General features: G+C 39.0%; 8 protein-coding genes across 8 annotated transcripts; 3 read left to right on the top strand and 5 right to left on the bottom strand.

Moving 5' to 3' along the window:
• Positions 1-42644: 42644 nt before the first annotated feature.
• Positions 42645-43565, bottom strand: LOC115228332. Its single transcript, XM_029798937.1, has one exon. The coding sequence runs from the start codon at positions 43563-43565 to the stop codon at positions 42645-42647; it is 921 nt and encodes a 306-aa protein (XP_029654797.1).
• A 10750-nt stretch (positions 43566-54315) lies between these two features.
• Positions 54316-60007, bottom strand: LOC115228331 (26S proteasome non-ATPase regulatory subunit 6-like). The gene is made up of 2 exons (XM_029798935.1): positions 59859-60007; positions 54316-54988 (listed from the first exon to the last, which is right to left on the bottom strand). Exons 1-2 carry the CDS (start codon positions 60005-60007, stop codon positions 54316-54318), a joined length of 822 nt encoding a protein of 273 aa, XP_029654795.1.
• A 15840-nt stretch (positions 60008-75847) lies between these two features.
• LOC118761195 (sacsin-like) lies at positions 75848-77036 on the bottom strand. The gene has a single exon (XM_036498917.1). It carries the CDS (start codon positions 76998-77000, stop codon positions 76128-76130), a length of 873 nt encoding a protein of 290 aa, XP_036354810.1. The 5' UTR covers positions 77001-77036; the 3' UTR covers positions 75848-76127.
• Positions 77037-95819: 18783 nt separating this feature from the next.
• On the top strand, positions 95820-96247 carry LOC115228328 (THO complex subunit 4B-like). Its single transcript, XM_029798933.1, has 2 exons — positions 95820-96050; positions 96083-96247. The coding sequence occupies exons 1-2, from the start codon at positions 95820-95822 to the stop codon at positions 96245-96247; spliced, it is 396 nt and encodes a 131-aa protein (XP_029654793.1).
• A 16622-nt stretch (positions 96248-112869) lies between these two features.
• Positions 112870-115538, bottom strand: LOC115228327 (GTP-binding protein RHO4-like). The gene is made up of 3 exons (XM_029798932.1): positions 115404-115538; positions 115210-115359; positions 112870-113001 (listed from the first exon to the last, which is right to left on the bottom strand). Exons 1-3 carry the CDS (start codon positions 115536-115538, stop codon positions 112870-112872), a joined length of 417 nt encoding a protein of 138 aa, XP_029654792.1.
• A 3823-nt stretch (positions 115539-119361) lies between these two features.
• On the bottom strand, positions 119362-120488 carry LOC118761193 (SUN domain-containing protein 1-like). Its single transcript, XM_036498916.1, has 2 exons — positions 119983-120488; positions 119362-119948 (listed from the first exon to the last, which is right to left on the bottom strand). Exons 1-2 carry the CDS (start codon positions 120336-120338, stop codon positions 119567-119569), a joined length of 738 nt encoding a protein of 245 aa, XP_036354809.1. The 5' UTR covers positions 120339-120488; the 3' UTR covers positions 119362-119566.
• An 8800-nt stretch (positions 120489-129288) lies between these two features.
• LOC115228340 lies at positions 129289-130124 on the top strand. The gene has a single exon (XM_029798943.1). The coding sequence runs from the start codon at positions 129353-129355 to the stop codon at positions 130094-130096; it is 744 nt and encodes a 247-aa protein (XP_029654803.1). The 5' UTR covers positions 129289-129352; the 3' UTR covers positions 130097-130124.
• Positions 130125-135371: 5247 nt separating this feature from the next.
• On the top strand, positions 135372-136248 carry LOC115228326 (protein arginine N-methyltransferase 1-like). The gene is given in 2 exon segments (XM_029798931.1): positions 135372-135431; positions 135637-136248. Coding segments are annotated over 2 exon segments (672 nt in total).
• The last annotated feature ends 7931 nt before the right edge of the window (positions 136249-144179 follow it).

Here is a 144179-nt window from a genome sequence, read left to right as displayed (position 1 = left end):
ATTTTGGGGGGATGACATGAGGGACTGGTTGATGGCCGAAATGACTGGGAGATGTCAGATATATATACATATGACATACTTGCTAATATTTTTTGTGATGTTTTTTGATATAAAATCTGCATCATAAATACAATTCCAGTCATCCACGTGAATTTTCATTCGATTTTCATTAAGAAAATAATCCAGGAACTACAATTATAAAAATAGTGCATACCCTTCTGATTTTGAGGGGTGTCTGTGTAAGAAGTATGTTTTTTATTTCCTCAATGTCGTATACCCCAATTCCGACAAGGATCAGGTAGGAGAGGACTGAGTGCTGAGGGGGGTCCAACCGATGTAGTAGTGGTACTCAGTCTTCCTTATTGTGTTCCACTGGGAGTACCCCTCCAAATAGTTTCGGAGAATTTTTGTGAATTTTTGACAGCCGAAAAATATTCCTGCGACTTTTTGTCTGATTTGGTTGTCTTTGACCTATCAATATTGTTGTATGTATTTTACTTTGTTGTGGTTTAAATACTCCTCTATGTATGCCCCCTCGCTGATGTGCCCATCGTACTGCTCGAGGCTTTTATAACATAATTCCAGAAAAATGTCTGTCTTGTTCTTCATGTTACTAAGAAACCAAATCTTATTCAAAATTTTAATGTTGATTAAAAAATTATTTAAAATGCCAGCAATCGATTTTTGTGAAAAAATCTCATGAAAACAATAGAAAAAGTAATCTTTTATTATTAACGATTTTCAATATTTTTAGTCACTTTTTAGCCCCCTAATGACACATAATGTCCTAAAAACAGCACTTATTTAAAGCCCGTTAATTATTTAAATAATATTTAATGGAAATTGATATATAAAACAATCAATTATTCACTGTCTTCTTCACTGGTCTGTCGGGAAGAGGATCTCCCCCTCGTTTAAGGGGACTCGTCTCACACTCACTTTGAGACTCCTGGTCCTTAATCTTGTTGGAATAATAAGTTTCAAAACTCCCATCAATATTGGGCTCCACCTCCTCGGCATCTCTAACTACAGTCTCCACCGTATCCATCAAATTTGGTCCCCTAACTTCCTGGGTTGACTCCTCCGTGGTTGCCTCTGCTGGTGGAGCAACTGTACTTCCACTTTCCTGAGCCGCCCCAAATCGATTATTAGCAATGTTTTGTTGAAACATGAAATTTGGAAACATGACGGGCTGGTTTCTGGCACTAAATTTAAATCTTGTCATCATACAATTCAGAGACACCCGACCTGGCCATTTCTTCATTTTGTAAAGCAAGTTGCGGTGGGAAGCCATTCGCAGCCATAAAATATGCAATCATAAACTAAACTATTTCGCACATGAAATACTGAATGTATCATTCTCTGATTCATCATATAAGTATGGTACAACATTTGATACGACTGTTGTATATAGGCTAGACATATAGATATGGACTTACAGGGGTCAATGAAGTACCCAGGGTACCCTGGATTGAACATCTCCTGAGGGTTCCCCATTGGGGTCCACAAAGGGTTTGTCGGAGGCTGTCTTACTTCAGGAGGAGGGTCAATTCGTGTCTTCGATTGCTCATCAGAATTCTGCTGTTCTGGACAGTTATAGGAAATAATACCGAGGAGGTAGTTCTCGACTGACTTGTACATCACATCTTTGACTTTGACGTTGAAGGACAAGTTCCTGGCCTCTCCGTTGGGACCTCCATTCCTCAGGTCACGCTTGGGGTGAGTACTGAGGACGATCTCCAGTCTCTTGAGGCACGAACCACAACAAAATCGTGCATTTTCAATAATCTCAAATTGATTGTAAATTCGATTTTTAAACTCCTGGTCAAAATCTTCTAATAATGGGGGAAAAATATGGATTGAACAGACTCGGTCGTTCATACACGTACGAAATCCACAACTAAGGGTAGGGTAAGGCTGATATTTACCGAGGAGCTGACCCGTCAATGCTCTGAGACACGCGACCTTCTCTCCGACCATCCATTCATGCCAGACGCAATCAATCAATCTTATAAACAAGACAACGCCACGGACAACCCGGATCGATGTATTGATTACATGTCACTTTATATTATTTTAATGACCTATTTGTTTTAATCATAAAATACTTTTTTTTATTTATTAAAACTTTATATTTATATTAACTTAATATACTGATTAACCTCCAATACAATAAAATCTATCAAAGTGACCTTATATAGTGAGATTTCAAAAAAATTCTCAAAAAATAAACATCAATCATCAAAATCACCAATTTTTTTAATATTCGAGATCGCTTTAATGTCCTCAACAGACACAGCATCCAGATCAGGCGGAATCACAGCACAGGCTACAAATCTCCTCTCAGAATTCATAAAGTTGAAAGCACTCACTGCATTCTCCTACGGTCACGTGAACTCAACAAATACAGGTGAAAGGACCTCAAAATTGATTCCCAGCCTTTGTACTTGTCTGGACACTTCCTGTTGACATATCTCAGGCAGTCCTACCAACAGGACATCTCTGATAAGTCATATTGGGCACCTGGGCGCGGGAAAATGCACTGAAAGAGGGAAAGTTTGGTGGTTTTGACGTCTGAGGGGGAGCAGACGTTCCAGTGGAATATGTGCTTAGGGAATATGACGCAGGGACCACAGACGTGGATGCCTGTGGAGAGTCTGAAGCCATATTTTGTAATTGCGTCCACAAAAATATATTTGCTGTCGGTTTGGTTGATTATTGTCACGTGTAGTCCAGAGTTGTGTTCAATGTGTTTGGAATCGTTGTATTGCCTGAACAATTGGAGGTTATTTGTTCGAGTCGTCCTCACAAGAACCCGAATTGCATTATGCATGTAATTGTATTTATTTAAATTTAAAATAAATATTTATACCCTATATTGTTTTTTGAAAATGTAAATTTATTCCATTTTTAATTCACATGTTTATTATTTAAAAATAATCGACACGTGATTTTAAAGTTGCAGCTTTGGAGCTACTGGTGGCCTTTGGTAAACTTTTAGTTTGTCTTTTTTAATATAAATTAATTTTATTTTTAATTAAGAATTGTTTAATTAGATGAATTTTTAATTAAATTTTAATAAATTTTCACACGTGTTATTTTTATTTTGTTCTTGTTGTTTTTATTATACTCTATATTAATTTTTTTATTTAATTGGATTCAAAAGGAATATTTCGTGATGCAGTTTCTTTTACTGATTAAGTTAACTGAAATTCCATCATTTTTGAAATATTTTTTGATTTTATTCCTCTGATCTGTTTTTTTTCACTTTTTTGATTTTATTTTTTTAATCTGCTATTTTTAAATATTTTTTTTTTTTGAAAATTTTGTGTATTTTAATCGTTTTATTTTTTCAATTTCTAACATATTTCTTCTTCCTCTGGCATGCCTCCCCATACAGGGTTCTCTCTAATGGACATATCCGACATTTTATTTTATACCTTATATGATGTTAAATCCTCCCTTTTCATCTTTTCTTTTAACCTTGGATAATGAATCAGGCCAAAGTGAACTTATTATTCGAAAGACATTTGTTTTAAGAACCACTTTATTTGTATTTCGGCTTTCGAACATAAAACGAGATGCAGGTTCGACTTGTTGGGTTTTTCCCAGCTGCATTCTTAGTTCATCCGGAACAAATACTTTCCATTTTGTCCCGTTAATACAATATTGTCGCCTTTTCCTTCTGTGTTGTTCAGATTTCTTTGGACTATACGCCTTCTAAAAATTCGGATTTCTCTTATCCATGATTTTTCTATTTTCTTCTTACCCATTTCTACTATCATCGTCTTGAGATTGTCGATTTCAATTTTTAACTGGTTTTGACCCCACATTGGAACATCTCAATGATTGCTGGATTTGGTGACTTCCTATCTTTCGATATTAACCCAGCCAACGGGTGTAAGCAGTTCGAACGATATAAGTTCTTAGGACTTGTAGCCGTCAATTTTATTTGATCCCTTCAGCTTCCTCTTGTTGACAATCAGAATGTGAGTGAGCGGGCAACCATTGTCAGAATGAGGCATTCTTCCGACATGCAATTTATTTTTTTCTGACTTTGATTTCCCCCACTCGCAGTACTTTCCGATTTTGATCTGTAGGGAAGTGTTGGATTTGGAGACAGCTTAATCACATTCTTGACAACTCTGAGGGTGTGTGGAATAATCTGAACATCCAAATTCTATTCCGACAAATTAACAAATTTAATTCAAAAAAAATCAGAGGCCTAAGCTTTTGCTTGTGCCAGCCAATTTAGTTATTCGAATTAATTCAAAATTGAGAGATGAATGAGTTTCTTTTGTTTTTTAATTTTTTACTGACTTGGCTGTAAAGACGGGGAAGTCTATGACGTCCCATCCGAATTAATAAAAATTTCATTGTGGTTTACTTACTAACATTGTTTAAGTTAATTACGTTTTATTTTTGTGTAATGAAACCAAAATTTAATTAATTAAGATTAAAATATTTAATTAGGACTTTCAATCCTGATTGGTAGTCTCTCTTCTCCTTTTAGGAGAAGAGTCTGCTGCTTGTTTCTCTTCACTCTCTATATCTGCGTCAGTTGCTGTGCGTCTTTTATCTTTGAATGGAATGTCCTGGCGGCATGCCATTTCTACTAGTTGGTCGGTCGCAGAGGTATATTCCTCGCCAGTTATCTTCATTCCATGTTTGTGTTCAATTATCATGCTCTAGCGTCCTTTTGAGCACAACCGATTGGATGTATGTCATTGTAGATTTTTCAATATATAGTTTATCCATATAATTTATAATTACGTTACGTTTTATATGCCTACTAAAAAACTAATAAATCTCATTAAATAAAAACCGCTTCATTCAACCCTCTTTAATTACAGTCAAAAACTACGTGTTGATATTGAGAACTCTAACGTATTGATAACTAATGGAAAAAAATGGTCCAGAGGCCATAACTATATTGCTTAGTCTAGGATCGTAATTTTTTGAAGAGATGTGAAAGCATAATGAAATAATTAGGTGCGTACATTTACATATATGTCGTCAATGTGGAATGAAGAAAATTAAAAGCACATACATTTCAGTCGATCGTGATAAATAGTCGTTGAAATAAGAGTAGATACGACGTTGAAAACTGATAGTCAAATCACAAACAACAAGACAGACATTTTTATGCTTGATAAAACAAAAAATAGGATAACAATAATCCAAGTCGGAATCACATCCTAAGACGACTTAAGGCAAGTAATTAATTCCACAAGTATAATCAATTTTCTGGAAAATTGGCACAGATACAGAAGGCAAAAGTCACGATAGTTTTTGTCGTACTGAAATGAGATGAACCAGTGACTATAAGTCCTAAATGAAAAAGTTGAATATAGATTTCTCGACTAAGACGACATGACAAGAAGATTAACTACCATCAAGTTGCAGAAGAAACGAACATTCTTATTGATAGATGAAAGGATTTGGGAGTGTCAGTTGACCTGCCAGAGGAGTCGGCTTTATTTCTACAATACAAAGAGAAGTATCGAAACGTGACTAATCAACGGAGTAGGTATTCTACAAGGAAAAGAAACAATAATGAATAATAATTCTAATTTTTACTTATGAACTATATCATGCTTAATATTATTCAATGTCGAATACTATTAAAAAGTAGACGAGGGTGTGTCAAAATTATAAAAATAACTTGCCCAATCTTTTACATTAGTTACAAATTTGATATTTATTTGCATTATTTGTCCAAAATATTTTTTGTTTTTCAATTTGTTACTCTCATTTTTGTAGATGCCAGAAATTTGGCTGCTTAATTTAAAGTCATATTTGCAAATGGAATTTTATTTTTTTAACAGAGTTAATTTTTCTTGAAAATCCAACATACTAAAAGTATTATATTATTTTAAATCAAATAAAAATATTTTTACTATAATTTCTTGTCAAAAAACAAGATTAACCCGACAATACAGAATAAAATATTAAATCTGATAAAAATTACACCGAAATATAATTATACAAAACCGATTATTATTAACACGTGTTTGTTGTGGATGGTTGTGCTTGATTCTTCTGGTACTGAACATTTGGACTGCAGAGCCGAAATAACATAAACCTTTAAAAAGAAAAAGAACGGCCAAGGAGGATGTCCAGACTCGTTCTGTTATTGAAAATTCAAGACCCCCCTGTCTGGAAACGAACACGAAAATAAATGCCCTTAAAGCCATTATTTCCTCTATTAATATTGAAGATAGAAAACAGTGGGCAATTTCAATTCACGAAGCTATCCGTTCGAGGATGGGACTGTCCCTAGGGGTGGATGGAGCGTCATATTGGAGGGTTTTAACTCAAAATTTGGAGATGCAATTTCTTTGTCGGAATATAAAAAGCTTGAGTATGTGCATAAAAGGCAAAATTCAACCACTAAGATGCAAAACTGTTCTCTTGTTGTAAATTGACATTTATGCAACAGTTGGAAGAAATATTGTTGATTGATCATTCCCTTCGACCATGTACAAAAAAGATTCCCTATTCAAAACTAAAGTTTCCTTTACTGGAGTGTCTGAATCGTGTAGTAGCTGCATATATCAAAGAGAATCCCCCTAATTCAATGGATCAGATTTCAACAATTGTTTACGCTGACAAGTGTGTTATCAAATATTGAGCACGAAGAATTTTGAAAAGTCTCTGTGGAAAAATAATGTGGAGAGCAAAATTGGCAATGGAAAATAAAACTGGGCTATATTGAAAACTTTTTTGCGAAAACTCTTGCGGCTGAAGAAAAACCACTTGCATGCCATGCATTATCTCTGGTTGGATATAAAAAGAAAAACTCTGGAGAGAGAGCGAGAATAATCTCTTTTATTAATGAAAAATTGCGGTTATCCAAAAAAAGTTAGCTACACATGAAACGAGAAAAGGATTTCGACTAGATAATCAAAAATTTGAATTTAATCGGAAAGCTTTCTACAGAGGTCTTAAAGAAAACAGTACTAAAAACGTCATCTCAGTGGATGATGAAGAATGTGGAATATACTGGGAGAACATGTGGCGAAAAAAACAGTTGATTGGTGAGACAATTGAGAAGAGGATGACTGGAGTGGAAGGCGTATCAGCCGAGGTCCAAAAGTGTTTATTTGAAGAGACAGTTAAATATTTGCCAAATTGGAAAGCCCCAGGCTGTGATGGAGTCTATAATTTCTTCTTGAAGAAGTTTACATAACTTCATGATTCAATCTTTCAGCAAATCCTAATGTCATTAGTGAAAAAACCATTCCTGGAAATTGGTTCTATACAGGGTCACAACACTGATCCCAAAGTGCGAAGATCCCAGGTCTCCAAGAATTGCGGCCTATAACATGTATGCCGTCTCTCTATAAACTGATGACTAAGTGTAATACCCAAACTTTGTGAATATGTGGAAGCTACGACCTCCTCTCAGAAAACCAATTGGGACGAGGAGAATATGCCAAGGTGCAAAGAGCAAGCAATAGTTAACAAGATATCAACAGATACAAACGATACAAGCTACACTCTGCATGGATTGATGTTAAAAAAGCATTTGACTCAGTGGATCATTCTTTTCTATTACAAATTTTTGGAAAAGTCTGAGATACCTGGATGGATTGTAAAATTTGTCGAGTCGCTGATTACTAAATGGAGTGTCAAACTCAGACTAAATAACAAATATATTCGAGATGTGCGAATTGAACGGGGAATCCTCCAAGGAGACAGTTTGTCACCTATGCTGTTTGTCCTTGTGTTGGACCCACTGAGCCGCCTATTATCTTATAAGTTCCCGAAGGTCTCTATGGGGCGAGAAATCAGATCACAGGACACCGTTTTCCGACCAATCATCTTCTTTTCATTGATGATTTGAAACTTGTTTCGAAGAGTGAAAATGTTATTGTCAAAATGATGGAAGAGGTGAATCATTACATCGGACTAGTTGATATTGAGCCATTTGAATTCGAAATGGTAGACGATACAATCCGATCAAAATTAACTGAATACAGAATACACCTCCGACCAGCAAACAAACAGAGATTATATCTCCCTTGTAAGAATTTTGGGAGAGGATACGCTCAATTTCTTTTCTAATGGAAAGTATGCTCCTTGGACTCCTTTTGGACTAAAACGCACAAGTGGTGCTTGCAAAAGAAGCTTCTCGATTCTTCATATGCCGAAATGTTTGAAAAAACTCATCTGGCCACTATTGAAGAATACTTGAAGCACAAATATTCTTTGGAAGATTCACTTTTACTGGAAAAAAAACTGTTGTCAGATGCGATACATGCGCCTACTGGATCAGACCTTTTCAAAAAGTCTTCACTCAATTTTCTATAAAATTCTAAGGAAGATTTCGTGAAGGTTGAAGATTCCAGTCACTGCTAGCCAGAGGCAATAATTCTCCACGGTCAGAAGGCTTGTTCGTCTTCTCTCAGGATAGAAATTTATTCTTCGCAGACCACAATTTAATGTGTCCACACTGTATGAAATGGAAGAAGACTGTCGACCACTGTGCCTACCAGGGGGACTATGTCAGAAGGCATAATGAGTAGTAGGTGTATTCATTTTCATTTATGTGTGAATTCGGACTCAAGAATGAGAAGAAGCTGAAAACTCACTCTGTACAAACTGTGTCTGTTATGAGTTGTCGAAATCAAAGTGGACACCTTCATTAAAACAGACATAATACTAGACATAACAAGCCCATTTGTTTAAATTGTCACTATCAAAAAAACCTTTGAGAGCATGATTGTTTCCATAGGACAGAATGGAGCCATGCCAAAGGACTCTCGAACTGGACAAAAGAATAAAAGTTATTTATCGACAAATAGATATGACCATAACTTCGCCACTGCTGGCAGCACTTTCAAGGACAGAGGCTGGCATCCTTACCTGAGGGAATATCAAATAGAGGAAGTAATGAACAGATTGAGAAAATTATACTTTAATTAATACTTAATTGATTCATTTGGTGCTTGAATAAAAAAATATTATTTAAAAAAATAAAAAAAATACAAAACCGCAACATATTATGTCGCGGAGCGCACGAGCGAACAGAGCGCAGCGAGCGACCACTCAATTTCTAGATCCGATCAATCAAAAAATCTATAAATTGAACAAATACCTAGGCTTGTATTTGGGATTAAATATATTCGATAACAAAAATTAAAATCGATGCCAAAGCAGAATGAGCTTTAAAACCGATTTCATAAATAAAAATAATATTTTAAAATTTATAATTGATATTTTAGAATAATGAAAAAACTCTAAATGCTTCATATTATTAAAATTGTCAAAACAAGATCTTCTGAAGGAGCACGCCGTTCAGCACAGTTCATTTTTGATGAGAAGACTAATTTTAGAGTTAAAACAAAAAATAACAATGAGATCTCAATTAATTACCCCCCTCACCAACCTACACCCAATTAGCGTTCAGTATTCATTGATTTTACTTTTTCTATTATTTATTTTTTATTTATTTATTTACCCCCCCGCCCCTTCAATTGAAGGAAGCCGGTGCTAACAAGAACGTTAGGGCCAATGTCGGACGCTCCCAAAGATCCCCGATCGTGATCCGGTGTTCCGAGGAAGTAGAAGGCGGCCTGGACAGGAGAAAGGGTCGTTGAGGGAAGGAAGGGGTTATTTCACCAAGACCGATTTTTATGCGATAATCGTGTAGGCCATATGGTGGCCACAGCGGAGGCGAGCCAAGTTCACTCGGGCTTCTCTTGAGAGGGAGGATTCGATCTTATTAATTGGCGGCGGAGGCGTCCCAGAAGCTTGTTTTATTCCAAGACATCTGATTGCCCTCGTAGCCACCAGGTCGTGAATCCCCTTCTGGTTAATGTCCGGAGGGGATCGTAAAGCTTGCGGACTTTGTCCGCGAGGGTCGGAACTATTCTCCTGTTGTTAGTGGAGTGCCAGAGGAAGTAGCCAGGGTGATTTAGGGTTCGGCATTTGTCAAGAAATTGCAGCCCGAGCATTTCAAAATGGTCACTGATTGGAAGGATTTTCGATTCCCAATGTAGGTGGTCGGTAGGTGTCGTTTTTAGACAGCCGGTAATAATTCGTAATGCTGAGTTTTGAGTTCTCTGAAGTTTTCAAGGTTTGTATAGATAAGCAGGAACCCCAAGCAGGGATGGCGTAGTTCATAGTTGTTCTAATAAACTGCTTGTATACAGTTGTTAGACTTTCCTTATCCTCCCAAATGAAGTCCCCGCAATAGCTCGGAGCACATTGAGTTTTTTCTGGGATTTTCCACAGATATATGAAACATGTTTCGAGAAGGACAAACAGCAATCAAATTCAGACCCAAGATTTTGGGGGATTTTTCAACTGGGAGTGGAGTGTTGTCTAGGAATAGTTTTAGGCTCTAAGTTGAACTGACGCGGTCAGTTGTGAATAGCGTAACAGATGATTTGGAAGGAGAAGGTTGAAGAAGATTGCATTTCAGCCAGGACGAAAGAGTGTTATGTGTTCCTGCAGAAATCCAGAAGCGGTGATTATGTTTTGGTGGCGGGAGGCAAAAATTAGTCATCAGCGTAGGAGAGAAGTAGAGTATTATTGTTCGTCGGGATATTTGACAGATGTAAGTTAAATAAGGCAGGTGAAAGGACCGAGCCTTGGGGAACTCCGTTAGGCAAGTATTTGTAGCGTGAGTAAGAAGACATGATTGTGGTGCGACCAAGACGCCCAGAGAGAAAAGAGAGTAGCCATGACTTTATTTGGGTGGGGAATTCCGTATCGGTTATTTTCCTACACAGAACGTGTCTTGACGTTCTGTCAAATGCCTTTTCAATGTCGATGGATGCAATAATTGTTCTTTGAGGTGGCTTATGATTGTTGAAACCCATCCGCAATGAATTGTGTCATTTTGAAAGATGGGTGGAAGTGGAATGCAAAGAACGAAAGCCATGTTGAGATTCAGCAAATGGGAGGAAAGGTTTTATGATGCTCAATACAACTCGCTCTGTTATTTTTGAAACCACTGAGATCAAAGAGATAGGTCGAAAAGAGGAGGGGTCAGAGGTATCACGATTTGGCTTTGGGATAGGGATGATGGTAATTTCTTCCAAAGCATAGGAACCAGACCGTGGTTGATCGAGTATTCGATTATATTGGTCAGAGCCAGAAAGCCATTAGGACCCAGATTTTTTAGGTGGTGGATGGCAAGGCCATCAGGACCTCTGGCGTTAGAATCCGCCGCGTTAACAACAAGTTGCCTGGTAAGTGATTCTGGGATGTTAATATAGTCAGTAGAATTGTCATTTGACTTATAATGTGATTTTCTTACGAAACGGAGATCCTTTGGGGTAGGAAGGTGACTGATTTTTGCATATGGCGAATTAAGATGTTGGCTTGATCCTGGAAAGATAGGACAGATTTTTTGGTCGAGATACCGGTGGCATGTGAGAGGGGACATGTTTGCCTCGTGTGAATTTTCTTGAGGGTTCTCCAGAAAGCACGGGATCCAGTATTTGGGGGTTATTGAAGTGATAAAATCATTCCATTCGTCAGTTTTATGTTTCTTGATTAATTCGTCAATTTGTTTGTTGATTTCTGCTAGAGATTCTCCATTTCCATTGATAGAAGTCGTCGATTTGATCCTCCTTCGTTTTTTGAATAGTTCAATGATAGGTGGGGGAAATGGAGGCCGTGATTTCGGATGAACCGCGGGGAATAATTTTTTGTCCGCAGAAAGAAGTGTACTAGTAAAGAAAGCAACGGCAGCGTCAAATGATTGAATGGAGGAGCAAGAAAAATTACTGAATATACGTTCAGTTTCACTCCTGAACGAGTCCCTTTCCCACGTTTGTAGTTAATGTAGGTCTTCGTAATTCTCTTCTTTACAGGGTGATGGTTTATTTTGATTAGAATAGGATTGTGGTCCGTTGGTAGGTCGTACAGAACTGTCCATTTGGCGTCGAGGGCGATGTTTTGGGGAACATAAGGTAATGTCAGAGAAGTGTTTGAATCTCCAGGTCGCATTGCACAGCGGTGTGTAGAAGAGGGTTGTTTAGAGTGATCAATTCTTCCGCATCCGTTGTGATTTGCTGGCCACGTTTGTCAGTTTGTTTGTGGATAACCAGAGAGGATGGTGGGCGTTGAAGTCGCCACATAGAATACAGTTTTCAATGAAAAAAGAGGCAGTAAGTTCGGTGTATATTGGGAGCACAGACGAATTCGGGGGGATATATGTGTTAACAACAGAGTAACATATCTTGTTAATGTTAATTTGAATAGATGAAATTTCGGTAAATCGATCATTAGTTAAGAGAGATTCAATGTTGGCAGTTGAGTCTGCAAAGGGAATGGCCTCGTGAATGAGAGTAATGAGACCACCGCCAGGCTTTCCAGACTGGCGGTCACGACGAATGGTGGAATATCCCTTAAAACGGGGGGTTTGGGATTTTGGAGTAAGTTTGGTCTCTTGAATAAGAGCTATATCAATAGAGTTCGTGTGTAGAAAGTAGCGTAGGTCATTGCATTTCTTGGAAATCCCGTTGATGTTCAATTGAAGGATGGTTAGTGTTCTAATAGGCTCAGGTCCAGGGTTTTGTTCCACATCCCACACCGAATCACAATAGAGTCAGGAACGTAAGCTTGGCGCTCGTCCCGTAGCCACTACCAACCAAACCGTTGACAGGTTGGTTGGCAAGGGGGAAAGTTGTTCTGTTTGTTGCTGATGTGAAATCAGCATCCAATCGTCTCCACGAGAAGGTGAACCACATGACGATCACTTTTTCTATTAAGGTCTACTTATAAATTATTTTATGGGATTCAATGAAACCTTAAGTTTATTTCAATTTTAATTTTTAAATCATGTTAAAATTTTAATAATTTAATAAATATTTTGTTGATGATAGGCTTTAGCTGTCAAAGTCCGTCTAGCGCTCGGTCGCGCCTGCGCTCGCGACATATTATATTAAAAAATAAAATTGCCTACGTGATTGGAAACAATGACATATTTTTTTAATCTAAAAGATGCTACGTGTTTAAAATATAATAACCCGATTATACAAAAATTTTTAAACGATTTCTTAACAATAGTCAATAAAACCAAAAAACCTAAAGCAATTTAAAAACTCATTAAAATAATTATATATACGGTTAAAATGATTGTCAAAGATGCTGCTTTTAATTCTTTTTCTTTGGCTGAAAACTGGTTTATGAGCATTGGAACAATAGTCTAGAATCTACAAATGGAGAAATCTATAACTTTGCTGGACATTCATATTCCTTATCTGTAGATACTAAGTATTTCTATGATTACGAAAAAGCATGCCCGAAAGGTTGGTATCCAGTCGACATAACAGATCAAACAGAAAATGACGTTTTAAAAAGTAATTAATAAACTAAATGTCAAGGTATTTTGAGAGAAAATCACTATATTGGGGTTGATTTTGACTATTGGAAAGAAGCCCCTATAAGCATGCATACTGGAAAGGAATTGGTATTTGTTATGCTAGTAATATCAAAGACATATTCAAACTTCAAGCGTAACTATAATTACTTTGAAGGAATCTCGTTAGAAGCAGACACTGGTAAATGGATTAAAATACGTTCTTGGTCGAAAAAAAGTTACTATATCTGTGAATCTGGTTAAAATAATGACTATTATTGAACAGATACAATTTCTCCTGAAGGAATGAATATAACCTCATCAAAAATGATAAACAGTAAAATTATTAATTAACTTTTTAGTCAAGCCTGACGCTATTCTTACATTTCGCAAACATACATACTATATCTATTACGCATATCGGACTTATTCAACAGCCAGACGAATATGTAACAACGATCACAATGGATATATATTCATTCCCAATGATGGCGAGGAAAATTGTGCTTTCCATGGTATATATACTATCGTTCTGCATCATTTGTTTAGATTATCTTAAAGGAGACGTATTTCTTGGAATTACAAATTTCAATAGTAAAATGACAACTGAAAAAAATTATGCTGCTGTAATAATAATATATAAGTTTATAGAAATATCTGCCTTGGGCTCCCAACAGTCCCACATCAAAAGAATGTGTAACTCGTTCAGTCTCTAACGGAGAATTTATAAGCAGTAATTGTAACAACAGAAAATTTGTAATTTGTGAAACAGGTCACCAGATCTAAAATTAATGTTTAGATGCAATATATGAAAATCCAACATATGCATCATGCAATAGCACCTTTCTAAAATGTATGAATTTTATTAATACTCAGTCTACTTTGCCCAAATATTCAATTACAACGAATCCGTTTATTATATTTATGACATTCCAATGCCTTTCAATGAGGCGGTAAAAGTATGTGAATTTAGAAAGGCACTACTATATGTTCCTAGAAACGAATTTGAGAACTGTCTATTTACTGGTTTTGCGTAATAATTGTTATATAAGAAAATGTTGAATATACGGTTGCATTAAATTTTGGAGAATATTTTGTTCGCGGGATAATGAGTCCATTAAATATATCATATTCAGTAGAAAACTATTAATTAAATAAATAGAATTTTACAAACTGGGCTCCTGGATATCCAGTTTGGATTAAAAATACTGATAACACTTGCGTTTATCAAAACTATAAAACAGGGAAATGGGAAAATGGACTATGCACAGATTCAAGATATGCCTGTGTGAGAAACAACGATCCAGGTGATAATTAAAAAAATAAATATGTAATAGATATTAGGACAAATGCAATATCTAACTGTAAAAGCATGAATGCAAGTTTAAACCTTATTTATAACATTAGTAAATCCTTCACATCAAGTGGCCGTTAAATATGGTGGGACTGAATATATACTATTTGCAATTCCAATGACATTTTATGAAGGCCATATGCTATGCGATAGTATGAATAAACAGGTCATTAATCCAACATCTCAAGATGTCGTAGATTTCATAAATAATCGTTAATTATTTTATCATTCGATTTTAGAAATTGTAAATCAGAGTTTTTACATTAACAATCGAATAACGGGATATGAACATATTAATGTATGATGACGGTCCATTATTGGTATACATAAAAAATTGATTTAGATGACACCGAATTGGATGTACATCAACCTCATGTCATTGATGAAATGCTGGCTTGTATCAGCATTAATCACAATGGAACGTGGAAAACTGATTATTGTGGAGAATATAAAATTCCGGTGTGCTCTGACAAAGACTCGACTTACTCGACTAGCAGTATTCTTTTATCAAAATTGAATTTTAAAAAGGAAGCACTGCTCGAAAAGCAGGAATGGGATTCGGAATATTTATTGGGATAGCTGCGATTGTGGGAATTTCAGTAGGAATATTTATATTTCTCCGGTTGAAATACTTTTTATTTACATTTAGGACAAAAAATCTGACTATGAACAGTCTGAAATCTTTCGGAAGCTTAAAAAAAAGTATATTATTTATTCAACATCCATAGAGCGGAGTTTCTCAGGAAATTTTGAATAAATGTTAACTATTGTTTAATGTTTACTACTTTTAATGCGATTTTTTGATTTAAAGTTTCCAAAAATTGTTTACAAAACAAAAATTATTTTTAACGGTGTTAGATTTTCCAGTCAAGAGTTCATGTTTCATTCTTCGCCTAGCGATTCCCAGAATTGTAAAAATCTCTAAAAATAACCCATCCTTATTTGCACAATTTTTGTAGATGCATATCACATCGATGAGTAGAGTGTGAATCTCTCCATAAAGAGATGAGGGATATACAGAGGATTTAGCTAAGGTAAATGTTGTTGAAAAATGTGGTATTGCATTTGATAGAGACTATCCTTTGTTCTTAAAAATTGTAAAATATAGGCATACTTTTTTTATTTTAACCAAAGAATCACCAACAGTTAATTTGTCACGAGCCTAGGTCGTTACCGAGCCTAGGTCGTTACACTTATGGACTTAGAAAAAAATTCAAAAAAAAATATTTGAATTCAATTTCAAATCGACTTTGTCAAAATAAATATTATAAAATGACAAATACTTAAAAATGGAATGGATGCCAATATTTTCGATGATAGAATTTAAAAATAATGCCAACTAGACCGTGCTTTAAAAACGATTCCCCAACTAAAAATAATATTTTAATTTATGAATTGCTATTTTTTTCAAATAAGAAAAATTCAAAATGCTTTAAATTAGAAAAATACGCAGAAAATTGTATTTTTATTCGAAAATTTTGTCTATTTGAATGTCGGTCATGAATGTTTCTCTGCTAATTAGGTTTTGAATTTTTTTATTAACAAAACAATCAATTATGTTATTTAAATTTTTTTAATTCTTTTCATGAGTGTCTTCTTAGTAGTTCCATCATCCATTTCCACACGGCTGTTTAAGGTATATTCTTCCATTGATTAAAATGAACTTTTCAGCTTTCTTTTTAAGGGAGTAAACTTTTTGCCTCGATTGATTTTCAATATTTTGTCCAGTTAAAACTTTTTCAAGCAATCGATACTCATCCATATCTTTTACAAAAGAACGCGACATAGGTAACACAGAAAAAACACGCGTTTATATGTATATTACAATTACGGATGTATGGTTATCCGGATATTTTTGTTTTAATATTTAATAGATTAATTTTAAATATTAAGAATAATTTTATTAGGCTCAGCGATAAATTAATTTTTAATCTTTATAGAAAAATAAGCGAAATGTCACGACCTAGGCTCGGTAACGACCTAGGCTCGTGACATAATTAGAGTAACTAATTACGTGATTCCAACAATCCTCAAGATCTTTCTCAGCTTTTCCCGATGTTGAACTCTGAACCCAACGTAAGTGCGGAACGGACGGGGAACAGTTTTCGTAAGAAATTAAATCGGGGTGATGTGCTTCTGGTTTCTATTTGACATATGATGGTCTTTTGATTGTTGGTTTTGTTGAATGGCTAAGAAGTCCTTTCCATCTTTCTTAATTAGATGAAGATTGTGAATGTAGTCATACTGACGATTTTATTAAGTCATATTATAACAAGTATTCATGGAACGTATAATCAATTATCTTCACAGGCATTGATCTAACTTTATTGAAGAAACTTATTTTTAGAGTATTTTGCATTTTGTGTGATGTCCAGGTATTTCTAAACCCGGATATGTTTTTAGTCTTATTTCATATGTTCGGTTTCTAGATGAAGGAGTTATTTAAAGTTCTGAATAAGTGATAAAATGAAACATTTTTCAAACAAATTATCCTCATTCTCATCAATTTTGAATAATGATATCAGAATTTAATTGACTAAATTTTATTGCTTTAAAATCTGAGTCCAAAAATATTTGAATTTTCCCCAGTATAGTCTTTTTTATTACTACTCTTGGAGTTACACCAAAGATATCTAAACATGCATTTATAACATTATTTTTCATGGAAAAGTCCAAATCGCTAGGTTTAATGTTTGCTTTAGACAAAAACTTTTCAGGATCAAACTTTTCTCGTAATTCTAAACATTTTTCAAAATAAGTTTTTTCATTTTCAAATTTTCCTCCATTTGATATCCATGTTGCTTCTATTGATGTTTTTTGATTATTTTGTGGATTAAATGTCCAATATTTATATAGTTCGTGTTCAATTGATTTCAGTTCTGTTATATCGAATTCTCGTTTATTTGTTTCATTTTTTTCATCAAAAATAACTCAAAAATAATTGACTAAATTATTTAGTTTTCTATTTGTCAGAATCTTCAAATGTTAATTTCTACTTAAAAAATTGTTGTTATTATTAGGACTACGCGATAGTCATCGGTTATGAAAAAACATGTAAAAGAAAAACTCGGATTTACAATTTTTTGATTTTTATTATAAAAAAAGTAAGAATTAAATAAATTTAAAAAATGTATTTTTAAAATAAAATTCGCAAAGTAGAAAATTACAAGAATCTTGCCATTCGGCATTCCTTCGTGCCTGTAGCCTTTAAGACATCAGGCGCTTCCAGGCCGCTCTCCTCAAGCTTCATAAAAGACCTCGGTATCCTCATTTCTCGGATGAAAATGGATGCTTGCGAGCCCTCTCGATGTAGGCAGAGGATCTCGCTCGCAATCGTGCGCGGGATCGCGCAAGCAATCCGTTCGGCTGGGCTATAACCCCTGAATAAATTTTTTATTTTAGTTTAATTATCAATTTTTATCATTGAAACATATTTGTTTTAAAAAAAATAAACAACTCTACAATTTGAAATGTCTAGTCCAGAATACAGGCATAATTATGTCAAATAAGTATCAGGGTTGAACAAATCAAAAAACTATCTTCATGTCATATCCAAGCAGACTTAAAAGACACAAACCGGATTCAGACCACAGGAACTAGCATTGCTCTACACAACTATTCTAAAGCATAATATTTCATTTAAGCCAACAGGCATATTACTCTGGAGAAATATTTCTCGGGACACCTGGACAGCCAATTTAACGTAATATTTGATACTGGTTCTTCGAATTTGTGGGTTCTTTCTGGAAACAAATTCCCAGGTACATTTTCGTAAATTTATTTAGAACACAACACATACGTGTCCGAAAAGTCATCGACTTACAAGAAGGACGGGAGCGTCCTTAAAATTGAATATGGATCCGGAAAAGTAGCTAGAAATCTCAGCCAAGATGTTTTAACTGTGAAAGATCTACGCGTGGAGGGACAAGTTTTTGGAGAAATCAATGAAACGTTTTTTTCATTTGATGATGCTACTTTTGACGGAATATTTGGATTGGCATATCCCTCTATTGCAGAAGACAATGTAGAACCTCCAATCCAGAAGATGGTCAAACAAGGAGTTATAAAAAAGCCGATTTTTGCATTCTACTTATCAAAGTCACGTGCTTATAATAAATGATAGAGATCCTGATGATAACATTGGAGGAGAATTAACAATTGGCTACATTGACGACAAGCACTACACCGGGGAAATTACTTATATCCCAGTCAGCAAACAGTTGTATTGGCAGTTTCATGTCCAGAGGTTGACTTTATTATCATATTTACAGTATTTCATTATCTAATGTCACGTTTGACCGCGTTGAAGCTATTGCGGATACGGGGACCAGTTTTCTTATCGGTCCTCACGACCAAGTTAACAAAATTCATAAGATTTTGGGAGTACAAATCGTAGAAAATATGGTTTATTTGGATTATTTATTCTTAGCCTATAGTGGAAGGACTGTCGCTTAGAAGATTTCCTTCTATCAAGATAAATATGGGCGGGAGAATGTTTGAGTTGAACCCGGAAGATTACGTTATGCCCGTTGTTTCACTTATTTGTCAATTTGATAGATTCCGTCAATTAAAATGTGTTTGATAAAGATTAATGGAATGGACTCACCGTTATGGATATTTGGGGACGTTTTCATCCGTCGTTATTACACTGTTTTTGATTTCGAACATAATCGAGTGGGATTCGCCGACTCTCGATGATTGGTTAGATTGGTTCTTCATTCTCTCGGATTTTTGATTTTGGGGTGATTTTTTTCATTAAAGTTCTTGATTTTTATTTATTTAATTATAAAGAGTTCGGTAATGACAAAACAACCCATCTTTCATATTTCCAATAAGCTTTTCAAAACATTGCATTTTTTGCATTTCAAAGTGTGTTGTCTACATTTGAAAAGAGATGCATATTGAGATTCACTTTTAAAATTGTGTGACATTTTTAAAATGTATGGCCACTTTGTTCAGCTTCAAAACGACAGTCTTTCTTCCCAATCTTTTATCAAATATAAAAGGGGACGTAGAGGACTTTGCACAAGGAGACGCTTATCTATTAGCCAAGCGTTGAGCCGATCCAAGTTAGCTTAAAGTTTTTCAGAGGTCTTCTAGATGTCCCGAAGTTTGTCAAGTTAAATACAAAATTTCTGCTGATTAAAGTTTATAAAATATTTAGAATCAAGTGTCCAGAAACTATTTAATATTAATTATTAAATTAAAGCTATTATCTTTAAAATTATCTTGGTTAACCTTTCAAATAAATTATTTAATTTTTGGTCGGAAAAATATAACTATAATTAATCTTGTGTGACACCATGGATCCAATACGCCGTAAGACATCCATTCTTAATAAAAACTAGAAAAAAGAAACCCATTTAAGAAAAAAGCACAAGAAGAACAACTCCAAACAAATAATGTTGTTCCATACTTTATATAATCCAATAGAATGAAAACAAGCATTCAAAAAAAAGTAATATTAAGCAATCGGTATTTCAATAGAGAAGAACTGTGACAAATCTCGTGAAAAGTTCCTGCGAGAACGACTTAGTTCCACTCAGAATATCAACCTTTCAAATATAATCGAGGAGCCTTCAATCTCCCTAATAAAACGTGCCAAAACTTGATAACCTCCCAAGCCCTGGGAGTCCAAGAACCATCTTCATAGAAAGCTCGTCCTACGAACTAATAATTCCACTCAACCAGGAGTATACCCTCAAATTGACCTCCCAGTGACCAATCATCTTTCGACAGTTCATCTCAGAGGACAGTCATACCAGAAATGACTACTTTAAGGGGTAAACACGACTAGTCAATATTCAGAAGGACAGTCAGAAGTTGAAGAAACACACCCAGAAGACACACAAATTGACTATATAAAGGAAAACACGTGTCGGACTGTGGGAGGGGACTTGACTGGGTCGGAGGTTGTCGTTGAGGAAAGTCGAGTTGAGGAATCAGGAAGTTCGAGATATTGTCCTACAAAATGTCCTCTGGGTAAGTTTATTTAAGTGAAAGGCAGATCCAATTGAACAACTTTTTTTTAGAATTTGGAGGACTGGGGAGTAGAGATACATTGATGTTGATAAATTGTTGTTTTGACTGAAAATATATTTTGTTTAATACTTTTTTGTTTATATTTAATCCACCCCTTAAAATTTTTATATTCAGCAGACAATACTAAGTAATATTTTTATATCAAACAAAACTCAATAAAAAACTCGATGTTAAGTTAGTATTTTAGAATAAATCTATAATAAATAAAAATTAAATACCAATGGGACCCCTGTGACTGATGTTTATTGACCAAAGATTCAATATCTGGGTCTATTTGTGTTATTTTTAAACGAATAAACACATCCAATCTGTTTTGTTCTTTATTTACAATTCGATGTAGAATGCTAAATCAACATTCAAAACAGTATGATGTCTGAAAATAGAGTAGCAATTGTGCTATTTCGTTCCACAATTTTGGATAAGCCAAAAAATAACTGACGTTTGTGAATCATCATAATATAGTTTTAATTTTGGATTGAATTCTAAAGTAATTAATTGCTCTTGAATATTTTTTTCTTTTTTTCTACAAAAAAAATTAATCATCCAAGATGGAATTTCTATTTCAAGAATATCTTAGAATCTGAGAATCAAATTTTTTTCGATACTGAATAAATGTTGCAAAAAGTTGTTAATATCTTCATCATCAAATGTTTGACAAATTGACTGAAATTCGGGAATGTTATAATAATTTATTTTTTATTTTTTTTATCAATACTATTATATTTTAATTAAAATCCAAATCAAGATATAAATTAATTAGGCTTCGCCATTCGCGAGGCTGGCCGGGTGTCTCGTGAGGCCTTTAATTAGCTTGGCTATCTTTTTACTTTTAGATATCGTTATTAAAAAGTTATGGAATAAAAAAAAATTAATTAAACTTCTTCTAGTCACTCCATCAACTATTTGCAAAGTGATTTAAATAGGCAAGCCCGCCTCTTTCCCTTCGAGGTACTGACAGGCAGGGGCAAAGTTAAAGACATGCTAATTTGGTGATAAATTTCTCTTATTCGTTTGTCCAGTTCGAACGTTCTTTCCCATGGTTCAACCCTGTTTATAAAAGAAACAATCATGCTCTTAAGGGTCTTCTTTATAGTGAGCGATTGAATGTATGCGTGCGTTCTTTCACTGGTGTATTTATTGTTTCCAAGTTAGATTTATATAACTTTATTTTTTCGACAAATATTTGAATAATTATTTTACAATCTATTAACGTCACATTTTTTCCCGAAGTTCTAATGAAATTTCTTTAAATTTTCCAAAAATCCACGTCCAATAAACAATTTATTTCTTTTTCGATACAATTAAATCTGCTAATTTTTTGTCACCCTCAGAAGTTGGAAAATTCACGATTGTGTCAAATAATATTAAAAATCATTCTAATGCATTTCCTTTTGATAACCATCGCACCTATAAAATAAAATTATAACCTCAGTGTGAAGCACAGAAAGGAAATGTTTCTTTAGCCTCATAGAAAAATTTTCTAAAAAAACGATCATACTTGCCGTTTGCTTTGATTTTGTTGATATAACTACCGATTTTGGGACCGGGTAGAAAATTGGTAGATTCGAGAGACAATTTAAATTTTAAATAATCCATTCTAATTGCAAGTTACAATCTTTAAAATCTATACAATCTTTAGAATTCCATTTATATAAATAATATAATAATTTTTTTTCAAAGAAATCATAAATTTTATTTTTTAATTTGATTTTCTAAGCAATTCGCCAATTTTAATAATATTTTCGTGATCATTATCTGAATTTTTGATTTGAGAAATGTAAGTTTTAATGGTCTCTAGTGCTCTGAAAGCTTCCGATAGCTCAACTTTTTTTTCAACATAATCCTTCTCATTACTTGTTTCATAATTTTAGTCACTAAATAAAATCAAATACTGGTTAAGGTTTTTCATCTTCTCGAGATTGCCCTTCCAAAAATTCAATTAGTTCTTCATTTTCAAAATAGCAATATTCTAGAAATCCATCATAAAAAATTGCATAATTGATTTCACATTTCTAATTAATTCTTGAATCTTCCTATCATCAAAGGCATTCTTTTATCCTCACCGGAACAATTTGCACATAAAAATGAAAATCGATCATTCGACAACTTTATTCCAGGTCTTGATTTTGTACATACACTTTTCGAAGGAATTGCCTTTTAAAAAACACCGGTTTTATCAGCATTATAGACGTTATCCAATCCATATTGGTGAATTTTTAAACTGATTATGTCGTTGAAATCAGTAATGGATTTTTCATTATGATTAATTGATCCCATATCGCCGTGATGTTTTCTTAGCTTAAGGCCATTTCAAGTTTTGGACTTTTCTAGCCATCCACGGCTTGCTTTAAATGCTTCATTATTTTCTCCAAATTTAAAAGCCTTTGAAATGATTATTGAATGAGATAAAATTGCTCCCTTTGACTCCACTAAATTAATCCACGCTACCAGTTTCTCATAAATTTCATTAAACTTGAGTTTAGGAATTCTTGTAGCGTTGAATGTTTTTATATCAGTCCTGTTTAATGGGTCAAGTTTTGACTTAAAATCGTTTATTGCTCTCGGAGAAATCGCCTTTTTCAGTCTAACAGAAAAAATTCTTAAAATTTGTGGAGCACACATTGACGGGTTTTCAGAAATATAACGAAGAATAAAAAATTTTTCGTTGATATAAAGTCTAGTACAACGACGCATCTCAAGAAAACAATGTGGCGTGTAATTTAAATAATAATTAATTTAGTTAACAATTAAGTAAAGCGGATTCAAGAAACAGGCGGATTCAAGAAACGGTGGATTTGAGAGGTTTTACTATATTTAACGTTTCATGTAGAATTGGTGAAAGAGCTTTTGAAATCAAATGGTGTCTATGTAGAACAAAATGTATATGAATCACATTAGGACAATTTTTTTCAAATATGCTGCAAATTCTTTATACCTCCCAACCATAGACATTCCACTATTTGTGGCCCAAGAGACCAAATTTTCACATGGAATCTTTTTCTCATCCAAAAATAATTTGACTACAGAAAAATAGAAAATCCAGCAGTATCAGTTTCCAAATATTTGACGAATAATAAATCTTCTGTAAGAAGAACATGATCGTCAAAATATCTTAAAGAATAAGCATTTAATAAGATCAACCTCACATATCCCATTATAACTGATTGGTTGTTTGAATCATTGTCAATTGGCACATATTTAAAAATTTCGTTAGGATTTGAACCCATCAGATCTGATAGAATTGCTGATATAGATGGTTTGATGAGATTTTTACCAGAAACGTGGGAACTCTCATTTTTGACAATAATCATTGCAATTTTATAAGATGCAATTAGTCCTCCCATATACAATTTTAAATAATAACAACTATTGTTTATTTCATTACTATTTGTAAAAACAGTGTCAATCCTTTTTTGATTAAAAAGAAAATTCTTCTAATGGTCTATCTTTTTATTAGAATGTTTTTTCCTAAGATGATCCAACAATTTTGACGGTTTCATTTCATCATTTTATAATGACTTATTACACAAGCAGTATGGTCTATTATCAAAGAAATTTTTTATAAATCCAAATACCAAATATTCATTTTTATATTGACGAATTTTTAATGCAGACGGACGATTCATACAAGAACAAAAACTAGTGTTTTGTAAAATTCATTTTTGATATTTTTATAAACTTCGAATCTCAGCTGGAGAATTTTAAAGAAATTAGTTTATTCAAATTAATGTTTTTTCTTTGAACTATAAATTCGTATATTTGTTTCCGCATATGTTTAATTAAAATCAGTCTTAATAAAAAAATTTCTATTAAAAAGAGTCAAGATTAGTCAATTACTCTCGATTTATTCTAGCTCTCAGAACTTTTAGTATTTCCTTCAAAACATCAGTGTTAAGATTAGTGATCCCAATTGTCGAAAATTGGGAAGGTTCATCTTTCACAGACCGAATAATCGGAGAACTGGAAACATTGCACTTCCTAACCAGCATGACAATAATCACAAAATTACACATCTAAACAACTCACTACATCATAAATACAAATATAAAGCTGATTATTCCACAGGCCACCAACACTATGACCCAATACGTTTGAATGTAATAATAAAATACATCAGTACAAGTCTCGAGTAAACCAATAATAACTAACCCGGTAGAACACCGAACAGGAATTACTAAGTTTGTATACGCAGCATGAAGAGGGCACTCCAGTGGGGTACTCAGTTGAATAATTGACAGCTCCACAACATTTAAACTGAAGTGGAATGAAGTAAAATTGTAAACATATTGCTGGATTGTGTCAACTAGGATCTTGTTGGACGTGTAGTGAGTCATCAAGTTAGTTAAACCATTGTGCATGCCCTTGTTGAACTGACGATGAAAACATCCGAAATATATTATTGTGGCAGTTGAGATGAGAATGGAAAAAACGAGTCCGATTAAAAACTAGTTTAAATTATGAATTTAAAACTAGTATTAGTGACAGTTTGTCCCCTTTAATCGTTGCCCAAAAGCCAAAAACAGGAGATATAATAAAAATGAATGCGAAAACACAAGATATGGAGATGGGGACCACGTACCAAATATATGTATTTTCGACTGATTTGAGGTTACTGAATTTATAGACATAAATCACTGTTCCGAAGATTGTAGCTATTCCTAGAATCTATTAATTGATATTTTATTTTCCAAACTATAAATATTACGGAGGAAAAGAAAATTGTAACGTTGAACCAAAAAATTAAATTCATATAATTAACACAAATCAAATTATTTTATCTCATTTATGGTTTTCCATTAAAAAATACTTAAGTTTAAATTCATTTTGAAATAATAAATATACAACCTTATTTGGACCACTTTCAAACTTTAATTTAAAAATTTTAAAAATCTCATTAAAAATAACTTCTGAATTGGTCTTTCTGGCCCTGTAAGTTTAAAAATGAGTAGTCACTTGAAGTTGATCCTAAATCGAAAGCCGCAAATATCTAATAACAATTTATGTTGATAACCAATACATAAAAGTCGGAAGAACACCTCAAGAATGTCAAAAAACGAGGACTTATCCTATATTTAAAACTGGTCATGATGTGTGGAATACGGCAAAAATATTAGAGACAGTCCCCAAATAATATTATTCTTAATATAACTATTTAATATCTAATAAAATTAGCCAAGTCAATCGATGTTAAGCTAGCGATTAAACTGGATTTTTGTTGTAATAAAATTAGAACAGTTCCAAAAAATAACGAAGTGAAGAACGTCTATAGAAACATACAAACAACCTTCAAATAAGAAAATAAAAAACTAGTCCAAATTCTCTCGTTGGCGTCGCAAATGAATGGAGTTGACTATTCTGTCGAAATAGTAAATATATCCCAGACCTACTACACGTACAACCCCCAGGCACATGAACTAACAAATCAAACAACCCACTCACTTGAAACACAGTCGAAAGCACAGAAGAAGACCGAGACATCCCAACACACAAATTGGACACAAGAAAACCATCAAATCCGACAGTACTGAAATACTTCCCAGCCTTCTCCCTCAAAAACCAACAAAAAACCAACCATGGTGTCCCCAAAAATAGTCTCAGCCACAGTATCGGACGAATACAACCCCGCGGTTTCAGAAATGGCAACACATTCCTCAGACTACACGTGATCACCCTGAAAAGACCTTAAATTCCATTTCAGTACGATATCCCTCAGTATCCGTGTCAGGGGGGAAGGCAATGGTGACCCCAACATTGAAAGGCTTGACCTACTCCTCTGAGACACCCATAGTACTTCCATCGACAGGGCATCGGCGAATCCCCTCAATGCAAACTTACTCGCAGAATAGGCTGTAAAACCGTGGAGACCGACAAGGCCAGCGACGGAAGAAATAAAGACGATTCTACCACAAAGAGCACGTTTCATGTAAGGAAGGACTGCTCTGGTCAGTTTGACTGCCGAATGGAAATTTGAGGACATTTGATCCTTTGATGAGGACAGAAAAACACCTCAAAACACTTTTGGTCCAGCACTTCAAAGTTTCCCGGATGCGAATTTCCCGCGCAATTAAATAAAATATCGATTTTTGTTATTTTCTAGAATTTATTGATGTTATTACCTGTTCTTGTACAAAGTTGTCGATTGCTGAGTCAATTTCTGAATATTCTTGGTTTAAATCGAGAGAAATATCCCAAACAACCTACTTTTTGGAATATAGATAAAACAGATTGACTGTTGTGTTTCCTGGCGTATTTCTCAATCTCATTTGCTGTAGAGAAAAGTCTTTCCTAAGAGATATGGTGGAGGATTACTTTATTTCTCGCAATAATAAGGACGTTGAATCCGGATCGGACAGCCACGTAGGCCAAGGATTTACCAATCCCGCTGGATCCGCCAGAAATCTTTATAAGAAAGGAAAATATATACAATTATATTCTTTCCATTTCCATTGATTTTCTTTTTTTTGGATAATAATAAAATCGTAGTTATTAAAACCAATGCCACACATAAAACAAAAACCAACATAATTTATTTAAATATTTTATACTTAAAATTAACTAGCAATATTAAAATAAAATTAATTTACATATACAAAAAAACCTTAGAACCTTGCTACTGTCTACCTAGAATGATTATTATATATAACAAAAAAGTTATTTAAGAGTCCAATGTCATAGAATGGTCGACTCAGTGCGACTGGCGGGAAGCGAATCCCAGGACTGTCGTGTGCTGGTCCCCCAAAGCATGAACGCGACAGTAGAAAGAGTCCCAATCACCCCAGAAATAGTAAAAACAATCCTCCAATTGAATACATTAAACTACCAACAGTCATAAACAACCAACCTGGTCTGTGGTGATCACTTCGTTCACAAACGGGGCGACGGTCCCCCCAAATGTGCCAAAGGAGGAGGCAATTCCCATTATGGTGGCACAAAACTGGGGACTCAAGTCCACCACGTTGTGCAACACCGTGATTTGGAAGCCCATGAGGAAGCTCCCGAAGGTGAAGATTACCACCGCGAAATTCCCGGCATCCCGTGGGAGGTAGGTGGTGGCAAGGTAGATGAAAGAACACGGAAGTGACCCTTTTGTTCAAAAAACGTAAAAACAAACCCAAAAACATGCAAATCCGACGAACGTTGATTTTTTTGATGTAATTTTTGTGGATTACGTAATCAGAAACAATTCCCACAAACGACATGGAAAGCATGATGGCAATATACGGAATAGTCGACGCATACATTTGCTAGAACTACAAAAAACTCATATTTTCACATTTTCTGTAAGAAATCCGAATTTTGCGTATAAATATTTGGGATAAATAGTCAGATTGGTGAATGTGGTCCACATCGAAGTGAATTCGTTCGCAAACACAGCAATGCAATGTTTGGACAAAAATATTGACTTTAGTGGGACTTGCTGTACAAATAAAAGTCAATTTCAAACCGAAAACTTAATTTTTATTGGTTCTTTGCAGTTCTGAACAATATACCGTTTTTCTCGCTCAGAAATAAATTTGTTGTCCTCCGGGAAATTGTCCATCCACACATGCCAAACAGCCCCCAAAACCAAGCCCAAACAGCCTGAATATTACAATATCAAACCAAGAATATAAAATGAATATGACCACGAATTCGGCAGTCGAGCAATGGCGGAGGTCAGAAGGAATCCAAACACAACCCCCAGTTGAGCTCCTGGTGGTCCACTCAACGTCAAATACCGGAAAATATAAGTCCGATCACCGTGGACTGTCGTCGGTGGGGGACCCAGTGGACGGTCAGTTTCTGGAAGGACGTTATGAGGAATCCCTATCATGAGGACGCAACTGGGGACCTGAGACAACCCCATGGCGAGTCTCAGTGCGATGAGAGAATATGGAGAGTTGAGAAGTGCAGTGGGAGACAGAATGGTTAGAAGAGATGAAACGAAGAGTGTTATTGTTAGCAACATTTTTCCTCCGTATTTTTCTACTAGCATTCCCCCTGTAAACTGCATCAAAAAATATCCCAGAAAAAACGAGGATTGGACCATTCCCCGCTCGAGAGAATTCCATTTCACAATAAACTAGAAATTAGTCATTAAAACAAGCACGTTTCCAGAAATGTTTTTATCGTCAGTTTGTACTACTTGGACAATCACTAGACTTAGATTGACACGATGAGTGTAGGCACAAATAAACGTGAAGCCCCCCAAAATAATGAACATGTAGTACCCTCTTCCAAGAACTGGGAAATAAAAACAAAAATAACCTTCTTGATTCATTTTTAAAATACTACCAAATAAATGGAATGCGCAGATTGCTATTTAATCGTCAACTAATTGCCCTCAGGCCACAAATATTGCAATTTTCCCCGGAATTGACCGCGAATACAACTTTCAACTTCATTTTAGATTTTGGGCAATAATGTGAGCATGTGATTATCATATTTTGTTAAACCACAATAAATCTCTATAAAAATGGTTTTATGTATTATTTTTAAGATTAATGGGCAATTTTGAGGTTTCGAAATTATCATTTTAAGGATGAGGAAGTTTATCTTTTTTGTTGTAAAACATTTACACAAATACAGTCTTCCCTCTATTGCTCGCCATTTTTGGGACCAAGCCAAAATTGGCGACTAAGAGAATTTGGCGAGTAAGAGAAATAATCAATATCCTATTTTCTATCAACAAAAAATTTCTATAATTTTTAACTATCTAAACATTTAAATAAATAGCCGAAACATTTATTTAAAAAACCAAAATTTTAAGTAAAGTAATCATTTATAGTTTTTTTGTATGATCTTTTCTCTATATTTTTTTGCATTTTTAATAAACTTTCTAGCATATTCACATCAAAATTATCGTCATGTGAAAAATATTTTTTGAGGTCCGAAATACATTTTATCGCATCTCGATGTGTAATACAGTTGTTTCTTTCACAATCTTCAGTAATTGAACTGTCTAAAATTGCATTTTCATCGTTATTTTCATAGTTATTGTTTTGAACAAATTCATGAAGTTCGTCATTTTCAGAGTACGTAAAGTCTATAAACTCCTCTTCTTTTATGGGATCTGTGATCATTAATTTTTCTATAATTTGTTCGAAATTTTTTATTTTATGGTCTTCCATAATAGGTTCTTCAATTCTGTTTTCCCATTTGGCGTGCTGAAAACATTTTGATATTGTATCACATCTTTCCAGGCTAGATAAGAAAATAAGACTGCATCTTTCAGGGTTAATTTTTTATAGCATTCAATAGTTGCGTCACCTTAGTTTATTTGTTCAATTATATGTTTAAATTTAAATTTGTTGAAATGAGATTTGAATGATCTAATGATTCCTTGATCCATCGGTTGAAGCACAGTAGTCGTGTTTTTTGGTAAATATAAAACTTCTATCATACTTAATTCGATTGTTATTCTATGCGAAGGACAATGGTCTACAACCAAAAGTATCTTTTTTTGTTTTTGTTTGAGAGTCTTGTTCCAGTTATACAGCCATTCGTTAAATATTTCCATGTTCATCCAAGCCTTTGAAGAATTCCGGTATTGTAAATATTCATCAAATTGGCTAAAAATGTTAAACCTATCTTTAAGTAATTTTTGTCCTGGTCGGCGTTTCCTGCAGACACTTTTTGATGGAATGGTCTTGTAAAATACGCCGGTTTCGTCGGCATTATAAACATTTTCTGAACCATATTCATTTATTTTAGAAGAGATAATTTTTTTAAAGTCTTCGATTTGGTCTTTGAACTCATCCGCAGTATATCCCAATTCACCATGAAAAATTCTTAGTTTTACATTGTGCCTTTTTTTGAACTTTTCAAGCCATCCTTTACTGGCTTTAAATTCGAAGAGACCGTTTAACGCAGCAATTTCAGTTGCTTTCGACAAAATTATCTCATCATTGAGGCAAACTCCAATAGATTCCATGTAATCTATCCAGGCAATGATTTCAGAATCAATTGCTGAATATCTAAGTTTCGAAAAACGAGAACTTCTCCTATAAATTGGATTAATTCCAAGAATCTTCTGTTTGTTCAATTTAAGATCGTTAATTGCACGTCTCGAAATTGATTTTTTGAAACGCGACGAAAAAATTTCTGAAACACGCCTTAGACTTAGAGAAGAATTAACAATAAGATAATTTATAATTTCTTTTTTTTGATCATAATCTTGAGCACTTCCTCATGTTACAAAAAAAACACGCGGTATAAATATTTGAAAAATTATTTTTTTTAATAATAAATTTTAATTTTTTAATACTAAAACGTGGCGAGTAAAAGAATTTGGCGAGCAATGGAATTTCCTTAGTAAAAATGGCATTTTTTCCAAAAAAGTGGCGAGTTATAGAAATGGCGAGCAATAGAGGGTAAACTGTATAAAAATAAAGTAAACAGAAGAATCAAGTCAATTCTGTCTAATTTTAAAAGTCGTTATAAAACTAAATTAAATAAAAAAATAATAAAATATAAAAATTAAAAATCGACGTGATCATTTGGGAGATAAGCAAGACAGGTGACTGATTCAGTGTGGATACTACACGTATCAATAACACGACAAGTAGTACAATCCCACATTTTAATAAAGGAATTACTAGCAGTAACCAATCTACATTCATCGTACACAGGCACACAATCCCTTATATACTTAGCCGACTCATCCTCAAACATATAACAACAAGCATATGTCCTCGAATCCAACACAGCCACCCTCCCCACAGACGAGGAGGCAAACACAAACCGATCCCCCACCCGACAGGACAACACACACCCCCTCCCCATCGAGAACAGACCCACATACTCATCACACTTCCTCACATCAAACGAATATATATAGCCCGCACTATTCCCTACTACCACTTGGTTCCCCACCATAGAAATAGCACACACATTATTAGGCACAGAGTGGAGGATTATCTTGGTGGGGGACCTCCAGTCATACATAATCAGCCGGCCTAAAAAGTCCCCAGTTAGGCACGTGTCCTGGGAGTGGGGAGGTGGGGGCCAACCAGGGTGGGGCTGTAGTCCAGACAGGATAGGATGGCGGTCGAATCGAATGACGTGATGGGTTCTAAACGGCGGGAAATATCGCACAAATTGAGTGCTTTGTGGAATTGGTCTGAGGCAGTGTACATGGTGAGGTTGTCACGACGGAATTTGATGGAAATGACGTTGGAAGAGCCCAGTTTGGTGCCGGAGAGTTCTCGGAGGGAGGGGTAGTGGTAGAGGAAGACCACCTCATGTCCAGACACGGCCAGGATGTCCTGTTTTGGATTGAATTCCACGTCGTTTACGTGTGACCAGAAATTGAGTGATCTGACTGAGTTTGGGAAGTTATTAAATAATCTTATTCTGTTATCCAAACCACCACTGACTATAATTCGGTCTTTAATTTATAATAAAATGGATAATACCACATATATTCTCATTTTCTGATTGTTCAACATCATCCATATCAGTCACACGAAATGACAATAATTTTATTATAAAAATATATTTAATTAAAAAAGAATTTAAATATATTAATAAATGTTAAAAGTATTATTATTAGAACAACTCAGGCAGGCCGATATAACAGAGTAGTAAAAAACTTTTTCCGATAGCGATGAGAGGCACTCATCACAAGGACTCCTTTCTGGCAGATTACACCACCAGGACTACTTTTATGGACAAAACAAACACGTGTTGTAACACAGCATGGCTTGGCTCGGGCAGGAGGTTGGGTTCTACCTTGCCATGGCTAATATAATTTACATTTATGGGCAGATTTTCGTTTAAAACACAAGGCATGAGGTGGATAGGCAGGGATTGGGGTTTTTTCTTCTCGAATGTGTACCGTAAAGGTATCTCCTGAGAGAATCCTTCATCATCCTCATAATATTCAGCTAATTAATTAAATAATTAATTATATATAATAGTTAATAATATTTAAATAATTAAATAAATACAATAATCCACTGCTTTCTGGTGGGTAGTGTCATTCTTTCTGTCCAAAAAGTCTTGTTTAAGTGCTTCATGCACATCAAAGTCCCCCCTGGATATTGAAATCACATTATTAAGAGTATTTAAAGGACTTTGAATAGTTTTCTACACAAATAAACAACCACTCCACCTCGTTCTGATTGACCCTCCAGACCCCATTGACCACATACTTGTACTCGTGTTCTCCGTGGGGCAGATCCACTATGCAAAAAAAGTCATTATAACTGGAGTAATGCTGTGGTATACCATTTCATCATTTCGTGTTTCTTCCAGTTGTCATAACTGCAGGCGAAGTAGACCTCATTCCCGCCTTCCTCCCATTTGAACATTGTGGGGAACAGTTCTGTGTCGTCGCTGATTTCCAGGCCAGTGTCGATGTTTATTGGGTTTTTGGTTATTATTGAGGATTTTTGGCCGCACTAAGAGTGTGGGGAGGGGGGACTTTGTTGGCTTCTGCTGTGGCCAGAGAAAAGTCCTCGGTGTCTATACTGCCCCGTTCTAATGCACCGACTAGTTTTTTTTGTTTGTATTCGTCAAATATGTAATTTCGTCCGGTTAGAGAGTTGCCCATATGCTCACGACGACTTGAATTTAAATTCTTTTATTTATTAATTTTTATTTGAATATTTAAAAATAAGATTATATTTTTTAATGTTTTTTTTATAAATAAAGGAGGAATCTTAATTATCTTTTGATTGAAATATTTATTATTTTATTTTTGGAATGCAAATGTGCAAAAATGTGCTTTTTAGATTTTCGTTTTTATCTTAGTTAACAAACAAAATATTAAATTTTATCATAAATCTGAAATTTGATAGTTTTACATTTGTGAAATTTGAATATTTCATTTGAAATAGAAAAAATTGTCTTTTCTAGAAAATAAAAATAAAATTCATGCCTATTAAATTTTTGTATTTATTATTAAGAGCGTAGAACAAGACTCTGTTGTCTACAACATCTTCCATTTTCCCCAGTGCGGCCATAAAAATGGATATAATTTTATTTTCAGAAAATGCCTTATATTAATAAAAGTAAATACGATTATTGTAAAAATTCCAGTATTCATCAACTTTTCACAATCACTGGAATCATAGAATAGTTTTAATGTTTCAGACACTTGTTTATGATTTAAATGTGAAAGAAAATAAAATTCAAAGTTATCTGTGGTTGTAATCGGAGAAAACTTATCTTCAAATTTGAACATTTTAAGAGATTCAGTAATGTTTATTTCGACTGGATCATACATTTCATAAAAGTATTTTATATATATTTCAATGTAATTATTTGTTAATTTTTTGGGCAAAAAACTTGTATTTTCTTCAAAATAAACAATTGCACAATTCAGTATTTTTGAATCTGATTTTTCAGAAAGTGTTATTTCAAGAAAAGCCATCACCTAATAGAATAAATTAATCATCCATACATAATAGCATTTATAAAATTTCATGATCTCGAAAACTATATTTATTAAAGTTTCATGTATAGCTGAAATTGTGATTCATAAATATATATACTATAATCAGTTCCATCTTTGCGTAAAATCTCAAAAGTAGTTCCAACATTGTAGTAACCTTTGCTTCCTATTAGTGAACTACATGATGCAACCAAAGCTTCATTTGAATACGCCTAAAGTAGAAATCAAGACAAATACGAGTATTGTGAATACTCCATTTGAACAGTATTTTAAATAATTTTCAGTTTCCAAATTTTCTATTTTCCTTAGTGATTCATTTATATCAAGGATTTCGCTGAAATTTGTCGCCAGAACAAACTCAACATTATCAATATTTTTTGAAAAATTATTGATAACTTGATTTATATCCTTAGTTGAAAGTTGAACAACGTCAGATTCTTCTTTTAACATATTTATTCGATTGTCGGTCGACATTTGCCATACGTAGTGTTCTTTAAAATTCATAAGTTTATTTATATGTTGAATCGGATATTTTAAGAAAAATGAGAAATAATTTTTTATATCAAATGCAGACAAATTTTGTACGAACTTCAATTGCTCTTCTATTTCTATTTTTTTAATTTCCTAAAATTTATTTCGAACAAAATTTCGAACATTATACACATTGGATTTCCCAATATGAAGAATATATAGGCAGGTAATAAACTGGTTCCATTTGTTTACAAATATGCGAATAAATCCAAATTTGTTAAGAAAATTAGTCAAAATTTCGTTAGTATTATCTGCCAACATGGTTAACTTTAATATATAAAACAAATATACATAATTTACATTTTGATTTGAAAGCACTTCAGAAATAATATTTATAAATATCTCGGCTAAAATAATAAATATCAATCAAAAACCTATTTTTGTTTCTCTATATTTTTTATTAATTAGAAATAGATTTATTCGACCACACAAATGTTGATTTCTTTCAAATTTTGTGACGACAATCATTCCCACAAGTTTATCTTGATCATAGCCCTAAAATTATTGATTGCCAAAATAATTTATATACCAACACGGAAACCCCTAAGAAATTATTCAACATCAATTCATTTATTATTTTCGAGTTATCTTTTAAATTCTTTTTGCAAAACTTCAAAACATCTTTAGAAAAATGTTTATAGTCAAATTTGTAATAAAAAATCCCTTCTTCGGTTCCGATGTAATTGTGCATTCCAAATGCCTGTATGATACGATTTGAAAATAATTTTTTATTTATATTTTGGATTTGAGTTTCGATTGGTGCAATATTCCCGGGATATGAAGTTTTAGAAAATTGATACCATGATCCGATTCCAATATGGGTTTCATATGCATTTTTATTGTAATGAACCGGTAAAATAAAGTTAGATTTATAAATATCCAATGTATGATGATTCCCAATATTAAAAAGATGTATTTTATTGAAATCTTTGTCGTTGAAATCGTCATAAAAAGTTTTTTTATAATAATAATAGTTTCCGACTTCTTGATCAGAGAATATTGCGGATAAATCGGTCTCAATAGGCTTTTTAGTTTTATTATCTGTAGAAGCATCAAGAGCCCAATCAAACTTGTCCATCTAGGAAGAGTAAATCATAACCACAATAACAATATTTAGATCAAATTCAGTTAGTTGATATGAATAAATGGAATGACGGGCGTCTTTTAATACTATTGGTATAAACAAGGATTTAAACAGAGTATTAAAATTTTCCTTAGAATATATATTTACCTAATTATTATGAAACAATAAACCTGTATACAATTATATCTTGTAGTGAGATAAATTATTTTTTTAAGGAAGCTACTAGCTGAAATACTACACTCAACAAACTAACCATAATTTAAAAGAAGCTTGATATCTGCTGATAAAAAAGTTGTAATAACGACCGTTGCAACATTCCAAAGTAGTCTTTTTGTTATAATAATATCTGCACTACAATTGACATTCGGAACGTATAACTAGAAAATATTTTTATATTAATCCATACTAAAGCTTTGATAAATCGATAATTAACAGTGTCGTTAGCTTCTGAAAAATAACACACTTCAGAATCTGAAGAATTACAAATGCAATCCAATTCAAGTTCGGACTCAGAAAAATCCATAATTTGTTTAGTTATTTCATCAATGTTTGTTTTAATTTTTTTAATTTCATGTGTTTTTATTAAATCGACAATTTCTGGAGTATATTTTATAAACTGATTCTTATTATAGCATTTCGATATAATTTCCTCGTTGATTAATGAATCGTTACATATACTAATCATATAGTTTAGCAAATTTGGAATCACAATTGGATCACAAAAAATTCGAGCCATTTGACGGTCAGATTTGTAAGCGTTGTGATTTAAATAATCTTTTATAAATTCGGCATATTTGAATGTATTTGTAACTTTACATATTGTGTAAGGAATTAGAAAATCCTCATCACTGTTACTGCACTGTTTAATTAAATTCAATTTTTGAAATAATTCACGGTCAAATTCTGACAAAAAATCTGTCATTAAATTTGTCTATTTGAGAATAATTGAAACATTTGTTTATATAATGAAACATTACATCATTTTAATTACAAAATTTGATTAGTTTTTTTCCAATAAAATTTTTTGTTAAGAAAGTTTATTTATACGGATAAATTTACTTTTCCATTATATTCAACTTTAATCGAAAACTAATTCATCGATTAATATACAGAAAGATGAAGAAGGTTTGCTAGAAACATGGAAAAGTATTTTAAGACAAAACCTCGCAAAAGAGTGGCAATCCCGTTATGTGGACTCGATGCAACTTCGATGACCTAGTCTTGTGGTGTATCAAAAATCTGCAGAGTTATTAAAATGAAAGCAACGGAAAGAGTACGCAGTGCACACCAAGTAACCATAGAAGGCTATCTGACCTCAAAAACTTCTTTGTTCGTCGTGTTTGCATAATCATCAAACAATAAACTGGCAAGAAGCTTTTCAATTTTGTATTTTTTATGTTGTCTAAAAAAGTAGATAAACGACTTTTTGATTCCCTTTTGTTGTAGAAAAATATATCAAATTTATCATACTCTTTTTTGTAGTGATTATTTTATTAATTTATATTTTAAAAAACAAAATATCCCGGGAAATGAAATTCGTGAATATTTGTCATGCTATTAAAAAAAAACCTAGGTATTGATTAATTAAAAAGTTAGAGACTACAAAAACTACTCAAAAAACTGTAGGTTACTCAAAAACTAAGTAGTATACAGCAGAAATTGAGGGTTCATCCTTCGAGATTAATTGTATTGTGTTTTTTTGATCTGAAGAGAGTTTCGGTAAACGTCCAGATCCAATTTTTCGCGTAGTGGTGCCTTCTTTGGAAAATTTTCTTGTCACAAATCACACGGTCGATCTGGGAATTTTCAGTATTTTAGATATCTCTTCAATTGTTTTTCCTGAAGAGTAATATCCAATTATTACTCCTTTTGTAAAATCAGATAAATGGATTTTGAATTACGCTTCATTTATACGAGATCAGATCAAAAACAACAAAAATCCAATTTTTTTGTCCAACAAATTTTAAATTCTGCTTTAAAATTAAATTCTAAAAATAATTTTAAAAATCAAAAAAAATAATTCTAATTTTACCAAGAATGATGTAAGAAAATTAATTTTTTTTATTTGATAATAACTACAAGTTAATTAATTAAAAGCTTCATGGGCGGGAAGCCGACGCGATCGAGAAAGAATTAGAGCGTACTATCGCAAGGGATATCCGCTCGAAAAACCATCTCGATTCGCGGGCGTCGCCTGTGATGGCAGACATGCGGGACCCGATCTCCTGAACGAAGCTGATTGTCTTACTGCCCAAGGAACCGGAAGTCTCAACCGCGAATGGAAGGAATTGGAACTTCTCCGTAAGTGAGGAGTACTTCCGCATCTTTTTGCATTCCGCGGTTGTGACAATAGATCCAGGGGCGGAGGCGGACATCAGCAGGTTCTGAGGCGAGAAAGAGTCCACACACGTGGCATCCCAGGTGAGGGGCTTCCCCCTGTTGAAAGGAAACACAGTGATCCCGTCAGGCCTTTTTCCGTCCCCCCGATCGATCCCAGTGGGTTCAAGCAAGGAGGGGATTCCGGCGACTTTTAGGGCTTTCCTGATAAGGTCGTTAAGAGCGGCGAATGCGACTCCACTGCCGAGTATTGGGAACCTTCTGGACAGCGAGTCCGTACGCACTGGAATTTGTTTACGTCTCGGTCTTCGCCTATGCGAGCCACATGTCTGCCGCTGTGGCGCGAAAATCTGTCGCTTTGGACTGCACGCTCTATCGTGTAGACGCAGTGCTGGCCGCATCCCGCGTCACGCCGCTCTTAACGACCTTATCAGAGAGCCCAGAAAATTAAATTATAATTTATTTTAAAAAAGTCGATTTATTACAAATCCAATTTTTTTGTCAGGCACTGTATTTGAATTCCTATCCCAGCTTTGTTTTCCTCTTTTCTTTATATTCCAAGATATTCATACCAAGTTATTAGACTTTGAAGCGTAATAAATACTTGTTCTTGAGTAGCCCATATTTTATTGTTTTCAACTTCATAGACAGTTAAAACTGCATGATGTAACATTTTCATATATCCACTAATTTTTAATATTCCGTAGACCAGGTGTTCTCAACCGGGGGCGAATCGCCCCCCTAGGGGCGAAAATTTTGTACAGGGGGGCGATAATTTTTTACAAGGGGGCGATAATATATTGAAAATTTATTTCAAATCAAAAGAGAAATAGTCATTGGCAGATAGCCAGAGTATTGCCTCTGACTATGGCTATAGATATTCTTTCGATTAAATACCGGTGCTCACACGGGTCGCCGGTAACCCTTTCGATTAATGAGGCAATACGCTGGAGTAGGGTCCGAGTAGAAGGCCCCTGTATTCCTGACGTCTCAACAGCCAGATAATATATTTAATAAAATATTCGAATTTTAATATAATTCAAGTATTTATACATGTTAATTTTAATAATTTTTCAGATTTATTAATATTTTTTCTATAGTGTTTATCCTTAAATTTTATATTTAAAATAGCACGCAGTTTTTACATTCTTGTTTGGTATCTAAGATGTTATCTCGCTCAAATAAGAAAAGTCGTCATTATCAAAACGAATATTTAAAATATGGGTTTGACATTCCCTACCACTTATTTAGTTGAAAGTGGATTTAGTTTTGTCAATCATAATACACAATGTGAAAGAAATAGACTGGAAGTGTGTTATAGAGGCGATATACGCCTAAAGTTGAGCAGAATTAAACCCGACATGGAATATTTAGCTAGTAAACATCAATATCAAGGGTCTCACTAATAATTTGTAATAAAAATTCAATTTTTACATTTGATTTATTATTTTATATTTTGATTTTTGAGTTATATACAAAAAACAACCAATTAAGGGACAATGCCCAAAAATTTTTAAATTGTATGTGGACAAGGGGGCGATAAAATTTCAAAGGGGGGCGATAAAATATCTAAGTGGGCGATGAACAAAAAAAGGTTGAGAATGCCTGCCGTAGACTATGAAAAAGTATTGCCGTTGGGTTAGAAAATAAAGTAAATAAAGTGGGGTCCAATTAAAAATTGACTGGTCGAATTCCTGAAACTTCGCGGAATCAACCGAGGATTGTGAGTGCAAAAACAACAAAATATTTTATGTTTATAAATGATCCGCCACTGCAGCTTCCATTTTGATATGGAAATGTGCAGTCGATAGGATTTTATTCACTAAAAGCGGCCAGTTTTTTAATTTTTAATGTGTGTTGGGTTTCAAAACTGGCAACCTATAAATATACTGAATTCATCAACAGTTACAAAAGAATAACACGATTTACACCTAAATTAATTTTGGACGAGATTTCCTACATTTTTGGACCTTGTTTGAATATTCAGGTAAATCATAATTTAATTTCCCAACAAAATTTCAAACAAATATTTTTGTTCTTATTTTTAATTTTTTCGGGGAATGAGCTCTATCTGCTATGTCAAAAATCTTATGGATTCTATAATAAATTATCATTTTATATTCTGATTTTTTAATATGAGCCGAATCAAAAATTCTCAAATGTTTTCTAAATTAGTATGCATAAGACAAATAAACTAATGTTATGAAGAAATGCAGGTCATTCCGAGAGCTACAAAAGCTGCCTTTTTAAAATTTAAGTATGATGATTTCTTTCTAAGTATAAAAAATATTCATTTTACCACAAGTATATAAGATAAATTTATAAGAAATACAAAGAATACTTAAGACAGTTGAGCGTAGATAAGTCTTTACGGGGTTACAGTGGGGCAAAAAAGTAATGCATATTTTAAATAAATTTTGTTCAAAAAACTATACTAACTTGAGTTATTTATACTGCATGAATTATTTTCCCCACTGTATATACAGTCAAATGTTCTTAAGAGGACTCTAGAGTGAATCTTGTTTGATGCTCACAGATTCAATCCTTTCCTGACATTTAAACAGGGAGAGGTGCCGGACTGCGCCTTCTTGTAGGTCTACAAAACCAGAAAAGAGGAGGAAGGAGGTGCGTGGAGTGACACTCCCTGCTCATTTCGAAGGCTCAGGACTTAGTTAGCAATTAGTTAGGCTCTCTTTATTAATAAAGTCTCAATTGAAAAAAACTCTCTTAATATTAAATGGAGTAAAAAGTTAGGAGTGAAATAAAACAAGTGGAAGACTATCTAGGTTGTACTTATGAGTGAATGATGGAATAATGCATTGGAGATTACTTGTGGACATGAGGCAAATGGCACAATCTACGATATCACTCTTTGAATTGGAGTTTCCATTTCATAAGACTTGTCTGATATTTACGTTGGTATAAGAGAAGAAAACTGATAAGTTTTTCTTTTTTTCTTCATATTGTTCACCCTTATTATTATTATTAGAACCAAGATCACCGTCAAAAACATAAAACTAATTAATCAGGTGATTCCGGCTTCTCTGAGGAGGGTCCTCAACTTTGCCCGGTGCTCCTCCCTTCATATTGTTCACCGTTGCACACATGGTTTACTACAAAGAAATAGCGAGGAAAAATTATTTTAAAATTTTATCAAAAATTTTAATTTTCGTTGTTTAAATATTTGTTAAATATATTCAAATATTCACTAATACAAAGAAAAAAAAATTTTATTTTTGAATTTATCTAAGGAAAAACGTAAAAAAATATTTTGACTTTCGTAAAATGAATATTTTCGTTAAATTTTTTTTCGTTAAATTGATAGTCTACTGTATTTGTGCTGAAAAGAACAGTAGAACTTCTCTTGCTTGTCATTTTAGTCAGCTCTACAAATGGCGATGTAATAACAATAAGGAGAATTAAAATTATAAAGTTAAAAATATTTTAGCATTATAATTTTTGATTTAATTTATTAATTTTTTAAATTAACGTGGCTGTGATGTTTGGATCGTCAAATTTTCAACATGTCTGATATCGTTTAAGGCGATAGAATCTGCTCCTAAAAGAACATCATACTAGTCGACGATGCATTTCGAACTAATTTGGTTCAAAGGGAAAATTCCCTTTGTTAATTTCGGATGCTGCAAATTATATAAAATTCGGTAAAATGTTTTAGCTGGCAAATGCTAAAAAATCTTCCAAATCCTGAATCCTGAAATTGATTTAATGATAGCTACTGTATAAGCTGCAATTAGAAAACTAATATTCAAAGACAGCGTCATTCCACCTTCTGTGAATTTGACAAGATGGGGGTTAAGGCCGCTAGATACTATTCAGAAAATCTGATCGGGGTTCAAAATATTTTCGAATCTCAAAAACAGCTAAAGAAAGTCTCAAAAACAATGTGTTAGTTAGCAGTTTATGTGACGTTATCCAAAGCTATTCCAACATTCCAGGTTTCCAAATAATGCCCCATTGCAGATATTATTAGGAAATTTGAAAGCAATTGAACAAGCATATGATGGTTTAGAATCGTTGGAATTTAGAAATGACAACAAATTTATCAAAATTTCGTGCTCGGTTGAAAGATGTTTCTTTGAGATAGAGTTTTCTAAGATCTAACTGAAATTTTCTACCAAAAAATTTAGAAAATTATTTAATTCATATTTGTAACAAAAAGTTTTATTGTTTTTATTTTTTAGCTAATAAGTTAAATTTTTAGGTTAATTTTTTTAGTTTTTAGGTTAATAAAGTTAATTTTCTATATTTTGGGTTAAAAAATCGTCCCAGTCATCATTGTGCCGGAAAATTCCTAATTAGATTAAATCGATGCTCTGACGAACTTTGATAAACTATTCCGATAAATGGGAACATTTTTCAAAATATATTTGCATCCAAAAATACATTATATTCAGTGATGATTCAGTCAGAAAAAATTTTCACAAATATTAAATTTCAGTTTCCTGACAGTGGCTGATTTACAGCGGGGAAGTAAATATCGTTTCTACATGGTGTGAAATGATTTTGAAATTCTACAGATATTTTAATAAAACAAATTAATTTTAACTAAAAAATCTATGTTAAAGTAATTAATTAATTAGCTTAATCTTCTCTTTTTGGGCCCATAATCCAGTGACCGTATGGGTGTGTTCTCGTCGAAGCACACTCCATATTCTGAGGCTGTCCTTGGTTGACATTCCGTTTCAGCTTTCTCCTCACTAGGTATCGATATACCATGCCTCTCTTCAGCCTGCATGCTCTCCAATGTCTTCCTCAGAACCACTGTCTGGATATATGCTCTCACTCTTTCTTCCAGCTTGAGGACATCAAGATGACCCTTGAAAAATCTTGAGACAATTCCATCCCAGGTCATTACAACAGGGATTACTTTCACTTTTGCGTGATGAATTGCTTCAAGTTCATTTGCCAATAAGTCATATTTGTGGAACTTCTCAACTTCGACCTGCTTTAGGCAATTTTGCGAAGTAACCCCAACTTCGATAAGGGTGATTGTATTCCTCACTTTGTCATGGACAAATATATCAGGTTTGTTATTCGCCACAGCTGTATCCGTACTAATCGTAGTATCCACACGAATCTCCACAAATTCATTGCTAACAACAGATTGAACTGAGTGTGTCTTTAGTCTCTTAGTTTTCCTTATTCCATATTGACGACAGAGATGTAAGTGAATACATCTGACTACTTCGTTATGCCGTCTGAGATATGAGCTATTCAGCATTCTCCCGCACCTAGTTGCAAGGTGATCAACTGTTTTTCTTGCCGAGTTACAATGCGTGCACTTATTTTCTCCATTATCAAAAAACATGTTGCGGTCCTGAAGTAGACACAGTCTCCCTTCAGTCATGGGGGAATGATTTCCATTAACCAACCATCCAGAAGATTCACAAACATTTACTTCCGTGTCTTTCAGACATTGAAATAAGATAGAGTGCATCTGCTTCTTTTCAATTTCTTTAAGCAGATATTCATGCTGTATTTCCATCAATGTCGACATTGTCAAATCCTTTGCATTCTCAATGTTGTACTTTCTGGAAATGAATTCTACTTAAAAGAAATAAATATTAAAAAAAAAAATTTAATAACTTTAATTTAAATAATAACGAAACATATAAAACTTCCTTTTTATCATTAAGATAAAATTCTGTAGGGTTTTTGATGGATCTGACTAGCAAGGAGTCTTCAGTCTGTGAATAAAATCTTATTTGTTGTGCATTCCCATCTAAACATCGTAGTTGGCCGCAATAAAGACTATATGGGTCCTACACGAATTTAATTAAAAAGTTATGAAATAAATATCCTACAAATAAAATTAAGAATTTTCTAGTTATTTAAACTCATAAAACGTGCTAGTAAATGTCAGCAATGTCAAAAAGCTATTTTTATGGTGTTATTTTTGGCAAAAACGTGAACAAAGTAATTTTCATCATAAATAAATTGAACCATAATATGTAGGATCTTATTAATTCGGGTGCGTTAATTCTGAGAATTAATCCTTTTAAATGTTAATAGATATTTGAATTCCGCTAACTAAGCTTATTATCATGACAAGTTTTGCAAAAGTCACGACGCAGCAAATCTATATCTGTATTTATTTCATAATATCTTTCGGGAGATATCTCCCGATACCCAATGAATATAAAAACTACTATTATTCTAAATTACTATCACACATATAATTCCACATTAAAGGCATTGCGAATTACATTCCGTTGAATGAAACAAGATTGGCTCTTTTGGTTGGAGACATATTTGAACCGACAATGGAAAATGAAGGTGGTGAAATATATTCACATTCAGACTGGTTTTATGGAGAAAAAATCCTTGAATCAACCAACGAGATGGGAATTGTTCCAAAAAGTTTTCTTCAAGAAAAAAAATATAAACCAACACGAAAGTAAATAAAAATACATTCCCCAGCCCATATGTGTTTATCGAGCCAACGAATCAACTAGTCTTTACGGAAATTAAGATGGTTCTGAGAGATTGGCATCGATATATCGTGGAATTGTTCAAGGCAATGTCTTTGTTATATTCTGTTTAGAACGACGACAAATCACAACTTAAAAAAATTATGCCGTACTTTAATACTCTACATCAGACGTTCAAATCACTTCAATCCACGAAGCTTTCTTATGTTGATTTGATTGATGATTTCTTGTAGGATGAAATAAAAATGTTTCAAAAAAATGCAGAGGAATGCATAGACAAATGCGAAATGTAAGAAATTAAATTTTCACGTGTTTATAGATTGATTAAGGGAGATTTGGTTATTCGTGATGAGAAACAGGAAATTATCCGACCAAATGACATTGACTGCATAAAATTGCTCAGACTGGTATGGCTTGTTTTAAAACGTATCAGCATCAAAATCTTCACGAAAATTATAACGAAAATAAATCTGTTTTAATAATTTTTTTCATAATTAGAAGACGGATTGGCAGAATAATAATATCCATCAGCAAATCGGGCTGTTCGTTCAGCTCCAAAGCATTGTGTGCGATATTCCAGAAACCATCCAAATAATTTTCTGCTTGTACAACTCTGTCGACACTACTCAAATTAGGTAACATAAAAAAAATTATGAAAAGTGAAAACTTTATGTTTGAATGGAATACTCAAATGTATAATAACTTGGAATCATTCAACTTTCTACTGGCCGTATTCTTTATTTTTTTCAAAAATAGGATTTAAGTGCTAGACTTACCTTAGACGAAAATATATATCTTGTTGCTTACCTCGTTAAAATCGGTTAACGGGAGTATTTTATTTTTAGGGACTATTCTTGATTATAAGAAGGTTAACAGAAAGATTCGTAAAGCCCTGGGAGTTGGCGGTTAACTTGTTGTTTTAGTATTTTAGTGATAAAGTTTTCAGAATTCTTTAATGACGATTTGAGCTTAGTCGACACTAAGAGCTTTTTTATTGCGTTCAATTAGTCAGTGTCTTGTTAATATTGAACAGTGGTTCTGACAGAGATTCGATTGACAACCAAATTTTGAAAGCTATCAGAAATATGGGCAAAGAAACAAAAACTAAAAGAACAGGGATCTGGTTCTCGCTACAAGTATATTTCGGAGACTTCATCGATGTACAGTTTTTATTTAATGGTAGATTATGCAAGAAAATCCTTTTCTGGAATTAGAAAACGTTTCCATTTTGCGAAAAATTGGCTTCCCCGATATAATTCCGTCGTGTATAGATCAGTTTTTTATGATAATAGCCGACGTCAGAAACGACATTTACGTAAAAATTTTACACGGAGAATTTCAAAAAGGCGGAAAAATTTCTGAAAAAAATATAGAAATCTCAGCAACCGTTCTTGATTCAAAAATGACTTCTTTGGACGTAGGAAAATCATTTCATTCTTAAGGAATGTATTTTCCAAGCCGCTGGGAGTAACCCAGTCGAAGCATTTTCCAGCGTCGTGTATTACCACGACGATCAGCCAAGGTGGAACGAACTGATCAAAGTATGCTTGGTCTCCTCATTTGAAGATCTCTTTGTCAATTCCTGAATTCCAGAACTGCCACCTCCTGTTTTTGTTTCGGCACCGGTCCTCGAACGAAAGTTGTAATAGTTAATTATTGTGTTTTAGCAAAAGACAAATCGAAGCCTATTGGCTTTTCGTTTCTCAGATTTATGAACGAGAACTCGACAACAATCAGTGATGGAATCTACGACCTTCTTGTGTACAAGGTTGGATGTTTTCTAAATTAAATTCAAGTATGAGAAAAAGCAAGATGGCTACGTTCAGTGGCCTTCTAATAAAAAAGAAGAACAGCGGTACAACAGCGATTTAAAAACCAAAAAACAAGTCTCTGCAATATCAAATTTGATCAAAGAAAAAGACAATCTAAAAATTCAAGTCACTGTCTGCTCAACTAAACTAACTCAAGACGAGAACTTGATGAATTTATTAAATTGGAAGAAAAACAAAGCCAACTTGTCGACAATTCTCAAAGGAATTCTTAAAGTAGAAGGCGGACAAGTAGTTAAAAAATGACAATATAGATTGTCAAATTTTTACAAGACGTCTTGGACGCAATCTTTGACATTTTGATGACCCCAGAAGAGGAGCAAAGACGTGCCGACGCTGTCACGTGTCTAGTCTATATTCTGTCTTTAATTTCGGCGGACCGAAATTTATTTTCATTCCGACAAGTGCTATCACTGTACTTCGCAGAATCGTTTAGTGCTCCTGCAGTGTTCAATATTTTGATTTTAATGATGACATCATATCTCGACATGTCAATGAATAACGTTGTTGATTGTTGGAAACTGTTTAGATGTATAATCAAGTATCCCTTCGAAGTATAAAGTCTTGGGAATATTTGACAAAGGCGATTTGTTATTCAAGAACAATTTATATGACGTATCCAGTTTTAAGTAAACATTTAAGGATTATGGAAGATGAAACCGAATTGACAAAATTTAAAGAATATTTTGATAATTTTCTTTATAAAGTTGGATTTGTTCTCCAGGCAGAGAGCGACGAGCTAATCTTGATCCATGCAGCAATTATAAAATATTTTCCAGACTGTTTTGATTCAATAATCGAACTCTACGACATCAAACAATTCATGTAACCGATTTAGATATTAAAACTAATGCTAATATATAATTTACCCCAAATTAGATACGTTCTGGCTGACTATGTACAGTACATATCCATCAAAAAATTTCAATTTCAGAAAATCAAGTTTATTCTGAAAATAATGGAATCGGGATTTTTTTTGCACGAAAGTGATTAGAAATTGCTAACTTGTTAGCATCTCTTAGCGTCCTGCTGCCAGTTTTCATGTCCACGACGAGAATATACCTCGATGAAGATTTGGAATTGGATTCTTGTATCGAAATCTTCAAGTCCCTGAGCAATAGCCATCAATTTTTAATGGTAGACTGTCATTGAGTATTGGAAGAAAAACCACATAAAAAATATTTCAATGGAGGTTCTTCGGAGTATTATTCAGCTCATTATTCGGTCTGACAAAAATTCGCCAAACTTCGTTCTAAAACGTTTTTTTAAAAATTTTAGAAATCGTACGTCGCCATCTTAGCAACGTTCTTGACAAAAATTTCTGGAAGCATATTTAGCATGGTCATCGACAGTTATGACAATATCTTCGACCTTACCGACTTTTTGATGGAAATGCTCATGTCTCTCAAAGACCTTTCATCCACGAATCTGTTCCCTTCGACGTGGTGTCAAATGTATTTTCAATTCAGCCGGTAACAGGAATATTCTTATTTTAGATCATCTCAGTTGATTTTATGTTGCATAGCAGAAGTTTTGTACGAAAAGTATAAATCCAACTGGAATAGAGAAGTTTAAAACAAATAATTCAATTTATAGCTTATTGAACAATATTTCCAATGTTGTTTAATACTTTTATCCCAGCCGTGTCTTCAAATAGAGGATTTCAGCCAATCCAAGCAGAAAAGAATGATTTCAATGTTTATTTACCTACCTATGTATAGGTATGGCGACTTGAGAGTTGACATTGTCATCGGAATATGCAACATGTGGTACAGCCTGGGTTGATAGTGTCCTATAATGTGTCTAGACGACCAGAAAATCCATTTTATTTCCACGATAATTCCGCTATTCACAAAAGCCTCATTCATTAAATTAGAAGGTTGACATATTTGTACAACCTCTGAGCAATCCGATCGAGGATTATTTTAATATTTTATGACATGATTTTGGCAATCTACAATTTTTGGAAGCACGACCTAAACACGATTTTCTCCAAGATTTCAATGGTTTGCAACCAAATGTCGACCATTAGATCGAAAACATTTTAATCTCGACATTTAACCAATATATTGACATGGACATGATAGATTACGACTATGCAGAGTTGTTTACCAAAATGTTTATGTGAATTTGATTATTATTTAGAATAACCCAAAAAAGCGCCGAGAAGTTCAAAAGTAATTTTATCGAGACATTTGTGATGAGAATTAAAAGTATATTGGAACTGATTGCCGAGTACGGAAAAATGGACAAATCTTATTCCATTGACGGTCATTGTGACTATATATTGATTCGCATTATGGTTGATCTTATCCTACTGACTTTAGAACTTTTATTTGAGTATTAAACGATTTGATCTGTATATCCAGTACATCGAAAAATTGTACAAAAAATTCATTGCTGCCAAAAACTATTTGAGTGCCTCGTTCATTGCCATGAATTACATAAATTTGCTTAAAGTCTTAAATTTGAAATATTTTAGTTCTCAAACGACGAAGTCCCTATTGAATTGACATCTCCTATTTGGATTTCTCAAAAAACACAAAAAGACCTTATTTTACATATATATTACGAAATACTAGAAAATTATGAGATGGGAAAAGTATTTTCATAACTCTGATTTTAGCAATGGGTCAAATCTATAGAAATTTGCAAAAAGATAGCAAGTCTGTACGAGAAAAACATGAAATTAGATTTAATGTCAGAATTAATGGTAAAAGAGATGTAAAAATGTTATTTTAGTCTCGCCAAGCAAAGTATTATAAACTGATGTCAGACGAAGATGAAATGGAATTTGAGTATTATTTTGTCGGTTTTTATGGAACGAAATTTTCCCCGACATTTCGAGTTGCTTCATTCAATTATATTTCGATAGAACAAAGAATTTATTTGTCGTGGGAGAAATTATGAGAAAATCAAGGAATTTGTTGATCGTATAACCGGCTCACTACTTGATCCAATAGTTCATTATTATGTGAATAGTTGTAGATACTTTTCGGAAATATGAACCACGAGGAGTACAAGAACAAACAAGGATATTGTAATGTAATGATTGCTTGATTTAGATTTTCACATTTTTACTGTACAACCAGTACTTTTAGACAGGACATTTGATTTGAACGAGGCTTCGTATTGCATTAAATCGTACTGAATAGAATTCATTCCACTAGATACTATTTGAACAATGAATTAGTCAAATTTCAACAAACTAAAACTACGAAAAGCAACGACGGGTCATTCGCTGTTTGGCTTATATTATAACTACAGAATATTTCTGTGGTAAGAACAGAGTATGTTTGCGAGAACGAATTACCGGGAATCACGGATTGGTCGTTAATTGTCTCCCAGTCTGAGGTGATTTCTAGTTTTATGTTTTCATAATTAGACGGCAGTACATCCAATTAGTGTGGCGACTGAGAGTCTAACAACCGTCAACGAGTCCTTTAAAATGATTTTAACTGCCATTTCTGAAAAAGATGACCCAAATATAAGTGAACTGAGCATGAAAATTAACGGGGTTGTCGACGCTGGGGTCAATGGTGGTTATTTGAATTATAAGGTTTCAAATTTTTTAATCATTGGCAGCCCTTTTTTACGGAATCGTATCAAAACGGTCTCGAAAAACAAGAAAAAGTGTTGTTGCATTTATTCAAAAATAGCATAAAAGAGCAGGTTTTGGTCAAATGGTTAAATTTATGGACAGTTGGACATTCTTGCCTCGTCGCTGCTTGTCCATGGGAAGCATGTTGTACCATCGATGATCCCTCTTCACATGCACATGATTGAGAGCTTCCACAAGTTGCTCAACATGACCAGAAACGAGTTCAAGATTGAGGTTTATTTGCGAAGACTTGATTTTTTAGACTAAAGACTATCAATTTCCAGATCAAAAAATAATTGAGAAAAGAATCCAAGTTTCTTTAAAAGATAGCAATCGAAATAGCATTGCCAAAACTAATAAAGCGGGAATTCGATAAACATATTAACCTATTTTCAAGGACATTTAATTTTGATTTATTTCTAAAATTTCCTTTAATGTCGAAATATGCGTGAATTTCAGACGTGAGATAGTCACATAATCACATTTTTGACCGAACTATACAAATCCTCTTCATTACTTGTTCAGCCCGTTCATAACAGTTGGATGAATCTACCAACTAATAGAAGAATTCTTCTTACAAAACCTGTTAAAACATATAATTCAGATTAATGAGTCTGACTTTTCAGTCGAAAGAAATTGTTAAGTTAAGACTAAGTGGGCTGAAATGATTCAAAATAAAACCAATTTAATATTCAATCAAAAATAACACAATTCTGTTTGTGTTAGTTATGATTGGTTTGTTCGTTGATGTTAAAATTTTTCGAATCGAGGGAATAATAATTATATATAAGAATATCATGGTTATTCAATTAGTGGATAAAATCAGGATTATTTATGAAGACAATAAATATTATTCAGTATTTCTAGGAGAGCTTTATTATAAAAGAATAAACACAGAACTCAATGGATTATTTATTCCATAAATAAATAAAGTATTAAAATCAATAAAACGATATATAAATCCAAATTTTCATTAAAAATGAAAACAAAATGTACAACAAAACAGTATTTTTTAATATTAAGCAAATGTCGAAAGAACGCATTTCCGGTTGTAATCTCTAAGAAAACCTTCATAGAACTAAAAGAAGCCTTTTCCACGTTCGACAAAGAGTGTAATGGAACAGTGTCCCTGGAAGAATTGGGAGACTTACTGGGGTCTATCGACTTGAGTTTTACTTGCGAGGAAATGTCCGAATTGACTAACCGACTTGTCCGTGATGGTCGGAATGTGTATTATCCCCGAAGGACTTGATTTAATCACGCTTTCGGGCTTCCTGGATTTTGTGGCGGAGAAGTTGGAGGCGCAAGACTTTGAGGAAGACATTCGGGAAGCTTTCCGTTTTTTTGATAGGGACGGGGATGGGAAAATATCGACGAACGAATTGAAGGAAGTCATCGCCAAGTTGGGGGAAAACTTGACCGATGGGAATGTACGGGAAATGATCGAGGAGATTGACGCCGACGGAAACGGATACATCGACATTGACGGTATTTTCTCACGTTCAACAGAATTTGTGGAAATGATGAAGACTCAGTGAAACTATTTTTTAATCTTCTCTTAATCAATATTCAATTAATATTGTTTTTTAGTTTAGTAGTAATTAATAACCAATTTATTAATAATAAATTAATGACAAGTAATAATAAGATTTTAAATTAATTATCCTCTTGTGTGACCACATGTTCTTTTACCTGGTTGTACTCTCAGTGGGAATAGGAGCACAAGACATGTTCGAAGATGTCGATTTTGACGATTTTGGTTAGTTCCTTTGTGCTGTATCAAATAGAGGACCAGATAAGTGAGTCCTCCCCCACAACCCAGCCATATGACGAGACTGTGTTGGTCACAAATCACCCAGCAGTGCATGCCTGGATTGAGTACTACGTGGAGTACATTTCACTACTCATAATACTCCTTTATTTGCTCTCCTATCTCAACGGGAGTGATGCCAACACAGCAATAGCCAATTCTGTCCTCAGTGACGTCATTCCCTACTTCAAAGAACGCTTCTCCCACGTGGGTATGGCCAGAAGTGGATTTTGGTAGGGGATGAGGGAGAGGAGTGGGTCAAGCAGAGTGACCACGTTTATTTGTTGTGGTGTAGTGGCAATTGTGTTATTCAGAAGTTTGTCCTCAGCCTTGAATTGGTCAAAAGGCACGACTTGGTGTCGGTGGTTAGACAGAAAGTGGGCACTAAAAGACATGACACAATTGTAGATATTCCCGCCAGTTTATTTGCAGACTATGGTCGCCACTCTAAAAGAAATGGACAAAATGGTTTTCGCAATATCAAGACAAAATAAAATAAAAGAATTATCAAATAAATATCCAGACATTGTAATAAATACAAATAATAAAAAGGCATTTTTCTGCAGTCCAAAGAAGCTGGACATCTTGCCTTCCGAGTTTGGATGTGTGAGCGAGAACAGTGAACTGGTGCCCCTCATATTCGACCAGAGAGTGGCCAGTGCCTTCCGAAGAGTATCCCCCTGGGTGGAGAGTATCCACATATCGGACACATACGTGGGACACAGCATGGAGTTGAGTGGGGGGACTAAGACTGTGAGTGAATTGGTGGGAGTGTTGAGTGAGGAGGGGGAGAGGGTGGTGGTGGTGACATGTGTGGACACGGAGGGGGACTTGTGGGGGATGTGTGACTTGGTTATGTGTTTGTGTGAGAAGGTCAGTCGGACTAGACTGGGCAAGGAGTTGGCCATGAAGGCTGAGAAGAAGAGGGACAAGTTGAGGGAGGCTGTGTCCAGACAGAACTATTCACAGCGACAGGAGAAGGACCAGAAGAGGAGGGATGAGAGGAGACAGAGGGAGTTGCAGTCTCTTCAGGATGATGGAGTGGCCAATAAGAAGTGGCAGGAGAAGGAGAGGAAGAAACAAATGAGGAAGAGGAGTGGCAAAATATGTGTGATACAACAGTGATATTCTCTAATTCCTATTTCTAACTCAACAACTGTTTTTAATATATTTAATTGATTTATTTTAAATATTTTAAACTGGTTAAATTATATAAAATTTATTTATAATAATTGATTATTAGTTGTTCTTGTGTGGCAATGACGACAGTGGATGACACGTGCACAGTAGTAGGGTGTGACTCGAAAGGACACATGAACGGGAGAAGTATGAAGCACAGACACCCACCAGAATGTCCCCTCTTCCACAATCTCTCCACATCACAGTGCAAAGTAGTATTTATATATAAAGAAAGAGAATTCTAAACATCCGAGGAGATGTGGTCACAAGACTCAATCGCTCACGTGAGTACTACGACGATATCCTCGACTGGCAGTTGGGGCAGGCAGACCTCCAAAACCTTCGAAGTGAGGACAGCCAGGACAGGGAACCCCTCCTGGAGAACCTTTCCTCCCCAAACACACTCCTCTTCTTCCGCAAGGCACAAATCCTGGCCAGCAACAATAAAGTACTGCCAATTCTCCACTCAGGCCTACGTGGAGTGCCAGAAGGGGACATTGAGACAAATCCAGGTGGGGGACTGGCTGATGGATGTGCAGTACTCGGCTCCCCTCCCTCCCAACGTCAGCCAGTCCTCCCTCCTCTACGTCTGCCAGTTCTGTTTCAAACTGATGGACGATTTGTGTGCCTACCAGCGACATCACGTGAGTGTGTGAGAGTGACCAGGCAGACCAAATGTGTAGGGAATCCGCCGGGGGATGAGATATACCGCAAAGATGACCTTTCCGTGTTTGAGGTGGACGGAAACAAGTCCCAGGTGTACTGTCAGCGACTTTGTTTGGTGGCCAAATTGTTGATTGGACACAAAACGTTGATTTATGACGTGAAACCCTTCCTTTTCTATGTGTTGGTGAGAGGGGGGTGTCACTTTCTGGGGTATTTCTCAAAGGAGAAGTGTTCTGAGTACAACCTGTCCTGCATTCTGGTGATGCCCCACCAACAGAGGACTGGTTTGGGCAGACTCCTCATTGAACTGAGTATTGTCCTTCCTCATTCAGGCTATGCTCTCACCCGCCTGGAGGGGACTACGGGCACACCTGAGAAGCCCATTTCCGACCACGGACTGCACGCCTACAGGGCATATTGGAGGTGGAAGGTGGTTGAGTGGTTGGATGGACGAGGGGAGTCTCGTCGGTTGTGTATAAATGGTATTGTGGAGTGATATTTGGATATGGCTTACAAGACTGGGATCAGTCCCAAGGATTTGATCTCGACGTTACAGGAAATGAAACTAATTAAGTGTGTTGGTGGAGAAAAGCGGATTATTTTATGTTCCGAGTTCAAACTGGAAAAATTCCGTCGTCCTCCCCCGAGAGTGAGCTTTGACGAGACCTGTCTGTCTATTCCATGTGACTAATAAACACTCCTTTTGTTGGGAAAAGAATTAGAGAGAACAATCAGAGATTAATAACCCGACTGAGTTTTTGTATTCGATTCAGCAATTTATCGCCAAGTCGAATAATATTGTGATATTGGACACTCCGGTCGTCCTTCCGGGTGGTCTCCACTATTCCTTCCACTTTATTGATACTGCATTGAAGTTTGCCACACCCCACATACATGGACAGTTCTCTGTCAATGTACTCCTCGGTCACCCCAAACAGGTCGGCCATGTACTTGATGGACAGACTGGAGTATGCCTCCAACAACTGTTTGTACGCCCTCAATTTGACGTGGCTCACATAGTGGGAGTAGTGAGGCCGCAAATATCTGTCCTTCTTCATAAACTCCTCCGTCTCCCCCAACAACACAAAAAACTGTTTGTAGTGGCACTGGTAGAAGGAATTGAACAACTCCCGTGGCAAAGGCAGGTCGAACAGGGCTTCCTGGATATCCGAGGACTTGATCACGTCCTTCTTCATTTCCCGCCGGTCGTAGGCAAACACGTACGAGAATATCGTGTATGTCGCAAACTCCCCATAGTCCATCAACTCCGTGCTCGTATATGTGGACACTCCGTCACGGAATGAGTCAGCAGCTCCACGGAAGTCGCGGATTGTGAGTAAATAAAGTCCACGGTAAATCTTGAGACGGTTTCTCTGTTCCCAGTCCCCAGCGTCCTCCACAAACCTACAAATGAGGAATTAAACTCACTTTTGTGCCCGTTCGATGGTTGCCCGCATATTCTCACTCTCCAGGTAGAAGAAGTATATTCGCATCATCAGGAAGTGGTACTGCAAGTTCTGTCCCACCGTGTTGGTCCCCTCCAACAACAACTCGAGCACTTCCAGGGCACTGTCCTAAGCATGAGGAGAGGAATTACTCTGTCTCCGATTGAGGCGTGGTATTTCGCTTTTTTGTATTTTACTTTTTTGATTTCCACTTCTCCCAGGTTTTCTGTGGCGAATTTGAGTTCGTTTTCCAGGTCGGAAATTGTCTTGGCGTTGTTCTTTTTCATTTTTGACAAGACTGCCTCGTCTTCTGTCCAGTTCAGTGTACGGCAGGCTGTTTGGTAGAATAGAGACATGTCTGGGAGGTTAGTTGGGGTTTCTGCCTTTTTCCACGAGGGTGGAGTGCAGTTTTTGGGCTGTCTCGTAGTTGGGGGTGTTGCTTAGCTCGAAAATCCACTTCGCCACGTCCAGGTTTGGTATTTTCTCGCATATTTCCTCGCTGGCAGCCATTTCTAGTTGTTATACGACGTAAGCATGCCCACAGCAATGTCACTATTTTATTTATTATTAATAAATTAGACAAATAATATCAATTATATTCCTATATATTTTTAATGCTTTATTATTTGTACTATAGAGACCTACAATTGCTCGTGCAAATTCAATTTCATTCCAACAAATGGAAACTGTCGTGCATTCACCAATCCTGAAGCCTGGAAAACCGAAGGAGCAACCTGGATCATACAGGCCACTGTCCCTTTTATGCGTCCAGGCACGAATTCTAGAGAGAATGGTGATGACTTTGATTCGCTCCCTCCTCCCAGAAGTCAGTTTCCAACATGGATTCAAAGAGGGGCGATCAACTGTCACACACCTAAATGCTTTAATGAAGTTTATATCAGACGGTCTAAACAAAAAACCTAAACAGGAAAATTCATTATCTGCTCGATCGACAAAAGAAGGCTTTCGATTCGGTGCCAAGGAAAATACTCACACAAAAGATCTATTCCTCAAATATTGATACGAATCTAAAACTATGGCTGGGAATTTCTGTGAGCGGGCGTCGGGGAAGGGCTTGCTGTGGAAACAGATCTTCCATATCGAGATTATTACCAAATGGGGTCCCTCAGGTTCTCCACTATTCCACTTTTATTCAATCTCATGATGAACGACATACCACAGCCAGAAGGGGACAACGATCTGTTATTACTAATGCAGACGATATTATCGTCGCATCAAGGGATGTGAGCATAATAAAAGCAACGGATAGAAACAGGATAACCTCAACAATCTGATTTCATGGCTATATAAAAACGAACTGGAGGCAAGTCCGGAAAATCTATTTTGACTCTGTTTACGAAAAACAGAAGGCTTGGAAAGTCTCAATTGAAGCGAAGTTAGACGGGGAAATTATCCGCAGAGCAAAACCCAGAAGATTCCTTGGAGTTACATTCGACACCTTTCAACCTTTTCAACCCCGTCGAAAATGTAGTTTGGCGGGTGCAAGAAAGATTAACTCCCTGAATGCCTTCCTAAGAACGCAGGAGAATGCAAAGGCCTATATGGCCTAAACAACATATATAATCAATACTTGGAACCTACGATCGGCTATGCGTGCGGAATTTGGGGAACAAACTTAAGTGCAAACAATCAATCAAAAATCGACAAAATCGGGTGAAGCGGCGAACCTGCTGAATACTTTCTCCTAAAGAGATTATCCCAAAAGCCTGGAACAACAGAGAGGTTCGTCCTGAAAATCCCCGTCCGTACCGAAATGCGTCGGGACAACGGCGGAACATCGGAGAGGCTGCGCGAACTGCTGAGGGAGGCTGGGATCACCTGAATTCTTCTTTCTTGGCTATGACGGTGGTTTTCTGGTTCAATAAATAAATAGTACGAGCAAGAAGATTTTCAGAAATATTATCAGACAAATGTTGGTAAGAAAATCTGCCCCAATATTGAATATCTTGGTCATAAGATTTGTGATTATTGGCGTGTTTTTTAGTTTGTTTATAGCCTTAAAAATTTCAAGGTGTGTTAGTTTAGATAACGTTTTGTTTTCTGCTGTTGACGCCTGTATATTTGAGCAGGATCCTTCAACTTCAGATATTTCTTTTTTGGAAGTTTTTTTTTATTTGTTTAAATTTTACTGTCAAGACAAATTGATATCAAAATAATTTAAATTTCGTAAAATAGTATTTTCTACATTGCTGTGGTGAGCCACTCACACATGCTAAATAACCTATGTGAATCCATCGTAAAACTCCCACTAATCTATTTTCTGGAGCACATGAGCAACCTGGATGACAACGTGGTAGTCCACTACATGCTACCCCAAACCCTGCCTCCTCTACTGGACACCCTATTCCCCTTCTTCCTCAAGATGTACCTCATTATCCTCACCATTCTTTATTTCTGTAAACCAATGTCCTCCATCTACCCATTCTACACACAAATGATGTCCATTTTCCTACTAACTACAATCAATCACATTTGCAGGGACATATCCCCCCTGTGCTCGACCATCCCCTCATTCTGTGCTGTCATCTCAGTCCTCTGTCTCCTCCTTATGCTCGTCGTACTGTCCCACCCTCTCAACACTCATTCCCCCTCAATTGAGTCTCTCCACAAACTGGGACTCACTTTATTTGTATTGTTTGGCCTGGCTGTCCTCCTCCCTCCCAATTGGAGTCCATTTTGGCTGGCTTGTGCTAATTTATTCTCCATTTTCTCCCTTGCTTGTAACGGATTGCTCATTTTCTGGTTTTTTGAACTCGATTTTCGGTCTTTGGGTGATTTTGTGGGTCGAATTGTGTCATTTGATTATTTCCCAATTTCCCTGCAGTTTGATTTGTCCTTCCAAATAGATTTGGTCAATTTGTCAATGTCCAACAATGTGAGTGCCCTCAGATTGTACGGATTCCTGGCCTGTGTGGTCATCCCCTGGACTAAAATGGCCAATTGGACTGATTTGTTCACTCTGACTGGCCTGAGTGTCGTCCTGGGCGAGTTCACGTCGAGTTATATCAAAATATTCTCATTTTCCACCTTCTGTTCGTATTGTGGATTGTTTTTTACCAAGTTGTTGGGACTGTGTGGAGTGGACTCGGACATAACCGGGGTTTTGGAACTTCTTTATGGAATATTCGTGGTGTGGATGTCCCTGGTCAATCAAGTCCCTTCCATTCCTCTCACGTGAGTACTGATAGTTCTATTCTTTAGGGAAAGACTGCCTTTACTGCAGAACAATACGTGGTTGCTTCTTCTCAACACACTGTTTCTACTCCACGAGATAATGAAGACATATTTGCAGGAGAGTGGAGGTTATACATACATCCCTCTCTCCGATGTCCGTCCGTTTATTTCCGCGATTGTCATTTTGATACTGTCGACAATGGCTGGGGTATATCTTGTGCTTACCCGGGCGAGGGATGCCTGGTTATTCACCATGGTGATTCTGGTGTTGGAGGTACTGAGTGGTTTGAGTGTAGAACGACGTGTCTGCCCTGGCTATGCTGTGTGTGTTGAGTTATTACTACTATAAGCGTTATTGGGGGACGTTGACGGAGTTTGGGTCGACGGTGGACTTTGTGGTGAGTGGAGTGGGAGAGGGGGTCAAGTATTTGTTGGGAGTGTTGCTTTTGTGTACTGCTGTGCTCACTCTCTACCGGAAAGGAGGCATTTTCCGACTGCTGACTATATTTCTGCATATATATGTTAATATATATATGAAGGTGGTGTTGAGTGGCTGAGTTGTAGGGCAATCAAGTATTTAATTATTTGTGGGACAGGAATTGGGTCAATACTTTTTGTAACAGTCTTCCACGGGCTTCCCAGGAGCAGTTGGATCGGAGGAGTAATATTTGCTCGATTTGTATCGATGACTTGGAATCGGCTGATTCGTGCTACCTCTACTGCACACATGTCTTCCACCTGGCTTGTCTCCGTCAGTGGTCTGCCATCAAAAAGACGTGTCCCGTCTGTCTTAGTCCTCTCCTTCTTTACCAACACTGATTATTTTGCCCTATTGGGGATACAATGCATGTTTTAAGGAGTTGTTTCGAGAATGAGCAATCAATATTCAGCCACAAATTTCCGTGTGTATGATTAACCGCAAATTTCGAAATTGTCATAAAACTCGGTTCATCGCTTTTTAGTCTACTTGAACTCTGGTTTGGGTACATGGCGAGCTTGAAAAGGCGAGATTGTCAGATATGTGGGGACGAGGCGATAGGGTGTAATTTCGGAGTCGTGTCCTGCGAGTCCTGCAAGGCGTTTTTCCGTAGAAATGCCAAGAAACAAGTGAGGGACTGAGTGACAAGTAGATAAACAACTGTCAGTTTGAGAATGTGTGTCAGGTGACCGTCCAGACGAGGAGGTTCTGTCAGCATTGCCGACTTAAAAAGTGCATTGCCATCGGAATGAAGTCGGATATGATTCTCAGTTAGCCTGCTGTGTGTCCAGCTGGCAGATGACGAGGAAAAACGAGTGAGGAACGAAAAAGTGCAGAACAGGAGAAACCAGCGAACTCTCTCTCGTATCCAAGCTAACCTAAATCAGGTTGGTGCTTAAATTCCACCACTCAGTCGGAAATACCGCAACATTTTGACAGCAGTTCAAACAGACGAATGCTGACTGAGACTGACGTGAGAGTCGTGTCCCTCACTCCTAGTTGAATATGATTAAAAAATTGACCGAACTCTTCCATAAAGTGAACGGTGACGTCACCGACCCCAACAAAATAAACTGCTTTGACGTCGACAGGCTAATACGTCTCAAGATCGAATTCGACCACAAATTGATTACTAAAGTACAGTCCCTGCCCATACCCGAGTTTGTCTCCGGTATTTTCCCCATCGAGGCACACCTTTCCGCCATTCCTATCGACACTATCAACAAGTTTATCATCACTAGAACGTTCCTCCGCGCATTCAAACTTTTCACTCCAGAAATCAAAGGCTGGAATTTCCCTTGCCATTTCTTGAAATTTGCAGCTCTGAAGGTCTTTTAGTCCAATTATAGTTCAGGACGAACTAAATGGTGCCCAGCTATTTCCCAACCTCTGTGTTGTCACCAAGAGACTGTACACGCTTGTGGATGGGTACAACACGACTTTCATTCTCTTCTTTTGCACTATCATGCTCATCATCCTTGTGGACAGTCTGGTTGACTTTGCTCAGCTATTTTAGGGGAACGTCAATGGGTTGGCGGACATTGAGAATGAATATTTGTTGTGTTTAAAGAAATATTTTTCTTACATTTACGAGGGGCATGTCCATCGAGAAAAGTTCAGTGAAGCTCTTTCCCTCCTCTCTCAAGTGTCCACGTTCGTCGACAAGCTGTCCTCCTACATTCTGATCCACTTCTCGACTCAGACACTCCCAGAGACTTTGCGATGGTTATTTATCTACACATAAATTACTTTTGACTATTTTTATTAAACTGCAATACTCGCCTGTTTCCTTGTTAGTTTTTTTCTATCAATCAGTGAGTACTCGGCCTTTATTTAATCGATCTTGTTATTTTCGATATCAAAATGTGGTTTGATATGTCCAAAGTTATTGCATGTTTCGTCAAGTTTAAACAAGATATAGATTTGTTACTTTGTGATACTTAAATTTGTCAATACAGTCCACACTAACTGAGATATCTCTCACTCACATGCAAAAGTATCCTTTCATTTGTTATGGCTTCATCTCTGTGCCTGTTTTTGTAGACCCAATCAGCGCACATGTTTTTTTAGTCAAAACTTATCCAGAAACTGAATTTTGTTGAATACAATGTCATTCTAATAGTAAGAGTTAGGGTTGTGTATAAATGCGAGAATGTCTTTGTTTGGAACTTCAATTATGAGTGTTTTTGTTTTAGATTTACGACTAGTTTCCTTTGCACAGTGCTAATTGTTTTCAAATTCTACAATAATCACCATTCTCAATCTACCAGAACATTTATGGATTCTGCATTAAATAACAAACATGTAAAAAAAATACGATTTATAAAGATTTTTTACATCCTCTGAGAGAATGGTGCAGCCGAGTTTCTTTTTTCTGAATTTTAATTTATTAGAGTAACACTTAATCATATTTTTTGACACTTTTTATATGTCATAAAACAAATTTGTTTTGTGTTTAAATCCGAGTTGAAATTTTAACAAAATTTAATTGATTTAAGGAATATATACATCGAAAATGGGAAAATAAAGATTGATCAACAAGTCATTTAAGAACAACACAACAATCAACATTACATATTTCAGAACGCCAATGTTACTTGATTTATATACACGTTGATGAGATCAAAGGAACTGTTTAGTCGTATATTCATTCAATAGCGTTAAAGAAAAGATTGGAAAGCATTTTTGTGAATACTAGCATTGTATTTAAGACATTTGTAGTCAGTAAACTATAATTTAGTGGATTTGAAATACCAAGAATTAAACCGCTAAACGGAAATTCGTTTGATTAATTAAGTATAAATTATTATAAAGTTTGATTTGATAGTTTGATTAATTAAGAATACCTCAAAATATTTGGAGGTTGGAATATCTGCTTTCTTCACGCATTTTCCTTAAAAGTTTAAAAACTTTATAACTTTTTTTACCAAAATAATTGTTATGTTTGGTTTGACATATGTATGTGAACAACTTTTTTATTTATGAAATTAACGAAAACTGTTCATATACAGTGCTGGTAGAAAAAAACCGGTTTTGCAGTTACTAACTTTTTTTGGCGGATAGCATTTATTTTTTTAACTGAATTGAACTCTTTGTAGTTGATTAGATTTATAATTTTTTTTATTTATAAAAAATTCCATTAATCGTTTAAAATTCTGAAGATTTAAATTTTACCGTGTGAATAAAAAACCGGTTTGCATTATTGAGTGATATTTTAGTAGTTGAATTTTTAGTTTTATAAGCAAATGTTAAATAAAATAATTAAAGGGAACATTCTTGCTCTTTATGAGTTAAATTGGACGATAAAAGATATCGCAGATCATCTAAATACTCCAAAATCGACAATCGGAGATTTTCTTCGAAAATTCACAAAATATGGAACTATTGATAGGATTCCTGGTTCTGGACGTCCTAAAAGCTTCAAAAAACAGACGTTGAAATTTTATTGCATCTTGTTGAGTGCGATCCAAAAAAATCTTCTAACACGTTGAGGAATGAAATAAACATTTAACTAATAAGAGTGTCTGTAGAAAGACAATTGGAACTTATTTAAATTCCAATTTTCTCTTCGGAAGAGTATGTCAACGTAAACCGTTGCTTTCGAAGAAAAACATAATAAAAAGATATGAATTGTCAAAAATTTTTATTCGGATGAACAATGACGCATGGAAAACTATTATTTTCTCTGATGAAGCATCTTTTCAGATTTTTCATACTAAAAAAAGGCAATACAGTTATCGAAAAAAAAGTTCACGTTATGAATTGAGCCATATTACGCCGACAGTAAAATTTGGTGGAGGCAGTGTTATGGTTTGGGGCTGTATCTCCTATCAAGGAGTGGGCAATTTAGTTTTTGTTAATGGAACCCTCAATTCCGCTAAATATATAAATGTTATAACGAATAATTTGTTCGTTTCGGCGCGAAAAATGGGACTAAATCAGTTCACTTTCCAACAAGATTTGGCTCCCTGTCATCAATCTGCATTGACAACCAAGTTTTCTAAAGAAAATAAAGTTCCAATTCTTGATTGGGCTCCGCAATCTCCAGACATGAACCCAATGGAACATGTTTGGAGCATGATGAAGCAGAAGTATTCTTTAGATCCTGCAAAAAATAAACTGGATCTGGAAGTCAAATAACCAAAATTTAGAACGAATTGCCGTCTGAAAGTATTCAGAAGTTAATTGATAGTATGCCTAAAAGTCATACGAGCTATTTATTAATCGAGGATACCACACACATATTAACTGTTGATTTTGTTAACTCTTTGTTAAAACCGGTTTTTTATTCACAAGCAAAAATTTAAATTTTTAAAATTTCCGCCGATTATTGAAATTTTTTAAAGTAAAAAAGATTATACATTCATTTAGAAAATTAATAGCTATACGCCAAAAAAAATTATTAACTGCAAAACCGGTTTTTTTCTACCAGCACTGTAACTCTACTCACAGATGAAAATTTTTCGGTTTTAATTAAAGTCTTGACTACACAAATATCAAAAATTGTATCCGAAAAAAGATGTCAATCATCCGGAAGCAGGTCTAAGCATGATTTAGATGATCAAACGTCTTGGCCCCGAAAATACAGGAAGTCTCAACGGCAATTGCCCAAAAGCAAAAGCGATCGCACAAATCCTCGTATTTCGTCAGTTTTGTGGATAAAATATAACCTGTAGATTGATAAAATATAATTATATTTACTTAATGTAGAGACTGGCCGAAGTAGCTGATTTGTAAAGTTGATAGAAATCCAATTTTATTTTTTGCAATATCAATTCGTTCGAATGAGTGTATTTGCAGAAATTCATGACCCACGTTTTTTCTTGGTCAGAAAATTCATAAACAAAAAAAGAAATTAACCATAAACTCCACAATAGTTAATATAATTGCCATGAAGTATACGCCCTTATAAAGAATCGTAACAAACTGAAACGGAAAAATGTTCAATCTGCTGAGTTCTCTACAGAACTGAGAAATCTAAACAAACAAATCACTGATGCAATAAATTGGCACACTTACTCTAGGTAGAGTCAATTTATTGCTTCATACAAATCCAACTCCTTCAAAATTTGGTCAACCCTTAAGAGAATGAATGAACAGATGTTCAAAAAACCAAAATCACATGAGTCTATTATTTCTCGTCCAGCTCAAATACGCCACTCAATGCGGTTCAGCAGACTAACACGCTAATGAAATATTACACTTCATTAAGTCACAAAACATCTAACAAAAACGACCGGAAAGTCGCCAAATCTCTTAGAAGACTTCCCTCCAAAGATTCTACATCCACTTTCACTGGGAATGAAGTCTCCATTTTTAACAATTCTGTTGCAAAAAATGAAATACCACTCCTTTGAAAAAAATCATGTATCATTCTATTGATCAAACCAAACAAACCGACTGGCATTCCAAGTTCCTACCGCCCAATCTCTCTTCAGTTTACGCTAGCTAAAATCCTTGAAAAACTAATCCTTGCCCGAATATTCAAACATTTTCCAACTTCTCAAGTCACTAAACTCAACAACTACTTACTTAACAACACTTTCGCAATTTGTCCTGGACAGCTTTAATGAGAAAAGACCACCAAAACGAACAGTACTAGCTACATTCGATATCTCAAAAGCGTTTGACAGCGTCTCTTTGTGTGGACTCATCAGCATAATTCTAAAGACAGACATAAATTCAAACTTTAAATCCTTGGCTTGCAAACTTCTTATCAAATCGAATAGGATACGTCTCCCTTATGGACCACGGTTTAACAATTCTATCATCCAAATGAGGTACCTCAGGGTTCTGTGTTGTCTCTGTCTTTGTTCAACTTATATGACTTTCCGGTTAATGGCTCAAACAACTTGGCATTGTCTTACGTAGACGACGTTATTATTGCTTCTAAACACGCAGACTACATATCAGCTTTTATCAACATCCAGCAACAACTATACTGCGTTGAGATTTGGCTCATTGAGAACAGACTCGAGGCTACGCCCTCAAAATCATCAGTTACCTTATTATTCTCCGATAGAAGACAATCAAACCTACACCCGAAACTATCTCTCTTTTGTTTTGACCTTCCGTTATTCAAAAACCCCACTATTATTGGACTTACCTTCGATCCAACTATGTCTTTCAACAAAAAATGTCTCAAACATTTCTGACAAGACAAAAAGGCGTTCAAACATCTTAAAAGCAATAGATGGTCACATTACCGGTACCCAGAAGCCACTACTCAAACAAGTTTACAGACAATACATACGATCCGTAAGTTTAGCGAGTCCAATCTGGGCGTCCTGCATATCTACAAGCTCAACAATGGCACTTCGATCAATAAAAATAAGGTCATGCGCACTATATCTGGGTGTCTAAAATCAACTCCAATCGATCACCTCCATTGTGAAACAAACCTTTTGCCAATTAAAGAACATCTAAATATGAGAGGAGCACAATTCTTATTTGCACCGCTCTAAATGTGTTAAACAAAAATGGTTGTTCACTGAAGAATAAGACGGCTAATCTATATTTCAGGACCTTGTTAAAATTGATGGCCTGCACGAATGTTTACTGAAAGAATTCACAATTCCAGCTCAACATCAACAATTCTCAAGTTGACGCCTAACTCATTTGTGTTTATTTGAAGATTTGTTTAGATATGCTAGAAAATTTTGTTTTCAGGATGTCATTTTTTTGAAGTTGTCGTTTGAGTTGATTGACGTGAATTTGAACGAATTGTGATTTGACCGCCTAAAAAATGACATGTGCGAGCTGAGAAACCTGTGATACCACGTTTTTCATTATGTCGATAAAAACCATTTTGTATACTCTACTTCGTAGACTCTGCAATAAAATAGTTGTTATTTTTTGCAGTAAAAGAACCAAGCTTGATTTCATCTTGTCAAAAAAAAGGTTGATACCCAAATTTTGAAAGTGAGCAAAAAAAGAAATTGTTGTATTTTGATTTAATATAAACAAAATGAATTGTTTAAAATACGACAGTCAGATGAGTTAAAAAGTGTGATCATCTCCAAGGGAAAAAAAACGAAGTTGACTAGATTGTGGAGGCCGCAAAAAGGGAAGAAAAGACAGAAAATGTCTACAGGACCAGATTCCCCAGAACCTGCAAGATAGTTTTACTACAATGCAATTCCTGCGTACAATTGGTAAAGAAACACACTAAAACAATCAGCCATTTTCCCTGATGTCATACAGGCCTTCACGAATGGTCAAGTGTTCGGAGATTTGGAATTTCTCGTCGCACTCTCACCCGGTTTCGGTAAGGCAGGCAGAGTTAGCTAAATTATAATTTCCAAAAAAGTTCAAGACTCTCCTGACAATATTTTTTAACGAAGGGTGCTTAGGAAATCTACCCGAAGTTTGCAAAAAAGAGAGTCGTGGAAACCAAAGCGAAATCATTAAGCCAGAATTGACCGGGGAACAGTGTTAAAGACCAAAGCGAAATCATTAAGCCAGAATTGACCGGGGAACAGTGTTAAAGACCAAAGCGAAATCATTAAGCCCTCCACTTTTGTTGCCGCAGTGCCGGCTTCAATCGAGGACACAAGAAGGCATGATGACGCAAAAGTGTCAGAGCATTTTGCGTCCCAGACGATCGCATTATCGTACTCTTACGGGGAGAGTGAAACGCCGTCTGCCCTCTTCCCTGTTGAGTCCAGAGGGCTCCAGGTTGCCTCAAATAGACGTTTTACAATGTTGTTTAGCTTTTACGGCAAGAGAGCGGGTGTAGACCTTTGCAGTCTATATAAGCCCCGCAGCAACATTGATGAGGCTGACAAATGTCCAAGCCTAGTCAAAGAGAGATTCCGATTCTTAAGTACTCTGGGTCTAGCAGGGTTTCTGCTGCAGAAAAGGAACAGGCGTTAATCCAAGCGCCCTTATTTGGGCAAACATTTTAAAAATTCAGTTAATAATTCCTTTTTAATAAATTTTAAAAATCAGTCAATTTAAAATGAGAATTAGAACAATTATGTTTCACGACAATAGACTATTTAATTGGCTATTCCAGACTGCCACTTAAATAAACCAAATTTATTAGAACAGGAAGAACAATCGGACCAATTACAATTCCTCGGTAATGTTAATATCCTCTACCGAACTGTCATCCAAACTAACATCCTCGTCCGACACATTGTCATCCCCTGCCTCCTCGAATTCATTAGATTTTTCCACTGATTTCAATTCCTACAGAAAATAAAAAAATTAGATAAGCCTTAAAACTATTTGCCAATTCTCGGGCAATGGAAAGGGCGTCAGTCTCAGAATCAGTCACCAAAAAGTTGGAAAACACTGACCCCGCATCCACCTGATAGATAAACCAGAACACGTGCAAACCTGCCAAATCTCGACAGCCAGAGACCCCAAATCGACAAATAACGAGTCGGAATCAGCAACAAAGTCCGGATTAGGAATCAAAGGGGCCTTCCACTCGCCATGATACTTCGGATTGGGAATTCTGCCTGGTTCCCAAGAACCCTGCACATCACCCCATAAACAGAACAATATATTTAGGGTTCTTGACCATATCATCTTCCCAGTCTCCATCCAATGCATCGTCCCAGTCCTCAGGCTTGACTTTCGGAATCATCCAGTCGTCGGGCTTCTCTGCCTTGGGGTCCTCAATGTACTCCTCGTCCACCCAATCACCAGGCTTCTCTGCCGTGGGGTCCTCCAGTCACAAAACACGCCAAACCGGAATCATCTTGGCATCACTCCCCAAATCCAAGTCCTCCCAGAGATTCCCACTTGTCTTATTCTCTCCGTCGACAAAAACACGGTATTTAAGATCCCTTTCCACCACAAACGTGTAAACATGCCCTCCTGTGTGATCCTACTGGATGACAGGACTATTCTACGTGGTGATCTATTATATTCTTGAGTTGTCTGTTGACTCCTTTATATCTGTAAATCACGTGGATCAAATTGGTCGACCCACATGTGTCAGGACCTGCAATAAACCAAACCGGAATACCGAGCATCAGGACGTACTCAGAGTCGCTATTTATAGATCGGAGGTCCATTCCTGCGGGGAAAACCTTCAGGTATGTTCCACCACACTTTAGACTCTGAGTGTTCACCACGGAATATTGCAGGACGAACGAATTCTCCCCCAATTTGAAATTGTTTTCAAAATTTCGGGACAGGGTGTAGAACTTGTTGTCAGTGCTTGTTTTGAGACCTTTGATGATGGCAGGCATTTTACCGCTGTTTGTGTAGTTGGACTCTTCTGTGCCGTTGAAGAAGGTGAACGTCCCGATCTCCGTTTTGTTTGTGGGGTATTGCCACTGTTCTTCCCATGTGCCTAGAGAAATATATCAGTGTTTAAAATACTTGTTATTTTGTCCTGGAGATATACTTTGCTGGAAATTCCATACAAAAAATAAAGAAAATGAAAGTAGAACGCCATGACTAGACACGTATTTAAATCTATTAAATTATTGATAATTTGGTTAACCAAACTATAATTCTTTTTTAAGCCATTTTTTTAAACATTAAGATCACAGTAAAAACGAACAAATTAATAACATGATCCCGATGTACTTCACAAGCGATCTCATCTTTGCTCCTTAATCTACCCACGAGGCGACCATATTGGGCCTAACCCTAACTCTAATTAAGCACAAACCTGGCTCGATTGCTGATATATGTTCGCCAAGACAACACGTTCGTTTTCTTTTGGCATTTCAGAAGTATCTTATTTGTAGAAAAGCAGAAATGCATATTCAAAAGTCACTCCTAAGATTCTTTGTTGAAAAATATAAGAAAATTGTTCAGTTTCAAAGCGACTGTCTTTTTTCCCAATCTTTTATCACATGTGAAAGAGACATTCACAACGAGCCGGTTATCCAAGGGCTACGCATTGGGTCAATCTAGATAAAATTGGATTCTTTCAGTGACTTTCCAGGTGTTCCGATCGCTTAAAGCCAATACAATGTCATCCGAATAAGACAGTAAAACATCATTATTGTCCACAAGGAAAGTTCTCCATGAAGAGATTAAATAGAGCAGAAGATAAGAGGGAACTGTGAGGTACTCCTTTAGGTAGAAAACGTGATATAGACTGTTGTTTTTCGAGACACATCCTACTCCTCTGTCCAACCAAAAATTTTTTTGGGTTGCCTGGAAACTATTCGAAAAATTTTCATTGATAGAATCTTCCTCAAAACTAAGTATTAAATGTCTTAGTTTGTTTGCAAATCCGGCACAAATAAAATTCGTCAGTATCTGTAAAATCTGGATTTTTCATTTTAAAACTCGTGTTGAAATGGCCTTTCTGGTAAAAAATTCTAAAAGAGACACCGGTCTGAGAGAAAGGGGGGGTCATCTTAAGGTCTTCCAGATTTCAGTATCGGTCTTATTAGTGCCTGTTGCTATAATGAAGGAATCAAGCCCTTCAATTATAAACATAATTTTTTATTTTGAATATATATTCCTAGTATTTTTAATATAAAGAGTCATCATATTAAAATGAATCCGTATAGTGTCCATTCTCAGGAAAATCCCCAGCTGGTTTCCCTCGACTGTCTCACATTGGTCGCCTACTTCTTAAACCTGTCCTGGAAAAGTAGGACTCCAAGCCAGATGAGTATCAATATTGTTCAAATAAAATATTAGTCATCACAATGCATCAACTGTTTAATAGCGAGAACTAGGCTATCCGGATTGGTCATTTTAATTGTGCACATTGAAGTGACGACCACATCCGACCCCTCGCAGGCCCCAAATCGAAAGGTCAAAAGTTCTGGATCAGTCGACTTGGTGGAGATCTTGACAATTTCCGCCAGATTCTTTGACCTATACAACTGGCACTGCCCCTCCCCCACCACATTATAAAAACTAATCTGTCGACGTGTGAGTAGGAGACAACTACACTCTCACACAACACTCACATGTCCACTTGCTCCTCCTCAGAGTACACTTCCCGACACTCGCAGTGAAATCGACACTCAGCCCCCGACGTTACGCTCTCCACTGAACATACGGCCTCCAAGTCCCCCACTGACGAATATTGCGATTTCATGAACGAGAAAAAGGGGGACTTGCTCATCACTGCCGATTTCAACTCCCCCAACATCCTGACCCCCTTCCTACTAGTCACTTTCCAATACACCTTCACTACTGTGTCTGTCACGATTTGGGAGGTCATCGACGTCCTCCTGCTACAAAAAGCACAAAATCGAGGATTGTGCATATCTAGGGCATCAGCAAGCTCAAAAAAGGTGTCGTGGATTCCTACACCGTCAAAATATATAATCACCGCGGTATCCCTCAATCAGACAACTCACTCGAGCAACCTTCCTCTTCAGCAACTGGGAAGCCAGTGCATAAGTAGAGACATGTTTGGAGGGCTCGGCATACCCCACAACACACACGTGCTGTGTCGAGTCCTCAGAAGTGTCAAGCAGATTGTCCAACTGTCCCATCACGAATGAAGGGTCATCCAACAACATTTCTGCGTCCACATTGACTGACCCCCGGTAGTGTCCCAAGGAAAAGTCCTCGGCAGTCCGACAGTCAATAAACATGTACTTAATCCGCTTCCTCACTGCCTCGTCGTGGTGATACACCAAAATATCCCTCACTGATATCGGCAGACACAAACACGTCGACGAAAGATCTCCAAAGTGAGGATTCGTGGTCCCTCCGTGAAACACGTGGGCAAACACATCACGAAATGTGGTCGGGGTACGGTTGAGGAAGTAGTTAGCAAACATGAAACAATCTTCCACGTCCTCCGTCTGCATGGAGAGAGGGTATCCCCCAATAAACTCTGAGATACCAAAAAGGACCAACCTGAAGTCTCCTCGCCTCCAATCTCCTCCAATCGGTCTCTACCGAATAAGGACACCTCCTACCCCACACTCGCTAGGAGAGCAAAGGCAACAAAAACCAGCAGAAATGAATCAGGCTGCTCAAAAACTGTGGACCAAATGGCGGAAGTGACCTTATCCGTACAAACCCCAGCAAAGGCGGACCTCAACTATATTAGAGGAGGAAGGACACCCAGAGAACACCCACATCCCCCACATTCACCTTCCTCCTCTCCAAAGTACACAAAAGTGGAGGGTCGTGGTACAAAATTAGCAGTCTTAGTAGATTGGCGAGAGCACTCAGACTGTCCCGTCTAAATGTGACTGGCAGACCTCACTCGGGCACGAATCGGTTACAGAAGGAGAGGAAACACCACTCCAAGTCCTCCAAGTCTTGGATTCCCCCCTCTTCTCTGAGGACGAAGGCTATTTCTGGGAGATTTCGTTCAGGAGAGTAAATTTCCATTCTGACGGAGCAGTAGAACTCGATCGTGGCACAAATGAATCCCTGTAATAGCTGGGTTTTGGTTGGGGATTTGTTTTTTGTGGTGAGGAAGCGTTGGACGTCGTGTCCCAATTCTGATAGGTCTGGACGCACGCCTGAATCTCGGGAGTCTATGAATTCTGAGAGATCGCTTAGTAAGAATGCCTAAAATAGTGCTCAATGTCTTTAACTAACCTTCCAGGCCACGGATCTTAGTTTGTCGTTGGATGTGTCTTCTGAAGGTGGGGAATTCATAAAAGAGTACTTGACTGACACACAAAGTTAATTAACATAATTTAAAATTTTATTTATTTATTCATTATAAGTTAATTCAATTAATAAATAACATAAATCCTAAAAATGACATGTTGTGATATATTTTTAAATATATAAATAGTCAAAACAACTGTACAAAAATTGCCTACGTAATAATTCGATATTGTGACGACAGATGCTCATTAAATAAAGAATAATAATTAACAAAAAATTGTTTTAAAAACTACAAAAAAATTAAGAAACATTCTCAAAAATATAACTTTTATTCTTTGGAATTTGTCGGTCAATTCTACTCGAAATCACTATTTAAAGAGATTTTCGTCCTTTCAAAAGGAGCTTTAATTATTGTGGATGACACTCCAATAGACCAGCAGTACTATGCTTGACTTTACTGGGAATTAAAACTGTCGTCAATAAATCCGCATTTTTATTTTGTGAGAACATTGATATTTTCGGAGTAATTTTAAATAATCTTTTTGTAAAACTGGTTAAGAATTTTGATGAAATATTCTAACTCCACTAGACAAAAACAACATTTAAAAACAACTCCGTTGAAAAATTACAGACAAAGTGGGTTGGATTACTTTATTTACTATTCAGGACATCTTTATTGTCAATTGTTCCCTTTTGATCGTCCCCATCCTCTGCTTTCAGCACTGTGAGAATGTCATTGCCGAATAGACAAAAGATATCAAGAAAATAAAAAATTTTTCTAAATAGTTAGTTAATAGCACTTCCGCGGTGCTATAAGCACATAAGTGTCTAGGGTTTTATCTGTGCCGTACTCTCAACTATCCTCTCAGCCAATCTTTTCCTTTTAGCCTTGTTCCTTACAAATATCCTCAAGATTGTGACCAAATCCAATTCCGTGATTAGAGAGGTAATCTGATCGCAAGGAATCATTTCGTCCATTCTTAGAACATGTCCGAAAAGTTTCTAGCATGAGGTAGTAACTTTCTTGCTTATTGGCTTGCATTTACATTATGTGTAGAGAGAGTCGTTTTTAATAATTTGTGGCAATTTAATGCAATTTTTCTCAATTGATTTCTATGAAAACGTCTAAATGGCCAAGATCCGTTTTTAATGTTCCCTATGTTTCAAATTGTATAATGGTTGTACAAACGCATTGTATAAGCGTATCCAAAAATTTGACGAGATAAATTTTCTGTGTGCCCAGATACTCTACTTCTTTTTAGTGGACACGATGCAACATTTTTCGGTGCACTATGTGCTTAGCATCTCCAAAAAGTGACCCGAATCTCCACTTCTCACCATTTCGTGTCGAAAGCTGCTGAATCGAAGTTAAGTCTGTTTTTTCTGAATTGATCTTTAAGGACCACCTCTTCAAAACTGCTGTGCCTTTATAGGCTAAAGATCTTAATATAAATTTTATATTTTTAAATGTGCATTTAATGATAATATAGTTTGAAAAAACAATAAAATATTAATTCTTGACATAATTATTTAATTATGAAGTCAATTATTTTTTGGGTCATTTTTCTGACATATATTTGTGCAACTTTTAAAATTCAAATCAAAGTCAGCAAAAAAAGAAAAAATTCAACTAGTTTATACGACACAAAAAGTAATCAACGATGGGAAGAGTTCACTCAAAAATTTGGTTGGCACGTAAAATATACAATTTTTAGCCAAAAACTACAATCAGACAGAGCTGTTAAAAAGACGGCGAATTTTTCAAAATAATTTAGCTCTGATTGATAGACACAATTTGGAATTTAAAAGAAATGCCACGTCCTTCCAACTAGAAATAAACTCGTTCGCAGATACGGTCGTTTTGTGCTAAAATATTCCCAGACAGAGGATGAATTTCTAAAGCTACACAAATTAAATTATTTTAGCACAAGTCACTACGGAACTTCTTTTTTCTCAGAAAATGAAAGAGATTTTGCGGAAAACTATGACATTCCATTATCTTTTGACTGGAGAAATGAAAATGTAGTCACAAGTGTTAAAAATCAGCTTAATTGTGGATCATGTTATATATTTGGCCCGGTTTGTAAATAAATAGTTACTCTGCAGATTGCCAGTCTCGAAAGTCAATATGCGATTAAACATGGCAAGTTGGTTAGTTTTAGTGAACAAAACGTGCTTGATTGCTGTAAGTATTGTGGATGTAAAGGCGGACATCCGGATGACGTATATGAATATATTATTCAAAATGGGGGAATCAGCACAACTAAGCAGTACCCTTATCTTGGAATGGTTTATGAAACTGTACTTTATAATAGAAAAAAGAATGCAAATATAAAAACAATCCAATAGCAGTCACAGATTATGTCTATACTCACCTATCCGAATCAATGGCGTTAAGAACCTTACTGAACGTTGGTCCTATTGGGACTAGAATTTGTTTGTCAAAATATTTGTATTTTTATTCAGGAGGTATAAATGTGTAGCATTATAGGAATCTTGGATGATACTGAATGTAAAGGCTTACATGGAGCGTGTCTCGTTGGATATGGGGTAGATAATGGAAAAGAATACTGGCTCATAAAAAACAGGCATTAAAATTAAATATAAAAATAGTTGGGGTCGTGCTTGGGGGAAAGATGGGTACCTTAGAATCGTAAAAAACAAAAATGGCCAGTTGTCACGTAAAATTAACGTTTATTATCCGCTTCTTGGTTAATTAAATAAAAATGAGACATCCTTGGTTATAATTTTAAATTGCAACATTTGGATAAGTCTTAGCAAATTGATAGACAGTCAGGTGTGTTTGGAGCCTGACTAGGCTTCGCTGATTTGCCGATGTTTTTAAATGCCTTACTGATGTTTATTAATGCCAGGATTGTTCTTTGAAGTGAAATATTTAGTTCATCTGCGCTGTAATCCGTTAGAATCGTAGCCTAAATTCTTCAAGTGGTATGTACAGAGCCCATCGATTAGGCGTGCGAGTTTTTGGTATTTTTGATCAGCTCGTTATTTTTGTTAATATTCATTTGGCTTATTTCCGCGTAGTAATTAATGAGAGTGTTTGCTTGTTCGTGAATGTGTTTATTGTTTAGACCAGATCTACGTTAGATGGTATTTGCAACTTATCACCAAGAAAATTAAAAAAGGTTTTTTGGCCATTGAGGAATTTTCTTGGTATGAATTTTTTGTCAGCGTTTGATTGTTTTGCTTGCTTAAAAATCGACTATTAATGAAATATTAATAACAAATGAAAAATTATTAAAAAAATAATTTAATTATATTAAACTAAACAATGAGTTTGGTGGACAACATTTCGCACAATTCTCTGGAATACTACCGGAATAGAGTGAAGCCTCTTTTTACTAGCAATGCCAACAAAAACCCCTACACGCAAGCAGGGCACATATACTGCCTCGTGTGGAACAACCAAGGGGACTCGATTGCCTTCAACTCCTCAGACAAGTCAATCATCATCGCTAAAGTCTCCCAAAACAAAATTGTAAACAAACTCTAATTTATAAACAGCAAAACAGCAAATCCCTGATTGGACATACAGAAGAAGTAGTTCAACTACAATTCTCCCCCTCTTCCGACCAATTCCTTTTGTCCTCCTCCTACGACAAGACCCTCCGATTGTGGGACATTCAGTCTGCCTCAGTGCTCTCAAAGTGCAAGAGTAGGTCCTTCTAACTACTCAGTGGAGAGCACTCACTTTGATTGGTCGAGAGATGGGAATGTGGTGGCTGTGGTCGGCAGAGACTCCTCCATCCACTTCTTGGACGGAAAGACCTTGAAGACGATAAAGAAAGTGTCGGTGAGGTTGGACATGAAGGGGATTCGGTGGAGTGGGAGTCTCCTCTACATTATAACCGGGGAAGGCTCAATAGCCCTATTCCTGTACGGACAAGGGAAGGTGGTCCACACTCTCAACGCACATGCGGCCTCCTGCCAGTGTATTGAGTTTGATAGGACGGGGAGGTTCTTTGCTGTGGGGAGTTCTGATGCGACTGTCAGTGTGTGGGACTCCCAGGCCAATATGTGCTTATATTCCCAACTGAGGTAGTTTATGGCACTAAGGAAGGTCTGAGTGGCCGGTGAGGTCTGTGTCGTTCAGTCACGATGGCAATTTGTTGGCTGCCAGTTCTGACGAGGAGAGTAATATTGATGTGTCTTTGTCTAGTAATGGTAGTGGCTTGTGTACTCAATGTAGGCACACGTCTTTTCTCCATTGCTTCCGGGCATTGTCAGATGGTTGCTTGGAGTCCCTCGTCTTATACTCTTCTGTGTGTTTGTGAGGACGTTGATCGCAATGTGAGCACTATTAAGTTGTATGGCGGGTCTGACTAGTCATTTTTTACAAATATTTTGTTTAATGATTCAATAGCAGTCGGTCAGAAATGTCTCAAATGTGCATTGTTGTAAACAGGAACCATTTTTAATCAAATTTAATTAGTCATTGGAATGGGTGTTTTGTTAATAATGTCGTAAAATAAGTTTTAAGTCAAACCTAAAACTCTTAGGGAAACTGGTCAATCACATTTTTGAAAATGTCTAAAGTGGTGCTCAAAATTGCACATTATTAATAAATATTAGTTTATGTTTTTAAGTCGAATCCACAGAAGATTCACAAAAATATGTTGAGCTGATATAGTCAAACAATGTTTGGGCAAAGAGCACTGCCTCTTGTCCTTGCTCTACTGTTACGGTTTCGTGGGGAATTTCTTTTTCTGGGTAAAGTCCTTTAAAGTTCCGATATTTCAGCTTTTCCAATTTTTTGGCGTAGTCCATAAGCGTCTGGTCCTTAAGGTCGTATGCCAGGATGGTGGGACTCGTCATGTAGTTCACCGTCCGGTTGTTAAAAAGTTTGACATATGCCGCCTTCAACACCTTTTCCGCAGACTAGAGCGGTTTGTTAGGAAAGACAAACCTGACAGGCAATAAAGGCCATCCACTCAAATGACCCTGTTCTACTAAAATCAAGACATGCCGCGGTCTCCAAATCAGCCTTAGCCTGTCTCATCCACATTTGAGATTTTTCTTCTTCCACCGGCTCGTCGGTCGTTGAAGTCTCCTTTGATGTTTCCGAAGCCTGACTTGATGGTTTCCAAGTCTCTTTTGACTGTGCTGAAGTTTTTTTTGGCGGTTCTGAGGTCTCCTTTGAAGGTGTCGAGGATTCCTTTTCTTTGGCTTTTTTTCGTATTGAGTCATAAAAACTATCCCAATCAGAATGCCCCATAAATTCCCAAACATTTTTTTTGGATTCGTCGAAAAGACAAGATGTCTCCACTTCCGAATTGATAAGTTTAAACACAGCTGTTGACAGTTCTGTATCGTTTGGGTTTTTGTCGGGATGCCATCGCAACATTAATTTTTTGATATTTTTTTTTCTTTCTTCCAAGCTTTTCTGTTTTAAGTCAGAGATTTGATTTTTTATTTCAGACTCAACTTTCACGTATTCCTGGATAAATTTCATATTCTTTATATCTGAGTCCCCACCCCCTTTCACTTCCTGATGTAAGCTATTGAAATAAGTAGTTGGGACCGACTCCTCAGACGGGAACACGTCATTAGTCGTCTGTTCATCGAAGTCGTGTTCTTGACGTGTTTCTTCGGGTAAAGTGAAGTCTGAGGGTTGTGTACTTCGAAATATTTTAAAAAGATTTTGCACAGAAACATGTGCCACATCCGTTGAGAGAGGCCCAATTTTAAGTTTGTACAAGTCTTGAGTGACCGGATTACAATCGAGAATGATTTTTCCATATACGACACTTTTTTGCCCCTTCATGTACCCCACATATTCGTCCACGTGGAATTGTCTCTGATTGGCGTATAGGTACCCGTGTTGGGAAGATGGAATTGGAGTCCCTGGAGACGGAAGAACAGAAGGGAGACACAGACTTTCTTCTTCCGTCGGGACGAGCATAGAATCGAGTTCCCGGGTAATTTCATATGAAGGACAGGAGAGGATATGCACAAGTCTGTCTTTCTGACACGCCAAATAACCATTGCAAATGCGGTCGAGAATTGTGGAAATTGTCATTAGTGCTCGATTTTCTGACGAAACACGATTTTTGACGTAGATTACTCCCGACGGGCGTGCAGTGTTCGGAGGTTGGTAAAAACAGTCGCACTGATGTTCACTCTCTGGAATGATTTCTTTATCAAAGAGGAGATATGTCGTTATGTAGAAAAGCGGGATTATTTCGACCGAGCAAATGCGGTCCAGGAATAACTCAATCTGTTCCGCGCTGATCGTATAGTTTGACTCGTATGCGGCAGCTATCATCAATCGACTCACCCCCGAATGAAATGAGTCGTCCCTCAGTCGAATCCGCACTGTGGCGGGAAAGAGTTCGTCAGCAGATTTAGGTTTAAGATTCAGACAACTTGAATCAATGATCTCTTTAGCCACATGAGATAATAACTTTGGTCTCCACTGTTCCGGAATTCGGCCAATAGCATCTGTAAACGAATCGTCGTCCATTTGACACTCAGAGTGACTTACCAGCAAAAAGGAGTCCACGCCGCATATCCGAGAGAGCAGATCACAGTTGTCCGGGAACACGACCTTACTTGAGGCCAAGAGAACCCCAGTCCTGCAAGGGAGAAACAAATCTTCTGTAATATTCCTTATTGACTGGGTTGGACGGCGGACGAGTTCCATGAGGAGTCCTTTAGTGGATTGCATGATAAAACGCAGTTCGTTGGCATTGAGAGGTGACTGGTCCTGCTTTTCTGCGAATTGTTTGTTGATTTTAATAAATGTGTCAATGTCCGGTAGATTGGCAACCCCGATGATATTCAAAATAGTTTTTAGGTCGTAAAAAATATAGTTCAAAGTTTCCATGAGAAACGGAATTTCAGACGTTTGATTGATATTGAAAAAAACCATTTTCGGATTTAGGAAGGACCCCGAATTGGTCGGGATGATTTGTAACCCACAAAGAGTCTCCACACAATCAGAGTCCAACTCTGACTTTGATAGATATGAAAAATTGTCGTGAATTATGGGAATCAACTTAGCGAATATATTCTCGTTTTGGGTACTTGCAATGTTATTAGCAATGTTTGACAGATTCTTGACAACTGTGGTGGGCAATACATCGAACTGAACTCCAGCAAGGGTCAGAAAAGTACGGGTCTGTGAAGTGGGAAATATCCAATGTGGGAGGATTGGACACTCAGTCCAGCAAATAGACCCACGCGAAGATAACACACTTCCTCTTAGACACATCGGGGTTGGTTGGGTATTAGAGCTGAACAAATCAAATGGACTATTTATGTCGGATAGAATGAACTCAAAAGTGGATATTTTGTTGATGTCTTGCTCAGTACAAAAATCCAGACAGCAATAAAACGCGCTTTTGGAAAGTTCGATCATTTCTTCATGATCGAAATGTGTCTGATTCAACATACAAGACACAGTGGAAATCAAAAATAAAACATTTTCTGAACTCAGTTTCCCTCGAATTGGAAACTTTTCTAATACAACCGACGAATTACAATATTCTTCATTTGGGAAATGCATCGATGGAAGTAGAGTAGAAACACGTTTATAATGTTCATTGTCGGGGACGAATAGTTCACTCGGTCGTCTAAGTTGTTTGTGTTGGTCGTATATTAACGGAGTCGAATCGATTAAGGCTTTCTCTTCATCGGAGACTTGTCCATTCAGAAGGAAATTGGTTATGTAACTTAAATGCTCCATTTGAGTAGAAGGGAACATTTTGGGGAAATTTGGAAGTATCATTTTGACATAGACAGTCGCTTTACTTACATCAATGCAGTTCAATATCTTCAGAAGAGGTTGAAAGTGGAATAATTCAAAACCAAGGAGAGCCACTTCTGAACTACAACACCAAGTCGAGGATTCTGTTGCAGGAATGTCAGTTCCTGAGTAAATGTATGCCAATCGTTTCCCAAGCATGCAAATAGAGCCATCAAAAAGAGGGAATATTGCGTGGCCTAACAAAAGAGTGCGAGCCTGGTCACAGTCCTCTTTTTTGGCGAGGCTGAGAAGATAGGAAATATGTCCGAGCAATGGGACAAGTTGTTGGTAAGTGGGAGTAGACCTCTCAATTAGTTTCAGGAAGTTTTCAAAATAGGACAGGTCGTCAACCGAGTGGACCAACTGGGAAAAGGACCACAAGTCAGAACATGGTTTGGCAAGTTGGCTAATTCCAGAGTTCTCAATAAACTCTTTTACTGACTCGTTCGTTTCTTCGGGAATTATAAAAATCTCCGAATGATCTGAAATGCTCAAAAAGTGTTTTTCCATTTTGTTATCCAAGTTTTTGATTAAAACAGGCACAATAGGCAGACGGTCAATATTGCGAAATTCTGCAGTGAATAAATTAATTAGTGCGTCCTTATCGTTCACATCGACTTTCTTTGAATAATCAATGAAGACACAGTCAATTATATTCCACATTGTCCAAAGTTCGTCGGTGGAGAACGGACTGGTACCTGACCTTTCATGTTTTTTCAAAAGACATAAACTTAGGTCTTCGGGATCAAACTCACGAAATATTTTAGAAAATCTAAACTTTGGATTTGTGTAAATTTCGAGCATTTTTGAATGAACAAACATATTTTGGCAATCTCCAAACAGTTCGTTGTACTCAAACAAATATTTGGGCATTTGGTAGTCTGCGATCTGCATTGTGGAATCTGCGGTAAACATAAAAGGAGTTCCGCACAAGTCAACTTTACATTGACTTTGAGAAATGAAATAATTTAGAATATTTGACAAATCCGTCACAATTTTATTCTCTGAAGAAAGATCCAATACCGGCATTTCAGGATACTTTTCAAAATATTTCAGAATATTCTCGAATGTAAAACATCTATTTTGGAGAATTTTCTTTGGAAGGTCATTTTTCATACAACTCGTGACATTTATCAAGTGAACTCCCCAACTGTCCAAAGAATTCTGAAGAATAGAAAAATTGTCCAAATTTTGGTTTAAATCGTAAAAAAATAAAGCCCGAGACGATATAAACTCGACTTGTTTTCTCTCCTGGTTCAAATATGGGAAATATGCAACAGAATCAACCAAAAAATTGTAGAAATCAGATAGGAATTCTTCAGTGCAGTCGTCATCCACAAAATAACAATTGTCGACAGTGGGAAAATATCGCCAATAATCACGAGTCAAGTCACTTGTGAGACATACACGAGTTCTGATCTCATCCATTATCAGCAGATACGCGTCCACAGTCAAACTTAGAGCAGTCATTTTTTCCGAGCCAAGATAAGTTGCCTCGAAATCTTCATCGACAGTCATTCCACCAATCAGTATCCTTGCGGGAGATAAACTTGAATTCTTAATCTGACAATAGTTGGTCTCATAATTCACTGCCACATTTATGTGGGGAAATGATTCGTTTCTGTTTTGCTGATTGGTGTGTTTGGAATAAACTTTGGAATCAGTTCCGTGCATAGAACAACATAGCCACGAGTAATTGGAAATACGTTGGTTGGTGAGAGTTACAGACACTGCATAAGTGCAATAGTCCTTGCTTATTAGAGACCTGTTTCCGCTGTAGTATTCATTTCGGTCTTTGCTGAGTCGACTGCAGTACCTTTCGTAAGATTTTGAATCGGGAGTATTGAAAGTAGCAGAGACAGAATATAAATCACTCAAATTGCCGTCAATGTCGATACAGTCAACAGAAACGACCTGAATTGGTTCCATTAAAATGATTTTCTCAACAACTATGTCTCGGAACTCGTCTAAGGCAATCCTGACCATTTGAATATTTTCGTCTGAATTTAATCGAAAACGGATAAATGTTGTGGGAAATGTGCAAGGCAAGCCAATATCAAATATATCTAGTAGTTTCGGGTAATATTTATTCAACAGTGCAGTGTTCTTGTATTTTTTGATAACTCTACTGGTGATTTCTCCATCTTTAAATAAATATTCTATAGTAAAAAAAGACCAATCATTTCCGTCGACCGAATACACCGAAACAAAATGGAACAATTCTAGAGAACAAGAAAGCCCAGTCTTTTCTTGATTATGGATTTGAGTTAGTTTCAATTTCTCTAGGAAATCGGTTATTTGGGGATCTGTAATCACTCTATTCACGCGAAAGTACAAACATGGATCCAAAAGCTTCCCACAGTCATCCAAAAAGTTTTCAGGGAAATGATTACGACAGTCAAGTCTGACAAAAATGTTGGAACATTTCATTTGTGCAAAATATGACATTAATCTTTTCAAGAACACAATGAAGTGCTGAGTTTCCGATTTGGATTTCAAATTGATTAACCCGCGGGGAACTGCACAACTGAACATCTCCAATTGAAAAATATCGGCACTCTTCTTTTTAACGCCCAGGGAGTTAGCAATCGATAAATGGATCATTTTATGAAGGAGTGGGTTTGAAGAGTGATATATACGTGGACAGTCGTCAAATAAAATACAAGAACTTGGGACAAGGTGCCCAGTCGTGTCGGGCAATGGAATTGGCCCATTCACTATTTGATACTCGACTGGATCAATTCGAAGCAAAATTAGTTCATTTACCAACTCGGAAATGAACCTCACAACATGCTCAAGTTTGTTTTTTGTCAATTTCTGTCCACTCGCTTCTACAAGGCGTAGAACTTGCAAGTAATCCTGGTCCCCGAAGTTTGTTTTGATATTGAAATTGAGCAAAAAATCTTTATATTTAGTCAAATAGCTTCCGACAACGTTGTAAATAAAGGGCGGGAAACTAGTCACCCTTCCAGTAAACAAAAGACATTGAGGCAACAAGAACTCTCCCTTGAAGTAAACCCATGGAGTGTCTTTTAGCTTGTCGAATAACGAAGGGTTGTAGGAAGCGGCCAGGAATGCGTAAATCCTGTCAGCCTCCTGCTCTACTGGATCCACTGAGCTCGGAATATTTGACTGAGCAATTTTTTTCAATTCCAATAAGTTCTGAATTACCATTTCTGGAGACGGAACATTCAAATTTAAATAAAGAAAGTTGGTCAGTTCCACGTTTTTCAACGCCGGGACAAGTTCAAGATCAACCACTGGAACTACCCGCGAAATACAATACTCGTAAACAGGAAGGAATGCTTGATTCGAACTAACAAAATCGGGACACTGAAGATTAGCGATATTCTTGACTGGTATTATTGGGGCCAAACAAATAGTTTGTCGAATGCTTTTTGGGCATTCAACATTTAACGTTATGTTGTGCATAATTTGATTGAGCATTTTGGAAACTTCGTTTGCTTTTTTTATTTTCAGTCGAATCGAACAAATAAATTCCAATCTGTCTGTGTCCCATAACCCGTCGGTCTCTTCCACTGAGGATAACTTTCCTTTTTGAGCTAACTTTAGACTGAGGATGGGGTCCTTCAAGTTTTTTGGTGCTTCTAGTCTTATTTTATCCCTCATGACTGGAATGCACGGAATTGTCTCCAAATGAGACGCCAAGTCGGCGGAAAGTGTGGTCAAAGCATAAATCACAAGTTCATTTCGAAGCTCCGCGTCTATTTCATGCAAGGAGGGAATAAAGATGTCGCGATAGAGGCGCTGAATGCTGAAAATATAATTCCATTTCGAATTCTTGAAGACTGCTTCTTTTACGTTCTGAACAATCAGTTTTGGAATATTTCTGACGACGTGTCGATTAGTGATGTTCTCATAGGCAGAAATTATATTTTCGTAAAAAGGACAGTCGTAAACTGAGTCGTCGAATATTGAAATCCCCGCCGAAGTTGGACCAACTCCCCAAAATACCAAATTTTTCGCGGAAACGTCAGAAAACAGTTTTTCATAGACACAACTCGTCATCAGGCGATGTTTGTTGTCCAAGTTATTGTTGGTAGGCCAGAAAAAAAAATAATGGTTACTCTTGGACAGAGAGCCGATATATTCCAGGAAAATAAAATATGCATTGCTCAGAGAATCAGTGAAGATGTCATTAGACATGGCCGCGTGTTCTGGAATGCTATGAATCACGTTGTTTTCTGTAGTCATCAATGCAGCATACAAGCAAACGGGTAGTCCATTCTTCTCACTTTTCAGAGAAGAGAAAATCGTGTCTTCACTCTTGGATTTATTTTGATTGGTGGCAGTGACTTCACTGAAAGGAACTCCCACACAACCCACAGAAAACATTTTCTTGAAGTCGACCATCACTGTACGAATCGAAACCGCACACAACCATTCGCCAATATTTTTAATATTGGAAAATCCAACTAATTTGCTTCCCAACTTGGTGATTACTCCTTTGAAGTCAAACATTGAAATAGCGACAATATTTTCTTCTTCGTCAAAACTGCCTTTAGACTGGTACAACGATATGATTTGACGGACTGGAGATTTTAATTTACTTAAAGGCACAAGTATTTCCTTATTTTTTGTCCTCAAGGTAGGTTGCATGACTGAGGAGATGTATTTTGTAAGATTAAAGACAATTTCCGACTTGTGAATGCTGTCAGAACAATTGTAATACATTGACGTTGAATATATCACATCCAGGTACAACATTGCTTTGACAGACAATTTTATAATGTTTTGAAAGAGTAATGAAATCACTTTTTTGAGGCCAGAATTTTCATGAATTCTATTTTCCAGTGGACAAAATATCAAAGTCCCAGAGTTAGATATATCATTCCTATTTTTGTGCTCTGAATCTGACTTGAAAAAGACAAATATATCTTCGAGGACGGTGATCTCGGGAGTTATTTCCAGGTTCTTTTCGGAATAGCAGAAATCGTGGAAAAACATTTTGTTTCCACTTGCGACGAAAATTGTTTGTGATAATTTTTTAAGAAAATGAATCATTTCAAAATTGCTGCATGGAATCGCAGAACTGTAATATATCCAAAGTGACTCACATTTTGGAAAAAGATGATTTATAAATCCCAAGGACTTGCTAATCTTTCTGTCGTACACGATCTTAATCGTCGACGAGCCGCAGTATTCAGCCAGGCGGAAGATCTGTCTGGAGATATGGCGAATACTGTCTTTGTCAATGCGAGAAGTAGTTTTTACAAATCTTTCCAAGTCCAATTGTTGTAGAAGTTTGTCGGGAAATTGTGAGTGTAGAGCAAATGAGGGACTCGGACTAGTCCGTCCTTCGATAAACTCTTTAACACTCACAAGAGTGATTTTCCCCGAGACATTTGACTCCACGGGGACCAGAAGCTGTTCCCTTTCCACGACACTTTCTGGAGGAGTATGGTCGATCAAGTCCTGCAGTGAAGAAAATATAAGAGATAAATCAGTCTGGACTTGGAGAATGTTAAACGACTTGTTGGAATATTTATTTTTTATGTATTCTGAAAATGCATGTACAGTCTCTTTGTACATAACCGCATTCTTCCGCAAAATGGTTGTGAAAGGACTTAAAAACGTGGTCAGATACAAACAGTGTGTCTTCGAGTCAACAAAATGGTAACCATTCCACAACCAATTTTTCGGAAAGTGTTTCGAACAGTCAATCAAACCGTTTTGGATATGCGAAATCAACTTTGTATAGTAAATTGTGATGTAATCTTCAAAAATGTCTGATTCAACCACGCCTTGAAGGTTTATAATGTTTTGGTAGTGTTCGAATATTCTTTCAAATGGAGGAAACGTGTCAATGGACAATAAGAATGCCAATTCTGGAGAGAAATCAAAAATGTGCACTCCCAACACACTCCCAACAAAATACGAATATTTCTCCTGTTGGAGACTGCATGGAGCATACAGTCGATTTTCATCCCCTCCGTGCCAAAGCAGAGCCGACGGATACTTCGAAGGGCGGTGGTTTGCATGTCTCAACCACTTGGCTGAAACTAAATAAGTCTGCAGTTCTTGTTTGTCCACTTTCTCAAAAAGCAATTTGGTATTCGATTTCAAAACAAGTAAAGGTTCTCGATTTTCTGGCAGTACAACTCAATTGGGGAGGAGATTGCAGACGAAATTATTTTCACTACGTCCACGGCAGTGATTTTCTCGCGAGTTTTAAATCCAATTTTACGGATACTTTCAATGAAATTGGGTTTGTACTGTCGTTCGTCAATGAAGACGTCCAACCCAGAAAATAGCTGATTCATGAACATGTCATTCGGGTCAATGCACTCGTGGAAACTCAAAGATGACCCTGATTTGGAAATCAACACATTTCTTCGTTTATAATCTAAAAAACGGGGACTGGTACTCTCCAAATCGGACACAGCTCGGCCAACAATTTGGTGTTGGGGATAGACTGGCTCTAAAAACTGTCCCTCACTGACGTCTTTAAATCCAATTATGGAGAGAAATGAAAAAATTTGTTGAGGAATTTTGCGATATCCACGAATGAGAGATTGCAACAGCACATTTTGGAGGTCTTGAGGCAATTTGAGTATTCGGCTTCTAATATATTGGGGATTATTCTTCGAAGCTATTTCTCTGAGTATATCCAATATTCCATCGGGCTGATGAATGAGTCGGGAGGTGACCGAGTTCAGACTCATCAACGTGTCTATTATTGTTCGATCTCGCACTACGACTACTCCGAGCCGGCCCAAGAACAGACAAACGGGGTCGGGAATTGTCTGATTTCCATAAGACGCAGATATAAACGGTTTATTCGAATTGACCGAAACAAAGTGGACTCGGTGTTCCTCGTCGACAAGAGGCACAAACAAAAATCTTGAATAACTTCTGAGTTCAGCGGAGAGATTGGATCGAACATATCTCCACAAAACGTCTAGACACTTGAGAGTATCTCTGCACTGAGCAACATCCATGCAGAAATTTGGAATGTCAAAAAATCGCTGATCGATCAGTTGTTTTGTAAAAGGCAGCAGTTCGGCATTATTGAAAATACTCAGTTGAGTGACACCTTTTAAATCAGAACAAGACAGTGCCTAGAATTGCCACATTGTGTAGGATTTGTTGAATGTCGACGGGAAGAGAGCGATGAACAAACAATTCACTTTTCAGACTGACAAGTTCCGAGTCCAACAAATGCGTGTTGACGTAGACCTTGGCAGTGTTTTCATTCCGACTAAAGGCCGAGAAAGAGTCGTCGTTTAGTGGCAAAAGTCGAATGTCCTCGAGTTCCCTACAATTCAAAGTGGCCATTACCCGAAGAGTTTATCCGAGAGGATAAACCGCAGCAAATGGATCCTTTCCTCACGTGATAAATACTCGAGGGAGGAGGAACGAGAATCGGACGAAGAGATTTCTGGTTGAGTGCGTGTAGTTGAGGTCCGAGTATAATTTTTATTATTTTAAAAATTTTCCCAGGAACCATGGCAATTGGAACTTGGCAATTTTTGGCAATTTTGAGGACGATTGCTTTCATAAGCAGACTACTCTCCACATCAAATATGTGGGCATGCAAGACGTGAGTCCAATAACCACTTTCTTCACGATCAATGTACACAATTGATTTGGAACTGACCATCTTCTTGAGAATAATGGTGGCAATAGTGCCCCATTTGTGATCGTCGGGGAACAAGGCATATATTTGTGACGGAGTGATCACTTTGTGCTCAATAAGATGTGTGATCAAGCCGATATAAGCTTGTGGTATCCAGTCGTGCAAAAGAGAGGCGTTTCGGGCACACGACGAGTTCATTTTATATTTCAATGTAGTCTGAGTGGCAATGTTCAGTTGTAAAGTCTTGGATGTATCATTCACGGAAAAGTTGGCGTGTAGTAGAACTGGAAAGCCCGTGTCGCATCCGGCCTCGTCCTTTATGGACACATAGCGGTACAATGTGGGGACATTCTTCGTGTCAAAGTCAAAGACCTTGACCTTACAACCGGCCCCAACGAAGGGCCTCTTCTCCATCGAGTAAGTAGCCCTAATCCCTCCCAACTCTTCAAGTTCCCCCATAATAAAAACTACAACAAAGTCTTCATGAACTGTTTCAGTCGACCTGACAGTAGTAGACATGCGAATCACGTGCTTGCTTTGAGGGGATGGCTTTGAAAGGAGGTTTTTGATGACTTTTCTCTTTTTCCGAACATCCAAAACTGACCGGTCACTGAGGGACACAGAAAAGCCAAGTCGTGTGTTTTCTTTACTCCCCGTGTAAATCTCCATTACTTCGACTGAGAGAAGGAACAGAATTGCCCGTCCTTCTTCTCGTTCTAGTTCATTCAGCCATTTCTCGATTTGGTGCAATATTCCAGATTTGAGAGCAACTCTGCGTAATCATTGACGCGCTCACTTGAACAGCGTCCCAGGAATATATTCCGAGTCTACTCGAATGTCTGACACCCAACTCATGTTCATGATTGCCCTGAGATCTGTCATTTCTCTGTCTGATATCCTGTCTGTATTGAGTGGAGTACTGCTCTTCACGACGTCTCTTCCACTCCAAATAGTGATGAAATCTACACATCTCACTGATACACTCACTACCTGCTACATTACTGACGAGACTGAAATTCTGACTAATGAACGGCCTATCTTTTCCTTTTAAAGGCGTGTTCTTACAAATCAACCCGAAGGAGTCGATCGAGACATTTATGTAGACATACAATGATGTGTCCTAAGAGAGTCCTTTTTGGGACCAACCTGGGGATATTCTGTACGAAGAAATCTGACAGATGTAGCGTCGACATCTTCGGCAATACAAATAAACTCCTACAAACAATTATCAGATCAGTTATTCCGTTATATAGCTCAAAGTTAATATACCTGCACGAGGTTGTAATTTGGAGGAATCTTGGCTCCCTGATTCCGATAAAATAGGTTGAGGTCGGCCTGACTGGGGAGGGACCTTTCTAGAAATGTCGATTTAATAGTTCAATAAATAAAATTTAATTCGTGGCCCACTTTAATCAGCAACCACGCAGCCACGGAATAATGACCTGCTACTTTGTCGTCTCTCAGTCCATATTTCCAATCGTCCATGCCACCACGTAAAAAACTGCTGGACCGGACGACTCTAAATAGACACGTAACGAGCGCAAACTGCGGTCAGCGATGATAAATGAAATTGGAAACGTGCTATTGAGGGTTCCCTCATTAGCAAACAAGGCATATATTTACTTTGTTTTGTAGGCGGACTGCTCTCTGTCTTTATGATGAAATGGTCTTGCCATGCTTAAACGATAACGCAACTTTCTGTTTATAAAGTAAAACAATTCCGTCCCAATTTTTATATAAATAATTTGTTCTGGAATTTTTCTTTGATCTGGTTTAAATAAAGTCGTCAGGGTAAATAAATAGATCCCCAATCATTATTTTTGATTGATTTTATCGTAGGTATTTGACATTTAAGTACTTGTCATTGCAATATTGATTTCATCGGACACTTATAGATCCTGGGGTGTATTTTTTGTTATATTCCCCCTCACTAGCCTTTACTTGAATTTTTAATCGACACATTTTCTCTTTTTTATACGTAAACTTCAAAAATTACTTAGCAAAAATAATTAAATTGAAAAAGTTTTTGAATTTTAGAAAAATTTCTTAACCAAAATAACAATCTTTGTTGATTTGGTTTCTAATTTAGTCTTATTTTTAAACGTCAAAAGCGGAATGTCACCACCTCGCTAAAAACCTTTTTCCCACGTTGTTGGTGAGAAAATTACTTGATATATGCCAATACAAATTAACAGATTGTTTTAGTTAAAGATAAAATAATTAGAATTGAGTGAATTAGTAAACTTATAGTTTGGCCCGGCAATGGACTGAATGTTCTCTCCATTTGTCTTTCCTGTAGAATCCCTTTCTGCATTTATCGCAGTGGTGGCGAAAATAATTCCCGTGACTCATTAAATGTCTACTGTAAGCTTTCACTGTTAAAGTTTTTCCGCAAATATGACATCTTTTATACTTTTTAGAAAAGTGCAAATGTTTGGCTGTTGAGGGGTCACTTGTGGGGAGTGCCCACCTCGAATGTGAAATCTCAAATGATGAAAGTATGTAATCGAATATGTATTGCCGTACCCAGGCAAAGAACGCTTTCTGTTGCACTTGTAAGTTCATGAACTGATAGAAATGGACGATCGTGTCATCTGTGAATGTTAGCTATCAACAACCGATAGAGGGTATTAAAAAGTGGACGTAGTAAAGTGAATCATAGAATTGACTAGATTGCATTCTTATTTTGTCGTCCCCACATTTAAAAACAGAAGGACGTGTGAGTGACGAGGGTTATATATAAGTCAATGTCATCTATGAAGGTTTGTTATCAGAATACTAATTGAAACAATTCTTATCAACGAAAAAAAATATACAATGTGCATTACTAATTACATCAGTTCTTTTTGATTAGTCGTTTTGTTTAAAATGCATATAAATATTTCGGCATATCGAATTTGAGAGGATTCCTCTGTTTACTACTCTGGGTTTTCATTTCTCTGTTTTATGCCGCGTGATGACGGCTTATTTTTGATTATTTACTGATCCAGGCATCAATAACTTGCAAGATATCTGTGCCGAATATCATTTTCCAGAGATGATGAGGAGGTAATCTTTTTCACACGTAGATTTTCAGACCAAATTAAGAACTGAACCACAATATCGGTTGAATTCTGTGTTCAATTTTGAGTCATCGGCGTTGAGACATCTGGGGTCTTTGGCCGTTTCCTACGCTGTTTGGGGAGAAGAATCGCCAAAAGGAAGGACGACCCGAGAGAGTCCTTTTGGCTTCTTCAACGCCTCTCTACTGCCGTAATCCGCGGCAACTGTTTCGTAATCCTAAACTGCGTAGTCTTAAACAATCTTTCTCCTTTTCTAACTGTTTTTTCCAATAAAATTTAATTAGAAAAAAAATTGGAGTCATGATTATAGGCTTCCTCTTGATTTTATAAAAAGTCGAGAACTCTGAATCATGGCGATTTTCAAAGTGTTTATATGATGTCGAAAAATTATATATCTCGAGTTTTAGATATTTAGAGATTATTTATTCAGGGCAACCTTGAAAAGGTTTGGTTTAAAATTGTATCACGATAGGCCAGAATTATCTAACCAGTTAACTTAGAATGGGATAATTAATGTGCATTATTCGAATAGTATTGATGAACTGAGAACGAATAAAGCATGCAAATTTCAAATTAATTCTACTGAAGGGCAAATTAAAATTAATAATCGATTTAATATTCATCAGTCCTTGTAAACACGGCATGAAAATATGATCAAAGTCTGAATAAATTTTTCCATTAATTATTTAAAGAAAAGAAACGACGAGTGACCTTATGCGCGGTGGGGGATCGATTGTGGAATATGAATTCTTAAAAAGTAATTTGCATTCAGCATTAATCAATGTGCAATGAATATTGACATATTCTTGAATAATTGAAAGATAATCGTATACTTTTTTCATTGATTCAAAAATATATGACTCCGAATACTATCCTTGGCACCATCTGTCTGTAATTAATGGACAATAATTATTTTTAAAAAAGTCATTTTTCAACAAGTCTGCTCTCAGTCAAATTATTTTATCAAAAATTAAAAAAGCATCAAATTTTTTTGGTCTTGTAAGGAATTGGATGCAAACAGACTGATTGATACAAATTGGTGATTAATCCCTTAAATAAACCAATTGGTAGACGCTGACCACGCAAAATATAAATTGCAATACGCCGCGTTTACTGTCAATGCCAACCCTGCTCTTTATTTTCTTGTCGATATTATTTCCTCCTTCCAAAAATAGTAACGGTTAGTCTTGCGCACGTGCGACTATGCATTCGGTCGGTTGTAAATATAGGTGGTAGTAATTGTTATTAAATAAATCTGTGTTCGACAGTCGCCCATTGTCAAATGTACATTATTCATGCGACAGTCGATTCCAGATGTGCGGTTAGATCAGGAAACAGGCCTGTAGTTCTATTCTATTTAATTTCTTTAATTGTCTTTTAGTGACATTGCTGGACTCGCTTAATTCCTTCAGAAGTTTAAGGCCTTCAAATGACTTTAAGGTTTAATGTCAAGGACGAATGTACGATAGTGGTATTTGATGGAACTCGGGGGGAAACAAATCATGTCCAGTTGTGATTTGGGGAGTGAAGACGACACAAATACGTGGCTTGTTAGTCCCCCCATCATGTCTCCGAGCTATAAAATATTCGTGGATACTGCAATCGTGTCAAAAATATGTTTCAAACATTGGGAACAGTGTGTAAAGAAACTGCTATTTTTCATCGTCGACAAAACCGGTAAAAGAACAAGCAGGGTTATCATTGATACCATTGTGGTAGTACAACAACATTCACAGAGGCAGAATTGTGGGAAAGACTGTGGTTGTCACGCACGAGTTCAACTCATTTTCTCCTACTGTCCGACTGGTCGTCGTCAACAAAGTGGGATGTGTTGGCATACATAAAATCAAAATATATTACAAGCAGTGCAATCAGTTTAAAATGTCACTTGCTTACTATCCCTCAGCCATGTCAGCCAATACTCACGTTTGTGTCAAATATATTATTTTCAAGATCTCCGGTCGTTGTATTTCTGGGTCGGTTCCCTCTGATTTGAATCCTTCATATTCCTGCAGTAAAGAAGGAGAGCCCGAAAATATTGTGGGATCCTGTGTCTGCGACAGAGGTTTTGAGATGGACGAAGTGTCAAAGACATGCAAAAGTGAGTACTATTTGCCAATTTTATTTATTGCTGTCATATTTGTCTGCGGCAGAGTCATGGTTTTAGTATGTGGAAATGCTCACTACAAAATGAATAAGGGAAATTTTGGTTGTTCTAAGTGTCCTCCGAATTCTCAATCCCACCCAACTAATCGCTCGAAGTGTCTTTGCGACGAAGGATTCAAGCAAAAACTAGGAGATGAAGGAGCTATGTACTGCATAAGTGAGAACTGCAAACTACTATTGGATAGATACTACCCATGAAAGTCCCTCGTTCAACTTGACTGTCCTTCACAATAAACTCGGCAGCATCGTCATTATTCTGGAGAACGAAGAACGCGACATGTGGCACCTGAAGGACTACAAAGTGCATTGCATAAACAATGATGGAAAGAGACAAGTTTGCCTTGGTCGAAACACGTCCTGCCAATATCCCCAGATATTCAAGTTCCTTTCTTTTATGACGGGTAGGGTTGCACTCTCAAATATTGCTGAAAATGCGACGTCCGAGTTATTTCTGTTGACGGTAATGAAAAGCAAATCCAAACAAGTGATCACTGCCAATCAACTAAGCATAAATCTACGAGTCGGAGAATGTAAAGAATTATGTGTTTAATTCCAGGGGTCTTGCTGGCTATAAAACATGTCACTTTGGCGACCCAGGGAGACGTGTTCATCGAATTGTCAAATTTACATAATATATACAAAATAATCAAAGTCTACGTCTGTCCCATTAACTATGCCTGTGGTCAGCGGGACTATAAATTTGCCACCAAATCCCTGCTACAGCTGACTCTCTGGAATGACGGACAGTACACAATCAAGGTTAATTGGGTCAATACTCAGCCCAGGTCTACGGCATTGCAGAGGGTCGGGCACTCAAGTGGGCTCGGACTGGGTTGGTGGCCGGGTGTGTTGTGTCGGGAGTAGTCGTCCTGGGGGCTCTTTTGTGGACTGGCAAGTATCTTTCTCTCCTAGTTAATGCTTAGAATGTTATATTCACGTGCATCCACTATTCCCTCGGATAGTCAGTGGTACAACTACCCAGACATTCTCTTTGCTGCTTACAGTAGTAGATATATATTTGAGAACATAGAAACCCTGGACAGTCAGTCTTGGAACTGTTCGGATTTAGAAATAGCAAAACAAGTCGAGTCCCTCAGTCAGTACAACATCAATCCACGTGACATTGCCATCGAACAGTGTCTCATTGACGGTGTCTCATCCTCCCTTATCTGAATAGGAGATCGAAGCAAAATATTCCGTGGAAAATACCGAGGGGGGGCATGTTACGACGTGGCAGTAAAGAAAATCAAATCAACCACTTGTTTTGTGAACGAGACATCAATTCTGAGTGAACTAACACACCCGAACATAACAGCATTCGTCGGCACACTTTCCAACACGTCGATAGTCCTCCTGTTCATGCCAAACGAGTCCTTGGATAAGTATTTAATGGTGGGATTGGCTGATTATTTGTGAGAACTGTCCACGACTGTCAATTCTCGGCATGATTGGGGTTTTGTGGGACGTGGCCAACGGAATGGAGTACCTCACTCAGAAGGGAGTGATCCACAGAGTTGGACAGTCAAAATAATTCTCAGGACTTGGCAGCTCGAAATGTTCTTGTGGATGCAAATCGACGGTGCCGGATTTCGGACTTTGGACTGGCACGGCGATTGAAGGACTCCTCTGACCATCTCGTCATTAAAAACGACAAAATTCCTGTCAAGTGGACAGCTCCTGAGTGTTTTGAGAACTACTGCTTCAGTTCCATGTCCGATGTGTGGTCATTTGGAGTGCTGTCCTGGGAAGTACTGTCAGTGGGGGACAGTCCGTACTTTGACTGGTCTAATATATGTGTGATGAGACTTGTCAGTCATGGATACAGACTTCCCCCTCCTGTGGTTGTTTTCCTCTTATTTATCGCCAGAACTGTCCCAAAATTGTCTACAAAATGATTGGGCACTGTTGGAGTCCCAATCCGACTGACAGACCTTCTTTCCGAACACTTTTGTCACTCCTGGATGGAATACAGTACGAAGGCATTGACCAAGTTTATAACCAGTTTAGTCCTACAATATGCACTCTTAGATTTGTCGACACTCCAACAAATACTTTTCTCCCCAAGGAAATGGAGTTTTGGGAGTTTTTGTGGACTGTCAATTTGGAGACCTACTGTGACACATTCACAGCCAATGACATCACGACAGTCGAGCAGGCAATATTGGTGAGACTAGTCTTAGCTGGCCTTGCTGACTGACGGGGACTGGGAGTGTATGGGCATAGGCGGCTGCACAATTGACAGAGTGAGGACGGCAGTTGTCGAGTATACAAAAAGTGACATATATTCACATTTTTAAAGTCTATTTTTACTCTCAGTTTGTGTATTACTTAGCAATTTGAGGCTAGATCAATTGACAACAAATTTGTTATCGTGGTTCTGACCACATCCGTGGAATATTTACAAACATTTTTCAATAAGTTTTTACAAAATAAATATTTTCACTTATATTTATGTTTTTATTGTATTTAAAAAATTATAAAATAAATATAGCAAATGTTGAATAACAATCAATAATTGATTGATAGAAGTAATTTTATTTACAGTGATTGTTTCGAATGTCAAATTCAATTCCTCTGAGAGAAGTACGAAAGGAAGAAAAGGACAAGTTCCTTATAAGAGAAGACACAGTCGACTACCTCAGAGTAAGCCCCCCCTCTATTCTAGAAAGTGGAGACCCTCTTTGTGCAGAACTCGGGGGCCATTCCCATCGGCACAATCCGAAACACCCTGAAAGCCCCCAACCTCAAAAACCAACTCAGCCGACGACAGAAAGCACAAATTCTGCTGGCCACAGACAAAAACAAAGACCAGAAAATAAGCTACCAAGAACTGAGAGAAATTGTACTTATATACCCCGATTGGGCAGCTGACCAAATGTGAGGACAATGTGGACTACAGGACACTCAGCACAGTGGACAAGCTGACATATCTGGCTGTGAGTTCAGTGGGACTGCCGGGCCAGGCGGAGAACTACTTGGAGTACTACCACTGCTCTCCCCCTCCCCTCTTCATGTTCCTGATTAGTCTGATCGAGGTATTTGTGTGGGTGACACAGATTGCCATATTCGTGTACTACGCGGTCACCCTGCAGGACACTCCCTTTGCTGTGAGTGGCAATAAGGGGGGAGTTGCCCCCACCACTCCACTCATTTGGGTGCCCGATCGTAGGTATGAGGCCTGGAGGTTTATTTCCTACATGCTCCTCCACTCGGGGTATATATATGTCCTCAGCAGGTATTCTCATGTGGTCTTCAATGTGGTCTATCAACTGCTGTATGGGATTCCTCTCGAAATGGTCCACCAGTGGAGGATTATTGTGATATACTTTGTGGGAGTGCTGGCCGGGTCGTGTGCTCACTCCATTCTGGATGGTCACCCTCTGGTGGGGGCCAGTGGAGGGGGGTATTCTCTCCTGGGGGCACATTTGGCCAATGTTATTATGGTAGTGTTCCCGCCTAATGTAGAATTGGCGGGAAATGAATGCGTATAATAAATATGGACTGCTGAGACTGTTGATGAGTGGGTACTTCAGGGTGGTCGTCCTGGGAGTGCTAAGTTGAGTAGTCCTCACCAGCCTAGTCATCTCCGACATTTCCGTGTCTGTCACTCGCTTTTATACTGATCCTAATTCGGGGCAGGGACATGTGGGGCACTTGGGGGGGTTCATTTCTGGTAGGGGTGGGTGTTATTGTAGGGGTGTTGATGGGTATTCTTCTCCTTGACTTGAATCAACTTCCCTGGGAGGCTTTGCTTAAGAAGGTGGCTGCCACTATTCTTATTGCATTCGCCATTGTGGTCGTCCTTTATAACTCCCTCTCCGACTCATTTCCCCCCACTGATTGGCGTCCCTGCTGTCCTTCCTGGCTTTAATATTTTAATCATTTATTCACTTTATTTTCTAGTCTTTTTTGTGGAATAAGCTTAGTTGAAATTAATATATTTGGAAATGAATAAGTTTTATTTAAACATAATTATTATTAAAGCGTGTAATAAATAGTACTTCCGGAATGTCTAGTGGGCTGCGTCGGACAACAGCAAATCCAATGGATATGGATTTAGAATCAGTGATTCAGTCTAAAAGAGGACGATTCGGTGGCCTTCGGAGAGGGAACTATCGAGGCCGACAAACCTTTAACTCTGCTTCATGGAGAATGCCCCCAATCAATTCAAACAAAACCATCCCCGGGCAGTTGGTGGTGAAAAACTTGCACTACGGAGTCAGTGAAGATGATTTGAACGTATCTCAAAAACTCAATTTCTCCCACTTCAGACTTTATTCTCTGAAATAGGCGAGGTCATTCGAGTGGAAATTCACTTTGACCGAGCAGGACGGTCTCTCGGGGAGGCCAACGTCTTTTTCTCAGACCCCTCGTCTGTGGACTATGCAGTGAGGAAATACGACAATGTCCCTCTGGATGGTTCCCAGTCCTCCTGACCCTCCAAGGACTCAACATGCAGCTCAGTGTGGGTGCTCGGGATGAATTTGTGGGTCCCAGTTCCGTCAACGGGTTTGGAGGATTCTCCAGGTTGGCTGGTTTGCAGTCATTTGAGTAGAGGGGGGTATGTGAGGGGACGTGGAAGGAGTTTTGGGGGGAAGAGAGGTAGATTTGGTGGAAGGAAGAGGGCAAGTCTGGAGGAATTGGACGTCCAGTTGGATAATTATCGGAATCAGGTTTCTGGTGGTTCTTTCTAATAACTCTTTTTTTTGTCTTTGATTAATGTGTTGACGGGTGTCTTTTGTAGTGATGAGTCAGTCAAGTTTAGTGGGTAGTTCACTAGTCCGATTGATGTGTTAGCCTCAAGGTGTATTTAAGACAGTTTGCTGTGGATGCGTAATGAAGATTCGAATAAAGTGAGCTTTTTACCGTTTTCTGTTATGGTAGATTTATGTTCCATCTGAGCTCATTTTTGGATATTTGCGTTATTGTTTAGCAAATGTATTTCCGCAGTCAAACTCTACAAATGACACACTTTTGCATACGGATTACAATAGCCATTTTAAATGACTTGAACGTGCTTAGGACCGATTAACTAGTGTCCAATTCATTCACATGAAACTCTTCTTCATATAGGCTCGCAAAGTTTTCATTTGAATAATTGTTACTACCACAAAAATGTGCACTAGCGAAGAGCTGTACCAACATTTATATGCTTGGCTTAAATGCTAGCACACGTCTCTCCTACCCCTCATAGCGTATATTTTATCACTAGTAAAGCCAGTAAACGCTACAGCGCCATCTATTTTTAAGGCCAGTTAATTCGACAAGTAAATTACAAATTTTCGATTCAAAAAAGAATTGTCAAACTCACTTTGACGGTCTGACATTGTGCAATTTCCAACTTTTAATTCAAAATATAGGCATATTAAAGATCGTCAAGGCTCACAAACATCACAATCCTGCATTAATAAGCAAAAAAGTAGAATGGCGATGGAGACAAATGGCCAGCGCCAATATTTTTTCAAGTTCAACGCATATAATTGATTGTCCCTTTAAAGTCTTTAAAATCCCCATACCCTGGTCAAGAGAAAGTAATTCACGACAATCAACAAGCTGTACGATTTCTGATTTTTGTCGACGGGAAATTTTAGGTGCGCACTATATTCGATTATTGGGTTTTTCCAGATGTTTTGGCCCCAAATTACTTTCGTTTTATTTTCGAGCTATCAAACCACCAATCTCTTTCGAAACTCTCATTGAGAAGAATACAAAAGGGCATCAATGGTATAAAGGAACGATCGCCCTCAAACGATCTTGTGTGGGCTCAAGAAGCAGCACAGAGCGAAGCTGAGAGCAATGATCAAATTCGTCGGGATCACCTAGTTAGTTTTTCTTTCTTTGGTTAACGTGGTCTTTGGAATAAATTTTGATTTGATTTGATTGCGCGTTAAAATTGAGAAAATACGTATTTACACACTTATTAGAGAATTCGATTTGTATGGTCACTTTCTCATATGAACTGACACTTTTCGTGGTATCCTGCATGGGTTTAGTCAAGCACCTTAACAATGCGTTTGGTTCATCTCACAGCCCCAGTAATTATTACCATAATTGGCCCACTTGGAACTTTAATTACACATGTCGTGTTTAAAGTTAGAAAATAGTATTCGCCCATTTTAAAAAAGAAAGAATTCTAGAAATAAATGTCAATTGCAGCTACAATCCGATTTAACCAATCAAGATTATTAAGTAAAAAATTAGATAATCAGGAATACGGATGTAAAATTACAATAATTTAATTACATAGCCCTGGTAACATCATCAATAATCAGCTGTCATTGGCACATCGGGATTCTGAAAGCTAATCAATACTAATTGTGCGCGAGAAACATTTTTTATTCTAATCAACACATTAATTCTCATAAATATGCATTCTTGAATTACATCGGAAAATTTCATTTGAAACAACATAAGTTTATATGAATCTTTTACAAAATCAAAATGTTGAGAGTATGATAGAAAGTAATATTTCAGCGGAAAGAAATCAAGTCATTGTGTTAAGAAGATAAATGCGGTTTATTTTAAGAAAACACAAAAGAACTTCAAGATAATTAATCGGACAAAACAATTACGAGACGGATATTGACGATGCTGACAACTACGAATTAGCCATAATTAAAACAAAACTAGTGTGGTCATAATTTACACGTATTTTAAACAAATTCCAAAACAGATTAAATAGGTACTTAAAAAGAGAAAATAATGAAAAACAGACACGTAGACTAATTACAGAATTTTATGACCAATTGAATATAAAATATCATTTCTTAAAAGGAAATAATTAAGTTTCAACAAAAAAACAATTAAATAGCAGTTAAGTCAACTAGTGGCTTTAGATTTACGTTCCTTTACAGTTTTCTTTGTGGCCGGTTTTTTTACAGCAGTCGCCTTTTTAGAGACAGCCTTGTTTTCACTAGTCTTCTTTACGGCTGGTTTCTTCGCAGGCACGTCTTTTTTTGCTATGGAGACTTTAACTGGCGATTTATCGACAGCTGGCTCTGTTTTAGCGACTACTTTCTTGGATTTGACAGCCTTAACTTTCGGACTGGCAGCTTTTTTAGAAGCCGTTGCTTTTTTTGTTTTAGTTGCTTTTCCTTCGCTAAAGATATTAAACAGCTTGACAACCTTTCAGCTTTATTATTAAGAGATTGGAGTCTCTTTGCCTTCCGCTCTGCTTTTTTAGCGAGAAGAGAATCGGGGAAGCAAAATGATCCAGTGGCACCGACACCCTTACAAACTCAAAAAATAGAGCGTACAGATATTCTGAAAAACTGTCCACTCTCAATGGAGGAATTAATAACGCGCTTTATAGCAACATTAGTCCTCTTGTCATTATCCCCAACGTTATAATTGTTTTTGATATATATAAGAACACTGGCACGGGTGGCCGGTTTGTCATCTGGAAAAGATTTCATGGCGGCAAGTATCATATTGATATATGTGGGATGCGATTTCTTTGAAACCTTTTTTACAATTTGAGTAGAATCAGTGTTCTTGACATCAGAAACCATATTAATAAAAATCACACAAAGTAGTGTATATTGTACAGTCGGCTCTTTGTGGTATAAGCACCCAATGAATGTCCAGTAATATTTCGCTAAATGATTTACTCAATGCTTTAGTTATTATTAATCTTAGGAAATAGCAAATTTCTTTTTATTAAACAGTCCAATCGTGATGAAATTTGAAATGGAGATTCTACAAACCTTCACTCGTGGTTTCCTTAAAAAATTTCTTTATTTTGTTCATTATTTGGCCATTAATATGTCATTACACATATGCTTAGTTTGTCAGAATACATTTTTAAATATATCAACTATGCTATATTTTTATCATCAGAAAATACAACTACGATGTAAATATATCCTTTATATATTCTCTAAACTTTTTATTTGAGTAAAAAAATCTTTAAATTTCGATATTTATGGCTAGTTTTTGATTAACTGCAAATATTTATGTTTCCTCTACAGTTGATATATTATGATATTTTTGCTGCAGTATTAATAGACACGTATTTGGATAATACACTCATCTACTTTGAGAAAGTTCATCTTCTGTATATCTGATTTTTTGACGTATTTCATTTCTCTAAAAAATGTAGTTACTTGTCAAAAATAGCATATAAATAATATTCACAAATTTATTTTAAAAGTTCAAGTCTCATAAATAACGTAATCTAATAATTAAGATTTTTATTCCATTTTAGGGAAAATACTGTAAATTCCTAACATCTTTTTTGACATTAAGGAAACTGACTTTTTGAGTAATTTTTTGTCTAATTATTAGGAAAATCTATATTTATGTACTCCCGGTTTCTACTTTTAAACAAAAGTGAAAACTATTCAAACAAATTTTGTTCAAAAGAAAGCGGTTTTAAGCTTTTCTATTTAAATATACTATATTGTTAAATTTTAATGCTGTAAAGTTTACAGCAGGATACAATCAAATTTTTACAACAGAAACACCACGAAGTACATATTCTAAACTGTTCTAAGTTTGTGCAGAGTCGACGTTGACAAATTAATTGATATTATATTTAATAAAACAAATCACCAGATTTAGTAAATTGCTCTCAATTACTCGTTTATGTGCAATTATTAGACACTATTAAAAACAAATTTTTATTACTCCTTAAACATAGAATGGAGACAAGTTCAATGCAGCTAATTGTTTTTGGAACAGAAATACTTTTTTGAGTCCTATGTATTATAGGTCTATTGTGGCAAAATCTGTGTAAATGTATTACAGATGGAGGACCAGCAATGCTTCGATGTAACTTTGGTTTCCGAGGTAGGGTAAAATCTGTCAATGCAGATTTGAAACATTTTCACTGTATGGTGCATCGTTATGCTCTTTATAAAGACTGGTTGTTGAACCTACAAATAATCTTGGTAATGTTATTATAGTTGTAAACCATTACAAAAAGTCCTTTAAATTCACGAATTTTTATTCAATAAAATCATGAATATTTTCTTTGGGAAAATAAACGTATATTCATCAATGTTATCAAATATTGGGCTCCAATGCTATTTTATTTTACGCAATTTGTTTCGAATTAAAAAGGGAGTTATAACTGTTGATTTTGAAAAAAACAACGTTTTTGGAAATAATATTAATATTTTAGATTTTTCCTTAATTTTTTGCGTAAAAGTTCATGATTTAATCTCAAATATCCAGGAAAAATCTATTGAATTAATAAACTCTCTCGAGATTCAATTTGGTAACAAACGAATTCCTACATGTTTTCCCATGGGACGTATATTTTACCATAAAAGCTCCGCAATTAGTTAATTTTATAAAAATTTAATTTTCCAAGCGTCTAAGGAAATTTTTTGAGAAGAATCATTGGAGAATGCCTTTTAGTAAATCAAATTATAGCGGCGTTTGCTGTCGTCCAAATTTCATTTCATTTGGGGAATTTATGGAACTGAAATCTACTATCTCTCGAAAATCATTAATGAACATTTTTACTGAATATATACATTTTATTTCCAAACGTGAAAATGAGTTTCATACAATATTTAATCGATTTTGTAAATATAATTTTTTATTTTTGATAAATTTAATCTATTTTTACTCTCAAAAATTCTAGAAATGGGATGATGTTTGTACAGATTGGCCAAAACGACATTCTTCAATATTTTCTTTTCATCGTCAAATAATACAATTTTTTGTTTCTCATCAGTTTTTTTATCGCAAAAAATAATTTGTATTTTTAACATTTGGAATTTTCTTTTAAAGCAAAATATATTTAACAGTCTTTGTTTATTAAATAAATATTCCAGTCCTAAGCACTCTTCATGATAGTCCTCCAAAATCAGGTAAAATAAAGAATTCTTGGTCAAAATAATAAAATTATTTTAATTATAACATTTGTCGAATATTTTTTATTTGGTACGCCTATCAAAACGATAAAGTTTTCAGAATTAAATTATTTAAATGTTTAGCTTATTTCTACTATTAATAGGTACATCTGTTTCATTACGGTATATCCATTCAAACTGAGTTTTAGGATAAAAATATATCGCCGCGACCCCGCTCAAACTGCAGTTCATCCAACAGATAAATACAAGCAACTAGGCCGGGCTAAACTACATGGTTCCGACAATCAAGTGAAACTTCACAATTACAAGAACGTGATTCGCTAAATAAAGAGATTTCTAGGCTCAATATTATGGTGAAATCGGGTTAGGGACTCCAGAACAAAAATTTAACGTCATTTTCGACACAGGCTCTGCAAATCTTTGGGTTTATAGTTCAAAAAAATTGTTACCAGGTGTATAATCCACCTTATTTTTATTTAGGACATCGTAAATATAATCATAAAAAGTCATCAACATACAAGGCCAATGGGACAAAGTTCGAAATTTCATATCCCTCGGGCAATGTCAGTGGCTTCCTTAGTCAAGATCATCTTTCGGTATCGCCAATTTGGCCTGATTTTAGTTCGGACATATTAAAATAAAAAATCAGGTCTTTGGTGAAATAACAAATGCAAAAAATCAACTTTACTTTGCAAAGTTTGATGGAATACTTGGAATGGGATTTCCTGCTTTAGCAAAAAACAATGTCGTTCCTCCATTGCAACAGATGCTATCTCAGGGACTAATTGATCGGGGAATATTCGCCTTTTATTTAAACTGGTCACACACAATATTTCAATTGTCAGTAATTCGAAGAATAAAACTGGAGGAGAGCTCACAATCGGATTCACCGACCCTAATTTCTATGTAGGAAATATAACATATATTCCAATTACTAAGAAATATTATTGGCAATTCAATATGCCAAGGCATATCATTAACTTAATTGGTTTAAGATTATCTCTTGGAAGGTTCATCTTCTATAATGTTGCTACAGTTGCGGATACGGGAAGTTCTGTCATCATGACCTCACTTGAAATCGCCAAACTAATGTACAACGCTCTGAATGTACTCAACTTTTATTTTGTATTTTTATTGATAATGAAATAGCCTATTGTCATTTGTGACAAATCTAGTAAATATCCTTCTCTAATCTTTTTTATGGGTGGGAGGGAATTTGAGTTAAAACCGGAGCATTACTTGAAACATGTAATTGACACGAATAATACCATAGCTTGCTTTGAATCTGTGCTATGCGGGAATACAGGCAATGAGTTTCCTGCCATTTAACAGTTTAATATTGGGCGATACATTTTTGAGTCGTTTCTATTCCGTCTACGATTTCGAAAATGGCCGAATTGGCTTTGCTGATGCTAGAAATTAACTAACTTTGGTTGATAGTTTTTGGATTTACTAACACTTTTCATTCCTTTCGTCATTAATTTGACTTATTCGACAAAAATTTATTTATTGATGATACAAAAAACCATTTCCTGTATTGAGGAGTCTTCTCGTCACAAGCCGGAGGATTCGGATTGGCTCGCCAGAACTGTTTATAGCAAAATCGAGTTATCTTCTTGGACTGTCCTTTTCTGTTTACAAACAAGGATAGTTTCTTAAATAATGTGCATATTACGGGCCTTTGGAAGGTTTGCTATATATACCTGTGTTGTTCACAAGGGAATGGCTAGTAGTTCGATGCTGTCTTAAATGTAGATCTCTGTGACATTACAAATCTCCTGGATTTAGACTGCCAAAGTTTCTAAAAGCGGTTTCTCGGAGTTTTTTTGCTAGAAAAATTGATATTTTAATTTGGTTAGCTTTTTTATAAAATTGTTTTGTTACATGTGGCCCCTAGAAGAATTCAACTAATTAAAGTGGTCTACGGTCAAAAAGGGTTAAGAAACAGTATCTTTAATATAATATTCATTCCTGTACTTAATTGAGCTAATTTCCATTAGCTGTATTGAATTTTTACAATTTCCACCTCTTTTCCAAATGCTGCAAGTACTTCTTTGGTTGGTGATGACAAACATCTTGTAGAATTAAAATATTTGTGGAAACTTGCAATTTCAGCTTTTAGCTGCCATTCTTGACACATCTGTGTTTTTCTCCTCTTTGGTTAATTTTTTTAATTTTATAAAATGAACAATTTCAGGAACAATGTATTTTTCAAGTTTTTTCTCAATTCTCATATTCACATTTTTGGCCAGATTTTTATTTTTTAATAGATGTTAGCTACTTTTTGGTATCGATATGTTCAATTTTATAGAATTATACCTATCCACAAAATTAGTCAATCTTGTTAAAATACTCTTGAAATAATAAGGATTAAAAATGGATCATGATCTGATCAATTGAATATTGATCAGATAGAATTGAGGTGATGAATAGTTTTATTAGTTCGTCGTCATTGCCATTGGAAATGAGGAAATATCGTCAATTCAGTAACACACAATTTTAATATTTTTCACGTTACCAAACGACATGTGAAAGTTCCCACAATCTCCTATCGGACCGATAAAGATTTACAATTAGATTGATTATATTTTTTTTCGGATACAAGACATGTTCCTCTCACGAGATTCACGATTTTATGGAAGAATTAGTGTAACTACAGAATTTTGTCTGAAAGTTTAACCTGTTTGATCTAAACGCAGAGGATATGTTCTACAAGCAAAATCTAACAGAAGATAGCTTAATTACACGCAGTATTGTGGACGTTTCACGGACCTGAGAGATACATGGCTGAACCCTAGAATCTTCACCAAAACTTATCTGCGACATTCCTGTGAATAAAAAGAGGAATCGAACAAAGAAACATCCCAATGCCGTACGGAAGATTCTAATCATTCTTGATGGGATCTAAAAACCTGTGGACCAAACGTACTACAATTTTTTAAGACTTGAAAACTACAGGAGCAGTCTAAAAGTCCTACATGTAAAGAATCATTCACGTGCAGCATTAACGGAATTATAGTTTATGTGATTATGTATCGTCGCATAATAAAAAAGTGAAAGGATTAAAAGTTGTTTAATTAATGTTGCGTGTGCCTGAGGTTATGTTGTCGTGAAATAGTCTCAGTTACCAATATACGGGCAGTCCCCCGACAAGTCCGGCTACGTGCCACCACAGGAATCAGTCGAACGCATAATTCACTCGATTCGACTCAAGTTGGAGCCCTCCTTCGACAAGGCAGGCAATTGGAATGGTCATTATTAGTTATACAACCAAGTCGGACAGGCAATAGAATACTCGATGGGTACTCCCATATGCTCATTCCCAGATAACGTGGAATATATCCGAAACCACCCATCTCTCATCCCTAAATTGTCAGTGATCTCTGCCTTTGGAGTGTCTGGCTTCCTTATGTCTTTGCGACGTTGACTGTTGTTGGTAGTTCCAGTGGGAGGGCGAGTGAGACGCGTCGTCTACTCCGGATTGGGACTCATCACAGGCGTCAGTGTCTGCTACCCTCAGACCGCCATCGCCCACTCCAAGACAATGGTCGACTTGTTAATATCGGTATATACTCAGTGCACTATTCTAGAAAATGTGACTAATTCAATAATTGTTGTTATTTATTAGTTTTATTGGAGGACACACTTATTCCACAGACTGGGAGTGTCCTGAAGGGCGGTGATTGCCTCGATTAGAATATTGTTGCGCACGAGACTCCCAAAGATGTGTTCGGCCACCGCACAGCTGTTGTAATCCAAAAAGTCGGAAGGTTGGGCCAACTGTAGGTCCCGATTTATGAGGGTCGACAAGGATTGTCTCGACGACTGGTCCTCACACACTTTGATGGACTGGTTGATTATTTTTACGAGTTCTTGCTTGTCACAGACGGGCATATTGGGGGACCGTTCTGCCTAGGGGTTAGTCAAATGGACGAACGAGTATTGTCTTAATGTTTTGGACAATATTCGTGGCGGAGGGCGTCATCTCGTCTGTTCCCAGGGCAATCAAGCATTGTTCGAGGCTGTGTTTAACTTGGTTGTAAGTCTGGTCGACCATGACACTCGTCATTTTGGCGATCGACTGACTGATCTCCAAAATGATGTGTTCGTCCATGTCCTGATTGGCCGTTCTCAATTAGCATATATTCTGACCACAATTGATTGCTAATTACGTTAGATTAAGACTGACAGATTTATAATAACGGTCGAAAATTAATTTGAAATCAGAACTAAATTTCTCAGTCGAAAAACGATCGACTGCCCAGGACTGTGCCCGTCCTCTCACCACGTCCAGTTCTTGGGTGTCTTGTGACAGAATCCAGTACAGTTTGTTGGCATACTCGTCCACACTCCCAGCTCTGAACCCCACTCCCCTCCCGTCAGGAATTATGTCCAGTCGAGGCCCCCCCGAATCGTGTGCCAGCATGACCAGTCCAGCAGCCATGCACTCGACGACACCTCGAATGGTCACACAGGTCTACCAATCCCGAAGTGTTCGTCCACCATCGAGTGGAGACCGATCGAGGAGGAACTCAGAATGTCCTTCAACTCCTCAAATGAGACATTCATTCGAAATTCCACATTTTTCTCAACCCCCAGTTGATAGGCCAAACACCGCAGTCTCTCGACGAGTGCCCGATCCTCCCGATTGCGGACTCCCCCGACCATGATCAGTCTGAATGTCTGGCTGTACTTGTTCTGCCATTAGGAGGAGACACAACCGACATTTGAAGCAGTCGTTGGACGGACTCGATTTGTGCTTCCAGGTTCTTTTCTGGGCGGAATTGAGCCAGGGAGACGGCCAATGTGTGTGTCTCCCGTCTTCTAGTGGGAGGAATGATGGCGAATTCAGTGCTGGCACAGGGAGGGTATAACACCCACGTGGATTGGGGATTGCCCCACATTTTGACAATATGGTTGAGTGTCCAAGTGGAGTTAACCATGACTGCATCAAATGAGTAGTGGCCGACCAGTCCATACAGCCACATGAGTAGTCTGTAGTAGAAGGACTTGGCCAGAAGGGGTCTGTGGGGGGAGTCCTCAATGCGGGCGAGCATGTCAGTGCTGACCACTGGGTAGTGCACGTAGGCCGCCCTCACAGTTGTGGGGGAGAACAGGCCGACGAGTGTGGCAGTGAAGGGGAAGCCGGTGGTGTCGATATACACGTCCGGACAGAGGCGAATGAGTGCTTCGAGTCCCACAAGGATGGACAGCATGTTCTGACAGAGGACAGTGCAGAAGGGGTAGAGATGGGGACTCAGCAGGGGAGATGACTTGAGGGGGACTAATCTCAGTGACTTGTCAATTCGGATGTTGAATCTGGAGTGGACTGACTCGATGAGTGAGTGTGTGTGGAGTGGGGCGGAGGTGTAGACCACACACTCAATGTTGTCGTAGTGTGACTGGAGTGTCTCCACACACGACCAGAGGACTCGTTCTCCTCCCCCGCCTCCATTGCACTGAGGGTGGAAGAATCCGACGTATTTCTTTCGGGGATCTTTGTGTTGTCGACAGGCCAATACAACGACAAGGAAGAGTGCCAATACACTCAACAATAACACAATCATTTAATCCTTTTAATTAATTAATCCTATTGGCACATATAAGAGGGTGACCAGATGGAGTAGGGTGAACACGTTTAAATTGTCATAACATGTTAAGTGGGGATTATTGGGCAGATGAGGGGGACACACAGTCAGTCGGCCGACACTCCTCGTCGCATACAATAGAGAGGGAGGGCTACTATTTCACATGCCTAAGACCTGCCATGTTGACTGCTTCTTTTCCGTGCAGAGTCTTTTGATTGTGAGTTGGATGGTGGATGCCACGTTCATCACACAACCACCGTCATCCACTATTTGTATTGTTCGATGCTGATCGATCACACTTCTAAGGTAACCTGTACATTATCTTATACTAAACGTGTTTAATTGTACAATATAATTTGTATAAAATAGAGTGTCGTGTGTGAGGTGGTGATGAGTGCCCAGAAATACCTCGAGTGTCTGTCCAGCCAGGTAGAAGAGTCCATGCGTGGATATCTGGCCGAAATGATTGAATACCAAAACAAAAAGTAAGCAGAGTGGCTGACTGGGAGGTACTGGTTTGAACTGGGGGAGTGCATTCTCAACTTTTTACGTGACGAAGGACTGCATGCCCGGCCTATTTGTCTGTTAGAGGTGGCCTCCCCTCCCTACAGCAGTTCTACAACCAATACATATCCCAAATCGAGGGGAGACTGCTCGAGTCCACCCGGGCTGACATTGTGCACATCCTGGGGGAGGAGATGGCCGACCCCTCCGACGCCCTCACCGTCGTGGAGTCCGTGGCCGGGGGGATGAAGGGCAAGGAGGGAGTCCAGAAGTGCAATCTGTCACGAGGATTCGTGTATTTGAGGACAGGCATGCTGGACAGAGTGAAGGTGCCAGTTGTGTGTGAGTGAAGGAAATAATCGACTCGGTGGAGGACGAGTTGGACATGTTTGGGGAACTCACTCAACTCCACGGTCTCTACTTCAAACTGTCCGCGGAATATCACCGACGCACACCCAACCACACCAAATACTACGCAATGCAGCTTAACCTGATGAGTTGTGCCCCCTCCTCTGTTTTCTACGGTGGCGACCCTATTTATATGGCAGGGGCCAAATACTTCCAGAATGTTCTGGATATTTCTCTGTCGGCCATTCTGTCGCCGGATATAATAAATCTGCAGGAATGGGTAGTGTGGGGTGACCATTCAGCTGCAACATCGAGCTGTGCTGCAGTTGGTGGGGACTGAGTTGGAGTGGGTGCGGGACCTCATGATGTGCATCACCGATGGCCGCGTCCTCGAGTTCAGGCAGAGGGCGCCTGGGTGGTTTGCCAAGAATGTATGTCGGTGTGTCACCCTCAGCCCCAACTGGCCCACAACAGCACGTCCATTCACCTCAAAGTGTCCCTCAATGCTCTCACCAAACTGGCCTTCAGTCCGCGGGGGGACAATGTGTTCTCATTCGAGGAGATCGCGGAGGCCACGGGAGTCCCCTTCGACGAGGTTGGGCTGTGTTCTCACGCAGGTCGAGTTTTTGGTGATGAAGGCAATGTCCAAGAAGGTCATCTGCGGGTACATTGACCAGGTGAGGGGGAGAGTGCACGTGGAGTGGGTGTATCCCCGTGTGTGCTACCACAACGAGGTATATCCCCACAGGAGTGTAGATTTGTCGGATGAAGGACAGTGTTCGCAGTTGGGCAGGCAGGTTGAAGGAGTTGGCTGACGGGCTTGAAGGGTCTGCTCAGCCCATTCTCCAGTCATTCTTTTGATTTCTTTTCTCTAATACTTTTGTTGGTTTAGTCAGTCCCTAAAAGGGATATTTCATTTATTATTATTATATTAAAATTTAGTTAATTATTTATAAATTGATTTTATTAATAAATAAATAAAAACAATTTCCGCTTTGTATAATGTCTGGTGGTCTTCGTCGTGTGTCAGCTGATCATATGGATATGGACCTTGAAACTGTGATCCAAGCCAGAAGGATCCGACCCAATGGATACAGAGGAGGTTTCAACAGAGGGAGGGGCCGTTTCAACAACAATTTCACTCGGAATACAGCCCGGATAACACAACCTTTCTACAAGAGAAACCCCTTCCCTCGCCAAAATGCATTCCCCTCGTTCACTGCCTCCCAACTGGATAGTCTGCCTTTGTGGAGAAATGACAAATTCGGATACAACAGGCCGGCGAGTGGCTATGAACTGACAGTGAGCAATCTGCACTATGGAGTGTCGAACGATGATTTAATGGTCCTCATCTCCAAACAACCGAGTAGACTCTCTTCTCCGACGTCGGCCGAGTCCTGAGTGTGCAAATCAAGTACAGTCGGGCTGGAAGGTCTCTGGGAACAGCCTCCGTCGTATTCGAGAATGGACGGGACGCAGAAATGGCGAGGAGGAAGTACTCGAATGTGCCACTGGACGGTACTGTGTTGGCTGATTGTAGGCATGCCCATGCTCATCTCCGCCGGGGAGGACTTGAATGGACGGACGGATGCTGGATTGAGGTGTCCCCACTTGTTCATTGTAGACGTGGGCGAGGCAGACGGTTTGCCAGAGGAAGCAAGAGGACGGTCGAGCAGTTGGATGCTCAGTTGGAGGCCTACCGAAATCAAGTTGGCTGAGTTGTTCTATTTAAGGCTCCCCCTGCATGAGTTGATTTGTCTTTCCTTTTAATTATTAATAATCTTGTTTTACTCCCGTCATTCATTAGTCAGTTGCTTCCTCTCTTCCTTCCTTCCTATTTCCCAATCAATTGGAGTATTTCTTTTAACTTTTGTTTTATAATCTAAACTCGTTTTACTATTTCTGTGTCTTTATAATTTGTGTCGATATTCACGTTCTTGTCTGTTTCTACAGTAACCCGAGTATTGTCTGCCTCGATTAATAAAATTAAATCAATCTTCTAATTTAAATCAGTCAAATTTCCAGGACCATCATTATTTGGTCCTCCGTCCTACTAGCGTTGCAGGAAATCTCGCTACGATCATAATCTAATACCCTTGTTAAGTAAAAACATTTAATCGACAAAATTAAAGAAAAATTGGTGCCTATGAATACGAATGTGGACCTTAAGGAGTCTTCCCGGTGGCTCATTCTTTTCGAAGTGAGGATGTTTTGTTCAACATAACAATTTAGTTTTTGACACGTCCGAACCAATGTCAATATCAAAACAAGTTCAGCACTCTCAAAGTAGATGAATCAAAGCGTATATTCAAAATACTGTAATCAGGATGACCCTAGAAAGCATGCGTGTTTCAAAAACTGAGGTTGATCCAAAAACCGAGGTTTTGTATAAAATTAAATTTAATTAATGCAACAAATTATTATGTATTGAAAAATAATCATCGACTCTTTTTCCATATGCATAGTTTTTCTTCAAACTACAGTGAATAAAATTTGTCTAAAACAGTACAAATTTTTTAACGAACTTGGAGCTATGTCTAGAACTGATTCTTCCAATTCATTAATTTTTTTACTATTTCTTTGATCGCAGTTTGTTTATTTTTCATACCTCTATAATTTTTTTTAATTATCGCTGCTTTCCGTATTTTTCAACACTTCGTCTGCAACTTTTTATAACATTATTTGTCAGACTATCAGAAACAAACAAGTATTTCATTGCCAAAAATATTATCCCAATAATTTGTTGTTATTTCGATATTATTATTAATGATTGGCGTAAATTAATTTTTTTAAGTAAGCCGCAATCTTCTTTATCTATTGTATAGATTCTATACAAAAAACAAATTCAATTAGCGCACGCGAATAATTATCTTTAAAAGCTTTGATTATTCCATTGTCCAATGGTTGAAGAATTGGAGTTGTATTTTTGGGTCATCAGCAATTTGATATTCGAGAGCGATTTATTTTCAGGATACAGAATTATTAATATTTTTCTCTTTTCCGTTTTCATTCATTCATTCACTAAGAATAACCAATGAAAAAAATATCTTTTTTTATTCAGGCATTTTTGGAAGATTATTACATAGCATTAACATCCTCAGGGCTAAAATTTATGAAAAGTCTGGGATTTTTAAATTTTTTTATTAAGGTACAAAATTTTTCGCCAGAATATTTTCTGTTGCGTGCAATATCTTTGAGTTGTCCATGTCGTCTGCCGAATTCAGCCACAGATCAACAGTCGACAGATCAGAAACGTCATTCTTGGTCTTCCATGGTATACAAACTCTGTCTACACGAAGAAATAATCCATTGCAATCCTTGGTGGAACTAGGTCGTTTAAACGTAAGACATGGCCACAAAGACTCCATCTCGATCTGAAGATATCATCTGACAGGGCACCGGATTTTGCATTTGTTATAGAGGTTTTCATTAGTCATCTTCAAAGGACAACAATTTTAGCTTTGTTCTGTGAAAAAATCAGGACGGCCCATTTCGTGTGTAGATATTCCCCATGTGCCAGAGTTATAAGTAAGAACCGGGATGACAAAAGCCTTACTCTGGTGTTTAATCCTATAGCAAGACTCTTCCTGCGAGTAATATCTTTAGAGTCTCCTAAATGCGAGCATAGCTTCTTTTGCCTTCTCCATGAATTGTCGGATCTTCGATCAGTGCGTGTAAGTATTGTAAATTCCGTTTTATCGGAATCACGTGGAACTTTCTTAGTGCCGCTTCAATGAAGAGGACCAGAGATAGGGAATCTCTCTGTGGGACTCCACGTGAAGTCCGAAAAAAGTTGGAGGCACATTTGCCAATTTTGACAGAAAGATGAGTGTTCTGCATAAGCAGGTGCATTATTTAACGTCCTCAAAGTGAAGAAAACTATTAATAACTTTGGTAAGTTTTCCCCGGTGTATACAATCAAACGTCCGAGAAATATCAATGCAATGTATTAAATTTTTCGCCTCTGACTGGGACGAGTCTTAACACATCAGGGAAAATTTTTCGCCAGAATAACAATACCAAAGAAATTTTTTCCTTATTTATTTTAGACCCTGACTAGTTTTTATTTTTTTGTACAAATGATTTTTTGAGATCTTTTTCATAAAAAGAAAAGTTAGTGTTAAAAATAGTATTTTTTTAAGTTCATCAATTGAGTAGAAATCCTACAAAGTGTTTTAAAAACTGAAGTGTTTCAGCCTCAAGGTCTGTTACAAATGGAGGTCGAACTGTAATAAGGAAGACCTTAGAAAGCATGTGGGTGGATTACACAAATTAGTGGTTTAAATTCCATTTCCATTCTGTTTAAAAAAGTTTAATTAGTTAATCATAATGACTCAATAAAACCAAAGAATTAGGAATAGCCTAAGATCACTAATCGTCTGAACATCAGATTGATGCAGTTTTGATAATTACTGTCCTTAATCTCAAAGACAAGTATTTGTTAACAACGAACAAATTAATAACATAACGAGTCCTAACTACTGACTGAAAAATTATTTAATCATAGACATGTCTGATAAAGCAGCAAATAATGCAGGCATCACCTAACGCGTTCTGTGTTCCCGTAATCACACATTATGTCCTCTTGGAGGGGACTGGCTCGTTATTTAGAGGTTAGAGTGTGGACAGCCAATCCTCTTCTATTCCAGGTGACTAGGACGTGTAATGATTATTGAACAATATCAAATAATTAAAGCATTGTAGAAATATCAAATAAGAATACTACAGGAGGGACAGAGGGGGATGGTTTCCGACGCGCACTTTCTGCAAATCACACAGCCACAAATCCTGGCATCAAGAAGGACTAAACCTGCAGTGACACTTTGAGTCGTCCTGGACAAACTCGTATTTGCAGAAAACACAGAACTGTGTGTCATGGGAAGAACGAGACAAAATAGCCTGTTTGTGTCGAGCAATGGCGTCATCCTGTGGTATTCAAATGAGGCAACCCAGTCTTGAGATTCCCCGTAGAGCAGTCTCACAGAGTTGAGCCATCGATCTCTGACGGAGGAGTTGTTGAAGCAAATGAGTCCATCGAGGTCACAAAGCACACGTGACTGAGTGAACACGGCCGAGTAGTGTGGAGGGCTGTTTAATGGGGAGGACAAACTGCGAGCAGAGGAACCGGAGTGAGACGTCGTGGCACCCCACCTCCAAAAAGACTTCCCGCCAACAGTGGAATGTGTTGGAAAAGACCAGCGGGTATATAGTCAGTGATAAGGATATTGACCAACGGAGTGGACTGGGCAGTACAGCAGGTTCCGGAAGACGGGATCTGTGGGGGAGAGGTATGACCAGAGGGAGAAGGCCGATTGGTCGAGAGCCTGCGACTTTGGCTGAGTGACAAACTCGGCGAACACCCCGGAATAGACGTGTTGGCATATTTTGTTCTAATCAGTCAGAAACAGACAGAACGAGGAATTGTTTGTTGAACTCAAACTCGTCGGGGAACTGCTGGAGGAGTTGGTAGACACAGTCGAGGAATTGGACGAAGACAGGGGAGTACTCTGACTGGGACGAGTCTGAACACCTCAGGGAGAACTGATGGCCATATAGAATCCACTCCTTCTCCACGAGCACTTGGAAGCCCTTGAGGGTGAGGGGAGTGTCCAACGAGAGTAGTGCGGTAGTGGGGGTCGAGCATTATTTGGATGAGACTGGTCACTTGGGGAGTCCTGTCCCACCCGTCAGTGCAGTGGACGAGCAGACTTGTCCCTCCCTCAATGTCCTTGCACAGTGACGCACTCTGCTCCAACAGACAGTTCACTGAGGAGGCCCAATTGCTAGAATGGAGGGGAGGGCGTACGTGGAGGAGGACAGAATGTGTTCCAACTGGGTGGTCTCGTGGTGGAGTGCCCGTCGCATTTGGCCAAAGTATTGTCTGACGGAGTGAATGTTGGGGAGGGAGAGATAGCGAACCCGTCCGTAGTAGTCCTCACTCTCCACTCCCCCTCCCATCAGTTTGTTGCCCATGGCCGCCCAGTACGACCGACAGTCCACGATGGCCAACTCCCCCCCGCCAGCACGTCCCACTTCCCTCACCAAACACTCGTCCTGGACTGACCGAAATCCCATCACCGACACTTTCGGCTGAGAACAGCGAGCCAACACAACCCCATTTTTGTGGAATCTCACCGTGTTACTTTACCTTACCGCCACACAACTGAGGGAATCCGTTTGTGGGCTCGGAAGACTGCCCCCAGAGTGAGGTCTCTGTCGCCGATCTCCCGGGGGACCACCAGATGGGTGGGATAGGAGGAGGACAGACTACGTGAATTGGCCAGTCCAACCTATAGTGCTTGTTGACCATGGAACATCTCCATTTGGAGTCGAACCCCAGTCGACTGAACTCGTGTAGCATAATATGCTCAGTGGAGATGAGAGAATGTCGCCAACCCTCCCTGGATGACCAATTCCCCACCACTCCACTGCAGTCGGCATACAAACGAGTGGGGGATGGTTGTTGGGTGGAGTGGGTGATCAGGTCAGTCCACCTGAGGCAGGAGTCGGGACAGGAGAAGGTCAGTCTAGTGAGTGGAGTGGAGAGCAGACCTGTGGACTCCGCCAGTCTTCACCCAAATGTGGAGACTAAGGGGGTCGGGAGTGAGGACAGTCTCGATCATTTGTTTATACACAATCATGCTCGAGTTGGGGGAAATGGCCATCACCCGCCAGTCGGTGAGGACGAATAGACTGTCCTCGTCCGACTGAGAGTGGACAACCGACTCTCCGGGAATGAGGAAATTGGCAAGCAGGGAATCAGTCAGCTGATCGACCATTCGTTCACTACTAGATTAGGTAATTCTATCTATTCCAAAAAAGCCAAAGTTCAGTCAAAATAAATAACAAAACTTTCGTCTGCGTTTGTTTTTGGCGGCCAGGATCATGGAAATGCAGGTGTCGAAGACCTCGTGAATGTTGTGTCCCGTCTTGGCCGAACACTCGATGACTCTACCACTTAGAAGGACGACCAACGAGGGCATTTCCTTGCACTTTCTCCGCACAAGTTCCAAGTCAGTCTCACTGACACACACCTCGAGGGGGTCCGAACGGAGATCAGACTTGGTGCCGACGACCAGGATCTGAGCACGGGAACAGTAGTGTTTGATCTGGGAGGGTGAGGAGAGGACTCACTTCGGGAATCCAGTACTGAGGCACGTTCTTGAGGGAGTCGATGCAGTTGACGGAGTAGCAGATTATCACCAGGTCTGCCCCACTGTAGGAGAGAGGCCGCAGTCTCTCGTAGGCCTCCTGCCCGGCAGTGTCCCAGAGGGAGAGGACGTACTGGAAGGAGTGGGGAGTAGTACGTTGGTGTCGTTGAGTCGCACATTTTTGGAGTAGTTTTCGAAAATGGTGGGGATGTGTTCCTGGAGAAATGTGCCCTCCTTGTAGGATATGAGCATGCACGTCTTTCCGCACGCCCCATCCCCGACGATTACGATTTTGAGGTACGTGGAGGACATTGCGGTTTCAGATTAGCAGTATTACTTTTATACTTTTGAATATTCACTCGCTCTAAAACATTAACCAAAATAATAAAACACTTTGGAGAGTGGGGAAGTTGTTTCCCCATTAATATCCCTCTTTATTTGCTCTTTCTATTTTTACTAATATTAATTTGGGAAAGTGAGGCGACTGCTCTACTAATTAATAATTTCGATTGGTAATAATTGATTAAAAAATGAACAATTCATAATCCGTCGACGTTGTGCAGGCAATGGAGGCAGTATCCGTCAACATCCAACTCCCCGGAGAAAGCGTGGAGACCCAAATAAAGCCCAACAAAACGAGCAGAGAAATAATAAACACAATTCTCGGAATGTACAGAATCAAGTCCAATCCCGAGGAGTACCGTCTTGTGGAAATATATTTCGTGGACGGACGGATATGCAACGAGCACGTCCTCTCTCCCGAGGAACACCCTTTCGACCTGTGCCGGTCCTGGCCAATGGTTGCCGACTTTGCCACCAAGCGAGTGAACGGGTTCACATTCTACCTGGTCAGTGGGGAAGACACAGAACTCGTCTCCTACCTCCACTCACGATTCCAACAGCAAAAGTACTTGACCCACGTGCATTCGTGCCTCGTCTGGACAAATCCGTTCACACAGTTGGATCTGGGGGGAAGGAGTGGTTGGGGGAAGTGTGTGGTGGTGTGTGGGGAGAGTGGGGCGGGGAAGAGTTGTTGTGTCAAGGCAATGTTGGGGGGAATCAGTCCACGCATATCCACGTCCTTCTGGCTTGTCCAGGTTAGTCCTGTCTACTCACCAGACATTCATCAATGCCAAGACGAGTGGCAATCCTGACTCCAGTCGGGCCGGGTTGTTCGTCCGCGTGTTCTTCGGGGAGGACAGGAAGGTCGAAGGGTGCATTCCAACCTCATTCCAGTCTTTCCTTCGACCACTTCCTCCTCGACAATCGGCGAGTGGTGGACAGCAAGGCACTCTCCAACTTCCACATTTTCTACTACTTGCTGGACTGCCAGGACATGTCCATTCGGGATGAATTCAAACTGCTGTCCGTGTCCGAGTTCGCCTGTCTCCGCAGTTCTCTCCGCCCCCCAGACGTGTCGTACTCCACGTTGGTGAGCACTCTGAACAGTCTGGGAGTGGAGGCAGGACTACGAAGAGAGTAATGTGGTGTGTCACGGCAGGGTGTTCCGTGTCCTCTCCGCCATTCTCCATTTGGGGAATGTGCCCTCCGACGGTGCCTCCCTCAAAGTGGTGGCTCAACTCCTAATGGTACATCCCTCCTTATTGCCCTCACTCACTCACACTTATATAGTAGGTGCCTCTCGACTGTCTGGTGTACCACTCCCCCACCACACTCGCCATTGTCCTGTACAACTGTGTCTCAATATGGTCATCCAACACATTTCTCTCCACAAGAGGACTCCCCGCTGGCTGGGACTGTTGGAGGTGGGGGCATTCCACAACACTGACTCCAACAACTTTCACCACTTTTGCAACAACTACGTGGACGAGTGGGTTCATCACCTGCACGAGTACACTGCCCACCACACTGAGTGGGATGTCCGGCCTGTCATTGATTTGTTCGACCTCCCCCCGTCCGGACTGTTCTATTTGATGGGCAACAACAGTGCTCATGCCTCCCTCTCACACATATTCTGTGCCAAACACAAACAATCCCCCATCTTCTCCCTCATCACTCAAACTGACTTTTCCATCAGACACTATGCCGGCCTCGTCACATACTCCCTTCAAGACTTTGCCTCCACCAACGCCATCGTACCTACCCCCCGTCTGCTCGGCCTCCTCCGCCAAACCAAACTCCTCAACCTCCGTCGCCATTTGGGTGGGCCATCTGGTTGTAGTGGGTAGTCCTCAGTCCCCCGGCCTGTCGGAGGTGGAGGGTGGTCAAGTACTGTATGCTGTTTGTCCTGGCCGTCAAGCCCTCTCCCCCTCTCACTGTCAAGGACAAGGTTATGTTAATGGAACAACTGGGGAGAGGCGAGTCACGTCTCAGTCATTCAAGAGGAGAAGGGATTGGTCTCCAGTTGAAGGTCCTCTCTTCTCTGATGGTAGAAGCGGGTGATGGGAATAATGGACGTGATGAGACATTCCAAAGTGGAGTTGATTCGCTGCATCAAGTCGAATGAGGAGGGGAGGGAGGAGTACTTCGACAGTGCAGTCGTGTTGCGGCAGATCAAGCAAATGCGGACAGTGAGGAGTCAGTATATCCACTCCATGGACTTGAATGTACAGTCCGTCCTCCAACGTAGAAATTCCGCGATCAGTTTTGTGTTCGTCTGGGAGGAGTGGAGGGGGGAATAAGGGAGTTCATGGAGAGGGAGGGACTGTTCGGAGGGTATCGAGTGTCGGAGGATAAAGTATGTGGTCATGTGATGCCAGATCTGCTATTCTGAGGGAATCGGGAAGGAACTGGCCAGCCGAGTGCGACTATTCCCGCATTGCGTGGCACTCCAAAAGTGTATTCGTGCGTGTGTCAGGAGGGGGGAATTGAGAAATGGCGACGTCACCTTCAAGCCACCGTTGACGGGGACAAGCAGAGTGGAGTACATGTTAAAGTCGGGCAAGTACAACGGGTGCATAATCCCTCTGGCGGGGGACGAGGAGTACTGGGTAGTGAGGGTGATGAGAGCACAGGGCACTGCGTTGGGGGGACACTCCTCTCGCCACCTCCACGACCGGGTGTTGTTGAGGAAAGTGGCATTGAACATGGTCGAACAGGTCGTCCTCCGGGATTCGGGGGACTTGGGGAAACTGTCGTCCTTCATCACTCAGAAGGTATGGTGGGGTGACGAGGGAAGGTGGAGTCGTACTACTCTGTCTCACTCCACGACCAAATGTTCGTGTCGTGTCTCGAATACTTCAAGGACTACCCCGTCCACGTCTTCCCCGTCACCATCCAACACTTGACCGACGACTTTTTGGCCGTCCTCCACAAACGTGTGCCCACTCAGGACGAGGACACGTGCATTCTCCTCTCCAATGCCTTTTGTGGCCTTCTCGACCAGTTCCGTTGCAGTCAGAACAAGAAGAAGTCGTTGGTGGGCAGTCTGGTTGATTGGCAGGTGTTTGGGGGGGTTGTGTGCGTGGACTGTTCGTCCTCCATTCGCCTGCTGGACAAGACGGTGGTCTGTCGGCAGTGCAAACTGACAGTCCACAAGAAGTGTATGGGGGGACATGTGTGTGCCTACAAATTGCTCCCCCTCGACTATGACATGTTCTCGGCCATCATCCTCGGACTGGAGGACGCGGGGGGACTGGACGAGGTGGGGATATACCGCAAGTCTGGGTCAGCCACCCAGTCCTCCCTACTCAAGCAGTTGATAAAGGAAGGTGGTGGTGTTGTGTCATTTAGACTGGCGAGCCATCCAGTTCAGAGACTACCCGGTGACGACATTGGCCACTGTCATCAAGGCTTTATTCAGAGAAATGTGTCATCCAGTCTTCTGTGTGTACGACGAACTGATGAGTATTGTCTCCACTCATCCAAGGAGTGAGCACTCACCTGCAGTCCCTGGTGGCCGTCCTGTCCAAGACACCTATTCACAATTTGCGGATATACAGTCTGTTCATGTGGCACTGCGCTCGGGTCATTGCCAATAGTCCGGTCAACCTAATGGACTGCCACAACTTGTCCACTGTCCTGTCCCCCTGCTTTATCAAACGCAAGTGCAAGGACCCGGCCACCCTTCTCCTCAATGTCACGACTGAGATTGCGTTTGTGTGTGGGGAAACGTGATAGGTGCATGGAAACGGTATTGGCCGAGTATTCCCGTCGATATGACCACAACAGTCATTTGTTTGCTCCTCTCATTGAACGTAGAAAGGCTCTCACCTCGTCAGCTATGCCCGAGAGTGAGTTGGCTATCCAACTGAAGGTGGTGTCTGATGAAAGGTAGTCTGGTCTGTGATTGTAGAGTCCGACTCGAGAAAAGTCTGGACTTGTTTGATATTTAGTTATGCTCGTTATGCTTCCCAATAAATTTATAAGCGAATAGTCAACTAACTAGTCGTACACCCTGATTCGATATATGCACGTGTATTTGTCATTCCCCTGGTTGGAGGAGAACCGGAACATGACAATGTTGGTCTCGAACACCCCCTACAGTCACAACACTCACTCACATCCAAGTCGAATGTCTGGATCACACTCGAATCCAAGTCATAAGCAAAGTCCCCCACCCACCGAGGACTGTCGTCTGTCGGGGTGGTCAGAGTGAACACACTCAACTCCCGGGGGGCAGACGTCCGTTCCTCCCTTGTGGTCAGCAACGGAGAGGCGTGTTCTACGCTGAATGCTCTGAATTGGACAGTCCTGGCCAGTCCTATCACGATGAACCCTCCACTCCCGTCCATGGCCCAGCAATTGCCAGGGAGAGTGTCACTCTACCATACCACTCGACCAATACAGTAATCACGGAGGTGGGGTCGGAGTACTTCTTGACGGAGGGGATCCGAAGAAGGAGTATGCCTCGTAGTAGTCCGAGTAGGGCTTCGAGGACGAGAGAATGTGCCCCCCCGCGGAATGTAGGGCATAGTCCTTCCGTCCTGTCTTGTCACTGTCGTACTTCTCGATGGCCGCCCTCACCACCTCCCTCACTTCACTCATCGACGACACATCCATCTTTAGTCTCCCCATTTCGAGGACGAGTGCCTCGTTCGCGGAGACGAGACGCTGTATTTGGTCCCCCAATGCGTCCACCTTCGTCGCGTACTGCCCCACCACGGACTCCAACAGGGAGAACCGACTCGTCATGTTCCCGTCACGGGTCATATTTCTTAGGGAAGACACACCCAAGGAAAGGAGTTCAAGTTGCTCTTCCAGGTCTCTTATTTTTGAGTGGAGAGGGGAGGAGTCAATATTGGGGTGTTTGGTGGATCCCGACGACGTGAGAGAGGGAAAGTAAAAGACGGCGAATGAGGCCACGACTGAGGAATAATATATCAAATAAACCAATAAAGACGGCTAATAATACGATCACATTCCCTTCTTTTATTTTATGCCTTAAAATGTGAGAGAATAAACAAATACCACAAATTGAACGAGAATGCCCCACTCCCGATGTTTGTGAGTTCTCGGACGTAGAAAGAGTCGGACTCGGAGTCTTTCAGACCCACTCGAGACATGTTGGGCTGTTGGCACCAGCTTTTATTTTTATAGACATATGATTTGCTGCTTAACATTAGTGTAACAATTATATTTTAGTATATCCGTTTGTTTACCTGCTGGAGTATGTGTAGTTTGTTTTTGAACTGCAAATGTTAACCCAAATCTACCGGCTCGACGCAAAACTCATACCAATCAATTTGGTTTACATTTTATAATTTATTTTAAACTATTTACATTTATATGCTTAGTTGATAATTTTTATTTTATTTTACATGATGGCTCTAAAAAAATTTATCATGTCATTCATTTTTCTAGTAATTAATTGTCCAACTTGGATTGTTTCAGGCTATCCGGGGATTTCCGCTTGGATGAAAGTAATTCTTATTTTGTCGTACATGATTCTGGAATTACACTCCTCTGACCTTTTGTCTATTACACAACGAGGCTGAATAACATATGCCCACGTTTTGTATACGTTGGGTGGAATCTGTAGTTTTTTCTTCTTTCAACAACTAACGGAAATTATATTTATTACTAAGATATTGTGTGGAATCTTTCTTCAGTTCAATATAGACAAAAACTGAGAAGGTTTGGGAATAATCATCAAAACATTCGATGTGATTAATAACTCTTATAATTACACTTGATCACATTTTGAGTTTTTTAATAGTCAACACTATTATCACTTCTCTCACAGAAAATTTAATACTCACTTAACTTGTTATAAGTTCAGTCTATCTTTGGTTCCGAAACTTTTTATTATGGCCAGTCACCTTTAAAATTTGTGATATTCACCGGTTTATATTATTTGTTGGGGATACAATTTAACCCAAGCATGCTATTTAACACACTTTAAGCAAGTTCAATGCAATTGTGCAATAGCGTATCAATTGGAGTATATATTATAAGAGTTAGTGACAGTATACACTAAATAATGGGTTGATAGTATAGTATTAGTTACATAATCCAATATATATATCACTATATAAAAATAGATCGTACGCCTAAAGTCAGTGGAAAAGTCAACAAATTGGGGGGAACGTTCGAGTGTGGACGCCCACTCGAGTCAAGCAAGAGACAGGAGATCATAGAATATCACACTCTTGGATACAGACCATCATATATCAGCAGAATTCTAAAAATATCCCATGGCTGTGTGAGCAAAATAATAAAAAATTGGAAAATAACTGGATCTATTGCCCCCAAACTGTCAGGCGGCAGTAAACCAAAGATTTTGAACCAAAATATAATCGACGTATAAGTAAATATTAACAATTAAAGAATATCCGAAAGTATATGGAAGAGGACCCCGGAATGTATGCTTGGGAAGTGAAAAAGAAACTGAAAGAAGACGCCATTTGCCCAGATAAGGCTCCATCCAACACCACAATTTGCTCGATAATCAGAAATTTGCACAAAAGTCCTAAAACTGACCAAATAAAGAACAATTCCCACGAAACTGAGGCCGGGAATGCGGAAAATGTGCAATTAAACGCTCAATTTAATAAAAGTGAGGATTTTAGCACAGTTGTGTATCACTCCCTGAGTGGAGGGGGGTTTCTATACCCTCCACCTGTCCATATCTGTCCATTGCATCAATATCCCATCAACATGTGTCCCTATTATGACCACTCCGTCTATCCAATGCCTCGCTATCCATTCTCTGATTTTTGAATTATGACATTTCTGGCTTGCCTTTTAACAATACTTGTTTGGGATTAATTAAGAGGAAATGTTCTCAGACAGCAAGGATATTTCAATGTCCTCATCTTTTGGACAAGTTTTAGTCAGTTATTGAAAATTTAATTGTCAGACAAACTAATGTCAACAAATTGGGATTTGCGAATGACTGCACCGCGAATAGCAAACGAGTTAAGATTGCAATAAATATTCTCTGCTGGTTTCACGGCGGTCTTCTTTCCGATGAGCTCCCAATTACCCAGATAATCCTCTTTCCAGGGATCCAATCACACACTCGTCTCACGGCCATTGGGACATGAGTCAAGAAGGGACGCATACTTCCTCCGTTTGTCTTCCTCAGTAAGGCATGAAACCAGGACACGACGCAGACTAACGAAGCAAAGACAGACTTATGATGTTATATATTTGTATGTCTACTTCCACTCAACTTATGATATTCTCGTTATAGAATTATGACTCCATTGGACGCAAATTGGAGAGAAGCAATTGTATATTATGAAAACGAGTATTAATGAAACACGGGCAGAAATACGAACATCAGAAGAATATCGTACTGGTTATTTGAGTCGCAAATTAGACGTAATACATGCATCAACTAATTGAACATCCTGATTTTGCTAATTCAACAAATACTAATTTAGTAATTGTTAAGTATAGTTCTCTTACAGAGGAAACACCTGGCTGAGTTTCTTACCGTTTTTTCGATTTTTATATCAAAACACGATTGGATTACCCGGGCGGGCTAAATTGTGGACGTGTATTGTGACCACTAAGCAATTGAATTATTGTGAGGAATAGTTTATTGCAAAGTTGGGACAATCAGGTCGGCCTGGCGAAAGTCTACAAAATGGGAAGGAGTGTCCAACCACAACAAGTGGTTTCCCCTTAAGGATAAACCCGTTAGTCTCACTGACTGCCAACTCGGCCAACTCCTGAGTGGTGAGGGAGACGAATGCCTGATTCCTCATTCTGCCCTTCCCCATCAATTGAACTCGAATGTCCCCATAACGACCAAAGACATAACTCAGATCAGACTCAGTCACGCAGTTGGACAAGTTCTTGATGTACAATTTATTGGTTGGGGGATTGGGCGTCCCCCCTTGCTGGAATACGGGATTCTTTGCCATATCTGGAGGAATATAGACATGTCCACCCTCCCCACACAGTCGACCACTCGTCAGTTCCTCCAAAGATATTATTGGCTTCCTCGGCCGATTAGTCTTGAGTCGTTTGTCGACGAACTGGAGGGGATCAAACGACTCGAAGGGGGGAGGCAGGTTCATTTTATTCATGAGATTGCAAACCTCCCCGTCAACTGTGACCACTACCTGCACGTAGAACTCGGAGTTGTTTTTAAGAGACACACCAATGGCAGTGATCACCTCATCGTTGGCTGGGGGATATTTATAGAATATTGGTTTGACTGGTTTGTAGTGGTGCACATGTTTGTCCCGGGCATACTCGGCCGAGAGAACACAACCAAATAACTCTGACTGGTGCAGTTTGTGGAGAGCAGTGCAGGCTAATTCTTCCGTCGGGAATGTCGCGAACGCACAGTTTTTCTGTTTTTATAGAAACCACCGCCACCATCCGTCCATCTGTGCTGCTCATTAGTCGCACATCGGTCGCCCCCAGGAACTGGAGGAGGTCGATTCTCTCGGCCGAGGTCATCATGGAGGAAAAGTTCTTTATAAGCAGTACTTTCCTCGGAGGGGTCATCCAACACCACACAAACAAAATATTTGAATATTTAAATAATATTAAAATTAATCAATCACTGATCGTGGGTGTAGAAGGAGGCAATAAGGGCCTTCTCCTCCGAGTTCATTTCCCGCTTTATCGTACGCCGAACTGCCACATGACCAATTGCCCTACCTCCCATTCTCTTCCCCGCAAACCGACTTCTCGCAGATTTGGGCTTCTCCTCCGCCTTGTTCTCGCTCTTTACCTCCACAGGCTTCTGAATGCACTCTTTGAGGAGACTTTCCACTCCTGCCTCGGTGGCTGACGGCTTTTCCGCAGAGGGTATTTCCTGGTTGACTTGTTTCTGCAATGTGAGGACGGAATGTACGGAGAGAATGTTCAGTCCGCGAGTTTTACGTCTGTCCGACTTGGCTTGGCGCTTGGCCTGCAGTTCGCGGATGGAATTCAAGGCGGTTCGATGTTCAAGAGCGAACTCTGCGAATAGTTTGCAGATGAATTCGATCTTGGCCTTGTTGACCTCGTCGAGAGTGAAGGCGAAGTAGATGAGCATGTGTCTGAACATGTGGTCCACTCGACGAAAGATGGTCTGGCACTTGTCGATCTCCTCCCGACACTTATCAAAGAACTCGATTATTCTGCAATGAGAGCACACGCCTACGTCTTCTTGAGAGGGTAGATTCCCTGGTTTATGAGCACGACCCCCTCTCTGCAGCACTCCAACTGCTCCGACAACTCCTCCAGTCGCTTCCTCATGGAATCCCAGTCGACCTGCCATCACCACGCACTCTACTTTACTGCAGCGGACCACGCAGTCGATCTCCGAGTAAAAGTCCTTCACCTCCTCCTGGGCCATGCTTATTTCGACGACGTGGTAGAGGAGACTGTTCTTCTGCACTGTGTCCTTCACGTCCGCAATCTTACTGAGGTAGTTGAGGTTGAAGCCGGCACTCTGCAAGCAATGAGGGGAAGGAGGACATTTTTGTTGTTCAGACTGTTGCCCAGACTCAAGAGTGTGAGGAGGACAGTGCGGAGAGTCTTGGACTGGCGGAGTTGTTGTATTCCACACTTCAAGTCGAACAAGTGTTCGGAGATGTACTGTTTGGTGTGGTGGTAGTCCATGTAGTACCACCATATCTTCAGTCGTTCCCCCAGGCAGGGAATGGACATGAGCATTTTTATGAATTTATCGGCCGAGGAGAACTTGCCGTTCGGGTGCTTCGCGTGGGCCTCGTTTATGGCCGTCTGTTCTTCGTCGGTGGGGAGGAGGGCTATCAATTTCTATGATTAGTGGAATGGTATACTTCTATTCCCTCCCCGTTGAGCACACTGCTGTCCATGTTCAAAATAGCCGTCCTTATTGCCTCTGCGCTTGGCAGTTTGGCCACTGCTATGTTTATTGCCTGCGCACGCTTGCCGTCCAGGACTGTGATTTCCTCATTCACCGGCGTCGCCACGTTCTGCTTCTACAAACCTCCATTGACCACACAACCTTCGATGACTCTGTTTTTTTTATTGTGAACAGTCGTCTGTATTTCGAATGGTCAAACTTGACAGTCTCTGTTGCCAGCGTCTCCCAGATTGTCTCCCGCTTGTCCTGTGCCCCCACCGATATTACTTTCTTGGCATCAGTCCAGTACAGTTTTATTGTCTTTTCTTGTGGGACATCAACTTTCTTTCCCCCCATTCCTATCGTCGGTGGTCGGGGAACTCCCCCCATTAGTCGGGGTGGTGGTGGGGCACCTCCCATTTGTGGGGGAGGTGGAGGAGCATTTCCCATTATTGGAGGAGGTGGAGGAACTCCCCCCATTAGTGGAGGTGGTGGGGGGACACCTCCCATTATTGGAGCAGAGCTGTTTACTGAGGAAGGAGGTGGAGTGGAAGTTTGTATTGTCTTGGGCTGAGTGGGATCGTTTTCCAAGTCATCGAGAAGGTCGGTAAAGTCAAGTTGACTTCCCAAATTGTCGATGATCAATTTATTTTGTTGTTCCAATGTTTCTTGGATTTGTGCATTCCTTATTTGTTCAATCTCCGAAATTGTTTCCTTTTTGAGAGGAATGTCTGATTTGTCGACAGCGTCATAGAAAACCAGGTCACTTTCCATTCCTTTGTCGATGTTTGAACTGATTGTCTGCTCTGAAATGTTTTCTGTGGACCGGCGCGTTTTCCCCTTCCTGGTAGTCTCTCTGCGTTCTACTGATAAGAACTATTCCCGCACAAACTTGCAGTGCTCAATGTGTCCATTCCGCTTAACGACTGTTCTGTGGAAATGGACAAATCTGAGGTTGACTCAGCGAACTTGACTTGCGACTTGCGATTAGAAATTGTCTTGTCGATGGTTTCCTTTTCCACCTTATTTTCTGCCGACAGTTCGACTCTAATAATATTGAATACGGTATTGTTACGGTGGGGCATTTTGGAGACCGCGTTGTCGGTAATGATTCTAGGAGTAAGGACAGGACTGACCTCGTATGTCTCCACTTGTGCGATCACATCCGCCGCATCCTTCAACTTGGTCTTGATCTTGTCGCAGACTGCTTGCATGCCGAGTTGTTGCAAATCGTGGAAAATGTCATTGAGAACAGTGCTTTCGTGGACACATTCGAGTATCTGAAATGAGGCATCCACAAACCCTGTTGACAATTTGGAACGAGAGCAGGCAGATCTCGCACTCGTAGAATGATTTCTTGATGCCTGCGACAATTTTATGAAGCAGTGGCGAGTCTGGAATGACAAGAGAAAACACACCCAGACGTTCACTCTCTGCCACGATGGCACTCATCATCAGTTCGATGTGGTCGTCCGAGTAGGCCACGAACACCATCAGAGTCTTGAGCGACATTTTGGCACTCGGCAAGTACTAGAATGAGGAGGCGGACAACCTCGGAGTCGGCTGTTGCGTAAATCCATCGCAGAATTTCGAGGTTGCTGCCAATACCGTTGATTCCGTCGACAAAGAGGATCATTTGACTAATGGCTGGAGTAGGGGAGGGCATTACATCGGAGAATAGACGTCTTGAGGCTGTCGTCCTCCTCCTGTCCCAGTCTGACCAGACAATCCAGACCGTTCCCTTCCACAAAGTAGTTAATAAAGTCTTTGTCCTCCTGCAGGTGGGGCACTGTGGACTCACCTTGAACATATTTTTCAATTGCATGATCAATCTCCGCCGGTCTTTGTTGGTCGACTGCTCCAAGATCTCTACCATCACACAACGAGGCAAACTTATGCACTCGACAATTCTCAACTCCATCTTTTCCACAAAAACGAGGACGGGGAGTCTTCTACAGAATCACGTGTCTGGCCACCAACCCTTCGATGAACTGGGCAAAGTCATCGGCCTGCTCGCTCAGAGATATTTCCAGGTCGAGGAGTGGGCTGAGTTCCCTCGTGCGTGTGCAAAACTGGAGGGCCATGGGGTTGACCTAATTAGGTGAGTAATTAAAGTGGAATGTAATATTTAGGCCAATTGCTCACATCTACGGAAAGATTAAGGTGTTGGGCCATATCTTCCAACTGGAGATAGAAGGGGATTTCCATTGCCAGTTCGAATCGGACAGGTCGGGTAGGAATGAGGTCGATAGTTGTCTGGAAGGGATCGTGCCTCACCACGACTTGCAAACCAACATTCAAATTCATTGTCAAATAAGCGCTGTTTGATCTTATTAATACAAATGCGACGTCAATGAATTAATATTGTTCGTGACCATCAGTCCTCCTCGCCTGATCGATGTAGCCTGCACCACCACCGACATGTCCTTGCATGATCGACTAATTGGTCGATTGATTAATTCTGTGGCCGACTCCACGCCTTCACGTGGTGTTCAGTGCATCCCATTCTCATCCAGAAACGTCTTTCTATGAATTGTGATGATTAGTCTGATTTATTGGATGCTCATTAATCTTGACGATTGTCTACAAATTGGGATTAAAACATTCTTTCCATTCCTTTAGACTTAATTTTACGGACTCGATAGTTCCAACGCGGTTAAAGCCAACACACAATTTTCAGAGTCGTCGGAGTTTGCTTGGGGTGTGGGGTGAATAAATCAAGACAGATTAGACTCGTAGTAAAACTGATATTAAAAGCATTGGGCAACAAAGAGAGTCCATGGATGTGATCAGACAACATGCAGACGACAACCTCCTGAACATTTACCAAAATAACCAGAAAATAGGCAGGGTACAACCTTCCTCAAATATAAAACTGTTTATTCCATTCTCTGCCATGACAATTGGCGGACGAGATAAACGGAGAATCACCACTTAAGTAGGGAAAACCATAGTCTCAGCCTGGTTCTAGAGAGCACAGTTATTCCGTTAGGTCAAACGAGAATAAAATAAATGTGCAAACATGGTCGGCAAAAGTCACCCTTTGTGTACTTTATCAAATAGATATCCCTTGAGGGTTATCTCTCCTTTGAGTAAACGACTGCTTCACCGAGAACAGCGATTCCACAAGTTCTGTAGAGATGGCCCGGGACACGTGTTGTTAAACGCGTCCTTTTTGAGAGGTGACTCAGAGTTCTTCTCAGTCATTATTTCTACCTCATCTGAGTGGCCACTTTCCTTGCATAGTTCCACATACTACACTTAACTTATTTTAAAACAACATTCTACCCTCGCAGAGTAAATATTGATCAAAAACTATTAAAGATATTACTTTATAGGGGAGCACAGCACATTCCCCAACTGCACAAACTAATGATATACACAAAGTCCATATTGACTCATAATTCAGTTGGTGCGTGATTGTTGTGCATCTTCACTGTCGATGGGATTTTCCGATAATTGCCTCTATTCACGGACACACAGGATGTTGATCAGGTAATAGTCGAATCATCCCAGGTGTGATCAAATAATTCAGGGTCCACATGATTGTTTCCTAAGAACTGGGACGAGTACCACAAGCACCATACTGTTGAAGGGTGTTCGCGACTACCTCCAAGCTAGTTTATTAAAAGGCAGTTCGCATTGTATGAATAACTGACATTTTCAGACATTGGTTTGCATAACTGGCATGTTCAGAGAATGCATTAACCTCTACGTAATTGTTGATGGACTGACGCAATAGTATATATGAGGTGATATGGACGAAAGGCAGAGCGTAAAATGACATTTAAGCGAATAAAATCAAGTATTTTGAGGTTAGATTGCGGTATATAAATACGAATATCCCGCATTATTAAGTCATATGTTGCCTATCCACAACGACTCGCGAAGGTTTTCCGAACGACAGAAACAGTTCATCGAGGACTTTGACAGGAAGTTTAACGACATGCGTCCCCGTTTGGGTGGGACGAGTCTGCTCTCCCCGAAGCAAATGGATTCGTCCTTCGTGAGCGACGAAGACCGAGTGAAAAAGTACCAAATCCGAATGAACGTGGCCGAGTTCGAGCCGCAGGACATATCAGTTCGCGTGGACAACGGACTACTCATTGTCGAGGCCGACCGCAAGGAAACCACCCCCAAAGGAGTCATTTCCACGAGGAAATTCCGCAAGACGGCGACGATACCGCACAACGTGGACTCGGACTCGTTGGTGAGTACTCTGTCGAGTGACGGAATCATCACCATCGAGGGAGCCGTGAACAACCCTCCCGAGTACGACTCACCCAAGTTGGACATCCGTCTGGGGTCCACCCTACAGAGTCGGGATCGACTGTCCTCGTGGGACAAGGGCAGAGGCCGACAGAACGTATTCCGGCCGATGGGGGACCCGGGGGTCATCGACATTCTGGGGACCAAGTTGTGGCGACTCAAACTGAATTGCGAGCCTTTGGAGTCTTCGGCCATTCGAATAACATTGAACGAGAACAAGCTGAATCTGAGGGGCACACTCGTGCAGGTGTCGGAGGGGTGCAAGTCCACCAACGAATACACGCAGGACTACACTCTCCCCAACAACTGTGATTTGGACTGCATTCAAGCCTACTTGGAGTCGGGCAAACTCATTGTGGAGGCCAAACTGCAGGACGAGTATCAGCCCACGCGCGAACTCATCGACATTGTGCGCATTTAACCAACTTAACACACTAACACTCTCAATACAGTTCGCAATTAATATCCTCCTATGTAGGTTCCCATTGTGGTCTTGCTAGACCTAGAGTAATGGGGAAGTGACCTCAGCACATTTAATGCTATATCATCAAAATCAAAATTAGCATGGCAAACATCACAGGTCATGATAAAACATGCATCATCAACAAGTTTTAAATAGAAACAATTAATAATTTAAATAAAACTTACTAAATATTGTAATCTCATTCTTATAATAGGTCTTCACCTCAGACAAAAGACTTGGGAAAAAGTCTGTGGTTCCTGGAAAACAACTACATTCCGTTTTGCTGGACTCAGAAGATCAAATTAGAAACGTTGGGGGCACATGTGCTTCTCTCCACACGTGGACAACATCTCAACGAATGGAAGTGTCTCTCTGGACTTTGTAATTTGGAAAGCACTTGTATACATCGTGCCTTGTTTATATACATGGCGTGGGACAACTCCATTTCTGGTCCAATAAACGGAAGATTGAGAAGAAATCTTGCACTCGTTGGACTAAAGGCAAGTTTTCGACTCCTACGAAGACATCTATATGGACAATCAGGAAATGAGGCCCACACTACGCGGGTACTCGTGAGGAAAATGAGGCCGAAATGAGGAGTCTCCCCAGGCGTGTCGTTACTTGTTCTGTCTTTCAAATTCCTAATGGGAAGTCATCATAGTAGGTTGGGACCAAGTAGTTTAAATAGTGAATTAACCTGACTATATTCTAATAAAATAATAATTAAATTGACTGATGTGGTCCATTTATTTTGCAGTGTTATTATTGAGTCAATCACGTGGGGATTCCGTGGATTTGACGGATGGGAATTGGCGGCAAATTGTATCTGGTCAGTGGATGATAAAATTGTATTCTCCTTGTCTAATTTGCAGTTATGCGGATTACTGCAGTGCGTGCAACAGTCTGGATTGGACTGCCCTGGAAGAGTCAGCCGGGGAGTACAACACGGCCACGGTCAACATTGAGCGAGAAAAGAGTAATAAATTGCCCCCATTTAGTGCTCGTAATTCGATTCGGAGTGAGGGACATCCCGATGATATACCAGTACTCCTCACTGTAGTGTCCTCGACGGGCAGTTCAGAGTTTATTCGGGGAGGCGTGACTCCACTTGTATGCGGGAATATGTATTGTCGGGAGAATGGGCCAACCAGTCCTCCATCCCTCCCCTCTATTCTCCCTCCTCACTCATTTTCGACATTCTCGAAAAGTTTGTGCACTTTTTTGAGTATTTGCTGCCAACTGGACACAAGTCGTGGACGATATTACTCGTGTTGTTCTGGCTGCCCTTCCTTGCATTAAAAGTACGACATGATTGACTATTGGAGGAGTGTGGGAGGGTCGCCTACTTTGTGTGGAGGTCGGAGGGACGACTGATTATTGAGTAGTTCGATTGATTGGCATTGTTCTATAAAGCAACTAATTCGTGGTCAATGCATATGCCCTGCTGGCTGCTCAAATACATCCACACACTCCTCAAACGACGACGCCCCAATCAAATACGCCCAATGTCCTCCAGACGGAAGAGCATTCTTAAATCGGGTGAGGACCATCACCCACCCTCCCCAAAGGTTGTCAGCCTGTCCGCATGCTTAGGCGCCGTCCAATCGAGTGTCCTTTGCCGACGAATTGGTGGATTGGAGGCCTCTGTGTGTTGTGCACGACGTGGGAAGGGGGAAATGCTGCGTGGTGTGACTGGTTGACTGTGTTTAATACACTTTATTGTATTCACAAATCAGGTGAGTGACCCATGCCCTGTCTCCTCAATTCTTGCATCATTCGCTCTAACCATTCTCACCTCCCATCTACTTTTTAAATCGTTTCCTCGACATGTCTGCTTCCATGTCGTGACAGGACACTCGACACAACTCCACATCTCGTTTTAAACAAGCACTGTCCGTGACCATTTAAATGTGCCTCTTGTTCTGCAGAGACGACGTGGCCTCCCTGCCAATCACCTTCTCCTCCAGACTCAAGTCCTGTCGGTACATCTTGTCCCGGGCGGCTTGAAGGGCATTCTCCAGGTCGTCGACTCTCCGGTCGGCCTTCTTGAGGAGACTGTCCAGTCGACTCACCTCCGACACACTCTGCTCAATCTCCTCTTCCAACTGGCACGTAGGAGGTGGGGACAACCTTCTTGTTGGAGCACTCGCTGGCATTCAAGAGGGACTCCAAATGGTCCCTTCCCACTCTCAGTTTGTCAGACAAGTCGGCCGATGTTTGCAATTCGTGTTTTAGTCCCACGTTCTCTCGCGTAATCACCATTATTTGGGCTTTCAGTCGACTTGCCGTGTCATCCAGTGAGGCTATTTGGGCCTGCTGTTCTCGGATCAGGCTGCTGTCCTGCGAATTGTCATTTTCTGTGTTACCTGTCTCTTTTCATGCAGGGCCGCCTCCAGTTGAGTGCGCTGAGACATACTCACCTGCGCGTCCTCCATTTGCTTGTCCTTCAACTGCGCTTGGTTCGCTTTGAGGGTCTTGCACTCTGTCAATACTCGGTCGTACTCCTCCTTCAGTGTCTGACATTGCTCGTTCTGTGTGCATAGTGACCACACCTACCCTCTCGTACAGGGATTTGTTCATTCTCCGCACGTCCTCTCGACACTCCTCCAAGTCCTCTTCCAACAGGGCAGTCTTGTCCACCAACTGCTTATTCCGGGCCTCCGTCCGCTGTGACTGTGCAAGGAGGGCGGCCATCTCGTCCTCCAGTCGGCGGTGTTGGCATGCCGTCATTTGATTGGTCAGGGCGTACCTCACTATCCCCCACATGTCACTACCTCTCATTGTCCTGAATACTCGTCTCCAACTGCCGTCGTAGGGAATCAATCTCCATTTCCTTGGTGGAGACCACTCCCATCAGTCGACTGGGCATGTAACACACCAATCTACTTTAGTTCGCACTCCTGGGCATATTTGTCCTTCAGTGCCTCCTCAGTCCGTTCTCTCTGCCAATGATAACTCACATGTCAAACATCCGAGCAGACTTGTTGTTCCAGTCTGTCCAACTGCTCGTCCTTCTCGTCCATTTCCATGTGCTGCTGATGCTGCTGTTCGTTCAAATTAGATATTGTCCCCTCCATCCTCGCCCGCACGTTCAGTAATTCCTCCACAGTCCTGTTTGCTTTCTCCAACTGTCCTCGAAGGGTGGCCACATCCCGCTCAAGCACGTCCATCTCCATTTCTCTCGCCTCACATTTCATTCTCAGTTCGGACAAACAGTGCTCCCGTTCTCGCACACCGTCCCTGCACATCCTCACATGTCTTACCAGAAGTGGTCACGTTCTTTGGACGTTTCAGTCCTCAGACTAATTTCCTTTCTGCACCTTTCTTCCAGGCGTGTTAACTCGTCCGACAATTCTTCCTTCTCCCTCGTCATTTGGTCGATTTTGGCCTGACCCTGGGAATAACTCGTAATTCTCACCTGCTCGAGTTGGCAGATCAGCCCCAGCCGTTCTCTGTCCAACACAGCGCAGTTGTCTCGCACTTGCTGAATGAAGTAAACACACGCCCGTACCTCCAACTCACTCTCGAGGTGGTGTGCTCTCTCCTCCAATTCGCGGACTCTCTCCTAAACTATAGCCCACTAGTCTACGTCGAGAAGGGGCTTCCCTGAACTGTCCTTCTCCAACTGCAATTCATATAGACGTCGATACTCCTCTTTCTCCGATTTTAAATTAAACACACTGCTCTGGATCTACAACTCACATTGTGCGGTGATTAACCAATTCCACTCTCCCTTCCAGTTTGCATAAAAGCCACTCCAAATCAGCATTCTCCTTCTTCAACTCTCGACAGGATGGACATACGGACTCGACCACCCCCTCACTCGACTTGTCATTCCTTGGCTGTCTACTGTGCCTCATCAACTCGGCATTCTTCGCCTTCTCGTCGACGAGTCTGTTCTCGAGGGATTCGACATTCAACCGCATTCCCCCCTTTTCCTAATACTGTCTCCCTCACCAATTTCACTTGGGTGAGTGCGGCGATCTGTTCTTTCTGCATTTCGACTGACTGCCGGGTCTCCTTCATTTGACGAGTCAGACCATCAGCCTGTCTTCGAAGACCTTCGTTTTCCTTCTCCAATTGGACAACTTGCATTCGTCCTTCGGAAATGAGTTGGTCCCCTCTCAACTCCAATTCTCGTGTGCGCTGTTCAAGTGACTCGATCTACTTTGAGTAGGAGTACTCTCACCTGGGAGGCCTGCTGACTAATCAACTGTTCGTCGGCCGCAGTCCTCGATAGAGCAAAGTCGGCCGATCTGCCCATTGCTGTTTGATGAAGACGTTCAATCTCGAGATCTCTCGTGCTCACCTGGGAATGAAGTGATTCATCACTTGTCTCGTCAAATACTGATTGTCGTGCTTCAGTTGCTTGTTCTGTGCCTTTAAATCACCATTCTCCACGGTCAGTCGCCCAATCTGAGTGTCGGCTACTCGCATGAGGTCGACTGTGTCTCGAGGCAGGTCCCGACACTGCCAGTCGTCGTCCAGTTGGTAGTCAATCTCCATTCTCTGTCGACAGTACCCCTTCTTCTTGCCGCCTGGAATGCAACAACTCATTGCACTGTGAATGGCCGCCTCGTTGAACCTGTCTTGGTAATTCATCAGTTTCTTTAGTTTGTCCTCCCCGTCCTTCTCCATCTGCTTCAGTCTGTACATGTACTGGTTGTTCAGGAACTTCAAGTCGCTGTTTTCGTGCTGCAATTTGCGTAAAGAAGCGCGGAATTCTGACTATCCACAACCTGTCTACCTTGCAGCTTCTTTTCGCAGTTTTCGTTGCTTTTCAGATGTCTTTGTTCCAGTTCTGCGTGGACTTTGGTCAGTCGTTTGTTCTCGCACTTGAGGTACTCCGACTGGTCTCCGGACTGGGGGAGGGGAGTGGGGACAACGGGCATTGTCTTGGTCGACTGGAATGAGTGAGTCAATCACTTTGAGACACTCCGTCGTCGCTATCAGATCCCCGAATAGTTTTTCCACGAGAGGAAGGGATTCGATTCCCAGGGGTTGCCGGTAACCCAGCTGGTCGAGTCTTTTCCTCACTAAAACATATCGGTCGTCACATGCTGATTTCATTGTTCCTAAGCAACTAATTTATTGCCATTACAAACTCACACAGTTTGTCAAAACTCCCCTCGGGAAAGCTTAGTTGGGATTGATTAGAAAAATGAGAAAGTGCAATAACTTATTTGTTTAAATAAATAATAATTTTATCACGTTGTGGCCTGGTGGTGAACTTATGGCGGATTCCCAGTCAGATTACTATTTCGAGTCGTACTCGTATTTTGGGATTCACGAAGTAATGTGTGTTAATAAGTGCAGGAAATGCTAAAAGATAAAGTGCGGACATTGGGGTACCGGAATGCCATTTGCCAGAACACGCATTTATTCAAAGACAAAGTGGTGCTTGACGTGGGGTCGGGCACAGGAATCCTCTGCATGTTCGCCGCTCAAGCAGGGGCCCGCCTGGTGATTGGGGTATGTTTGATGGAGAACGAGCGTAGATCGAGAACTCGAACATAATCCACCACGCCCGGCAAATCGTGATGGACAACAACTTTGACAAGGGCACGTGTCCTCCCTAATTGGCAGTAATCAAATTCGTGCACTCGCGGGTGGAGGAGGTGGGGGAACTACCGGAGGGAGTGGAGGAGGTGGACATAATAATATCAGAGTGGATGGGGTATTGTCTGTTCTACGAGTGCATGCTCCCCACTGTGCTGCATGCGAGGGATCGGTGGTTGAGGGCGGACGGACTCATCTTCCCCGACATTGCCCAGTTGTTCATTGTGGGGATTGAGGACATGGTGTATATGGACGACAAGATCAACTGGTGGGATGACGTCTATGGCTTCAACATGTCCTCCATCCGACAAGTCGCCATCAAAGAGCCCCTCGTCGACGTGGTCAACCGGGAACAGGTCTTCACCGACGTGGCTCTCCTCAAACAAGTCGATTTGAAGACTGTCAAGATCGAGGACTTGACTTGGGAGACCACTTTTAAATTGAGTGCCAAGAGAAGTGATTACATGCACGCCTACGTGACCTACTTCACTGTCCTCTTCTCCAAGTGCCACAAGAAGATGCACATATCCACAGGTTGGGGAGGAGACTGATCGAGTAGGCCCCAACTCCAACCCCACCCATTGGAAGCAGACTGTCTTCTATCTCCCACAGTATTTGACTGTCAACGAGGGTGAGAATATTTTCGGCAAGTTCTCTCTCTCCTATTCCAAGACCAATAAGGTATTCTCCCCTTCCATGTGCAGAGGGACTTGGATATTCTTATTGAGACTGACTTTCATGGCAACCACTGTCGGGCTGATCGCACTCGAGTCAATTACAAAATGTGTTGATCATTTTTACTGTCGTTTTTGTTTGTCTCATTCAATTAAATAAGTACAATTAGTGGTGACGCAAGCAAAGTGCACGTCTCCACGCAACCAATAAACCCAGGTCAGCAAGTCGACCGCAAGAGAGTGATTGTGCAATCGAGAATGATTTATCGCGCGAATGCGAATAATTGTGGTTACGTCCTTATAAGTTCGCTATTTGTCCGCCCCTCATTTCACTATGCAATGCGAGTCGCTTTCCAATGCATACTTCGATAGGAAGGTGCAAGACGAGGTATCACACCTTTTCCATCATCAGTATTTGGACACACTTTCGGATTCGGATGTCCCGGGCGGGTCAGACATCAAGGAGTCAGTCGAAGAAATACAAATCTCGGAGGATCTTTATTCCGATTGGAGACGGTTTTCTACGACGGAGGGAATTCCCTACTACTGTTCTTTAAAAACGGGGGACAACCAGTGGATTAACCCTCGTCTGATGGAAATAGTCGCCCTGAGTGGTTGCTCCTTGTTTTCCTCATGGCGTGTAGCCAAGTTCAACAATCTTGTTTATTCTGCGTGGCGGATGGGCGAAAAGGTGAACTTTGTAGCGGAGGAATTGGCTGGTAGAGGACATTTGTGACATGTCAGTGGCCTCCCTTAAATATTCGGACTTTATCGATCTATTCGACTTGGACCCCTCCATGAACACGATGGACGTGGAGGAAATAATCCACGTTCTGACGAGAGTGCACTGTCATTTGAAGGAGAATAGTGCAATTGAGACCGACGTCTTTGATTTTGTGGACAGGATACTCAACCTGGTAGTCCTTGTATCTGGAAGGTTCGTCCCCACCCGCACGGATAGCAAATCGTCCAACAAAATCGACGTTGACGCCTTCAAACTGACGTTGATTGTGTTCTGCGTGAGAAACATCCACATAATGCACAAGAGTACACCTCACCTCTGACATAAGCCATTTTCCAAATATTCACACGAGACACGGGAGGGGTGATGAAGAGACAGGACTTTGGGCGACTGATGGGCTATCTCGCCAACATTGCACAACTTCTGGGGGAGGAGTGCAGCTTCAATGTTTCCAAAGTGGACCAAGTATTCGATAAACTCTCCTCCAAAGTATACCATGACCCTCTAAGCGTAGAATACGGACGTCACTTGCCAAGAGTACTACGAGTGGGCAAGGAAAGACATGCACATGACTGCCTGGTTGGAGAGTCTCTGCCACCTTGGACAGTCCTATAACATGGAACACCGAGTTATCTGCAAAGTCTGTCATCTCAAGCCTATCCAGGGAATAAAGTTGGACAGAGAGTGATGAGAGTGCAGATTCAAATGTTTGTGTTGTCAGAACTACAATTTGTGCAAGGAGTGCTGCCTCCAAGGGAACACGTCCCCCAAACACGAGCTGAACCATCAAATGACCGTCCATTCCAAAAAAGTCTCCTCTCCTCTCATTTCAGATATCAACAAGGAAAAAAATGAAAGAATATTACAAAATTGTCAAGAACAAGTTCGCTGCCAGGAAAGGCAACAAATCGTTCACGATGGGGAGGCCGGGGACAGTCGAGATTGACCAGTACACCTCACTAATATGCCCAGGTATAAACTGCGGGCGTCCACTCTCGATTTGATATGTCCCTGCTCAATGGAATACCCCTTACAGAGTGAAATGACTGAAATGCACCCGCCGGTGATTAACGTACGAGCAAATGCAGACTTTTAGAAGACACTCAATGAGGAGGATGATGTTGGGGATATTGAGTGCCCCCTCGACACCAATCTGAACACGATCAAAGTGATGAGTATGGAGAATGCCAAACTCGAGAAGCAAATAAAGCAACTCAAGACCCTTCTTTTGCAAGTTTATTTTGCACGTCATGTCGGTCAGACTCGAGTAAATTTCCAATTCGACTATCCTTGGGGGGAAAGGGTGGCCATAGATAGACAGGAGAACGGTTGTCGAGCATGTTTAATGTCGCAGTCTGCAATTCAAATCTGTTAAAACTGGCAGACGATGTGAGTATTTCGCTGTGTCGTCTTATTCGATCCTCATAACATTGCTAACACGATCTAATGTCTAAAATGTAATTTATACAATAAATAGTGAATTCTCTTTTGCCAGCCTATTTGTTGTCCATCAAGAAAAGAGCAGTGTTGCATAAACTTAACACATGGATACTCTCTCATTCCACTCTCTTCAATGAAATGTCGATTCTTAGTTGTTTCAGTAAAGACGTAATTCAGAAAGCAACCGAGGGATTGACTTGCATTCAAGACTACTTTATTATTGAAAGCTTTCTTAGCTCCTTGACTAACTTTATCCGTTCTGGCATTTCGTGCAAGCCAAGACATCAGAAAACTGTACTTTGTTCGCTGGATATCCACAAAGCCTTCGACGCTGTGGCTAGAAAAAACCTAGCTGAAAATCTACCAATCAAACATCCCTGAAGACCTCAAGCTCTGGTTGATTAACTTCCTCAGCGGTCGAAGAGGAAGAGTATGCTTTGGAAACATTCGTTTCATTTCCCGTCTATTCCCAAATGGTGTACCCCAGGGCTCATTATTATCACCTTTCCTATTCAATTGAAAAGAAAATCAACCTCCTGAAATGCCTAACTGGTCTATGGAAAATGGGAAATCACCCTATACTTAAAACACTCTACTCACAGTATATCGAACCATGTATCTCATATGTTTGTGCCTCATGGGGGCCACTGATTTCGAATACAAACATCTTAAAATCTCCGCAACCCAGAAAAGAGCTTTCAAAGTTACCGAAAGGTGGTATACAGGTGAAGCTATCAAACCACCAATCTCTTTCGAAACTCTCATTGAGAAGAATACAAAAGGGAATCAATGGTATAAAGAAACGATCCGCCCTCAACGATCTTGTGTGGGCTCAAGAGAGCAGCACAGAGCGAAGCTGAGAGCAATGATCAAATTCGTCGGGATCACCTAGTTAGTTTTTTCTTTTGGTTAACGGTGGTCTTTGGAATAAATTTCTGATTCTGATTTGAAAGAGGCAAAGAATAAAGATACGTCAGTGGTCTTATTAGAGAACAAAATAATATTAATTAATATGTTAAACATGAATGTAAACGTTCTAAAACTGTGTGGCTGGCACAAGGAAAAGCTTGGCACTTATTTGCCAATTTACCCGTAGTGCTGCTTTTTTAAACGTTTTATAGCTCGGTGGGATAATTGAGTCTGGGCTCTGGAGTTTTGAGCTTTGCAATGCCATGTGACGTTGTTCGGGTCATTCGAGTTTTTTTCCGTGTTAAAAAGACTCACGTCGTTTAGACAAGTTTTTATGAGATACTTGATTAGTATTTTGAGTTGAATGTAGGTCTTGTTATCACGAGTTATGGGCAGTAAGAACTCGGTTGTAAAGTTGGGTTCCTTAATTCAACAGTTTTTCCCTGCAATTGGGTTATTTCCCGAAAAAAGTATGGTAAGGATTTATCGACTAGTACAATCAATCTAATTAGAACTCGATAAGATAAGACACCACAAATAAATAGAAACTAAGAATTATATTTGAAATTGCACACTAATTCGAAATATATCACTATAATGTGTTATTTTGAGATTAAATGTTACTTGTTCATCAGTTGTATACTTGGAGGCACCGAAGATAAGGAATGGACGGTTTATCGCGTGCATTTAAAAGGATAAAAACGTCGATAAAACTACGAGATAAGACATGCCTGTATTATTCATATCATATAGCTGCTAGAGATTAAAATATATCTTTGAGTTAGCGATAAAGTTTAGAATATCTTACCTACGGCGTTTATTATCACCACTTACTAGATTAATCAGGGAGACTCCAGTCAGCCCAACAACGACTACAATTTGTGGCAATTCAATCGAGGTCACTCCATTGAGACTTGTAAACATGAACAGTGCACTCCCACAGAGCACTACGTCAGCCAATTAAATCACCCCCTCTATACCACATGTTTGGCATCTTGCTCTAGATTTAAGACAACGAAATGAATCACTCGGGATTGCATAATTATTGGGACAATAGAGTTAGTCTTTTATTATATATGCCCAGTGGACAGTGGCGAATATGACAAGTGCACAAGAAACCTTTGAATCTAGAATCAGTCCCTTTCATGAGACAAACAGCAAAGGGATATGGAGTCCCATTAGTAAAAGCCCCTACAACCAACTAAGAGGGTCACTGATTCCTGACCCGAGCAGGTTCAGTTGCGTAGTCATTGGCAGATATGGTGACCACACTTCGAACTTTAATTGGTTTGCGCAGACAGGACAAGAACAGCGTACGCCTAATGCAACATGCATCATAGATATCATGTATGAGAGGGAGCAGAGACCAACCGGATTCTGTGGCCTATGCAAGGGAGTCGGGCTGGTTTACAATCAAGAAAGCAGAATGTTGATTTGTCCTCACTGCGGCATGGGAGATCAGTCAATTCTGTGTAGATCTACCAGAAAAAGGGTGCGAGTTATTCAAACAGTGTTAGATAGTCAAGAAGAACAACAACACATGTACGAATTGTGGAACGACCAAAACGAGTTTGTGGAGGAGGACCAGCAGTGGTGAATCAGTTTGCAATGCTTGCGGACTCTATAAAAAGCTGCATAATGTGAAACGTTGTTTTTCATGTGCTTGCAGTCTAACCGCCCGCTGTCTCTCCGAAAAGAATCAATTCAGACAAGAAAGAGGCGGCCGAAAACTGCAAGCATTATGATCTCTAATGAGCATAAAAGCGTGGTCACTGACGAATCATTCACTCAGAGTGAACACTGGGAAAATGAAGGAGTTTATAGGGAAAATCTAGTGGAGACTGCGTCTCTTCCTCCAGAACTCTCAACAGTACGTGTAAGCGAGTTCAAGTCAGTGGAGAAAAAACAATAAATGAGAATCTAAGTTAATAAAAACGTTATTTAACACAAAATAAATTAAAATTTCATCTTGAAAATATTTCTTTAAGGCGTTTATTACAATACCCACGGAACGGTGGATATAATCACAGAAACTAAACAAAACACATGCAGACTTAGTAAAGCAGAAAATCAGACAAAATTGTATTAAATTCAGTCATTTCCGGCCTATTTCCAACTGGGAGAACAGACACAACACGGCATAGCAAATGTCTGGCGCCTTGAATAACACGGATAAACAAACCTTAGTGCTATGATACTTCCAGAGGACCGAGTTGTCCTCCTCGCTATCTACAACCTGCCAATTATCAACCAACTGTATTGCTCTATCACAATACTCTCCGGTCCGTGAGTGAAACAACGCCGTAGCTGATCTGATCTAATGAAAGTCTTGAAATGGCCACACTCCAATACCGTATCTGCTCCAAAAATAACTTGGACTCCATCTTCCGTTATTCTAAGCTCTCCCGACTTTTCCTCTGAGCCACAATCGGTAACTGCGAAACTTTGGTTGATTTCGCGAAAGTGGGGCTTTAATGTGTTCATTGCCCGATTCAACTGTTCAAAGAAAGACTCGGACTTGATTGGTTTTTTAAAGCTACCCTTTCGATCTGAAATTTAAAGAGAGTGCTGTGATGGTCAATCTTGTACCATAGCAGGACCTCCGAAGACTTTGGACTGAGGACCGAATTGACTATGCTGTCGAACCACCAACGATCAAGAATGAACCCGTCAGTGTTACGCGTAATGATGGAATCGTATGATACCTCCAGGAGAATGGATTCGTTTAAACGACTGCACTTTGCTGGGAAATACGAGTCAAGATTATAATGCCCATATTTCTTCAATGCAATGCTATTGCCTTCCTTTAAATTAGGTTCAAACTTGTCTACCAAATCTTCGAGGCAGTCGAGAACGTCGTGAATAAACTGGGCTTGATTAAGTCCTACGTGGGACTTTCCCATGAGTCGACGAATTGTTGTTTTAATTTCTGTTCGATCTGACTGGAGACAATTTCCTACAATTAATATCGACCCTGGCCATCATCATAAACGCCCCAATGTTGTACAGCATGCTCGCCAACAGTTCTTCTTCGCTGTTTTCCAGTCTATGCTTTGATTCTTCGTCGAGGTGTTGATATCTGCGTTCAGAATGTACTGCCGAACCGTTCAAACAGTTGGTGACTGGCAGAGTCCATTCCCTCCAGGTCGCGCTCATACGATACGGCAAACAAGTAGATTGCATCCCAAACCTCACTGCTTTTGAACAATTTAGGGTCATCTGCAGTTTGAAAACTTTTCAACCTTCAAATAAGATTTTGTACAAATAGATTCGGCCCTCCTCAACAGCGCTGATCTTCAGTTTCCCGCCTACGAACAGATACTTTGACCCCATTAAAGGACAGTCCTGGTCGGTCTTTTTATTTCGGAAATAATAGGAGTGCATCATTTCGAGAAGAATGTACGCACTGCCTATCCCGTCTGAAGACTTTCTTGTCCACGATTTTTGCAGGCCTTGCAATATCAGTCTGAACAATTTGACATAGTTTTTCGATGCCGGAAAAGTAATTTCCTAAAGTCACGTACCCAACCCAACCACGTGCTCTATATTCTCTTTATCAGCAGATTTCTTTTTGGCGACGAGGTTTAGTGCTTTGATTTTTGTCAAAATAAAGTTCCGGTAAGTTTCATTTTCCATTAAAACCGGAAGATTGCCCGCCACACCCCACCCAAAACGTTTTCCAAACACGATTCTGTCGGCTATCTCACAGAGAAAGGTACTCTGACTACAGAATAAATGAAAATGGTGACGACCTGAGAAATTTGTTCTGAGACTGACGATTGAGTGAACTGTATATTAAATCTATTTTCCCCATCAACGCTTTAAATGTTCCACCGTTATCTTCACTCTTGTCCGGACTCCTCGAACCGTCATCACTGCAATATGAAGAATTTCGCAAATATTTCGTCAGAGGGTCAAAACCTTCTTTAGGTACATCCGGAGACTTGCGGTCATCCAACAAACGAAGGGGAAATTTTATGGAGGAGTCCTCCACTAGAGGGAGTTAGGCTAAAAATGTGAGACTCGTCTCTTCAAGGAACATTTGAATCGTGGACGAGTTGAGGAAGCAGCCATCAGTCAGTATTGCATGCTTGACGACTTTCCGCTCGTCTAAATACCACTGGACCTTGTCTCCGACTTGATCTGCTTTTAAATCTCCACGGAGAATTCTTTGGAAGGGCTCGAACGAGGAGCACACCAACTTCTGGCAGTAATATTCAATAGCCTGAACTTTGCAAAAATGCCAAACCTGTGTTTTAGTCAACTTTTTTAAAAAATCACAGGAGGAATCGAACTGTGCCAGAAAAGACTCTGTTTGGAAGAAGACGAGAGGTTTCGGATATAAACGAATTATTCGTACGTGGTCGTATATATTCCCTACAATGGATCCAAAAAACTCAGCCTTTCATTAAACAGCAATGGGTACCATCGCCATTCGGACTTGTACATTCGCGAGCTCGTTGGATTTTGAAGACTTATTTGTCTTGAGAATCTAAAATACACAAATGAAAGTCAAATACCGATTTTAATTGTTTTTTCAACTTGCGATCTTTCTCGCTGGGAAGAGGAACTTTGTGGTCGCACTGTTTGCCCTTAATGACTATGTTCTGGTCGATGTCAACAACCCAAATATCTTTCGGGAGTTCGAAGCGAGCACGACTTTTCATGAAATTGACAGGAAGACCAATGAGAAAAGGAGTAGGCGCCAACAGCAGCT

This window comes from Octopus sinensis, unplaced genomic scaffold (genome assembly GCF_006345805.1).
Source record: "Octopus sinensis unplaced genomic scaffold, ASM634580v1 Contig10331, whole genome shotgun sequence".
NCBI classification, from domain to species: Eukaryota; Metazoa; Mollusca; class Cephalopoda; order Octopoda; family Octopodidae; genus Octopus; species Octopus sinensis.
Note: the sequence above shows the minus strand (reverse complement) of the source record. Positions and strands in the feature narration are given on the sequence as shown.

Excerpts from the sequence above, each read along its gene's own strand:
- LOC115228332 (XM_029798937.1), bottom strand. The coding sequence starts at position 43,565 with ATGTCGACATTGATGGAAATACAGCATGAATATCTGCTTAAAGAAATT.
- LOC115228331 (XM_029798935.1), bottom strand. The coding sequence starts at position 60,007 with ATGGCAAGGGAAATTCCAGCCTTTGATTTCTGGAGTGAAAAGTTTGAA. Across the intron at positions 54,989-59,858 it reads AATACCGGAGACAAACTCGG|GTTTGTGGAGGACGCTGGGG; the intron begins GTATGGGCAGGG and ends CCTCATTTGTAG.
- LOC118761195 (XM_036498917.1), bottom strand. The coding sequence starts at position 77,000 with ATGAAGGGGCAAAAAAGTGTCGTATATGGAAAAATCATTCTCGATTGT.
- LOC115228328 (XM_029798933.1), top strand. The coding sequence starts at position 95,820 with ATGTCTAGTGGGCTGCGTCGGACAACAGCAAATCCAATGGATATGGAT. Across the intron at positions 96,051-96,082 it reads TCAGTGAAGATGATTTGAAC|ACTTTATTCTCTGAAATAGG; the intron begins GTATCTCAAAAA and ends CTCCCACTTCAG.
- LOC118761193 (XM_036498916.1), bottom strand. The coding sequence starts at position 120,338 with ATGACCCGTGACGGGAACATGACGAGTCGGTTCTCCCTGTTGGAGTCC. Across the intron at positions 119,949-119,982 it reads AGTACTCCGACCCCACCTCC|TGACACTCTCCCTGGCAATT; the intron begins GTGATTACTGTA and ends GGTATGGTAGAG.
- LOC115228327 (XM_029798932.1), bottom strand. The coding sequence starts at position 115,538 with ATGTCCTCCACGTACCTCAAAATCGTAATCGTCGGGGATGGGGCGTGC. Across the intron at positions 115,360-115,403 it reads TCGAAAACTACTCCAAAAAT|TACGTCCTCTCCCTCTGGGA; the intron begins GTGCGACTCAAC and ends CACTCCTTCCAG. Across the intron at positions 113,002-115,209 it reads CTCAGTACTGGATTCCCGAA|GATGACGCCATTGCTCGACA; the intron begins GTGAGTCCTCTC and ends TGAATACCACAG.
- LOC115228340 (XM_029798943.1), top strand. The coding sequence starts at position 129,353 with ATGCGTCCCCGTTTGGGTGGGACGAGTCTGCTCTCCCCGAAGCAAATG.